The 121,896-nt window shown below is 42.7% G+C and overlaps 11 protein-coding genes across 14 annotated transcripts; 6 read left to right on the top strand and 5 right to left on the bottom strand.

Moving 5' to 3' along the window:
* The first annotated feature begins 1,824 nt into the window (after nucleotides 1-1,824).
* Nucleotides 1,825-7,838, top strand: LOC139344926 (neurosecretory protein VGF). Of its 2 annotated transcripts, none has more exons than XM_070983366.1 (2): nucleotides 1,825-2,059; nucleotides 4,177-7,838. In XM_070983366.1, the coding sequence occupies exon 2, from the start codon at nucleotides 4,206-4,208 to the stop codon at nucleotides 6,228-6,230; it is 2,025 nt and encodes a 674-aa protein (XP_070839467.1). In that variant the 5' UTR covers nucleotides 1,825-2,059; nucleotides 4,177-4,205; the 3' UTR covers nucleotides 6,231-7,838. The 2 variants fall into 2 exon arrangements, with proteins under 2 accessions (XP_070839467.1, XP_070839468.1); XM_070983367.1 differs by lacking the exon at nucleotides 1,825-2,059 and adding an exon at nucleotides 2,956-3,298.
* An 8,159-nt stretch (nucleotides 7,839-15,997) lies between these two features.
* On the top strand, nucleotides 15,998-18,332 carry LOC139344289 (uncharacterized). The gene is made up of 6 exons (XM_070982334.1): nucleotides 15,998-16,139; nucleotides 16,305-16,431; nucleotides 16,540-16,702; nucleotides 16,859-16,932; nucleotides 17,798-18,028; nucleotides 18,162-18,332. Exons 1-6 carry the CDS (start codon nucleotides 16,099-16,101, stop codon nucleotides 18,204-18,206), a joined length of 681 nt encoding a protein of 226 aa, XP_070838435.1. The 5' UTR covers nucleotides 15,998-16,098; the 3' UTR covers nucleotides 18,207-18,332.
* A 661-nt stretch (nucleotides 18,333-18,993) lies between these two features.
* Nucleotides 18,994-21,254, top strand: LOC139345024 (F-box only protein 39-like). Its single transcript, XM_070983471.1, is given in 7 exon segments — nucleotides 18,994-19,077; nucleotides 19,427-19,726; nucleotides 20,070-20,270; nucleotides 20,826-20,966; nucleotides 20,968-21,008; nucleotides 21,106-21,154; nucleotides 21,156-21,254. Coding segments are annotated over 7 exon segments (915 nt in total).
* Nucleotides 21,255-22,117: 863 nt separating this feature from the next.
* On the top strand, nucleotides 22,118-26,813 carry slc25a1a (solute carrier family 25 member 1a). The gene is made up of 9 exons (XM_070983626.1): nucleotides 22,118-22,425; nucleotides 22,966-23,073; nucleotides 23,184-23,283; nucleotides 23,831-23,969; nucleotides 24,076-24,160; nucleotides 24,287-24,391; nucleotides 24,519-24,634; nucleotides 24,712-24,785; nucleotides 24,882-26,813. Exons 1-9 carry the CDS (start codon nucleotides 22,179-22,181, stop codon nucleotides 24,994-24,996), a joined length of 1,089 nt encoding a protein of 362 aa, XP_070839727.1. The 5' UTR covers nucleotides 22,118-22,178; the 3' UTR covers nucleotides 24,997-26,813.
* Nucleotides 26,814-27,010: 197 nt separating this feature from the next.
* Nucleotides 27,011-32,343, bottom strand: nle1 (notchless homolog 1 (Drosophila)). The gene is made up of 13 exons (XM_070982879.1): nucleotides 32,246-32,343; nucleotides 31,523-31,685; nucleotides 30,950-31,170; nucleotides 30,748-30,827; nucleotides 30,583-30,659; nucleotides 30,395-30,492; nucleotides 29,722-29,914; nucleotides 29,457-29,592; nucleotides 29,301-29,347; nucleotides 29,011-29,213; nucleotides 28,683-28,842; nucleotides 28,523-28,593; nucleotides 27,011-27,941 (listed from the first exon to the last, which is right to left on the bottom strand). Exons 2-13 carry the CDS (start codon nucleotides 31,658-31,660, stop codon nucleotides 27,929-27,931), a joined length of 1,437 nt encoding a protein of 478 aa, XP_070838980.1. The 5' UTR covers nucleotides 31,661-31,685; nucleotides 32,246-32,343; the 3' UTR covers nucleotides 27,011-27,928.
* A 1,667-nt stretch (nucleotides 32,344-34,010) lies between these two features.
* inpp5kb (inositol polyphosphate-5-phosphatase Kb) lies at nucleotides 34,011-42,482 on the bottom strand. Of its 3 annotated transcripts, XM_070983826.1 has the most exons (14): nucleotides 42,240-42,482; nucleotides 41,111-41,162; nucleotides 38,367-38,471; nucleotides 38,099-38,207; nucleotides 37,660-37,776; nucleotides 37,010-37,185; nucleotides 36,803-36,914; nucleotides 36,621-36,730; nucleotides 36,497-36,523; nucleotides 35,428-35,644; nucleotides 35,196-35,333; nucleotides 35,031-35,114; nucleotides 34,839-34,943; nucleotides 34,011-34,600 (listed from the first exon to the last, which is right to left on the bottom strand). In XM_070983826.1, exons 2-14 carry the CDS (start codon nucleotides 41,152-41,154, stop codon nucleotides 34,532-34,534), a joined length of 1,413 nt encoding a protein of 470 aa, XP_070839927.1. In that variant the 5' UTR covers nucleotides 41,155-41,162; nucleotides 42,240-42,482; the 3' UTR covers nucleotides 34,011-34,531. The 3 variants fall into 3 exon arrangements, with proteins under 3 accessions (XP_070839927.1, XP_070839925.1, XP_070839926.1); XM_070983824.1 differs by lacking the exons at nucleotides 41,111-41,162; nucleotides 42,240-42,482 and adding an exon at nucleotides 38,904-39,635; XM_070983825.1 differs by lacking the exons at nucleotides 36,497-36,523; nucleotides 41,111-41,162; nucleotides 42,240-42,482 and adding an exon at nucleotides 38,904-39,635.
* Nucleotides 42,483-43,804: 1,322 nt separating this feature from the next.
* pitpnab (phosphatidylinositol transfer protein, alpha b) lies at nucleotides 43,805-61,566 on the bottom strand. The gene is made up of 12 exons (XM_070982766.1): nucleotides 61,352-61,566; nucleotides 56,540-56,570; nucleotides 52,577-52,722; nucleotides 51,925-52,016; nucleotides 50,846-50,853; nucleotides 50,504-50,578; nucleotides 49,966-50,049; nucleotides 49,798-49,875; nucleotides 49,197-49,307; nucleotides 48,641-48,763; nucleotides 48,415-48,498; nucleotides 43,805-47,909 (listed from the first exon to the last, which is right to left on the bottom strand). The coding sequence occupies exons 1-11, from the start codon at nucleotides 61,366-61,368 to the stop codon at nucleotides 48,451-48,453; spliced, it is 813 nt and encodes a 270-aa protein (XP_070838867.1). The 5' UTR covers nucleotides 61,369-61,566; the 3' UTR covers nucleotides 43,805-47,909; nucleotides 48,415-48,450.
* A 2,438-nt stretch (nucleotides 61,567-64,004) lies between these two features.
* slc43a2b (solute carrier family 43 member 2b) lies at nucleotides 64,005-76,542 on the bottom strand. Its single transcript, XM_070982739.1, has 15 exons — nucleotides 76,487-76,542; nucleotides 75,181-75,469; nucleotides 72,387-72,678; nucleotides 72,145-72,200; nucleotides 71,966-72,042; nucleotides 69,436-69,528; nucleotides 69,033-69,166; nucleotides 68,185-68,381; nucleotides 67,934-68,077; nucleotides 67,713-67,730; nucleotides 67,046-67,178; nucleotides 66,747-66,879; nucleotides 66,073-66,146; nucleotides 65,788-65,911; nucleotides 64,005-65,681 (listed from the first exon to the last, which is right to left on the bottom strand). The coding sequence occupies exons 2-15, from the start codon at nucleotides 75,338-75,340 to the stop codon at nucleotides 65,520-65,522; spliced, it is 1,797 nt and encodes a 598-aa protein (XP_070838840.1). The 5' UTR covers nucleotides 75,341-75,469; nucleotides 76,487-76,542; the 3' UTR covers nucleotides 64,005-65,519.
* Nucleotides 76,543-77,939: 1,397 nt separating this feature from the next.
* Nucleotides 77,940-90,743, bottom strand: hephl1b (hephaestin-like 1b). The gene is made up of 19 exons (XM_070982737.1): nucleotides 90,355-90,743; nucleotides 88,001-88,245; nucleotides 86,679-86,891; nucleotides 86,046-86,261; nucleotides 85,540-85,794; nucleotides 84,929-85,097; nucleotides 84,035-84,174; nucleotides 83,789-83,920; nucleotides 83,253-83,458; nucleotides 82,795-82,939; nucleotides 82,443-82,655; nucleotides 81,080-81,296; nucleotides 80,825-80,964; nucleotides 80,619-80,744; nucleotides 80,396-80,502; nucleotides 80,067-80,301; nucleotides 79,553-79,692; nucleotides 79,110-79,263; nucleotides 77,940-78,366 (listed from the first exon to the last, which is right to left on the bottom strand). Exons 1-19 carry the CDS (start codon nucleotides 90,525-90,527, stop codon nucleotides 78,287-78,289), a joined length of 3,306 nt encoding a protein of 1,101 aa, XP_070838838.1. The 5' UTR covers nucleotides 90,528-90,743; the 3' UTR covers nucleotides 77,940-78,286.
* Nucleotides 90,744-93,099: 2,356 nt separating this feature from the next.
* On the top strand, nucleotides 93,100-99,752 carry tmem135 (transmembrane protein 135). Its single transcript, XM_070983773.1, has 15 exons — nucleotides 93,100-93,262; nucleotides 93,683-93,810; nucleotides 94,921-95,013; nucleotides 95,221-95,254; nucleotides 95,354-95,419; nucleotides 95,826-95,872; nucleotides 95,960-96,001; nucleotides 96,090-96,260; nucleotides 96,353-96,422; nucleotides 96,529-96,696; nucleotides 96,860-96,923; nucleotides 97,046-97,122; nucleotides 97,300-97,398; nucleotides 97,498-97,565; nucleotides 97,778-99,752. The coding sequence occupies exons 1-15, from the start codon at nucleotides 93,125-93,127 to the stop codon at nucleotides 97,911-97,913; spliced, it is 1,401 nt and encodes a 466-aa protein (XP_070839874.1). The 5' UTR covers nucleotides 93,100-93,124; the 3' UTR covers nucleotides 97,914-99,752.
* Nucleotides 99,753-101,473: 1,721 nt separating this feature from the next.
* On the top strand, nucleotides 101,474-113,466 carry ltn1 (listerin E3 ubiquitin protein ligase 1). Its single transcript, XM_070983375.1, has 32 exons — nucleotides 101,474-101,642; nucleotides 101,834-102,040; nucleotides 102,230-102,328; nucleotides 102,456-102,686; nucleotides 102,772-102,824; nucleotides 102,919-103,099; nucleotides 103,424-103,597; nucleotides 103,851-104,041; nucleotides 104,357-104,504; nucleotides 104,589-104,846; nucleotides 105,031-105,342; nucleotides 105,497-105,712; nucleotides 105,840-105,881; nucleotides 105,976-106,165; nucleotides 106,254-106,493; nucleotides 106,575-106,728; nucleotides 106,814-106,964; nucleotides 107,073-107,280; nucleotides 107,384-107,540; nucleotides 107,844-107,957; nucleotides 108,072-108,199; nucleotides 108,292-108,427; nucleotides 108,537-108,681; nucleotides 108,958-109,171; nucleotides 109,624-109,861; nucleotides 110,298-110,375; nucleotides 110,558-110,744; nucleotides 110,933-111,098; nucleotides 111,197-111,417; nucleotides 111,722-111,916; nucleotides 112,131-112,298; nucleotides 112,660-113,466. The coding sequence occupies exons 1-32, from the start codon at nucleotides 101,601-101,603 to the stop codon at nucleotides 112,720-112,722; spliced, it is 5,307 nt and encodes a 1,768-aa protein (XP_070839476.1). The 5' UTR covers nucleotides 101,474-101,600; the 3' UTR covers nucleotides 112,723-113,466.
* Nucleotides 113,467-121,896: the final 8,430 nt, after the last annotated feature.

Raw genomic sequence — 121,896 nt, 5'->3', positions numbered from 1 at the left:
CACGAGTGGGTCATGTAATCAAAGCATCCCGCTGCAACCCAGAGTTGTTTACTTCAGCTAGCCTTTGATTCTTATCCAGTTTCAGACAGGACTAGTGAGGTTTAAAACCTTCAGGCAGACTTATGTCAATTCCGCACTGCTACGCCTCACCTGGGTATCGATAAAGATCAGAATTAGAGTCAGAGAGCAAAGAACTAATCATTAAGAAAAGCTTCTTTTTGCCAGCAGTACAGTGTAATATGTAGTATGAGTGCACATGCATTGATTTGTGGGTAGCACTTTATGATAAGGATATAAATCATGTCCGTAAGTAATGCGTAACTAATGCAAGATGATTTACTGCATCAGGAATTCCTGTTGGTCATCTTTAAGAATGATCGCGTCATTGCGGGTTTATGTAATTGAGTGACACTTAATTTATCATCAATCATTAATGTTAACTCACAGTTAGTTCATACATACAGTATGCGACCAAAAGAGCGAGAATCCACTTAACATAGAAAAGACCATTTCACTACTGTCTCAGGAATATGAAGCTGTCATTGAAATCTGCAATCATGAGTAAACTTTGACATGTTGCCTGACGGCAAACACCTTTCACATTGTGTCACATTCCTGACACAAAATGAAGACCCACTTTTCCCTTCTCACTTCATTACAGTGTAAACTGTTTGACATACAGTATGCTCACAAACATCTGTCCATTCTCCTCTGACTTATCACCTGCCACTTGCTCGATGTTTTGGGTGTCAGTGCACTCCATCTCTGCTGCACTCCACTTCAACAGCAGCAAAAAATATCCTGAAAAAAAAAAAAGCATGAGCATGTGCCACCCCCTACTGCTAACGTGTAAATGTGACATGAGCAAAGACTGGTGGATCATGCAGCAAATTGGAAATTGTGTTCTGATCTTAGAGATGCTGATCAAATGAATGGAAACTCCACTGTGTACAGATCCGCATTCTAGCTAATTTGGTGGCATATGGATTAATGTATGGAGAAACTGCGAGGTACATTGATTATTGCCACAGGACTTCATGACACACGCTGCATTAATTCATGCATCAAATCTCACCGTGCATTACTTAAGCATGCGAGTGCTGCAGATTTGGACAGAAATACTTATCCATTGTGTCTCTGTGATGTGAAGGAGAATGGTGATGAGAGGCCATGTTAGGAGCACAATGTGCTGCTGACAGATGGAGAGCAGCCAGAAATGATGTGAGACAGCAGGTGGAAAATTGTGCAATCCCTGGAAATTGAGCAGAAATTGAGCAGCAAAGCACGACTGCTCCCGTGGCCCGTGAGCCACGCAGCCACAGAGGATCAGGGCCACCTCGGACAAAAGCCTAACAACTGGGCTGCAAGAGCAATCGGCCTCTGGAGTGCACGCCACTTTTCTGTCTGAAGCTGCAGATGCAAGTCATTGATTCTTCGGAGCACGTCACTAAATGACCCTAATTGATAGCCTGCGAACGAGGTCAATCTATTTTTTTCCCAGCTCCTGAGTCTGAAACAAGCAGCAGAGGAAGGAAGGAACAAGGGAGGAAGAAGCAACACACTAACCTTTAATATGTGAGAAGGAAAATGGCTGCGTACCAGCTCTATCTCTACAATTTTCTCTTTTCATTGAGGAAAAGTACTATTTCATTCATGCCATTTCCGTTCATTCATCAGCTGGGGCCAGCCTAGACTCACAGTGCCATCTCCACACCAACATTCTTATCAATGGAAGTGACGTCAGCACTGCCTGCAGCTGGGGGGGTGAGGAGGGGGTGTCACGTGGTTCAGTAAGGGTATATACAATAAAGTTGCGCTGACCGTGGGGCTGAAAACATTCACTCAATTGTACATTAGCACCAGAGCTGCTGCCATTCAAACACACCACGCAACTAAATAAAGAAGCGCCAGTTTGTTTGTTTTTCTTGATGTTGGTCACAGGCTGAAGAGAGAGGGGGGAAACAGAAATTCTCTCAGATGATCCTCTATTCATGAAATAATCTTGGCTTTACCCGCGTTGTGAGTTTCTCCACTTCCCCACCCCCCAGTGGGACCCCAGGTAAGTGGAACCAAATCTCATTCACAAGCCATATGAACCAGATGGCTCTTTTTTAACTGTTACTAACGTGATTATTATTGCAGGCAGATTTTTAGTTGTAAAAAAGGAGGAATGAGGCTTGTGGCGAGTGGAAGAATTTCTTTTAAAATCGCAACTTTATCAGGAGAATTCACGTTTGCTGCAACTGCGACTGTTGGTTGTCTAATTGCAAAGCAGATGTGCACTGCCACTGTTTCTATAGGATTTTTTTTATAAGTACAACTGAATAAATTAGTAGTTCAGGTAATCGAGAAATATTTATACAACTGTTTTACACCTTTTTTTTTTCTTAAATCCATCTCTTTCTCTCTCTATATAGCTATATATATTACTAAATTGAGTATTAAACACATCAATTAACGAGACAAGTTTTTATGAATGTATTGATATGTATAATAATAATTAATAATTGTAAGAACAAAAACAGTGGATTCTGTTATTTTGTCTTTATTTAGGGGAGATGATTAAAAAATTAAGCCACTACAATGTGGAGACAATTAAGACATATTTCCGTGTGCAGCTGCTGCTCAAGAGCTCCTGTCAAAATTCCATTGATATTTTCCAAACGTGAATGTAACAAAAAAACGCGTCAATTTTTAGGATTTGAAAGCCCTAGCAAGATTTGAACAATCAATTTCCCCCTAAAATAGAATTAAATTAGAGTCGAAATCACATCTTCTGCAGGCCAGTTACCTTATGAAGTGGATTTGTTTCGTTTTCCTCCTCGCTGTGCCAGTTTATAAAAATGGAAATAGTTAAAATTTGGGCTGCACGCTGTGCTTTGCTGCCCAAATTTGTGCTTGTCTGCATTCCACCACTGCCATTGAGGAGAAACATGCTCTCACCACGCAAGGACAAATCCGCGTTTCTCACCGACTGCTCCCCGGGTCCTTGCGCAAAAAGCCTTTATCCCCTAAAAACATAACAACCAGCTCATTTACAATTTGGATGGAGCTCTCAGGGACCGTAGGGTTAAATAACTCGACCGTAGCCACCAGCTTTACGCATGACTTCCCCGTGCGTGCCGCCTTTCTGCCGGTGTCCTGGTCACATCGCTTTGACGCATGGAATACCAAAATCATCACTAATACAGAGACGGAGCTCGGATCAATTTGTATTTTCTGCATTATTCGAGAAATAGACGTTTGCGCATAAAATGGCAAGTGCGTGCGTTCTGGTTGGGTTGGCTTGGAGGAAGAGGTGAGACATTTATTTTAATTAGCAGAAATTCAGACTGAAAAAGCAATTCGTTAAACTGCATTTCCCTCACAGCTGTGACAGTTAACTCGGTTAAATCTAATGAGAAGACAAAAAACATCAGAGCATCCATCAATTCATCCGCGCGGGGGAAAGATAATGGCTGGGTTAACGCACGGACACAGACAAAAAATATGGCTTATGTTTAGATTCGAAGGGCAATTTCTGTATGCAAATGACCACCTTCCTCCTGAAAAGACATGGACTGTTAAACATCTAAAGAATCACGACTGGACACGGACACGACGGTCAGATCAGACCTTCACCTTTGTTTCCAGATACATTGATGTTTCAGTGGCAAAATAAAATTGACCTAAAAAGATATATTATAAGCTGGAATTTGATTTTCTATCAAAAACACAATGACAATATATAAAAAAAAGACAGACATGGGAGAGACGCGTTCAACTTTCTTTGTTGGATCTGGCATGGCTCATTAGACTGCGTTTGGCTGCGTGCTTTGTTCTCAAAGGTTTTATTCATTTCAGAGCTGCTCACAGCGTTAACTGCTTTTGTGTGGTGGCTTCATGGTGGAAAGACATCTTTTTTTTTTGTAAATTAGAGACTGGTAATTGTAATGGTATTTTAAATTTCTGGAAGGCTGTGTGTGCGCTAATCCTAAAGTCAGTCAAGTATTTCTTATGAGTCATCCTTTTAATTTTGGACTGGCCTTTTCAAAAAACAGCTGTATATTATTTAAAAGATCCAGATGTGCCATTGAAATTCCACATAATCAGGATTCCAGAGAAAAACTACAACATCTGAATCACTTCTCATGTGTCTTTTGTCCTCCTCCCTCTGCCTTCTTCTTTCTTCTTCAGGTGCTTAACCTCCCTCCTGCCAGTTCTGCATGGTCATGACCTGTCATCACGCCCCTTCCACAGCCCACCTCATCCTATTGGTCCTGCTCATTGTCACTCCACAGCTGGCTGGCACCGCCCCTGCGTGGGGTGAGGGAGGGGAGGGACGGGTGGAGGGGCGCACCCGGACAGACAGTAAAGAGGACAACCTCGCCCCCTTCCTCTCTCCCCCACCCCAGAGTCTCTCCAGCCCTGACAACATGTCGCTAGACCGGGGCCGGGGCCCGGGTCAAGATAACCAATCAGATAAAGTGACGGACCCTGCGCAGGTGCTCGCCGTTCTTTTGGAGGCCCTGGACCACCCGGGGGAGAGTGAAATCCAGGCGAGCAGAAACAGAGACTGGGAAGAGGATCAGAGTCAGAATCTGCCCTCCATTGAAGGCTTGGAGGGTGGTGAGATAAGGAAAGCAGGGGAGACAGAGGGAGGCAGGGGGTTGGAGGAGGGAGGGCGAGGGGCTGATAAGGCCATTGAACAGCTAATTGTTGGCCATTTGACAGCTGCTCAGGGTGATGACTTAAAAGAAAGAGATGAGGAGGATAATGACACAAGGTCAGAGGAGGATCAGGGGTGGTCCGTGGAGGATGTGGGACCTGATAGTGTAAGTGAAGAGGAAGGGAAAGAAGAAGATGAGGGGCAGGAGGAGAGAAATGATTTAGAAAGTTCCTTAAACAAGGCCAGATCAAGCTCCACCTCACAGGGAGATGATCCCTCTCTGCAGCGCAAAATAAGAGGCTACTTTCAAAACATTGACTTGGGTCTCCAAGATAATGAGATCTTGCCTCCTCTGAAGGGCTACAAGGCATACAACACTCAGCTGGCACGAGCCGGGAAGAAGCTGCACTGGCAGGAGAACCGGTCGGGCAACCGACCCATCAAGGGAGGCAACTTCATGGATGACTTTGAGGATGAAGGAGAGGAGCTGGAGGAGGAGGTTGAAGAAGAGGAGGAGAGCCTCTCCCACATGGAAGAGGAGGCGAGAGCGCGTGCAGAGAAACAGGAGGTGCTCCGGCAGCAGGAGGAGGCGGAGCGAGCCAGAGAGGAGGAGCAGAGGCTGGCAGACATCGCCTCTGACATGCTGCTGCAGTACATGGGGAGGAAACAGCAGTCCTACATAAAGCCCCGGCAGAAAAGCAGCATGGGGGCTGCTGGCAACACCGCCGAGGACAAGCGCTCAGAGGAGGTCATCCCCGACGAAGACGACATGGACCAGCAAATGATCGACAGGCTGATTGAGATCAGCAGCAAGCTGCACCTGCCTGCTGATGATGTGATTGAGATTATTAGTGACGTGGAGGAGAAGAAGAAGAAAAGGAAAGAACTGCAACTGCAGCCAAGCAACAGCAACCCTGTCACCCCACGCTTCAGGCCTCTGGTACCTCCTCCTCTGGCTGCTCCGCCTATCTACCACTACACAGCCTCCAAGAACCCCAAGAAAGCCCCCTATAAGTACAACAAGTCCAACAAGAAATGGCACAAAGACAAAGTCAAGTCATACAAGCAGGACTATTGGTATAAGCCTCAGAAGCAGCTTGACTACTGGTATAAACCCCAGAAACAGTTTTTAGCCTTCCCCTCCTATCCATACTACCAGAAGCCATATCGAGCATACTACCCTGTTTATTTCCCATATCCCAAACCACAATATTATGGCAAGCCCGCCCCCTCCAGAGACCAGCCGTTCGGCCCCCAGGAGCTTGACCTCCAGGCCCCAAGGCGCAGGCACAGGGCAGGGGGTAAGAACCGTGGACAGGGCTGGAGGCAGCAGCCACCGCCACGCCTGCCTCTCACCCCTTATATCTCTAACTATATCCTTCCTCACCCACGGACCTACCAACCCCTACCTCCGCCCAAACCAATAACCACACCCAGGAGAGGCAGGCGACCCCCATACTACTATCCACAAGTCACACCAGGAGATGACTATGAGGAAGATGGGCTGGTGCCTCAGCTGGACAGTGAGGAGGAACTGGAAAACTTTATTGAGAGGATCTACATGAAACGCAGAATGTATTGAGAGACTTTTCGGACATTTGTCAGATCAGAGGGACTGACGGAGGTGGGATAGATATACAGTAGCTGGAGAAAAGCTAAAAGAGAGTTGAAAAAAAGACTCAGATGAGGTTTGTGTTATGAGCCTGATGAAACTTTAAGGGTCGAGACAGTGAGGAGTTAGATTTCCGTTGTTTTAATCACAGTATTTTCGTTGATTTTCTCGGTCAGGGAGAGGATGAAGGGGTCCCAGTTTAAGCTCCCTGTAACCATGTTCAGCCTCTTGCTCAGTTTACATTTTGAAACAGAACATACCATGGTGTATGTCTGCCTCCATTCAGGTCAATCTCTGATGCTCTTGCATTATTCAGAGTTTTCTAGAGTACACACACACATACACATACACACACAGACACACGCACACGCACACACGCACACACACACACAGGCACATACATCAACACACCTACATATGATCACATTTTTGACACATTCACAAGCAGATGTGCCCATTGTAAGAGAACCATGTTTACAACACCACTTTGTATCTTTTGTTTTATATTCTGTATGTCATTACAAAACTAAAGTAGTTCAATGACTTCTTAGCTACACGGATAGAAAAAAAAAACTGAACACTGTTACTGTCAAATGTTGACAGTATATTTTTGTTGTATTTGATGTGTGTAATTGCCTTTCTTATTCTCGATTGGATCAACTTTAAACAGCTGCAATTTGCAAAGGTGCCAAATACACACATTTCAGTTTCAAACTCAAGATTCAGATTTTTGCCTTACAAGCACCATGGTTCTATAAAGGGAAATGTCATAATGCATAATATTATCATCACAATCCCAATGAAGAAACCCTGTGGACTCCAAAAGCACAAACTTAAACACTAAACACTTCCAACATGGTGGACGAAGGGTTTTCAATCATTTTGGGATCTAGAAGTTATTGTGTCAACATATTTATGGCAGATCCACCATAAAGACCATCAACGCCACCATCCAGTGCTCCTTGATCTTGTAGGAGTCCTCTCACTTTTCATCTCCAATTCACATCCTCACTCACCAATTTTTTGTGTTTTTTTTTCCAGCACATCATTCTCTTGCCATTTTTCTTGCATCATATCCATTATCTCTACTTTTCCTTTCATTCTAAAAATACTTGAAATCACGCTATCTGTTCTGCAGCCTTTTTAAAAACAGATTTCCACCAAGAGGCTACAAGCATTTTGTTCATTTTCAGGAGAAATTCATTGAAAAGTTTCAGGCCGGGGAGTCAGGGATTGTGCTTAAACCGTTAAATGCACGTCTTTCTACTTGCATCTTAAAAAATGAACAAAAAAAAAAGAACAAAAAAAGAGAAAAAATAAAACAGTGGGGAATTCAAGATGGTTGTTTTCTCTGAATAAACTGTGAACATAAAAAAAAAGAAATCTCAAAGGAAGAGGGCCACTGTGTCCACAGTGAAGCCATCTGTCTTGTAAAAGGAGAGTGTTGTTGTTGATGTCACCTTTAGCATTGTAAGATGTACAGTGTGAAATAAATATGCCCGTGCAATGTGTAAATAACAGCATGATGATTACTAGTTTTGCTATATGATAAAAAATAAAAGCAATTATTTTATTAAAGTTCAGTTTTTTAATGGCTTTTTGGCGAGTGCTATGTTGTACTTGTGCAGCAGCAAATATAGCAGGAACACTCGATTCTTGAGTAACAAAACAAATCAAAATGCACAAAAGAACATGACAATCAGTTGAGGCTTAGTGACAGCACGACTCACACTGTATATGTCACAGTTGCATCAATATGGAGACAAATGAAGAAAAACCTACAGAGGGAGTTCATTATATTCCCAGACAATCAAAATGAACATGAGGAAAAAAAAACCCAGCGAGAATGGAAATGAAAAGAGGAGGAACAACTGAAGAACGGAAAAATTCAGAGGGAGGGAGGCAAATGGTAACTGCAGTGATTGATGAGTCACATGATTGGTGGATGAGTCATCCATCTGTACACTTTACTGCGCAGGACCACACACTCACACACACACACAGACACGCATACACACACACATATGCACATTCTCTTTGAGCTGTATAGTAATTTAGCTGCTGGCGTTCAAGATAAAGATTGAGTCATGTTCGCTCCTGCCTCGAGCCAGCCAATCAGCCGGTGGAAAGGTGTTTGGTAGATAGGTTTTTGCCATATCTTGTTTCCACACCTCCTCCTCACTCTCACTTCACACGGGCAATATGCCCTTCTGCTGTAATGCCTTGAAGTGCTTCTGGCTGCTGCTTGTTTAGCATCAAAGCAAACCTTGTGCATGCTGTCAGTGGTACAAACAGTGACAGTGATTAGCAGCCTGTCAATATGGTCCAATCACATGTTATCTTGCCAGCTTGCTCACCAGTTGATTGGAATGGTACCTTTCACGGCTTTATCTTGGATTGTTGGGTGATTCTTGGACACTATGTTATGAATTCATATTTTTAGTTGCAGTTAGTACGGTCTGTAGATATTTCAGCTGGACATTTACTGACTGTAAGAATGAACGTGTTTATATGTATCAGTAAGCTGTCCTGCTGGGACAAAGAAGACACAGCTAGTGTCAGCAGAACTATGGGCTACTGACTTTATGTGTAACATTTATATACAGTATGTAATAATATGACATTCACTATGGTTGTTTTGTTGGTGATGAAAGTAAAAGGATTAGTTTTTGGGCATTTGCAACAATTGCGACTAGTCAGAAGGCAATTAGTTCAGCATATTGATTAATAAATAGTAATAAATTCCTTGATGTCTGGTTTCTCCAGTTTATATTTCTCAAAATAACTCCACCAATTTTACACATTGAAGTCTGTTTGCAGGTGTTGGGGAGTAGAGCTGCATTTGTGAAAAAGGTTGTATAAATTGTTGTCTGGCTCCAGACGGAGCAGTGCAAAGTCTAATAAGTTGCCTCATGTGATGTCACTGGAGTCAGTGTTGGTTACGGCTGAAGACGACAAGTTTGAAAATGAGAAAAAATCTGGTGGTGGAGAGTTAGGTAAAAAGTCAGCATTCCAGACCTCTATATCCCACTACTCATCTCTGCTTGACGCTAACAGTTTGAGGCTACATTAGTCGCTGCTAGCATAATACACCTCAATCTCCGACTGTTGGGTGTCAAGTTGCATCGTGGGTTTAGGTATGTAAGTTTTGAGAAGGACGAACTATGTGTGGAATGAAAAAGAGCACCCCCTTTAAGATACACACAGCCATGTGATCTATTATTAATATAAAAAAAACTGATTATAGCTGCTTTAAAATAAAAATACATGTAATAATTCATGTAAAGGGAACCAGAAAGGCCCAGGTGCGGTAGAGGCCGACTGTAAACAGGGACAGGCAACAGAGGACCGGGACAACTGTCAACTACTGACAACTATTGTACCGAGCTGAGATTTGCTGTGATGAGATTTTTTTCGAGGATGGAAGCCACTGAGAGACTTCAGCCAGGGAGAAACAAATCTCAAGTCAGAACTTTAGCTCTTTTAGACCCAGAGGGTAAGCAGATCTGTCCACCGGTTCGGGTCAGGTTCGGATGAGGTCGAAGGCTAGAGAGAATCGCTGGAGAGTCAAGCATGAGCAATGATGATCTGGCAAGAGAATGGTGGTGACTGGGCGCCTTATATAGTAAAACTGATAGAGCTGATGGGAAACAGGTGTGCAGGTGAGCAAGAGTGCAGGTGAGCAGGGAGGCGGTCTCAGTGACTTCAGATCCACATTAGTTTGACAGTTCATTAACTGTACGCTAAACCTTTTGTGTTTTATTTGTGACACAGTCTATTTTAATTTAATTGACTTTGCAATTTCATTTGCAATTGATTTGATTTAAATTTGTATGACTTTTTTTTTTAATTCAATTAAATTAAGATAACTGAAATATTTATTAAAATGTATTGAAATATAATAAAATTTAGTTTTTTACTTAAAATTCAAATACATTCAGAATTTAACTTCATTCATTTCAGGGTTTTTTTTTAATTAAACTAATGATTGTTTTCATTGTTTATTCTAACCTAATTCAACTCTAATCCAATCTAGTTCCTTTTTACCTACCTATGTCACATTCACTGACGCAGACCGCTCACCTGTCAGCCTATCACCGATATCAGTATGGATTAAATTAATTCAGAAACATGATGTCATCCATTGCAACCCGTGGGGTCAACCCAAGCCTGGACCTCTGCTGTCCACCAGATGATTTCCGTCATGGAGAGCAAAGAGACGCTGTGGGACTGAGCTGTCCTGACTCAGCGCACTGAGACTTACTCGACATGGTAACAGTAGAACTCAAAAATGAAGATCAGCTCTTCTAGGTTTGGACATTTCTCCAATTCAATATGTAACATTATCAAATTACACATTAAACTTTGGTGAATTTGGTGTAAAAGAACAATTTCAATTAAATCTAACATCTCAAATGTGATGGTTTGATGGTTTAGTGATGGCTATGTGCTACGTGTATTTGACAACTGCTTAGCTTGCATTTCAACAGCGGCTAATACACAATACAGAAACCCCTGCATAAAGTCTGTGTGATATAACAAGTTCTTTTTTCTTCCTCGCAAAGTAGATTTCACAGTGTCAGACTTGAAGAAGCAGGTCACCAGTGTGTGTGAGCGGAGGATGCTCACACACTGTTGCTTATGAAAAGGAGCCTTTCATAAAGTCCTCTTTCACACCTTGTTGCCAAGCCGTGGACAAAAAGAGCATTGTTGAGATGCTGCTTTTTACGTTCCCACGTTCATATTTCTGTGACATACTGCACAATTGAGATTTATAATTTCACAGCACAATGGAATAATTGTGTGTCAAGCCTTAGATCATATTACGTCTGTAGAGTAATCAGTTATATTTTGCTTGGTGGGTGTGCTATAATTAAAATGCAATTTGAATTTTTCAAAAGGCTCCAACTCTCACAGGCACAAAATTTGGTATACATCCAGCTCCTGGCACAAAAAGAGTCTGACAGCACAGCAATTCATCAGTAATGGCCCCAAGAAGCCCATGCATTTACAGAAGCAGAAACAGGAGGAAAAATGTCAGCCATTAGCGCTATGAGTGCAGAATTAATACAGCTATAAGACCTCCAAGATCTGATGAAATAATGATCATTAATTTCTACAGCAGTGGGACGTTGGCTCAACCTTTAACTTTAAATGTCAGCGTGATATTAGTTAAACAGACTCTACTATGCATATGTATGGATGGAAAGAGTTCACACCGGTTTACACAGTACAGACATTTACACACTGAAAGTTTAAAATGACCAACAGTGGCAAAAGTTCTGGTTGTGCAAGAGGTGGAACACTGGATGTGTTTACACGAGGCTTGAAAAAATAACATGAACACCACATGAATTAAGACCAAATCACCACTGCAAACATCAGTACCAAAATGGCTCATATTAAGGTTGCATGGCAACGAGCAGTATCTTGTCCATGCTTGTCTTTTTTTTTTGTTCAGTATTTTAATGCCCTAATTTGATGGTTTTCCCTTTCTTTGTGTGTGTGTTGTTGGGTTGCGTGGCGTAATTAAGATGCTATTTTGGCCAGGACTTTCTAGACAAAATACAAAAAACAAACAAACAAACAAACCAAAAAATAGAGAGATGAATCAGGTTAAACTGAGATTAAATAAAAACAAACAGACTGACTGTATATGCTGTGCACGGCCATCACACACTTCTTGGTTGGCGTCAGTTTTTTTTCATTTTGTCTGTGTTAGCCATATCTTGATGTGATATTACATGATTCTGCAATGTTTTTGACTGACGCTGCTGTTTGAGATGATTTGGCCTCATCATGTGTGTGTGTGTGTGTGTGTGTGTGGTCCATGTTTGCAACTGTGATAAAATGGCTTCAAAGACTTAAAAGACCACCAGGGCACCTCTGGATGCCTTTTCTGACTGAATGAGCTAAAGTCTGACATATATCTGACAAATTATTGTCAAAAATCTGTACAGTGCTTTGCTGCACTAAGTTAAAAATGCCTTAACAAGCATTTTTTGTTGAACTTTAATGGGTGTTGCATTCATCAGTTTGTACCTCTTGATTTGTTGGAGTGACGTATGAAATGTGATTCTCATGCTCTTAATTCTTACAGATGTTTAGTCACTGTGTTCAGTTTCATTTCACGTCTAATTTGTGTCACAGGATATTGAGTCTCTTATCTGCTGCCATTTTCCTTCCATCTGTTCACACGTTCAGTCAGTACTTTTCCACTCTCGCTCCCCTGCCAGCCACGCCCACCTGTCCACTCACCTGATCACACACCTGAGATTCATTCCCAATCAATCTAGTATTTAAGCTGCTCTCCCGCACTCACTCACTAAAGTGCCAGGCTGTTCTTCTTTCCATGCAGGACTCTCCTGCATTTAAGATTGAGCTCTCATTGCCAAACCAGCCTGTTTTTGATTTTGTCTGTTCTCCTGTTCCCTGGTACTGTCACCTTCTGTTTCTGACCATGAGTCTTGCCCTGTGTTTCCTGGATCTTGCTTGCCTATGATTGTATGTTGTGTGCTTCACCAAATGCTGATACAGACTCTGAAATTTGATGTTGTACTTCCTGGATCTTAACCTGCCTGTAACTATTTAGCATTTGGTCCACTTTAAAGTTGTGCTTCTTATCTGTTTCTGCCAAGTCTATGATTAAAGTTGGCACAAGCGATATACCCGTGTTCTGCTGGTACTGCTATTAGGTCCTAGATATACCCATTTCAACATGCACTTTACTGAGCAGCTGAACAGCTTGCAACTTTTTGTGTTATATTTTGTAATTTTGGCCGGCTTTTCAGGACCTGAGGTCATAAAAGCTGCTGTGAAGTGGTGACCTAAAATGTGTCCCCCTCAAAAAACATTCAATGTTGCACACGCCTACAAACTGATACCCCTGGGCCAAGATGTAGGGTTAGTGTTCATATCACAAAATGACTCTCAAACCCAGCTACACCTCAGAGAACATCAGCCAAGCATGCTCGGCAGATGTTGAGCTTCCCATCTGTACATGACACTATGATGTGTAGCTGAAGCACAAATGGCTATAGGTGATTATTAGATATGGAAGTATGAACTTTCCCATAGCTCCTGACCTCAAACAGATTTTCAAATTAAATCTGAACCTCGTCTCCTCCCCGTGTTTGTTAATTCTGTTGTCTGTTAAACTACCATTGTTGAACATAATCTTTGCCACATAATATGCCTCATCAACCATGCTTTCACCAGCCATTAGGACAACAGAGACAGAGCTGGCCTCTCCCTTGAAACTGCATCCTTTGTTTATGATCTCTGCAACCCTTGTCTTTTTGCTCTCTCCTTTCATCTCCTCTTCTCCTTTCTCCATCCCGCTCTCTACCTCCATCCCCATCTTCTCCCTTTTTTCCCTCAATTATCCATGCCCCCCGCTCCTCCTTAATGCCCCCTTACACCCAATCTTCCTCTCCTTTTCTTCTTTATCCTCTCTCCATTTCTTGTTTTGTATGCAAGCCCCAAGGGAGAGAAATGGGTGAAAAGCACTCTCTCTGCACCACTGTCACAAAAGACTGGTGAGTCATCGCCACTTATGTTCCTGTCTCCCTCCTCCCACAAAAAACACACATATACAGGAAAAACACTCCAATTACTCCTTACCTGCCGCGCACTTACAGGAAGACGCGTACAGACACACACATCTGTGAGTGCGCTGGAACACGGAACACACACACCATTTAGAGACACACAATCATGTACACACACTCACACACATACATTCCACAGCTCTTCAAAAAGACCCTGAAATTAAAACCCAAGTCACATAATTTAGTTATAATTGTGCTTGAAAATGGTATTCATTGCTGTGCGCTGCCTGTCACGTCTTACAGGATTATGTGGAGTATGAATAGTGGAAACTCGTGTCAGAAGAAGTTAACGTACAGGGCTGGAGAGCTAAATGAAGAACTGCTCGTGCAAGAGACGCTCCTGGACTTGGGGAGTCTAAATGAAATAAGTGATGGACAAAATAGACAAAGGAGAGGGGAAAAGAGAGAAAGACAGAAATTCCTGGGGGCAGTGATGTCGCTTGGGTATTGTTTGTCCACCGACAGTTTATGAGCCACAAAGTAAATGCTCTTCCTCCATCTGCTGGAGGAATGAGTCACTTACAATGCAGTCGTGTTGCTGTTGTGTGCACAAGATGGCAGTCCTGAATGAACACGATGTACAGAATGACACACGCTGAGCTGCAGCTGACCCAAAACTGTTGGAGACATTTTCATTTTGTAGTTGTCCATTTTTTACTCTGTGTAAAGGCTCCATCCATCCATCCATCCATCCATCCATCCATCCATCCATCCATCCATCCATCCATCCATCCATCCATCCATCCATCCATCCATCCATCCATCCAACTCGTCCTAAAAAGAGAAATATTATTAGTAAAATGTGACTAAAGCATCAAAGGTAAAAGTGCACATTAGGCATCACAATGGCTCCTTTCACATGCTAAGAGGCTATGATGCATCATATTTAATGAGGTAATAATATGTTGTGTGTGGTAAATATTAATCTTCAAATTAACCAGTACCTATAGCCGACAGACTGTGACAGCCTCTGACTGTCAGTGCTCCTCCTGCTGCCTGGTGTTTGTCCCTCTGCAGGTTTCCTGCAGGTACAGATGGGCAGAGCCATCTAACCTGATGTCTTGCACCTGAGCAGGCTTGGCACAAGTGGCCACATTCTCACTCTCACCAGGGTCACCTTCTACTCTTTTGGTTTGGTTTTCCTGTTCGTTTTGCCACACATGCATTAAGCACGGCAGCCACCAATGACTTACAGATGACAGATTCATTTATTTATGAGTTGCTTTTGTGTTAGTTTAAAGAAAAAAAATGACTGTAAGGCTTGTGTGGACTCCTTTATCTGTATGTCTTTGCTAACTTGCTAGCTAGCTTAACAGTTCATTTTGAATGTTTGTAGTTTTTCAATGAAACAGTGTAGGGCTCACTTTCATTGTTACAATCTGATGATTGCTTTCTCAATAATCTTTTTACTGTTTCCTCTAAAAAGACCAAAACAAAACAAAATGTGAAAATGCCCATTACAGTTAACTAAAGTACATGTTGAGGTCTTCATACTGCTTATTTTGTTTTAAGTGACTGTTAACTATCACGAGACAAGGAAAATCTGAAAATCCTCACAGTCGAGATGCTGGAACAGGTGAACAAGATAAGAGACGAGCTAAAAAGAAATTTTGCTTAGAAATGATTAGTCGATTATAATTTTTCAGTAATTTCAGCTTCAAACCAGTCGATGACTCTAAGACAGCAGCACACAACATGCAAAACAGACAAGTTATGGAAAAATCACATGATCATTAAACATTCATCATGACATTTCTGAGAGTCAAAATAAATATTCAATCAATGAGTCTCTGTCAACAGCCTGTGTTAGTAGTCAACAGGACAAATGAAATTGTGCTTCTAATAAATGTTATATTCTTGGGATGCTGTGGGGGTGATGTGTATGGAGTTGAAAAACACTTTCTAGCATCTCAATGTGCAGAATTTGTGTTCAATGTTGGCCTTAACAGGCTTGTTTCTGTCAGAACAGACTCCACCACAGAGACATCAGAGCCCTCACCTGATTACTCTTGACAGAAACCTGCTTGTGAGCTATTCAGACACATCAAATATTGAAAGCCTGGAGTTTCCGTTTCACACACTGAGAGGGAGGGGAGACGGCAGAGACGCAGACAGAGGGAGAGGGGAGGACACACAGGGGCAGAGGAGGAGAGGGAAAAGTCAAAGAACGGTGGGATTAAGAGGAAATAACACATCAGGCACCCTGGGAGGGAGACACATGAGCAGGGATGGAGGGAGAGAGGGAGGCACAGGGAGAGAGCACCCAAAGGTAAGGCAAGGAGAGCCTGAATGTTTAAATCAGGTGCTCGTCTTCAGTGTAACAGTAGAGGCTGGGCCGGTGTAATCAGCTGAAGATTGATTGGCTGATAACCTTCTAGTCAGGCGGTTAGGAGGGCACGTTTTTTAATTCTGCTCCTTCTCTCTCAAACCTCAGTGGGACGACTTCGACCCAGGTCGACACACTGACTCAGAGCTGTGGCGAGGAGAGCGACGGGCCCCGAAACCTCCAGGAAGCAGAGGCTGACAGCGGGGCCTGCAATGGAGAGGTAGAGCCCAGTCAGGTCAGATTTATGATATATACTTGATGTTTAGAGTTCATTCGTGCTCACTGGGGGAAGTCCACACTACTTTTTGCTCATGATTTTGATGTGTCCCTTGGTTGTATGAAGGCTGGGGAGGATCTATGTATCAATGATGCAGAGACCTCACCACAGGAGACTCTGACAGCCACAAACACAGAGGACGATGCTCAGTGCCTCTCATTGTCTCCCCTGCCAACAGAGGAAGAGCTGACCCCCCCTTCAGTGTCATCTCATCCCTCCAGCACACAGAGTAAGTCAGACACACACACACATGGCTGATATATGGGGCCTTTGGGGCCTTGTTTTGTGTCTGTATTCAGCACATGATCATGCAAGGCTATTTATTTAATGAAAACTGTGTTAACGTTAAAGCTGGTTTTGTACTTTTGTGTTTGTGTCTGCACAGATCGCCCGTCTGAACCCTGCTGGTACTGCCTGAGGTCTCTCGACTCAGAGTATCGTCCTGAAACTCATACACAGGTTTCAACATTTGTGACTAAACACACTGTTTCACTGAGACAGAGCTGGTCAGAAATGTTGAGAAGTGGCAAAACTCTTTCTCTGAACAGCTGTGTGAACAACAAATTTACCATTTTAACGTTCATTCGTATCAATTCAGCACTTCTACAAAAGAAATAGGTTTGTCACTTAGTTTTGTAGGATGTGTGTCTGGAGTTTTGCTTTCAATAAAATGCTTTAAAAGGTCAACAAATTCTAAAATATAGAGTTAAAAGCCCAGTGATGAGAATACAGATGACAGTAAAATGTCCAAGGTCTACAAGATAAACTTTATATGTAATATTAGTCATACTTTAGCAATGATATACTGAGTATGGAGGACATACATTATGCACAAGTTCATACATTTGCACAAATTTTGCAGAGCTTCAAGGGTGCAAAAAGACATTTGAATAAAAACTTTTTTAATTGTCAAGGCTCTGCCACTTTACAGAGGCCCAGGAAATTTCACTGATAATCTTCTTTTGCGTTATCTATCAAAAGCAATTTTTCCATTAGAACATGATGTGATTTCTTTTGATGGCAACACAATTAAAGTCAGATAATTCTCTTAGGTCAAGACTCTTAAAGATGGCACAGTCAGTTTAAAGACTTGAATACATGACGGTATCTGAATGTAAGGCGTGCTGTTATGAGTTCAATATATCTCAGTAAAATCATCATTATTCATTCGTTCATTGACTGTGGAGAAGCTCCAGCATGTGTCATCCCTGCACTCTGTCTCTAATTCACATCGCACAGCTGAGGTACAAAACATGCTGTACAAGTCTATAGAGCAGACCTTCCCTTTATGATAACACACCTCTCCCCTGTTGCTGTGTTGCAGGAAGAATCGGATCCTTTGTCACCACTGCCCTCCAGTGGCCACAAAGTGAGCTACCAGACAGACCCTCGACCTCACTTTGGCGTAGCTTGGTCCTCCCGCTCCACATGTCGTCCCCTGTGGGGCAGCGAGGGGCCCTGCTGGGGCCAAAGAAACCAGGAAGTGCCCGATCAGACACACACTTGTCCTCACTGCCATCTGGGGCTGCCCCCCGACACACTGCGTTGGCATGAGGTTGGTACAGACACTTGTAAACACACACACAGATATAAATAGAGACAAGCCCACAGTTTCCAACAAACATACCACAGCTTATGTCACTCTGTTTACTAGAGAGCTTCTGACTGTTGCCCTTCTCCCTGCACAGGCTAAGTGTCTACTGTTTGAAGGGCTGAGGAACTTAAAGAAATGAATGGAGTCATCATTGGAGAAAAATGTCGCTTGTGCTTTGTAAAAAAAACCAAAATGCTGCTCTTTGCTCTCTGTATGAATGCTTTCAGGAAATACGTTGCTCCTGGATGTTACGTGCAATATCTGTTTCTGCTAGTACACAACTGTCTGTTCACACCTCAGCTTAGCCATGTTCATTCCTTATTTCATTTGGAGCTCATGTTTAACTTCTGGGATATTTTTAATGATGCGTTAATACAAATAAACTGCATGTGCACAAAATCAGTCTGTCTTTTTAAACATAAAATGAAATGCTTGTCAGTTTTTACAGACGGAAAGGAAACCTGCTTTGAGATTAGTGAGGTTTTATATTGAAATTATAAACTCAAGTTTAGTATTTTAACTTTTCTCTCTTTTTTATTTGCTGGCCACATCCCTTTATGTTTCTTTCATTTATTCCAAAAACTATCATAGTTTGTGTTTCATATGCTTATAAGTTGTAGCTAATAGCTTTATTAACAGTACATAAGTTAAAAATAAATTAATTATGTGTAAATATGAGTCTTATTAATGACTCATGGTTTGTGGTTTGTGCTGTGTCAGAGTTAGTGTTAGAGCCCCCAGACTATGGAACTCTCTTTTATCATTGTGTCTGCCTTATCTGGTTTCATTTTTATTTAGTAAAACACTTTGTACCATCGTTAAGAAAAGTGTGATCAAATAAAGTTTAGGGAAATTGCTTACTATTAATAAAGCTGAGAGAGTGGTACCTGTTGTTTTTATGTGTCAATTAATCTTTGTGTGTTTTCATGTTTGCAAACCTTTCTTGGATATTCGATATATCAGTTCTCTCCTCTGTTTGTGTGAAAGGGATGCAAAACTGCATGAATCATGTGAGTGTAACACCTGTCCAAAGACAGTGTGTCTGCAGGTACAGGTGCTTCAGATCTCATCAGCTGAGGTCTAAGGGACCAGAGGTGTTCAGTTTATGAATGAATGGACAAATTTACGCACCGAACCAACAGACATGCATTATTGGAGAGATGTCAGAGTGACAGGGGTTTGGTGCCTTGCTCAAGGGTAGTGCCCAGGAGGTGAACTGCAGCATGAATATGCACAATGAATATCACATTTCACTGTGAATTTTTAAACTTATACCATCCAATTTGTATTGAGTAACAGCTACAGTGGTTGCAGTGTTTAAAAAAATCTGTCTCTGATTCCTGATCGTTTCACCTATAGGGTCTGGGGCTGCTCTCTGCCCTGTCACATGCTCAGAGGCGCCACTTTCCCCGCTGTTTTATCTCCCTTTTGGACTTGAGGGGATTGTTTTCTGGTGCTGTGCATGTCTACCTTAATTCCAGTGCGCCCAACGCCCCGCAAGGCCTCACCCACCTGAGCCGGAGCTACTCCTGCCTGTCAGACAAGCTGCTGACTGCTATCCAGCAAGGACACAGTGGATGGAGACGACACTCCAGTCGAGATGAGACCACCTTGAGAACATTTTCACTGCACTGCACTTTGAATGAGCCCCATCAACAGGTAAGCAAGAAATAAACAGATTAATGGACTATCCCCAACTAAAACCGCTTAGCTGCTTACTTAGATGGCTGAAGTGTGATGGCACGGAAGGCCATCTTTGAAAAATCATAGATGTCAGCTTTGGGGAACTGAGTGCAAGGACACACACATAAACCTAGAGTGAAATATTCCTCTTGGCAAGATAATAGTGTAGGTGCTGTGAGCTTAGTATAAAAGTCTCAGGTATGACAGCATGCTGAAATAGCAAAAAAGTGAAGAAAAAGATAAAATGCCGTCAGTGAAAATGAATCCCCCTCAGGTTTCCTTTGTTCATTTCTGTCTCTGCTTCATCATCTCTGTCAAGCTGGTGTCCGGTGGCTGCCTAGACCTGAAAGTCAAGCTCACGGTAGACCAAGTCATCAACGCTAACTGGCTTGCAAGGATACTGCTGCCTGAGATTCCCCTGACAGGATACACCATGACAGCTTTCTATTCCCCCGACGAAACCTGGAGCGCCAAGCCTCCCCTGCGTGACATGCTGCCTCGCTTCAGACGCAGTCTTCAGGTCAGGGTGCTGAGCAGGCAGCATTACAGAGTGCAAAGTGTATCAGTGATCGTGTCACATTACATGAAATATAATTCAGGCCAAATGTTGTTCCTCTGTTGCCACTATGAGTTTGTCATTTGTGGTTTTTGAGTGAAATGTCTCTAACAAATATTTTGGATGGAGCCAGCACAGTAAAAAAGCTACTAAGTACTTAACATTTTTTGTGTTATACTGTATACCGCCAAATCTGGCTGGACTGATTAAAAAAGTGAAAAAGCTACAATAGCCTCCATTATGAGCCTTTAGGCAGCATGTTTATGCTTACTGATGCTTTATTGATTTTGGATTAAGTGGATTCAGCAACAGCGTTATGTCACAGTTTGTCATCCGTGAAGTAAATAGAGGGATGAAATTGTGTGTATACCACACAGTACATATTGAGGTAGTTATATTGACTTACAAGTTATGTGAAGAGCAACGAACATGGCAGGAAATAGTCCTGTGGTGAAAAACCAAATGAACTTCAATCCAGTTAGTCAGCTGCATTAAAACGAAGTGACTGTCTGTCTGTAGTATCTGACCCTGGACATGAGCAACTGCAGTGAATCACTGGATGGGGAGCTGCTAGAGCTGGTTAAGGTGTGTGAGTGTCTGGAGCAGCTGAATGTCTGGGCTTTTTTGGAAGTCAGCACCGTGGAGAGGCTGCTGCTCATCAGACATCAGACTGACACAAGGGAGCTTACTCAACAAGATCAGAGAGAGGAAAAACCGATTGATACTGCCTGAATCTGCACGTGTGCTCAGATGTGCATACGTACCATGATACCATATCTTTTGATCATTCGATCTTCCAGGTGCGAGTCTACACAATAAATGACGACAGCGGAGAGCAGGAAGACCAGAAGGGAGGAAGTACTGTCTTCCCACCTGCATCTCCCTCCAGAGCTGCAGTATACGCTGTCATTTACCCCTTTGTTGATCCCTGAACACACGCAAAGCTGACAGGCCCACCCCAAAAAACGGATCCAAAGCCTGAAGCATGAAGTTCATCTGTTTTACAATAACTGGTCATCTTAGTTTGGAGGTCTGACACTGACTGACTGTTCCCGTCAATGTTTTTCTCAAGGGGTGGGGGTTGTGGGTGTGTGTGTGGAAACACTGACCTACTTTCATTGTGAAGGGTGATGGGGGGGAGGTGGAGTGTGTGTATGTGCACGCACTCTGGCATGGTGAGAGCACTATTTAAGGGAACAGGGATTAAGAGGCAACAGATACACTAAATTCTTGATTGCCTGGCTCGTGACACACTACCAAGGGAGTTAAGTCTTTTGTATTGTTTTAATCTTACCCATTTAATGTCCTCTAATTATTATTATTACAATATTCTATGGCTCTGGGAGTAGAAGTATTCATGTAAATCACTGTATTACAATACCTCAATATCCATGCATTATTACATACTTGTACACACACACACTATACATACCTATGCATACTTGAGTATATTGATCTATCTATCTATCTATCTATCTATCTATCTATCTATCTATCTATCTATCTATCTATCTATCTATCTATCTATCTATCTATCTATCTATCTATCTATCTATCTATCTATCTATCTATCTATCTATCTATCTATCTATCTATCGGTGGGAACTGTTGTGGATTATTATAGTGGTTGACAGTCAGACGATATGATTCGCCACATCAGTAAAACAGCATCGTCCCGCCATTGGCCGCCAAATATCATGCATGAGTCACATGACATGAGTAATGGCATTAGGCAGCATGGTGAGCCAATGGCCTGCCTCATCACCTGACCGCTATTTGAATATTGGTGCTCCCTCAGCCGTCTCAGTGGTCCGCCTCCCTGTGTTGTTGTTGTGTGACATTGTCCATCCATACCCAGCCCAGACGAGCAAAATGTCCTCACTGCTGAAGCCGTTTTCGGTGTGTGAGGGACCGTGCGAGAGCTGCGGTGTCAGGAGAGGATGCCCAAGCTCCGCTCCCCATCAGCAGCCTCCATCCCGGCGTCTGGCCGCCGCTGCCGCCGCGGCGGGGCTGGGCTCTCTGCCGGTCCACCAGCGGTCGTACGCGGCGAGGAGAAACCTGGCGGCTGCTGCGGTCGGAGGGAGGAAAATCACGCATCCTGGAAAGGCCATCCTTGCAGGTTGATTTTGCGATGCAAATTTTCACCCCGCAGATTTCCCCCTTTCATAGTCGCCCATTGATTTCTGCACAGCGCAGTCTAATCGCAGTCTGTCGCACATTAAGGCTACCCATGCAGAAGTGGGTCAAAACACACTCAGCCAGCAGGGATGCTACAACAGTTGCATGATGTAGTTGCATGTATTTGCTCTTTTATTTATTTATTATTGCACTCACATTTTATTCCTTTGAATAAATCTAAAAACACCTCTGAAGCTGTGAAAGCTTAATGCTGCGTACTGAATAGAGGCAGATATACATCCAGGAGCAGTTATTTCCAGCTCAATACAGGCACTGCTTTGTAATTGCATCACATAGTTGATTAAAACACAAAGGTACACCAGGAACGATCTAGCATCAGCAGCTCCCTGCAATCAGTCCATCTCATCTTAATTATGCTGAAACTGAAGTTCCTCCTCCCAGAACATTCAAGAACAATCCTGCACAGCGAGTCAACAAATCTCCACAGCAGTGTTTCTCTCCTTTCCTCCCTCCAACTCAGGTGGCATTGCAGGAGGAATCGAGATCTGTATCACCTTCCCCACAGAGTATGTCAAGACCCAGCTGCAGCTGGACGAGAGAGCCAACCCGCCGCGGTACAGAGGGATCGGTAGGTCATTGGGACATGTGTGACTGCCTGCTGGCTGCAGGTTTGTGTGGTGGGCTTGTGCTGGGTTACTAACTCCTGGATGCTGTGTGTGTGTGTGTGTGTGTGTGCAGGTGACTGTGTGAAGCTGACTGTGCAGGATCACGGGCTTAGAGGGTTGTATCGAGGTCTCAGTTCCCTGCTCTATGGATCAATACCCAAGTCTGCAGTGAGGTGACGATGCACACATGATATACATACAGTAGCTTTTACTTGACAGGTTTAATGCATTTTAGCCTAAAAATGGAGAATGAATGAAAATGGAAATAGAAATGCCTATTTGCCACTTGCATCCTGTAGGTTGATGGCATCACAGATCGTCAGGGTTGCAAAATTCATTTAACAGTCGAGTGATGTCAAAGCAGTGACACAGCATTTCTTGGTACTTAAGTTAAAGGCAATCAAATTTGTAAAACTGCAACTCAATAATATTTTCAAGATCGTTAATCTGCACATTATTTCCTCAAATTTTGAAGTAATTGTCAGGTCTATGAAACATGAGACAGTAATAACTAACCAATGCATCAACTGTGCTGCTGCTACTTACAAAACTCACTGGAGCTGGTTTGGTGATGCTACCATCAAGTCAGTCGTTTGGAGCCAGAAAATTCTACTTTGGTCAATGAAGAAACTATGAATTTCAGTGGAATCCATCACACAAATGTTCCCTTGTCTGTTTATTTTGACCTTGTTATTCTCGAACGTATCACCTTCCCATCAGGTTTGGCACGTTCGAGATGCTCAGCAACCCAATGCGAGATGCCACGGGTCGGCTAGACAACACGCGGAGCCTGGTGTGCGGTTTAGGAGCAGGCATAGCAGAGGCCATCGTGGTCGTCTGCCCCATGGAGACACTGAAGGTCAGTTACACGTTTCTTCTCCTGTAGGAATCCCGTGCCATTTCTCTTTTTATCAACGCTGCTCTGAATGATCAACGGGCTGATGACATCTTCCCTCGTCCTCCAGGTGAAGATGATCCATGACCAGTGTTCCCTCAGACCTCGCTACAGAGGCTTCTTTCACGGACTCAGTGAGATCATCAGAGAACAGGGTAAGACAGCAGGATGGGTCCATGGTCACTTTGGCTACTGGTCATCAGAACTGAGCCCTGAATGACCAGTATGCATATGTGTGGTTTGAACTCTGTGATGGAGCACAGTCTGTTTGACTCATTTAGGTGTGAGGGGGACATATCAAGGTCTGACAGCGACTGTACTGAAACAAGGAACCAATCAGGCCATCCGATTCTATGTGATGAACTTGCTGCGCAATTGGTACAAAGGTGAGAAAGCTTATTTACTGCAACGCAAAATCCAAAGTTCCTGTCCTCTGTCCAGTTGATTGATTCATTTTCCTTCTATGTCCTTCCACTCTCCGTGCAAACCTAACTTTTGGATTTGGCCTCTAAGGTGACGACCCCAGACAGGAAATGCACCCCATTGTCACAGCGATGTTTGGAGCGACGGCGGGAGCTGCCAGTGTCTTTGGAAACACGCCTCTGGATGTGGTGAAGACCAGGATGCAGGTAGGAAACACACCCTGTGATCATCGCTGTCATCATGTTTGCTGTTTTTAAGACACCGTTTTTCTTTTTTTTGGTAGGGATTAGAGGCCCACCGCTACAAAAACACAGTGGACTGTGCCTTCCAGATCTTGAAGCATGAAGGCCCTCAGGCGTGAGTTGACCCTGATCCTGCTCCTGATGCATGCTGGTTAGCTTTCTTTAGTACAGACAAGACATCTAACCTCATCTAATTTCATCCTTACTGCAGCTTCTACAAAGGGACAGTTCCCAGGCTTGGCCGCGTGTGTTTGGACGTGGCTATAGTCTTCGTCATCTACGAGGAGGTGGTCAAACTACTCAATGATGTGTGGAAGACCCAGTAGACGGACGGCGACTGAGGACCAGAGGAAAGCACAGACCAGTGCCTCATGCTACGCACAACTGAACACCTCTATTCTACTTCATACTAGCTCTCTGCATCACCCTGAGCTGATGACATCTCATCTGTACCAGTTTCCACTCTGTGACATTCAGTGAATGACTTGCAGGACGTATCCTGAACATGGTTTTAAAAAAAAGGGGGAGGGAGAGTGGCTGGTGGCACAAAACAGCTCAGTTTTTCTCCCCCCTCTCTCTAGCGGTCAGACTTAGGAATCAAAAGGGATCTTTTATTTTGAAGGACAGTAAAAGGCAAAGTGAAATGCAGACATGTTATTCTGTGCGTCTGACCTGACTCGTAGACTCACCTTCTTGAGTCTTCATACCAGAAACTAGTGTATTTAGAGAAGAAACAGATGTATTCTTAACCAAAGGTTCAAATTAGAGATGAAAAAGTAACTTGAGTAGATCTGATCTTTAAACTTTCTATGACTGTTGTTACTGTACATGTTGTAGAGTGAATACTTTGTACTGAAACCATAAATGTGTCTTTCGATTCACTGAGTACTTACTACACTGACTGAAGAACAGAGATGCTACTGGATGCAAACAAGCTCGCCGCAGTACTTTAAAATGTCTGTGCAGTACTTCAACACATCTCGGTGTTGTAATTGCTTACTTGACTGTGCTTGTGGTGTCATTGTACTTAAACAGCTCACAGTATTTCCTTGCTGGTGACGGACCTTAGATACTGTTCATTGTGCGTTTAATGGCCGCCGCGGACAAACAAAGTGTATGGCTGCATGAATCTTGATGTAGCATCTGGTCCTGTTAACACTCTGACTGCCGCTTGCGGGCTTGTTGAGGCTACACCAACTGGTCTGGAGTCAGTGCCTCTCCTGCAGGGTGCTTTCAGAATGTTAACAAGTTAAGCACGTGTTGTAGGAAACATCCATATGTAGCATAATCTTCACATGCAGTCTTAAGAGTAGGAGATGACAGTCGGTTTATTAACAAGTTAATGAACTCATTGTTGCCATTCTGGAGAAAATAACATCTTCAACATCAGACAAGAATGTGACGGCTTTGCAGTGATGCTTTGCTCAGTCAGGCTGCTGTTTCCAAGCAGCTGCAGCCTGAAGTATGAACGTGAATCCACTCCTACTTGAGATGAACATGCAAACATGTCTGTCTACAGTATGTAAGCCATACGACTTCAATGCGCTTGAGCCTTTGGTGGTTTTCTTGTGCTTATTGATTCACTCATCAACTGTCCTCTAGTCAGATATTATGTCACTTTAACATTCTTTCTTTACCTCAAAATAACCTGCTTCATAAGCTTTTTTGTATGCTGATGAAAGTGTGTGTTAGCCATCGTTAAATGCACTCATTCTTGTCTAATATAGTGTTTACACCTGCTGAATGACATTACGGGGACACTGGATATGTCAGAGGTTCGATAGGACAAGTGGTTTGTCTTTAAGCAAGGTTTGGTTTTGATGGACCTGGTTGCACCACACAGCCTTGCACAGAAGCCTTTTACTCCTCTTTGACGAACTACTTCAGTAGAATCCAATGTAATATCCCTGATAGGAGCAAATCTTATTACATTATAAACCACACAAAAGTGGATATTGTTTAATCTTTATGTCTCTACCGGTTTGTTTTAATTACCGATGCACATTTTCACTGTTTGGACTTTGTGTTTATGCTTTGCAGCTTTTCATAAACAGGCCAACAGCCCGGGTACCTTCATCATACAGCATATCAGATTTGATTTGTTCACATTTCAGAGGGTGGATATATGTTTGTATGATGTCAGTGCGCAAAGTATGATTTACATGATTAGATGTGTGAGAGATATTTGGACATGACATGGTTTCACTGGTTTCAATAAATTTGGGATTACTAAACCTGATCTGTGTGACTCTGGAAATGTGTGTAAGACATCAGATGAACAAAACTAAGTTATTCAGATGCAGATTTCATAATTTAAAATACTTGAGTCGAACACAGTTTCCTTTGTTATGCTGTGTTTATTCATATTAAATATTCACAAAGCCACTTGTAAGTAAAAACAGGTTACTCTAACTGGAACGGTGAACCCGTTTTTTTGCCCTCAGTGGGAAGAAAATTAGAGTTCAGAGCTGGTGACACTGGGATTCGCCGCAGCTCCAGAAAGAATATCAGCAGACTGAAGCTTTGCTGATTGCAGGTCAGAGGAGATTAAAGGCTGAAGGAGCAGGGCGAGCGCGGTCAGGTTTAACATCACAGAAGAAGGTATTAGGGCTCCCACCTGTTGCCTCGCCGGTCCACCTGTCACCTAGGGGTAGACTTCCTCTAGTAAGGCTGAAGGTGAAGGAGGGGACACACATGCTGCTGAGGAATACTTTAGTTTTCCTCATGTCTTGGTTAAATCTTGTGCATCTCATTCATTTCTTTAGAATACATTCTGCTGTCAGACTTTGAAGCATTAGGTTATGTATTCATTTTTAGATAACCTTGTTTGTAGTTTCTCCGTATGGCATAATAAGGCTTTAAACTGAAGAGGGAGGTCTTTCCATGCCAGGGCTCTGGATGTGCACAAAGCAACTTGTATATGAATAGAACCTCTTTCATGTTGAGCTCTGAGATGCTCACACAGTGCAGCTTCTACTTGTAATGAGCTCAATGGATGGACGTTCTGATTTTACATTCCCACTCTGCTAAACACTGTTTCAGTGTTACATTGTTAATATTCCCACATGGGTCTCAAACCTGCGTCATGACCGCACCAGAGTTCCTTGACACAATGCAATTGTTGACAGACAGTGTAATGAAGCCAAATGGGGGATTAGGCACAGTCTAGCCACCCTCGCTCCAGCTGTCAGGCGTCTTGACAGTAGATGTGAAATCCTCTGCCAAAGTCAGGAAAGAGGAAGATACATGTAGGTGTGGCTATCTTCTCCATCTGGAAATACAATGCAAGGTAAGAGGGTTAGGAGTGAGGAAACACTGGTTTTTAACTTTAACTAAAGCAGGAACTTTCCTCAGAGACTAGGAACCTTTAGAGGAACTCAGCTTGTTTCCACCGCACAGATCAGCGTCTAAATTAAATTCCATGGACTTATTTTACCCTCCAACATGTCTTTGCTCGGTGAGTAGTTCTTTCCAAGAGTACAGGAACTTTTGGGGGTGGGGTTTTGCGGCACTGAACATTTCTAATTGGTCGAGTATTCAAAGCATTTTAGTTCAGCCGCCAATTCTAAAACCCTGCAGCTGGAAAGAAGTTTGTTTTTTGTTCGCTGTACTTAAACACATCAATGAACATGGAGTTACAGGAGAAAACATACTAAAGATGGATCAATGATGATCGAGCATCATCACTGTCATCACTCGCTATGTCATGTTAATGGACTGATTTGCCTAATCTTGCTGGTCTTTAGGCTGCTTGAAAACAAGTTTCTGGGACTAAAAGTTCCAGGCACATAAGCTGGAAACATGGCTTAACTGACAGAAATGATGAAGATGACTTCTTGGCATCTCACTCACATTCGGAGACATTTATCCTTCCCGCCACTGGCCACTCTTTGTCCATCAGGACTCCAGTCCACTGCAAAAACCTGCATGTGCAAGAAAAAAGGCAATTAGACATATAAAACATCCAATCAATGCACAACTATCAGGAAGCAGCAGGAAGTCTTCCCCTCACCTCATCAGCGTGGCCAGGTAGGTCCATGTTAAGCTTCCCAGTCTTGATGTCCCAAACTTTGAGCGTGCTGTCGCTGCTGCCGCTGACCAGCAGCCTGCTGTCTGCTGACCACGCCACTTGATACACGGATCCCACATGGCCACGGAGGGACATTAAGTACCTAGGGTCAGTGGAAAAGCAGACAAAGACATAATTGTGGCACAAACATGCATAAATCTGAGGTCTACAGCACCATCACCTGGACGACAGCGGTATTACACACAGTAACTTTCTGATTATTGGACAACACGAGCTTTGTTGCTCTTAGTGATTGATAGCTTTTTCTTACTTTCCAGTGCGTCCGTCCCAGATTTTGATGGACTTGTCGAATGAGGCAGAGGCGAGGAGCCTGGTGTCTGGGGAGAAGAGCACCTCATTGACCAGAGCGCTGTGGCCGGTCAGCCTGGCCAGAGGTTTCTTGTCTTCTGCAGGGTTCCACAGGAACAATGTGAAATCATCTGAGCCAGACACCAAACGCTCGGGAGCTGGACCCTGCAGCACAAGAACGGGAGTGACGGTACTGACATGAGGGGCATGTATGGACTCGAACGCATAAGTACAGACACAAACAGTACTTACTCTGACTTTATTATATCTCTCCAAAGCTTTCTCCTTCAGCTCTTCCACTGAGGGGGAAACAAAATGCATGTTACATGCAAACATCCCCTTCAAACTGAAGCCAGGCAGCCTCATCTAGTAGCACTGTATCCCATAAGAAAGTGACATGATCCTCACATGATCCAGTGAGATCCTGAGGGTTGATGGTGGCAGATGCGGGTTCAAAAGCTCCAGTGCGCAGGACATAATCTGTGCTGAGAGCCAGTGTGTTCACCCAGTGGGCATGACCCTGCAGAGTCCTGCACTGGACACCCTAAACACACAAATACACACTCATTAGATCTTTCTTTGACACACAGATATTTCCTCCTTCCTCTCATTCTGTCTGTGGAGATCAACATTTGAATAAATATCACAGCCACAGACACACAGGCACACTTACATCTTTGGCTCTCCAGACTTTGACCGTTCTGTCCTGGGAGGAAGTGTAGAGAAGTCCATCTCCCCCCCACTTCACACAGGTGACTGACTGAGTGTGTCCAGTCAGGATCTTGTCACAGCGTCCCAACACAGTGTCCCAGATACGTATCGAGCCGTCCTTAGAGCTACTGGCTAAGTGCCGACACTCTGGGTTACTGACAGGGAGAGAGGGAGGGGCGGATCAGAAAAAACAGCAACAAGAGCAGAAAGTTTCAGACAGCGGGTCCAAATTCAAAGTCAAGATACACTTTAGAGAGCTCAAGTCCAGGTGAGCCTCTGTTCCTACAGCTTCTCTATCTCAAAACAAAATCTCATTCAGCATGCATTTTATTGTTGGACGTGTTGTTATTGTGGCTGTGAATGGGAGGCAAATATGGGAATATTGAATAAACAATTATATTTGACCCCTTTGTTTGTTTTTTTGCCTTTATCTGACAGTCAGTGCAGAGACGGACGGGAAGCATGAGGGGTACATGCAACAAAGGCCCCTCAGCTGGGAGTTGAATTGTGGATGTACAGTAGTGTGGTTTGTCCCTTTCTTGACAAAGGTAAAATAGCTGTAATTTTAGTTGTAGGTCAGCAGTAAAATCGGCAGCAATTTCCAGAAATGAGAAAGTGATGAATTGAGCACTCACAGATGGAGAGGTTCCCAGCAGAGCCAAGTGATCCACTTGGTGTGTCCTGTCAAAGTCTTCCCCATCTGTGAACCCGTCACTGGATCCCACAGACAGATCTACAGAAACAGCCCCACAAAACACAAATATATCATGTTTTTGATATACAGCTTAAAAATACAGATAAGACATGTGCTTTGGGAGCTCACCTGACTGTTTTTACACCCTGACGCCAGCTTCTTGCCATCAGGTGACCAGGCAATGCTCAGTACCCAGTGTGTGTGTCCTGAAGTAAAGCAGAATACAGCTCAGTAGTATCTTAAAAAAATTAAATCATTCATTTGTATCTTGATCATGCTGAAGTGACTTTATACCTTTGGCAGTGTGATGAGGTGTCTCGGTTGTCAAGTCCCAAAAACGGACTGTGGTATCGCCTGAACCGCTGGCCAGATATCTGAAACAAACCCAGAGGTGTATCTTCAGAACAAAATTTACAGTTCTATCACAAAACTGTCGATAAATCAGAGGACAAAAATGCAGGATAAACAAAGGAGGTTGTCAGTTGCTGTTACTCACTTGCCGGTGGGGCTGAAAGCAGTTGAGATGACAGCCTCTGTGTGTCCCTGCAGTGTGCTGGTACAGCGGGCCACAGCTCGAACCCTGAACACAGCCTGGGGCTGGTACACCACTGGAAGAACTTGCTCTGTCTCCACCCCGAGAGCCTTCACACACAAGCCTAGACTGGACACCACCTCAGCCTCTCCACGCACAAAAAACGCCAGCGGCACTGGCTCCTCCTACAGAGGATAACAGCAAAAGAAACAAAACAAAAAATGGGAGATTTCATTTCACCACTCTGTGACAGACTGTTAAAAACGGTGTTTCTCACTGTAAAATATGAGAATTTGGGGAATTCATTGTCTACCGTACATAATGTCATTAAAAGATAAAAAAGAGAATCTGAAGAAATCTCTGTACACAAGTCACAAGGCCGAAAACCAATACTGGCTGGCCGTGATCTTCAGCCCTCAGACGGCACGGCGTTGAAAACGTGGACGTCAGTGAGCTCACTGTACACAAACAGACATTTTGAAGTGAGTATTGTGGATGTGGACAAAGCTTGGCATGACTGAAACGCCAGCTGGTTACCTTCTGTAGCAGTGCATTGCAGACCAGCTCCAGTTTGTCTGGGGTGATGTCCAGAGGCACATCAAAAGGTGAACCCAAAACCTCCCCATCCTCATCCTGAAACTGGATCAAAAGCCGCTCCACGTCCTCACTCGTCATCCTCTTGCTTGGTTTGGATCCAGATCTAAAAAAATAAATCACATAGATGCAGGTATACACACATAAGTAAGACGTTTTTAGATGCCGCATCCCTTACAGCCCAAACCATAATGTTGTACTTGCATCAGAATAGATTTCGCAGAATTTTGCAAACCACTGTATTATTATTAATTCGAGGTGTTATCATTTTTCAGTTTTATCATGAAGGCAACATTATAGCTGGCTAAACTAGCTGACCAAATGTCCATTATGTAAACTCTCTAACCGTACTTTACAAACCAAGAAAGGGAGCGACATATTGTACAGCCATGTTTAACACTGTTATTACAAAGACTTGGACCAAAAGGTACAACTTCAAACGGACTGTTTAGCGGTTTACTTTTAGCTAACTTAGCCTATGTCAACCACAGTGTGCGATGTCAACCAATGAAGCTAACTCGGCTAGCCTGCTATTTGAAAGCATTTTGAGCACCTAATTCGTTTTAGCAGCGCCGCAGGACTGTCAGATAACCGTCACTTGTTTACACAACTGTGTCCAGTTTTTATATGACACTGAATTGACACATACATGTGCTAAAAGTTTACCTTCTAGCGAGGTAGCGATGTGTTAAAAGTCCCCACGTGTGTGCCACCGGAGAGCCTTTAAGGAAAGATACTCAACTAGCCGGAGATGTCATGTCAGTGAACGGACTCGCGCAATGAATTATGGGAGAGTAATGTGAGGAATTGTTGCATTGGTCTACTTTCTACTCACCATCACTACTACTACTACTACTGCTACTACTACTACTACTACTACTACTACTACTACTACTACTACTAATAATAATAATAATAATAATAATAATTTATAACAATATGACCATGAAGTCATCACTTCCCCTATGAAAATGTCATATTTTGGGTTCCCTGTTATCAGTATTAGCTTTTCCAAGTGTCGCTGCATAGATGGTAAAATAAATGGTTACCTGTAACTCATACGTACACAGATGACCCTAATCTGTGTCCTAAATACTTGAACTACCTCTGTAATGAGTATATAGATTCAATTTGAAAGAGAAAATAACAGGCCTTTATTGAAACCAGAGGGTCACCTAAAATCATGTCCTCAAATCACACTTGTGTGTGCTGGGTAGTGTGAAAAGTCTGAATAGTATGATTTGTCAAAGAATATTATGATTTCATTGTATAATGTGACATCATTTTAGATTATCATATGTCATAGCATGGTGTGATGTCAGTAGTGTGAAATGTCATAGAATAGTGTGATATTATAGTATGTTATCATTTATCATAATATAGAGTGATGTCATTGAACACTGCTACTTTCTTCCTGGAACTGAATTATTGATCATTTACATTAATTAGTACTCATTATTAAAATGTATGATTTGAATGAATGCAGCCAAATGAATCAATTCTTATGTCATATGTCAATGAACCTCAACCATCAGCCACAAATTCTGTGCATCTCATTTTAATTAGATTTTAAACATTTCACCAAGAGGAAAGCAGACACCTTGCTTGCACATTTTAAAAAGAAGTAATTGCAGTCAAAGATTAACTTAAAAGGCATTTTACATCACTTCCCCTGTACTTCATATACCAGTATTTTATTTCCACAATGGCACACATAATGTCATTATACATCCTGTAAGCTGATTGTGTTCTGTTGCTGTAATATTGTTCACTCTATCAATCAATCAGTCAACCTAATAAACATACTTTCACTATAAAACGGACGCACGCACACAGACATTTTGATACTTCTATCATAAGAACGATCATTTTTGCATTTTGGATTCATTTTGGAATAGAAAAGGCATCTTGTATTGCACTAATATGAGAAACTACAGTCAAGACGTTTGGATGGGTAAATAATTAATGAAAAACTTGAAATCTGTGTAAATTCAAAATATAATCTTATCATCATTCTGGTCGCTGCCTTGGAGTCTCTCATGATACACATTAGACTTATGTTAATTGCAAATGCATTACTTATTTTTTATAAAGTAATATATAACCACAGGACTCCACGTCACCATCCACAGCTTAAATTAGATATTTAGAGGAATTCATGTGTGCATTGTATTTTAAATCTTTCTCCCATCTTTATCATTCCACCCAATGGCACTTGGATCCAATAATTGCTGCAAATAATCCATAGCAAGAATTTTAAGAACTCAATCACCAGATTACGATCTTTCTGCATTATGACAGTACAGATAAAGCAATACTCTATCCACTTTATTGATGCTGCTGTAAATTGGAATTTCCCCTCGTGGGACTAATAAAGGAATATTGAATTGAATTGAATTGAATTGAATTGAATTGAATTGAATTGAAAACAGCCTGCATCAACATAGAATTTTCTATACAACAGTTCCCTATGATTGGCACATCTTTCTTCCACTTGTTGTACAGCCCTCTGCACCGGCGCGAACGTGGACCAAACCAAAGCATAAAATTGCATTTTCAAATACATTTTGACCAAGGACTGTACTGACCTGCAGTGCATGTACAACACTTCCACAAACAACACTTATTCCTGTATTTTCTGCTAACAAGCTAAAAAAAGGCTTGTGGATAAGCTGGACAGTGACTTGTTACAGTGATAAACCTTCTCGTAGAGAAACTGTTCCAGCAATAGTAAATCGGACTTCAGGTGAACTCCTTAAAGGCAAAGTTGGAAACTACAAATGGAAGTTTCCAGTCCATGTGATGGCACAGTGTGGTGGCCATCATTTAATGACTAAGCCAGCTCATCCTGTAGATGATGGAGTTGATCTTGGGGCATTTGAAAGTCTGAATCAAGTTTGTGTGAATGTCCAGGGGAGAGGAATAAGACATGGCACTGCAGTGAATTTGTTCTTATTTGTTGAGCCCGTTGACATTCTCAGGAACGAGGCCCTCCATGACAGCACGCTTTGACTCCAGGATCTGCAAGATCGAAACAAAGATGACGCAAGATGCTGATTACTGCAGATTGCTTGTCATTGTCGGAAATGTGTAAATTCGTTAAACATTTGTTACTGAGGTCATAGTGGTGTTCTACAGCTGCATTATACAGAGAGGTGCTGGTGTGTCTTAGGGCACAAGTGGCACAATCATCATCCACGATAATAAGCTGCTGACACATAATTAAATGTAACTGCAGATATTGTAGTGATACACTCACCTGGAAGTTAGCACTGAGACCAAGGATGCTTTGCATGTTTGTACTGTAGTAACCCAAAACATACTCTCCACCAAGCAGAGGGATCTCATCCTTATCCACAGATATCTGCAGCCAAACACACAAACACAAGCTAATAAGCATTCATTCATTCGCCATTTGCCCCCAAAATGATGCACTTTAGGTGCACTTTACCTGTATGACTTCATTTGTCTCCGGTAGCTCGTCCTCTCTGACCCACACAAAGCTTTCGTAATCAGATGCACTCTTGAATCCCACCTGCAGGAGAGCACCCGCATGAGTTCAACTCTGTCTGTATTATGTTATTTGTTTTTTTCCCTCTAAAGTCTGTACCAGTACCTTGTACAGGCCAATCCAGTCCCATGTGGAGGACATGAAGTCTTCTTGGATGGTGTAGTTAAGAAGTGCATCCTGGTCGGCACTCCATATACCCACAGGAGATATGTGCACCAGAGGTGTGTCAAAGCACTTCCTCAGCTGTGAGAAAGAGGAGGAAAGAGAAGCTTTGACAATGCAGAAAAACTCTTCATCGAACTGAGCAGCACAAAACAGCGTCGTAGTCTGCTCTCACTTCCAGACTGAAGGTTGCAATGACGGGCTTGTGGTCACTGACTCCGTAGCTCATGTCACTGGTGTATTTGTCCTGAGTGACCAGGAGGGGATACTCATCAAGCCCATCGTCAGCAGAAGTCGATGCCTTCTCATCATCATCATCCTCAGATGGCGGGCTTTTGGGTTTGATGCGCCAGAGGATCCGATCTGTCCAGGCCGGTTTCCTCTTCTTGCCACTGAGCAAAGCAAAGTGTTGATACCACAGTTCCCAGTTTGAGAATGAGTTTAATTCTTTGTTTCTGCACCTTACCTGATATGTCACATTTCTATTTCTGTCTATGCATATCAAGCTAAATCACAATTCTTACTTTCATGCAAAAATATTAGACACAATGCGACAAACACAGATGCACAGATGCAGTGCAGAGAGAGAAATGGTGGACAATACCATTTGAGATGGTATTACAGCTTATGTATATGCACATTTAAACACAACACAGAAATTATACAGGAACAAACAGTGGGGTGCTGGGTGCAGGAGGGAGTTGTTTCAGGTCTTCATGTTTGTAAAACATCCACCCTTTATGTTATATCAGTGTCTCCAGTTATTTTGTGATTGTAGGTTATATGTATATAACCTCAAGGTGGCTATTCTTTAGTACAGGGTCCTCTATGGAGACACCCACCTTGGCATGTCTACCTCCCTGTACCAGGCCCCCAACCAGACAGAGACCAGCCCCCAGGTGAGGGAGGTGAGGAGGAAGAAGAGGGTGGTGCTGCAGCGCTGCAGGGGCCTGGGTCTGTACATGGTTAGGGGCAGCGCCACAGTGCTCTTTCTGAGAGAGACACATACATGGTGCTGGTGTCAGGAATGGATACGGCTCACAGAAAGAGCTGCACCCAACTTCCTCTATATGTCAGGGTTCACTGCTTTGTGGTCCTGTTCAGTGCATCTCAGGGGTTGCATGTTTCATTCCAACTAAACATTCGAAGGCAAACGCTTGGGGAAAAAGGACAGATGGTGCGGTGACTAAGAAATAAGTGGATGTGGGGCATGCAACACACAAAAAAAACGTAGTGTGCCTTACGTAAAACCCAACCATGTCTTCGGAGAGCTGTACAAAATTCAAATGGAAAGAAGAGTGACAGCATGAAGTTTGTGAAACGTGTCAGCTGTTGGTGTGTGATGTATTTGTTTGTTGCATGTGCTACCTGGTATCATAGGTGTCAGAGTTACGGTCAAACTTGTAGGTGGGTTTAAAATTTAAGGGCCCTTCCTCAAATTCCTGCAGGAAAGGTTCGTTCTTCTTCATCATGATGAGCTGCAGGGACATGAGATAAATTAGTGAAATTGTGTGTGCGTGTGTATGTGTGTGCTTACTGCGGCACATCACCTGGTCTTTGTTCCAGAGCAAATTAAGGCGTCCGCTGTTGATGGACGAGCGCAGGAAGTGCAAGCCGTGATCGGCGATACGGAAGTTCAGGTCACCAAAGCAGAATGCCACCCTGTGTGTGAGAGGGATGAAGCCTCACGTTACCAGCTGCGCAAAGACCCTCAGTGCATTTCTTTTACAGTGTGTGTGTGTCTGTGTAGTACTGACTTGTGGTCCAGGACACGTGGGGTGTCAGAGATGTCAAAGTCTTGTGTTTCCAGGATGTACTCAAACTCATCAACACGCTGCAGAGCGTAGTTCATGTGAGCTGCTAGGTGGCAGTTGAGGAAGCACACCATGTGGCCATAGAAGGAAAAGCGCACGGACACTCCTCCTTTGTTCCCCTGACGCAGGTAAATACAGGAGGAGGAATATAGTGTGTGAAGAGAATGATAAAGTGCATTTCCAGATTTTCAAGACACACCCTAAGTTTAAAGTCATATTTTCATCTTTTAGGAATCATGAATCCAGACCAATTATAGGTAAAAGTAGAGATTAATTTACTGTGTACAAGTAAATGGAAAATGCAATCATTTAAAAACCACCTCTTCATCCAATAACTTGGATTATAGATTACAACATTTGTTTTACAAGTGTTTGCCCCGGTGCACCGCTCTAGTTTTAGTGTTCATTCTCTGTGATTCATTTCATTCTGTCAAAGCTGTTGCACAATCCACTAAACAAACACAATAGGCCTTTCATGATGCGTTTAAACTCCACAGCCTGTGATGCCAGTGGGATTCCTGGTGTGCAGAGTTTAACAGTGCTGCTGTGTGTAAGGCTCAGGGCTAACCAGCGCTCCTATTGTCATTTCTTACCCAGTAGCCAAAGATGCCAGTACGAGTGTAGGTGGTCTGGATATTTCTGATGTAGGGGAGGTGGATTTGTTTGGCAAAAACCAGCAGCAGCAAACCCTGCATCCTCACTGATGTGACCTGGACAGAGAGGGAGATTTTATTAAACATTCTTAAATTGAGCTTTTCCTTTTTTAGTCCTATAACATTTTGTTTAACTGAGTTTCAGATTGCATATATGTAATATTATGTACGGTAATTTGTATTAGATGACAACATATAAATGTGCAGTGTAAAGAAAAATATAATGCAGCTAAAATCAAAGTCTCATTGCATTGGGTTTTTTTTTTAAGACATACAGCAGCCTTAAAGATGCTGTTATTCATACCAGCTGTTAAGTGCATACATCCCTTCTGTTTATACCAGTCCACACACAGTCCAGTCCTCCTCTGTCCTCTCTCACCTTGACAAAGCCTCTGGGAGCCAGTGTGTCCATGAAGACGTGGCTCCAGGAGTCCTCCACCAGCAGGTCAGAGATGAACCTCAAAGGGGTGGCGCTCACTTCCTGCAGGCTGACGCACACCAACACAAACGAATAAGAAACACATCACACTGACGCATGGGATCTTCTCCTTCTTTTCTTGTCGAATTATTAAAAGTGACACATTTATCCTTCAGTCCAGTTCCTGGCAAAGGTTAGAAATTCCAGTTTCCAAATTGTTGCTTCTCACCCGATCACATAGAGGTCTGCTGGCGGCTGGATGTCTAGTTGCAGCAAAGAGGTGACGTCTTCAGGAGGCTCCGCTGTGGCCACGTTCCAGGTCACCATGTGCAGCCTGAAAATAATAGCAACTCTCAGTTGCATTGCTACATTTCCTTATTATAAATATGCTCAGCTCAGAGTTAATGTATTCATTTTTCTGCATATATTACAATGTCAGTGTGCAAATGTTATGCAACAATGGTAACAAACCATTTTAATGTCAGTCACTTTTAACTTTATTTTTGCTTTTTATTTCTACATCTACTTTCATTACTACTCAATAATTTCAACAGCACATGATATATAACACGTCATTCAACAGTTTGTTTGTATCCTCTGACACTGGAAAAATGCTAAAGTAAAAATGAGACATTATTATTCTTATAAGAATAATTGGAAATCACTACGAAGTCTAAGACTAACGAAATCCAGAAATGAACTCAAACACTTCCTGCAATCGTCTAATGGTGTAAATTTGTGTATGAGGGAATGAGCATGTGTAAACCTGAATGTGTCTGTGGGAATAAAGCGCCCACAAAGCTGAAAGGCTTCATCCAGTGTGCGGGACACTTCGTCACTGGCTTCATCGTCAGAGCTCATGTCCTCTATGCAGGTCAGGAGCTGGGACAAGCGCTGGCGGAGGAGCATCTTGGACCTCGAGCCCTGAGACGCTGAACTGCTCATGCTGTCTGAGCGCACGCGTGGACTATCCGTCAAGGGGTCCATCTTTGGGTCTTAGACTGGAAAAAGGTCTTCCCGCTGTTAGCTCTGCTGTATGTCCTCAAGGTCAGGTAGTTGTTACTCAAATAAAAATAAAGACGCTGTCCTGCAAGGGCAAACAAGCGACACCCAGTTGAATAAAAGCCCGTGGTTTGATTTCTCCTCAGACTTCTTTGGTTGGTTTGGTTGCAGCCATGTGACACGAGAGGCCTTTACTCTGCTCGGGTCACTGGAAGTAACACGAACTAATTCCTAGTTAGTCAAATCTCTCCACTCGTTCTTCAGGCAGCTTCTGATTTATGTCTTCCAAACTGGTCAGGATGAAAAGCTCGAAATTCCTGGGTAAAGTTTTCCTGGAGTGGTGCAGTCCTCTCCGTGGCAGAGCCCCGTGTGGTCATGCAGCAATGGGGTCGACTCAGGAATGTGGGCAAGAATGAGTCAGATTTGGCCTCTAATCGCAGGCAGGAGACGGGCATGTGAACACGTGTGCGTGTTTGTCTGTGATTGTGTGTAGTCACAGAGAGTAGAAGAGGAGGACCGGAGGCTGATCCTCATCATTGTAAGCACTGTTGCAAGACTTGGGTAACCCTTCAGATCCCTAAGAGGTTTACTGCCAGCGTTCTCTCTACCAGCTGAGTACATTGAACAATGCATGCAACCCAGCAATTACAGCCATGCATTAGTGAGGACACAACAGCGCACAATAGCATTAGCTTCTTTTGGCCTCAATCCAGTCTTCATATAGGTGAAAGGTTATCTTTGTAAATCCAGAGAGAGGTGGGGGTTAAATGCAGTTTCATAAGCTCTGACAGTCTATTTTTTCCCCTAAGAACAAAAGCTCAAATAATTCTAATTAACAAGTGTTACGGCACCGTTGATAGTGGACAAATTACATAATAGATTTGGAAGCACACATTACATGAAGCAATCATTTTGCCTAATACTTCAATGGTTTAGAGATTTCAAAACCATAATTCCGATTAATTAATATTTTCAACTTTTAATGAAAAGTTTGATTCCTGAATTAATTTACCAGCAAAAAAATTATCCTGAATTAAATGCATTACAATAAAAATGGGTTTTTCCCATGTCAGCAAATTTCTCCCCCTTGCATTTATTTTTCATTGAAATTTATGTATGGAAGACAGTCAATATTTTTGGGCTCGTTCACTCTGACACCACGTACAGAATCAGACCATAGCTTCTAAGGATTAGTACAAACTCATGATAATAATATTGAAATAACACTGTATATAGATATTGTGTTGATTGCCTTCATGTGGATAAAGTACTCCAAAAGCAATGGGAATTAATTATTTTTGCATTATTTTGGATCACTGATTCATCACTGAATCCAATTTTGGTGTACTGTATCTAACTGAAACCTTAATATGAGTAATTAATGACTATAATCTATCTAGAGTTCAAACAATAAATCATGGCACAATGTCAACAGTGTTTTAATTTTTGGAGGGCTGCAGGGGACAATGCTTTATAAGGAAAAGGAGGGATGGAAGCAAGCTTAGAGGATAGAAACAACCAGAAGAGATTGGCCCTTACAAAATAAAAAATGCTAATCTTGGGTGCCCCAGTTCCCCCTGCCACTTCATGTAACAGCATCACATGCAGAGACTTAGGGCACATTCTTCAGCAAGCAGAAGTGTTAAGTGGATAACCGAGGGGGTTCACCAGTCCAGTGAGAAATGATGAATGGGAGACTATTTAAGTTTCTTAATAGAGCAAAAACTGCAAAGACTCAGAACCAGCAGCCTTAATGCTACTTATGAAGGTTAGGCAATTCAGACACTGTGAGAAGGCTTCTTTCTCTGGACTTCCCTTGGTCTCTGCACCCTTTCTGCGTGAAGTCTGCGCTTTCTCTCACAATCACATTCAGCACCACTTTCTCTCTCTTGTTCCTTCCTACTCCTTACCCTCGCAAGACCATTAGAGGGTGAAGGAGAAGATGAAGTCTGTATGGGATTCTGAGCTTACCTGCACTTGTCTCTCCCACCACTTCGAAATCTCCCAGAGCTCATTTTCTCCCCTGCGGGCAAACACAAACACATAAGGTGTAAACAAAAAGGAAACACACATACGAAGATAAAATGATTGCTTCTGCTGCGGCCAGTTTACCGGGAGCACAGACCGGCGCCCAATAAAACAGACCTGACAGGGATGCCTGAAAGTCATCTCAGAAATGGGTTTGTAATCATGTCTAATCACGGTTAGCTTCATCCACGTTAAAGTGACAGCGCCCTGAAGGTCAAATGTAAAATCAGAAACACTTTGCTTGATTTTGTAAAACTTGATCAGAAGATTCTGATATATAAAAACGATTACATTTTCATACATAGGTAAAATAACAATAGGATTAATCAGTGGATGAAAACAGAACATCTTATTGATTGCTAATAACACAAGCTGCAGGAACATTTCAGAGTTGAACATTCATTCAGGGTGGCTGTGTACAAGAGGAGCTTGTGGTTGAACTGCGGCCTTTAAACTGTGTCTTTTTACCATTACTATCAAGAAACTACAGTATTCACCATTTGTCCCAGTTGACGTCACACTCTGGCCCCCTGACAAATGCTGATTTCAAATATCCCAACCTCTTAGCTATGCTTTTATCCTAAATGCTTCACTACGTTCAGCTAGCTAGAAAACAATTGAAACGTGATTACCTTATGGCTAAGATGACAGCAAACTAGCTAGCTGACTAATTAAAAGACTGGATTTGTTGTTGTTATCCCACACAGGTATTTGAGAGTGGAAGGATTACAGAGGACAATTGAATTCAAAATGCATTTCACATAAAACCAATTTCACTAAACAATGTTAGATTTCCAAAATTATGCAATGGTCCAGCCATTGTAATCATAATAAATTCAATACTTGTTGCCATATAGGACAGTTCGCCTCCTCCACAGTATCCTTTAACTTCATGAAGACTAATATTATCATGACTGCTCCTATTACTTGAAATAAAACACAGTAGAAAACAACATATATTGTGTCATTTTGTTTCATCTTTGCACAAAAACATCATTCTCTCAAATTCAGAAATCCAGTGTGTCTCTGATAAAGGATTCATTTCCTCAGCATCATCCGTTCAGTACAGTACCTTTAACTGTGTGTCTTTGTTGTGGTGTCCGGAAAAAGCTGCAGACCCCCTGTGCACAGATGACGGAGATCTCCAAAGGGGAGTCTAGAGACTGGATCTGCTTCCCTACAGTGAGTCCCGTTGTTCAGCTGTTTGTTCTCTTTTTGGTTCCCTCTCTTTCTGCTCCCCTTCTGGGTCCCACTCTCAACCTGCTCTGGACTTAAAGCGTAACATCGGATCAAGCTATTAGCCCAGGTTGGTTAACAACCCGGTGAGAAAGTATTATCTTATTCATGAATGGACATGTCTGTTTATGCGTTGTCACCATGACGCATGGTATTTGTTGCACGAATGCCCTCTTTGTACGTTCATAAATAATCCTTCACTTTCTTAATAGTATGGAATGTGTAGGGTGCTCTGCTTTACCGTGTGCTATTTGAATTAATACTGTGATTTCTCTAATAAACTGTCTTGAGTTTTGTTTTTTTGCCAACATGATAAGCTCTTTTGGTAATGATAAAGGGACATATGGCAATTTGAAGCATGTGATTCTGGATTTAAAACATTTTAGTATTAAAACCAACAACTGACAAGTGCTGCTGACACCAAATTGAGAATAAACTCTCGTTCAGCTCAGAGTGACATGAGAAGATTGATACCTCTCTCATATTTAGGATGAAGCTACAGCCATGAACAGTTAGCTTAGCTTATCTCTCGGACAGCAAACAGGGGCAAATGTTGTCTATGTTGGTAAGGTTTAGTTAGTTGTGCCTTACCATATATTTCAATGATAATTTTGTTACAATGATTTTTCAAAACGTAGACAGTCACAAAAATAAATATATGATAAAAAGCAAGAATAAAATCACAGCTTTAAACCAGGATTGACTTTGTTTCTGAGTCCTGCAAGAAAAAGAAATACAGACAGAACATCTCAAATCCTTTCAAGAAATGAATAAACTTGTCACTCATAAGCTGCATAACTGCCATAAATGGTTGCATACTGAATATGTCCTCTCAGACACCCACACACTGTCCAGAGTCTCATCAACTTCTCACAAAATGTGAAGCAGCTTTCTGTACTGGCCCCTTTTAGGCCTCATAATCAGGATTTAAAGTAATCTTTGCCATCTGAACCTGATTAATTTTACCCCGCCTGCAGTGCTGTGCGTGTGTGTGTACGTGTGTGTAGTGACTGCTGTCTACCACAGTGTCCCTTGTGATACTTGATACTGTGCCAAAGGCAGTCATTCAAATTCTACCTGTAGAGGCTTTAATTAACTTGTATTTAATTCATCAAAGCATTGTTTGTATTGAATTATGTGTGTATTTTTTCAATCTATCTTTAATCTATCTAATTTACGTCCAATCTCTTGATGAATTGATTTATATGTTTATGGATTAATTGGTACCACCTGGTACCTACCAACTGGGTTTTGAGTCTATTGCACCTGTGACCCTCTTGAAGCTCCTACAATCTGGATCCCATACTGCAAACCTGTATCATTTCTCTTATTTCCTGCCACAATGATCATTGCTCTTGTGTTACAGTGCATAAAAAAACCACATTGCCATTGAAGCGTATGTACAGTTGCTTTGCTTCATTTTATTCATTTCTTTACGTCTCCAATGTACAGTAGTGTTATTGGAAGATAAGATGACAAAAAGGCACAAATTCACAATAAAAGAAAGAAAAACAGGAGACAAGTTAACAGGAGAGAGAGAGAGAGAGAGAGAGAGAGAGAGAGAGAGAGAGAGAGAGAGAGAGAGAGGTTTAACGATTTAAAAACAGTTTGGGGGTTTTGGAATCATTTGGTTTCGTATTCTGATTATAAATCGAGGAATCTAACAACAGATATCTATGAGATTGTCTCTGTTAAACCTTGTTCTCTCACAGGTTTGTGTGGTATCTTCAGGCTCTTAAAATGGACCTACTGTCAGTATCTGTTTCCAAACAACCACATCTAATTGCTTTTTTTCTATGCAGCTGAAAACTCCAACCCTCAAGCACCCGGTGGAAGCTGCTCCTAAATGTCGAATCATTTCCCCACGATCTCCATCACTAACCATGGGCGGGAGGGGGGATCTAACTTGCACCGAGGCTCCTCTTAGGGCTGATACCATCAGCTAATTATGTGGATCAATGAACTGACCCAAGCTGCCGTTATATGTTCCTTTTCATTGAGAGACGCGAGTGTAGTTCAGAGACTGACAACAGAGGTACAACAACACTCAGAACAAAAATATATATCTATACACTGTCCTGCCAATGAGACGTGGTCCCTGTGAGGGAAGAATGTGAGGACAGGAAACAGTGAAATGGGTTTTTGCTGCACTTATATATTTTTTTGCCTCCATCTACAAACCACATAGCAGCTCTTCACTGCTTTGCTGGAGCAATATGTAAGAATGCATTTTTTTTTTTTTTGACATCTACAGCTGACAGTATTCCTCAAAATGTCTTATCAGCACTAAATTTCAGCAACTCTAAAATACCTCTGTGAGAACTTGTGACTGTGGTCTGTGTGACGCTGAATATTTAGCGATGGGGCAAGAGGATCGAGTGTCAAGAGGGTGTGCTGTAGGTTTGGCAGGACAGTCTGATCTATATATATGTGTTCATCTACATTAATTTATTTACTATTTACAAAGTCAATACATACAGTACATCCACAAATCTCCATGATTCAGTTGGTAGCCCCATCACAGACAGTGAGTGAGATGCTCGATGGACGCAGAGAGAGGTGGAAGGGTTGGACATCCAACGGCCAGTGTTTTCTTTAAAGAGGAGGCAACAGAAACTAGCTCGCGGTGAGTAAATCTGACATACTGATACACAAAGACATGGAAAAAAAAGTGTCACAAAAGAGTAGATTTTAGGAGTTATAAAGGAAGTTTCTCCAAAGCAAGGATAAACTGGTATGTTTGAACAGTTGCCCTGAGCAGTTGTTAATGTTTTTAAGCCTTAGTATCCTTGTGGCCAATAAAATAATATGGATTTACTGGCTACTGTGCTTGGGCTTAAAACACAGACATGTTTAGGGTAATGACACTACTCCAATATTATTATGTCAAATGATGTATGAAGTCATTTAAGTTCTCTATCACATGAATACAACTGCTGGGGATCTGCTGTAGAGTCAGAAGTCAACAGGCCCTGGAAGACTGGCGTCAATGCTGCTCTCTAAGAAAAATAAAATCCACCCGAATTCTATGAGCAACTCAGAGTTTTGGTGAACTATCACAAGTAAATAAAGATATAGTAGGGAGTTATTTGACTGTAATATTGCTCTGTTCCCTCACGTCACGAGTTAAACTGAATTTAGCTGATTATACAACATGTTTCTTCTTCTGGATTCTTCCAGACTGAAGAAGCGTTTCAAAAGTCGAGCTGTCCTTAACAAAATAAAATGGCTTAAATGTTACGCCAATACAGACTTTTTATTAAAAACCGGACTTTATGTAATAATTGCCAATGGGAAGCCCTTCAGTACAGCTGATATTCACACTGTTCAACATTCAGCCAGATTCCACACAAGTGTGTGTTATTATGCTTTTGAAATATTATAAATTGTGTACATAAATGGTTATATTTTTAAAAATAAAAGTAAATAGTTAGATTTAATTACAGTCTAACATTAATACTGACTAATTAGTGCAAAATGTTTTTGTCTAATGTCTTCTATTAAAAAAATATAGGTATGGACAACAAATTCATCAAACCCTGCACTTTAAGTGCTTCGACAGAAATGATATACAACAATAAATATAATGATCTACTTGTTCTGATGGCAGTTTTTAAGCCATGACCCTCTTTTTTATGCTCCGAATGTATCAACTGCAGGCAGCTGACATTAATCAGTTTTAAGCTATTGGCCTTTTTACACTATCTGTTGCTTGCTCTTTAAAGTTTCCACACAGTTAAATGATGTGGAAGGAAAGTAAAGATAGGATGGAAAAGAGGGTAATAAAAGTAACTGAGGACAAAGGAGGCCAAACAAATGTCAACAAGAGGAAGAGGGTTAGTGCCTGCTGTTATCACTCCTCTAGCTCCCATCTTTACCAAGCCAGCATCAGATCTCTTAAAAGACACGTCACTGGACATCACTCGTGTACACTCATGCATATACCGAAAAACCACACTGTTACAAACAACGGGCTTCAGACTCCAGCAGGAGAAAACCCACCTCATCCAAACAAACACAAACACAATAAAATCAACATTTAATAAATAACTCATCAACAACTAAACAATCTGTGACTTTCAGCTTGGGCTCTGCTATACTAAAGCTGTTTTCAGGATAGGAACAAACAGGAGAGGAAGATTTGCGATGACAGAGGAGAGACCAACGTGTCATGGTAGTTATTGCTATCGCTGGATAAGACCATTTATCCACTGGAGGTGACAGGATGGGCGACAGGGCAAGAACTGATGCAGACTGCTTTGAGTTTTACTTCCAAAGAACCATTTATCTATCTACAGCAAGCGGGAAGAGCCGTATATCCATGATGACTGCGAATGGTGAAACCACCGCCATGATAACGAGTTTCGCAGGATGTGAAGTCTGCAGACAGAAGGACTGTCAGACCAAAAGAAAAGAGAGAGACACACTCAATTATGGCTGGTCTTCTGTGCATTTCCCTTTGCAGTGTTGCATTTTACTTCCATCCTTGTATTCTACATGTGTGTAGGTGTGTGTGTGTGTGTATGTGCATTGCTGTATGTTTAAATTCAGAAGTGATCTTCAATTACTGCACATTGAAACAGTATGTTTGAACAGCCTGATGAAACTGAAGAGCCAGAAGTGACGGCAGGAAACCTCACAACGCTACAGAAACACACACACGCACGCACATATACACACACAAACAGAAGCGCGCGCACACAAACTCATAAAGCAGCAGAAAAGCCAGTGAATGCCTCAACATACTAAGGGGGATACTGGGGGAAAAGGAGTCTGTCTGGTAGGTCAGGAGTATAGCAGAGACAACATAACACTCTCAGTGCAATCCCGACCTCACAGCTGCGGTTTGCAGACTTGCAAATTGATTTGAACAACAAAACTAAACACTGCGCAAAGCATGACACGAATGGAGACAAGAAAGTACTGTGACAAATCAAAAAAAAAACAAAACAAAACAAAGAAAACCCCCTCAACACTGAGCAGATACAGCTTAGTCTGGAAAAAATAAACATCTACAGACAAACTTACAGACAAAATCATTTTAAAAACCCTGTTTATATATTTATATATATGTATATATATATATATATTTCAATACAATTATTCAGCTCCCGATACACGGTATACTGTATATACACACCATTGGGATATCTTATAGAAATAAATCCTAAATTGCAGAGACACTATTCTCTGTAGTTTAAAACAGTTTAGAGACTGAGAGGACTGACTGACAAGATCTATGGTGTTGCTACTGGAGGCCTCAGAGCAGTTAACAAGAAGGGAACACTGGATGGAAAAACAAATAGAAATGAATGGGACTCAAGGTGAGGAGGGAAGTGGCGGGGGAGATCAGCTGAAAACTGGGAGTTTACTGGGTCCAGGTCCCTGAAAACCAGACTGTACCGGGGGGTGGGGGGGGGTTGAGGGGGGTGGACCGGCCGGTCAGACGTTGTGTCAGTTGGAATAGAGGGAGGATGTGAATCCGCTGGTGTCTGGGTATTCTGGTCTGAAAGAGAGAGAGAATTATGAAGGATTATTTATTGGCTTGTTTCCATAAAATCGAATCAAATTGGAACCTGACCTATAGTGGGCACACTCACAGATGTTTGAAGCTGATGTACTGATATAGACAGGCATATATTTCCCTGAATCAAAGCTTAGAGAGACTAAAAATTGGACGTACACTTGTTGGGTGGCCAAATGAAGGATTAAATCTTTATAATAATATGTCAGTGTTGTGGTTTACATCATGGTCTGTTGCTTTAGATCTCAGTATTAAGCAATGATTTCCAAGATTTAGTGAGGAGGGCACGTTTAAGTTGAAAAATAAACCTGGAAAGTGTCTCTTTGGTGGACGAACTATGTAATCACAGATTGGTGCTGAAACAGTTGGTCAATGAATTTTGATAATGAATTAATCAGTCACATAAAATACCAAAAATTCTTCTTCTAAAATGCGAGTATTATCAGTTTTTCTGTGCTTTATATGAGTGTAAATGGAATATCTTTACCTGATGAGCAGCAGCATTCACCGTCTGACCTCAACCTCAGTCCTCTAGAGCCACCATCCCTTTCACTGGGTCCTTCACTCTCATCTGACGCGTACAAGACAAACAAATCATGAACATCAACACAACTCAAAGTTTCAAAATGTGTTAACTGTCTCAGGAATAAAATACTTATTACAAGATCTTCAGGTATCTGTCTGGCTCTGTCCTCCTCAGTCTTTTTGCTTACCTCGTCTAGCTCCTTGCGCGTCTCCTCTTCCATGCGACGAATATCTTCCATGTTCAAGTCAATCCACTTGTCGATCCAGCAGAACAGCTGACGGTGGAAATTGGTGAACAAGCGCTTCTCTTGCTGTGAGACAACAAAGGAGGATCAAGAGAAAGCCGCACTGTGGTTTGAAGCAATGAAGCAGAAGCTTGAAGTGAAAATGATAAAATCTGTCTGATTATTACAAATGTTTAACTGCATCCTGCGTTACCCTGTTTATCCACTAGAGGCTGGTGCAGCCCACAGTATTATATTGTGTGGTACTTTTCCACTACTTCCTCAAGCACTCTGTGTACTGTATGCATGCACAGGATATGAGACACTGTGGTACAGCAGTCCTTACAAACACACACAGAAAAACCGTCTAGGGAAATAACACAAACATTTCCTGCAACGACAACATGGTGTTTGTTGTCAACAATCCGCAGTCGCTGACCTTGACCTGTGGCTACCTGGCTGCCATAATGATCCTAAAGAGACAGACTGCTGTGCTCCACAGTCCGAACTGTAAACAAACCTTTTGGATGAAGTTCTCCACTTTATTTTGCAGGCCCCACCACTTGAATTTGACAGTGACCAGTTTGTAGGCACACATGTGTGGGCAGTCTTTCTTGTTAAGAAGCTCTTTCTGCAAGTGCACAAAGATACATACAAGGATTTTTTTAATTAAAAAAGATTGCTGGGCTATAAAATATATATATAGGCTCAATATTTGTTATTCATATTTAGTCTTTTAATCAGTTACTTTCAGGGCCGTAGCCATGATCGAATCTCCCCAGAACGTTCCTCCTCCTTGACTGGAGGTTGTGCAAACCTTTATTTACTGTATCTGCTTATCTGTTTTTTGTCAGCCTAAATTAGTCAAATCTAAATATACTGAATTTAAAAAATACAAAAATTTCCAACATAATGATAAAGTGTTTGTTCTGTAGTAGGTATTTCAATGCTGACTAAACATCATAGTTGCTAAGCAACAAGTATAGGTGCAAGTGGTGTTTTTTTTTATTCTTCACATCAATAATTAACAGTAATGTGGTTGGAGGTCTGTGACTGCCATGAATTTCAGTGGCTTCAGATGGGTCTCAACCAACTGACACAACTACAAGAAGACAATGTACCTTCCAGTCTGGTCCTAGAGGGCCCCGTCCTGTCTTCACTGACTTGTACCTGCAAGGATCTTCCTCTGGCTTGTAGTCCTGGAGAGAGAGACCAGAAAAACCAGACTGAATAACACGTATGAGGTGACAGGGATGATATGGATGCATACAGAAGTTAAACATAATCACCTTGGGCTCCACTTGGCTTCTGTCAGCAATATCGATATAGACTACATCCACCTTCTTCCAGGTTTCTGCATCCAAACCGTGTACCTGAAACAGAACCACAGAGCACAGCTAGATGCTGGCACAAGCCTCTGCTCTGTCTCAGATACCAGAACACAAGGCCCGCAATTCTCTCTTTCTTTTCCAGTTTTGCATGATGATTTATGTAAAGGAGCATTACCCCAAAGTAATCATGGCAGGCTATAGTGTAACTAGGGGATTGTTTCTGTTGGTTGTGCAGAAGAATTCATAGAGCAATTTTTGATTAGCAGACAAGTAAACAGACTGTAGCAGTGGGAAATGTTGGCACTGCACAGGTAGCGGTGGAGGAGATGGATAATTCTCATACAGCATGATTTAAAATCAAGCGCTGGTGGTGTAAAATGAGCACTTCTTTGCCACAAGTCACCCCAAAAACAACAGAAATGCTCACTAGGAATTCCCCATGCGGCTCAACAACACATGCATACACCTAATCAGCTCACTGCAGTCTTTAAATTACATTTTCAAGGTGTCCCGTGTCAGGTTTGTGCCATGTCTCAATCTTGATCAGGAAGTTATCTTTCATATACTCGTTCTGCAGAGAAAAGAGACATGAACCTGAGTGAGGAAGCGGAAGTTAAAAAAAGCATAAAATACAGTTGACACAGGCCTCCTGCTCTCGTCCACACACAGCAACACAAACACAGAGAAACAGTGTCTGACTATCCCTGCTCCTGCTGCTCAAAAAGATCAAATTTCTCTCTCAGCTTTCAGGTTAAATTGCTCCCTCTATGGGCATCACTGTGTCCTTTGTGTCACTTATATGAAATTTGCAAGCACGAAAGAAACCAAAAATACTTACAGTGATAACTGCGGAGTCGGGTGGTAGAAAGCACAGCAGCAAACAGAGAGAAAGGGAAAAACACAGTCAAGGAACATATGAGAAATGTAATGTACTCGACAATGTATAGAGGTCAGGGGGAATCGCAGTTGTGTGTGCAGGTTGTGCCTGTCCTGTGTGTGACAGATGGCTGTCAGGCAGCCAGTACTGTGTGTGTGTCTGTGTGTGTGATCGCAGCCTGAAAGGCTCGAGTGATTGTATGGCTCTTCTCACTGGACATGCAGTTAATTATTCAACACCTCCTTCAAGGTGACAGAGACTCAGAGACAGAGAGAGAGAGAGAGAGAGAGAGAGAGAGAGAGAGAGAGAGAGAGAGAGAGAGAGAGAGAGAGAGAGAGGTACCCAGGGTGCAACAGTCTCTCTGACAGATCAGCATCTATGTGACCTCTAAGTAACTTGAGTCAACTGTATTCACACTTTTTGAGAATTTAAGTGCATGAGATTATTTTTAGCATCATTATTTCCTTCAGTTACCAGAAACTTCCTCCTGAATGAACTGTCAGACACAGTTATGGAAGTCCTGGGTTGACTCCACTTTTAGGCTTATTAGGGGACAATGTGTTTATTGTGTGTTTTCAGTTATTAGCGTGGGTGTGAATGCAGCCAACAGAGTTATTTTGAGGCATTGAAAAATAGCTCACACTCCAGGTTTGAAAGATTGGGTCAATGCAGACTGCGTGGGTCTGTGCTGAGTAAATTAAAAGGCAGTTCGGAAGATGGGACTTCCTCCTGGGACTTTTTTATATAGATCGATGGACTACCTGTTAGGATTTCAAGAAGAGCCAAAGATTTCCCGTTTTCATTTTGTGGTAGACTGAATCTCTCACTTCGGTATGTGCCGCTTATTTTTATTTATTTAACTTGTCTTTTATTTCCTACCGTGTGTCTTGCAACAGTGTCAAAAAAAATTAAAAAAAATTGTCATGGCCGGGGTTTTAATCTGAACTGGTGACATAGTGTGGAAATAGTGAAAAAAAAGACGTGTATGCAGATACGTCATTGATTGTGTGTGTGTGTCTGTGCGTGTGTGTGTGTGCTACCTGTGCGACAGTATGGGTATGCGTTCCAGGCTTTCTCGTGGATGTTGAGAGCTGAAGCTGGAGCCAACATTCTGACGAATGACGGCACTTTACTGCAGGAGTGATGAGAGAACAGACCAAGGCAACTTTAACGGTATTTTTATTATCTGTATTTCTTTTTTTAACCTAAAATAAACTATCTCCGGGTGTCTCCATACTTAAACATAGCCCTTTATTTGCTTTGTGGTTTGACGAGTCACTTTGCTTGCCTGCATCACAGTTAGCATGCTGGCATTAGAATTTAGCTCAAAGCACCAATGTTTATGGTAAATACACTAGCTTGGCATTTTCTTGGTTCCAGTCTTAATGCTAAGCTAAGCTAACCTGGCTGCTTTTGGTAGCTTCATATTTACCTAACACACATGAGAGTGGTATCAATCTTTTCATGTCACTCTTGGCAAGTAAGCAAATAAGCGTACATCAAGATATCGGAGTATTCCTTAAAAAGTCGTTTTCAGCCTGCTAGGCCGCACGGAGTGAAGCAAGGAGACTTTGAAGTGATGGGATAAAAGAGTGAAGCGGAAAAATAAATGAATGGACAGGAGCCAAGAGATGTGGCCTCGAGGGACAAATGAATGAAGTAGTCTTCCTGGGTGACCACACTAGAGCTTACCTCTGCAAATGGTAAATTTTATGTGTGTACTGTCCCTTCTCTCCATCTTTCTCATAGGGCTCATTTTTAAGCACCTCCACCCCTTCGCCTCCACCCGTCTCATTCTTACTGGCCTCAGCCACAGAGTACAGCTGGCCGACCTGGTACTGAAAAAAAGAAGAAAAAAACAGGTTGAGGTGGAGTGTTATTAAAGCGGGAAATAAGGAGCCGCGTCCATCGAGCCTCCTTTAATGATGTTGAAGTTGAAGCCGCCATTTGTTATCCTGTAGATGAGAGAGCCTTCACAGTCACATCCATTTCATTTTTTCATGTATATTTCATGGGCTCATCTATTTCATTCTTAAGTGGTGGATTAACTGTTTCTTCTGATCCTTTTCCTGATCGCTCCCTTCTCCTGTCCTCTGAATCCTCATAATCTCTCCCATACACGCTTGTTTGTATTCTTGTCCTGTCAACTTTCTTTGTCGGTTTGTTTCCTCTTTCACGAACTGTCTTCTTCTTTCATCCCTCTCTTTCCCCTATCTTCCTGATCCCGAGCATGTATGTGAGTGTTTAAACACAGGACAATGGCTCCTTTCATTTCTTAATCACCTCTAATCCGCCATATAACCTCTGCACAAAGCTGGACCACAGCGCAGACACACTTACAACATCACAAAGATGGAACAAGTCGTTGTAGTCAGAGTTATTAGATTAGAGAGATTACAGTTATTCTTTCTACAACCCTGATTCTAAAAAAAGTTTGGGATGTTGTGTAAAACGTAACAACAAAATGCAACCATTTGTAAATCCATTTGGCCTACATTCAACTGAATACACAAAGACAAGCTATTTAATGCTGAAACTGGTCAACTTTATTGTTTTTTTTGTTAATATCCACTCATTCTGAAATTAGTCCCAGCGACACCGCTCAAACAATTGGGACAGGGGCAACAAATGGCTGGGAAAATTGTAGAACGCTCCAAAAGCACCTGTTTGGAACATTCCACAGGTAAAGAGGGTCATTGGTAACAGATGATTTCATAAAATTATTAAAAGATTCAGAGGATCTCAAGAAATCTCTACACATAAGGGGCAAGGCTGAAAACCAACACTGAACGCCCGTGACGTTCGATCCCTCAGGCAGCACGGCCTTAAAAACCGACATGATTGCGAAAAGGATACTTCTACACGTGCTCTGGAAAAACATTGTCGGTAAACACAGTTCGTCGCTGCATCTACGAGTGAAGACTCCACCTTGCAAAGAGAAAGCCATGTACCAACAACGTCCACAAACAGTGCTGACTTCTCTGGGCAAAATCCAACAGTGTGATGTGGTTTGATAAGTCCACATTTCAAGCTGTTTTGGGAAATCATGGACGTCGTGTCCTCCGGGCTAAAGAGGAGAAGGATGATCCAGATCGTTACCGGCTCAAAGTTCAAATGTCAGCATCTGTGATGGTATGGCGGTGTGTTGGTGCCCAGGGCATGGATAACTTGCACATCTGTGAAGGCACCATTAATGCTGAAAGGTTACAGGTTTGGGAGCAACATATGCTGCCAACCAGACGATGCTAAATGCTGTGGCTTCACAGTAAAAGCATTTGGGTACTAGACTGACCCGCCTGCAGTCCAGACCTGTCTCCCATTGACAATGTGTGCCATATTATGAGGCACACAATGGATACTTTGCACTGTTGAGCCTGACGTTGCATATCAAGCAAGAATGGGAAAGGGGGTGTATTCTATTATTTATGTAAAACAACATTCTGTAATATCAAACCATGACACTGTTATACAGAGGTTACATGTTCACGCACATATAACAACACCCAGCAGACAAGATTTAACCCTGCTTCAGTTTCAAGAAGTGACGAAACATGGAAACAGAGACTGAGCAATGAAAAGAAATGTGTCAGCCAATTGTTTTAGCAACATTTATGATGTTGAGAAGGTGGCCAAAAAAAGCATCAGTGAACAGAGAAGTCACTATTCAGAGACTGCTCGGTTTAACCATGAGCTTTTGACCTTCTGTGTGCGTTTAAAAGGTTACTCCTCCATAGCAACAGCAATGAAAGACAAAAAGACAAAGACCCTGATAACCTGTGCCAAACAGATCTAAACAGACTGCTCCCTCAAATCAGCTGCAGACGCCGCAACTGCCGACTAAATAAATGGGATGCAGGAACAGCAAAGCCTCCTGGGTAACAGTGTTGGACAAATATAATTCAACCTTGCCTTGTGGGGTGAGTTCATGTCCGGTTATAGCAGAACTTCATTCTTTCACAAAAATAAAACACTGAAAACGCTTTAGGTTAAAATCAGCTCCTGGGAAGAAGCTAACAGACAGGAAATTCAATTTAGTAAGTTCTCCAGAGGTTTCAACAGCTGGAACAGTCTCATTCAACATACTCTCCCCAAAACAAAACCTCTGCTCAAACAGATTAATCCACAGTTGACGCTAGTGACGATACAGCTGGTGTGCTTTTGGAAAGAGCCAATTGAATTGTGGGCAAAATGTGAGAGAACTGAAAGAGTGGAAATCAAATCAAATGGATGGTAGATTTAATCACAACGCCCTTAAAGGACTGCAAACCTCCATATCTTGTATTTACTGGCAAATAAGTGCAGAGCGCTGCTTCAGAGAGAGAGGAGACGTAGAGAGGGAGACAGAGGAGACGGAGCTCTGGAGGGATGTGATTCACTGACAGAAGGGGCACATGTAGTTCCAGACAGTGGACATTACTCAACTGTGTTCAGGCTTTAAGGATCATATTGTACTCAAATAAGTCTGTTAGCATTTTTCCAGCACCTAATTGTGACATAGCGTGCTGACTGTGACTGCTTTGAAGGGAACCTGCCTCATTATGTAAAGAAAAAGGCTACACACAGCTAATGAGAAACAACATGTTGTAGATCTATAGCCTCCACACGCCAGAGGAAATGCAAGGGGAAGACATCAGCGCTCTGTCCACCGGCTTTTGGTTTTGAGTCGGAATGAAAATGAAAACTAGTGTAATGTGACTGACGCATCAGGGGCACTTGCTGTTTTCATGAATTCCATCAGTGACGTTAAACTAGATATAACTGTTGATCTCTGTTTGACTTTCCTCATCAATGCCAGACACAGCAGAAATACAGATGGAAAAAAGATTTCAGATTTTGGAGCTTTGAAAAGAGGCTGCAAGAAATTAGGAAGACATTGTGATCTGTTTTCCTTTACACTACATGTGACAAATACAGGAGTACGTAAAGAACATCTAAAGAAACACAGGTCAGTCTAATATTGGCTGCAAACCAGTTATCACTGCTGCTTTGCGTTCATACTTGAAAGTGTGTAAGAGCAGATTAAGTTCTCGTTGGCTACAGTTGTCAACAAATGTTTATTTATGAGTCTTATGTCTCTACTAAAACTAGATGACTCTCATGTCAGTGCAAACACTGCATAAATATGAGGGTGACGGGGGGGGGGGGGGGTTGGGGGGTGCAGAGAGAGTCATGGAAGTAGTTTCAGGTGACTCATTTACAATGCAAGCCTGAATAGAGGAGCAAACTGCAATGGAAATGAGGGTAGCAGGGGACGGAGGGACACAGAGAGAAAAGAGGACGAGGACAGTGAAAGACTGCGCTGACTGTGTTGATTCAATGCTTTATCTGACTTTAAACCCTTTCAGCATCAGAGCTGTGAAATGTCCAGATAGCCACAGTTTTATTTTTAGTTTTTTCTGACAAAGTGATCACGGCTACATTTTTGAGTGGATATGTGACAAAACGTCTTCCGTATGTGTTGGAACATAATGGTCAACTTTGATACCAATGCACATGAAAGTCCAAAGGTTGCCCCCAAAAAAGAGCAGCTTTAGCGACAGCAGACATTTGTGCTTTACTTTTCCAAATACAGCGAACCATAGAATCAGATAACGAAAGCTGAGCCTTGAGCCATTTCAGCAAGCACACACACAGAAATACTGAATTAAGACTTACCTCTTCCACAGAGATAGGAAGAATCACTCGACTGGAAGAGAAGACAAAAGGAGGAAAGTTACTGAAAAAACATAAAATAACAATGAAAATAAAAACTTTGCTGCATTTGTTTGCGTGTTGAAGGTATGAAAGCTTGATTTTGTAAAGCTAAATGCTGCTGAGGTTTGTGGGCTTAACAGGCAGACACAGTAATTCCACTCAGTCCAAATACAGTGAATGAAACAGGAAATCCAGATCCAGAGAGTTTCTTTCACTTCGCCTTTAGATTGCTGACCAGCTCAAATTCCCTGTGAACAACCCTGTCATGTGATCATTCAATATACCTTTATTTGTCCCGCAAGGAGAATTACACATTATAATATGCCATTCATCGTGCTTTAATTCACTAATAATGAACCTTCTCTGTGAATTGGATTAGCCTGCAGAAATCCGGTAAGTGACACACTGACAATGTGAAGTGACGTATTTAACCACTCGGCTCAGTACAGATCTGGACACCCAACATGCATCTTCTCCATGATGCGGTCTCAGAGGACTGTTCAGATGAGCTGGAACACCCCGACAGGGATTTGTAATGAGGAGCTATATGAGCTATACAAGCACTACATGACAATCAAACAGTTCTAGTCCTTCAGCTCAAATCAGTGTCCCAGATAAGTTTATTTAAGAGGAACTGTACCTCTTTCAGAGCAAAGAGAAGACGGTCAATGGTTTGGCATGACACATTGTCCTTTATTAGGAGTAATTATAGGATAATGAAATCTAAAACGGATTCCAGACTGAAGAAAAAAACACAGCCTGTTAAGTATGAAATCCACGTATTTCACTTTAACACTGTGACACTGAGTCATCAGGAGAGAATAAATGATCTATTCTTTGCTGCTCCGAGGAGAGGGTGAGAATATGCTTCACTGAAGCAGGAAAAACAGCAAGATCAAATACAAAAACTGTGACGTGAAGCCTGGATTTCAGGCTGAGCAGAGGTTATAATTTAAATAAGGAGAAAACATTTTTAATAGGCTGACATTATTATCATTTCTACACAGAGTCAAGGCAAGGTGTGAATAAGGTGCATGGATTATCTGTTTTCTGTTGGAGTAACAAGCAGCTGTTGATTCTTTGACAACTCTGCAAAACGTAGCACTCTAGAGTTACATCTTTGTATTAAGGGACCATACAAATAAAGGTTATTTTTTCAAATATGAATCATACTACGATGTAACCACTTGCTTACTAGTTGCCAGTATCTTTATATTATATTTTATTGTTACAAAAAAAAAAGAAATGAACACCAGCACCTCCTAGTGTTCAGAAAGAAACACAAACCTGGCCAACAGTGGTTGAGCTGCACATAAAATAGCGAATATTGAACTGATGTTGAAAAAACATGTACACCGTCTATTTTGCTTGGATAAATAAAGCTCAACAATAAGATTAATTCCTACACAAATAGCGCTTTGTGTTTCTGCTGTTTTGTCCTTTGCCATATTTTGTTTGTATCTAACATTTTTCTGTTTCTGTGTTTACAAAAGAGTGCTGAGAAATTGAGGTGGCTAACAAATGGCCACATAAGTCATACACCATTAAAAAAAACAAAAAACAAAAACGATGACAGCCACACCAGCACTCTTTCAGAATGAGCCAAGAACAAATTTGTTTTTGTGCACAATGACTGGTTGGCAGTAGGCCCAGCGAAACTAAATGAAAGACAATGGTAAGCCATACAGCAAGGAGAATAGCGTGTTGCGCCACACAAACAATAAGAAAAACAAGTGAAGAAACTCAGTCATCCATTATCTGTGCAGTTACAGCCAAAGCCCGCTGATGTTTCATTAAATTAAGAGATGCATGATGAAAGGCTAGCCATCATCTACAATATTTCAATGAGAAATCTATTAGACAGGCTCACATGATGATCTGATGATCACTGTTTCACTTTTTAGCTAAGTGATCAAAAAAAAAAAGTAGGTTAGTGCATCCGACATTCCCACCGACAACTGTCTGAAACTGCTATGTGTAATGTAATCGAATATCTAATCTAATGTAATAAACCCCTTCTTACAGTTTGGTATGAATTACAAGCAGTGCAGAAAGAAATAAATATAATGAAATTAGGCACTTCAGCTTGGTGGAATTCAGAATATAAACACAATTTGCCAAATTTAGATTGATGGAAAAAAAGGCTGCAAGTTTATTGCAAGTTTAGGCATCATTTGGTTTTATTCTTTAGTGGCGCTGCCATGGTACACTTTACAGATCTGCCCACAACACGTGAAAAAGACAAATTCTATACATGCATGCACACACACACTATTTAAGAGCTCTTTTATATCATACAAATGAGAGCAGCAGCTTGTGAATGCACTGCACTACTGACAGACAGACTGACACTTGTGCACATGTACAGTAGGCAGCTTTGTTGATTGTTTTGTAACTGTGCGATGTATGCCTAAATTCAGATAATCCCACTTGCCACCGAATGTAATCTGGCTCTGAGTCCCAGCCAGACAGTGGAAGGGAGACCAGATGCTGCAAGGAAGGCGGAAACGGTGAAAAACTGTCTGTGACGTCAAGTGACAATATCAAAATATGGCTGAATTTACAGTATATTCTCATGTTCTTTACAATGAAGTGCCGCAGCTATTTATGTCTGTCAGATAGAAATATTCATTTCCCTCCTTTTTATAATGCTCAAATGTCCCAAAATGAGTCTTTTGTGGAGCTTAATATGAGTAAATGTTAAAAAAGGGCAAATTTTAATACTTAGTAGAATTTGGGATTTAGTTAAACAAGGATTAAAGTCACCTTAATGCTCTCTCTCCCTCTCTCTCTCTCTCTCTCTCTCTCTCCCTCTCTCTCTCTCTCTCTCTCTCTCTCTCTCTCTCTCTCCCTCTCTCTCTCTCTCTGTGTAAATCTCCTTGGTCTAAAGGTCTTGACAGGAAGATCAGGTGTCTCTCTGTTGCTACAGAAAACAAACACCTCTCTCCTCCTCCTCTGCACTGCACATCTTTTCTGTCTTCCAATCTTATCCCTCTTCGCAGTCTGTCTCTACCCTTTCGCTGCTTTTATTCCATTCTCTCCATCCCAGTGTAAATTGTAAAGTGGCTCTTGTATAGCTGCACACCTGCCAAAGCTCATGGAGGTGGAGAAAAAGTGGACCAGGAGTGATTTAGATCAGTGGCTCAGGTGAGCAGCACAGAAACTGTCTGGACTATAGGAGGGCATGGATCAATTCACTGTCTCTTGACATCCATGATGGTATCTTGGCGTGTGTGTTTGTGTGTGTGTATGTGTGTAAGCCTCTTCATGTGCCTGTGTGTTGACAGTGGATATAAGTGTATTCAGCATTTAATCGTGACCGATTTAATTAATTTCCAGGGAGACTGCTGAGACCCAGACTCTCCCTAATCACTTCAGATCTTTAGCCATGCCATCACTCTCATCCTGAGCTTTTTGTGCTGGGCCATTAATTGATTAAATGCATGTGGTGGAGAAATCAAGACAATAATGAAGGCTGATGAATGTATTCCTATTTAAGCTGATCAGTACAGATTTTCCAAGATTTTATTTTTAGGCTGAAGCTGTCAAAAGCTTACATTTGTGCCAATTTACAGTAGCTCTCTGCTCTGACCTTGCCATAGCATTGCAATAAAAGCAATGAAAATACAGTAATTGTTGAAAAATGGGGAGAAAACAAGACGAATTTTAAGCATCTGAAACTATACTGTAACACTAAAAAGGGGAGGAAACCAGACAGATGACTTTTTTAGAGGTGGGTCACAAGCTCCTTCAGGCAAACTGACACCAGTAAAAAGCATGAAAATGAAGGAAGTAGCATGTGACGTGGACAATCAGGACTGATTTAATTAATACTGTGATTTTAAGGCCAATATCATCCCATTTCATCTGCAATCCATCGTCCTTACCCTTCTTCTAACCACCAGCTGATTGTGAGTAGGCCTCAGTCACTTATCCTCACAGCACACTGAGGCCTGCAAGCGCAATGTGTTGAAGAACGTGTCAAAATGCCCAAATCTTTCCCTTTCACACGCACGATCCCACTTCACATGCCATCCTGTCCCTTCGGCCCCAGCTGTCACTCTCATTCTCCGAAATGTCTGACTGGTGCGTCGAAACCTCGACATTTGCCTCTTTTTTCCTTCTTTTTTTTGTGGCCAAAGCTTTGAAACCACCTCCCCTACCTGCCCGCTCCCACACCTTCTCCCTCTTCCCCATCCCTCCATCCCTCCCTCAGGCTGCCCCTCGTCTACACCTCGCTATGCCCATTCCTCCAGAGGTAAATGCCGGAATGCTCCCGTCAGTCGTTTCACCTTCACCGCGCATCAATAACATGGCCACAGCGGCTTACAGGGATGGACGCTGGCACGGCACGACGCGGCTTACACCAGCCATCCCTCAGCACCACCGCTCCTCTCATCCGTCATTTTAGCACCAGAGCAAAGGACATTTTATCAGTGTGAAAGCTTCCCGATTTCACTTAAAGGCTTGTGATGCAAAACGTGAAGGGCACAGCCATGCCTGCGCCGGCTGCTGATGCAACTACAGGCGCCGCGTTATTATCTCTCGCTTTATTCGGCGAATGCTTCAGGGTGACGGAGGCGTCGCATGGATGAAAAATGATGACGGACATGAGAGTCAAGCAGAAACGGGATGTCGACATCACCCTGCCCGCACTCTTGTAATTCCACTCTCGGGCGACTGGCCACAATGTCAGCGCTGCAAAACCCCAGCGCATAAACGCGGACACATTCTCCTCTCTCCCTCCTCACACATGCACACACAGCTACTTACAATTCCTTTATGAGCATTTTTTTGGCGGTGCAGTGGATCCCAGAGGGGAGCAGCTCAATACAGGTCCAGAAACAGGGTCGATCCCTCCCTCCGATAGTCTCTTCTTTCTCCGCTTGCTTCTCTCCCACCTCTCCCCCTCTATGTCATTCTACCTCCACAGTCGCTTATTTTCTTCAAATTCACTTCCTGATCGGGGCCGCGGCGCGGCGTTGCTGTTGCGCGCAGAGCACCGAGGCCTGTGCAGAGCAGACCACACACACAAATAGATGGTTCAGCAGCCGGCGGTTTGTGGTCGTGGCGGTGGCACCATGCAGCCTAGACATAATTACCTAAAAGCCATTTAATTGTAGTAATATATTGCTAAATCAATACACTTCTTTTTGTAAGCTGACACTGGCAACGCAAATGTTTAGAAAACTGTCAAATTCTGCTGATGTTGGAACAGCTCATCCTGACCCTTTTTTCACCCTGACCCAGTGAAGACCACCAGGCTTGCGAGCATAAATCAATTGGAATTCAAACAGTAGATTAATGCACCCAATGCTTATACTAAAATGAAATTCAGCTTCAGTAAGAATGGTCCATTATATGGCTAGAAAAAGGCCTGCTGAAAGTGAAAATCGGCCATTTTTTACAGTAGTGGCGAAGGTAGCAGGTTAACATAAAGGGCAAAGACAGACTTATAATGAAGCTGATTGAAGCATAATTAATCCTGAAACATATAAGATCAGGGTAATGTAAGATCAAGATAAACACCAACAAACATACCTTAACAAGGGATGTGAAAACAGTCACACAGTGGATTTTTAAAAACACAATAAAAACCGACAGAACGTCAAACAAACCACCAGAAATAAATGAATGCTACGGGCCAAATGACTTTCTCTGAACCATCTTTCTTGAGAGTGTGCTACACCCTCTGCGTCATCGCAGTCACGGTGACGTCGGAGCGTGGTTATACACCATCACAGTATATATGGACATGACACGGGGACCACCACCGCTGGCACAGGCGCACGGTGCGTCAGCTCTTTAAGCCTTTTAAACAAAGTCCCCGAATCCAACGTGATTATCTGCCAGCAGAAATTCCAGACCCGCTGCTATCTGCCTCTGATGACTGGCATGTGTTTTACGTTAGAAGTAATTTCAAATATATGTCCAAAATGGATCATATTTGAAAATCAAATCCTGACGGGGAGCGTGTACAACCACCCTGACAACTCTACATAGGAGCTGCAGGATGATCTCTGATTCTCTCTGACCCCATGGAGGTCCCCTGACCACGCTTTGGTCCCCCACCCACGAGTCTATATGATGGTGTTGACGCGTGATGCGATGACAAGGCATCACAGGTCCCTAATCCAGCCCCACGTCCCGGAGATCGCGGGATGAGAGTGCGTGTGTGAGTCTAAAATTATGTAACAGCGCACTGCTGCTGTATTTATAGCGCATCTGTATCCGTCTGCCAACATCCGCTTATCATTCCTCTGTCTTCTCATCTGTGGGACCGCTTCAACCTCCTGTAACATCTATCTATCTATCTATCTATCTATCTATCTATCTATCTATCTATCTATCTATCTATCTATCTATCTATCTATCTATCTATCTATCTATCTATCTATCTATCTATCTATCTATCTATCTATCTATCTATCTAAATGTTGCCAGCATGAGTTCAGTTAGGTCTAATGCCATCTAAAAATAGCAGGTTTCATGACAATGGGATTTATATGTATAATTTTCAGTCATATGGTTTGGTCTGTCTGTGGCTTTTACCCTTTTCACCTATTTGCCACATGGATTCATACGATTATATAGAGCACAACTGAGAAAAAGCACTTTCAGCTCATAATTTAGAACGGTCAAATTGTTCAACAGAAAACACTGTGAATGGCCCACCACTTTCTGCACAGTGACTTTAAAAGAGTGGCGTCATGCTGCTTCTTTCAGCTGTGTACCTGACCAAACCACAGGGGGCTGGCCTGCCACCAAACAGCAGCAGCAGCAGCAGCAGCAGCAGCAGGCCAGCAGAGCTCCAGGAGCCACTGTCCTGATGTGAGTGACGTCCTCAGATCTATTCTCAGGTGACGAGAGGGGCTGAGGTGTCAAGTGATAGCCATCTGCTGGAGCGTAGTATCAGGTGGCGGAGCGGAGTGCTGACAGACCTGGTTAAAAGCAAACATGTGGCGAGAGTGTGCCAGGAACATCTGGAGGACAAAACTATAGTAAGACATGCTCTTTGTCTCACCTCTGAACAAGCTTCCTGGGGGACATGGCGTCAGGAGACACCCTGTTCTTGAACACCATTGTTACAGCAGACTTCTATTTTACTTGTGAGAACTCTGTGGATGAATACAAGTCAGAACTGTGTGTGTGTTTACTGATGTTTGGTTTAAATGGTTGGACGTTTCTGTTCTTAGTCTGTGTTTCAAATCCTGGTGTTTGTGTATCAAAAATCAGTAAAAATTTGACTGTAATGCAGCTACAGTCAGGCCAAAAAAGAAAAATTTACCCTTGTTTTTACATGCAGCAAGATTGCCGTAAACACTCTGTTGTAATAACACTGACCTCTGCTGGTTGATGGCACAACAACCTAAAACTCCATCAACTGCAAATTTTACCAGAAAACCATGAACAAGACCAAACATTTAAAGAGATAAATTCATCTTTATTAACCCCCACAAATTCTTCCACACGCCTGCACAACAAAACACCTCTATGTTAGCATCAATGGTACAGGAAGGAGATCTATGCGAACAACACACACGAGCAGTTGCCTGCACAGCACATCATGAAACTCATTATGGAAAAGTAAATGAAAAATAAAATAAATACAAGTATGAAGGAAGGAGGAGCTCAAAATATAAGTGGGACTGTTTCTCTAGAGAGGCATCGGGAGAGAAGTGCTGAAAGAAGCTGATGTGTGTGAAACTTAGAGGGTTTAAGAGGGTATAAAGTGCTGAATTTTTGACGTCAGTGGGCACTGTGGGACTGAATGAAATACTGACTCGAAGCTCAGTCATGTGAAAGATGATGATTTTACGGATAAACTTTATTGCAGTATATCCAACTGTTAAAAAAAACCTTGATGTATTAATGGTATTACCATGTAATGCAAAGGGGACTGCTTAGTGTAAAAGCTCAATATGCTGCCCAATGAACAAATCCTCTCTTTTACATGAAAGATTTACCCAAAAGGCACTCCTGGCCAACAAAAAATATATAAAGAAAAACTAAAGAAAGCAGGAAATAAAATAAATACTCTAAACATACATGAACATTTTGCTTTTAGCAAAACATACCAGTTTGTTTGATGTCTCTCTTCCATAATACAGCCCCCCAAAACACCATTATTCATCCAATGCTGCAGCATATTCTAAGTTACAGCAGCTTTCTACTGCAACAACAATTAATCATGATGACTGCCTCTTCCACTCACCCGAGAAACATCAGCGATAAGGCTCTTCTCTCCTTCCTGTCGCTCATTAATGCCATTTAGTCCACACTTACCTTGCACCATCTATCAAAAAATCCATCTGATGAATAGATACATAGTACCATGAACTGGAATTCACAATCTGGATGAATTAAAGTCAACATATTAAACAAAAAAGAAAACAATATTCAATAATAATGGAATCGCTCAGTTATGATGGCGAGGCTGGTCGTGAGGGTGACGTTCAGCAGTCTTTGCTGCTTTCACAGGTGGACATTCATGGCGCTAAACAAGCTCTCTTGTTCCATTTGCTCACATGGGGTATATTAAAGCAGTCTTATGTGGGTTGCAGCTGCACTAATGTGCCGCTCAGAGAGGAGGAAATAAAAAGAGGAAGTCAGAGGATTTGGGGGGAATGCGGAGGGCTGATGCCTCTCTTCCTTTCACAGTCTTTCCTCTCTTCTTTTCTTCTTCTTTTCCCCTCTGTGTGTCACTTTCCTCCTCAGCTTCTGTCCAATGGACTCGTTTCCGTGACAACTGCAGCATCAGTTTATCTTGGTGGGATTTTGGAAAATGGATGTGACAGTCTGTTTGCACGTGTACTTGATGGAAACCTACAACAATTACAGAGTATGTTGTCCTTTTCTATGTATGCAGGGATGACTGCATTGCCCATGTTTCTCAGTAAAAAAAAAAATCTTTCTTTATCCTCGGCTCATGTACTTTTCTCTAGACATAGGCCTCAGGGATGTCGGTGCCGTTGATTTTGATGTAGATCTTTGCGTCGTTCTCCTTCTCTTGTTGCTCTTTGTAGAGCGTCTGTCTGTAGCAGATCAGGTAGAGAGGCAGCAAGAAGCCCAGCATACTGAGAACAAGGAGTCCAACATTGACCTGGAGGACAACACCAGAATTAGCCACGCAGGCAGGTTTAATTTGTGAGCGAGTGTTTCTGAGTGTGTGTGTGTGTGTGTGTGTGTGTGTGTGTGTGTATTCATACCCAGAGTGGATCACCCTCCAGGGGTCCCATCATAGCTAGAAACAGGGGTTGCTGCAACAGAGCAAACACAGCACTGACCAGAGACTGCATGCCTGTTAGACTGCCAAACTGGGAGGAGGGAAACCTGCAGAGAGGGAAGCGGTAAATTCAATTTCTCGGTTTGAGGCTGCATTCATATACAGAATACAGTGATGATGATGATGATGATGATGATGATGATGATGATGATGATGATGATGATGATGATGATGATTACACCTGTGATTGAGGTACACTGATACTTACACAGCAGCATAGAGGCCACCAACAGCAGAGTGAATGAATCCTCTCACTATTGTGTGTAAGACAAATGACACAATCTGAGGAGAAATGAAAGTAGAAGAAATGAATATTCATAGTCAGTCAGTTTATAAAGTAAAGGAAAAGTTCAACACTTTTGATATTGCTTTCTTACAGAGAGTGAAATGAGAACAATACCACTCTCACATCCATCTGTTAAATATGAAGCTGCAGCCAGCTAGTTTAACTTTGCATAAAGACTGCAAAGATGGGGGATCTGTGCACTGTACAGTGCATGCTAAACTAAGCTAGCTGTCTTCTGGCTTATAGGCAAACCTGAAACAGGCTGGATGTTTTCCATTAAATTGCACTACATTACACTGAAACACTACACAAACTGACATACAGTGCATAAAAAATAGTGAAGGTCTTAACACCGATCTCAAAACCAAATTTTGTGTCTGTGTAATTTTGGAAATTTCATGCTGTATTATACACAGGGATGATTTTACATAACTCTCTGCTGTCAACCGCCTGTAAAAGGGGCTTATCAGGGAATATCAGGGATAAACTCTAAAGGTCATAAATAGACAGTGATATCTTCGCTAGCACGTCAGTTGTAACCCTGAAGTCCTTTGAGGATCTGTGTGCATGTCTGATAGCTGGGGTGGACCACTCACCTGCAGGGGGAGGTTGGGCACTAAGCAGGTGATTCCAAATCCCACTAAAAGCATGTTTGTGAGGATGAAAGCTCGCAAGGCATTGGTCACCTTCTGGGTCTTTTTGTCTCTGGACTTTTTCTTTATCTCCCCCCTGATGGTCAAAATCAGACACAAGAAAGAGAGATAAGGTTATCAGGCACTGATATCACAACTCAAAGGTTCTTTTCTTTATTCATCACACTGGCAAATAAACAGTACAGTAATGGTTGGGCCTCGACTTGGAAAGGGGTTAAAGAAGCAACTCAAACTTGACTCACTTGTTGCAGGGTTCCTTTTCCTCGTCTCCATCATCGCAGTCCTTCAGCTTCCAGTCCATGATCTGACCAATCACGGGAGTGGTCATCAGGCAAAGCAGCTGCAGCACGCCGAAGATGGAGGAGTACAGACTCACTGAGAAAGGGATCAGAATGAGTTGTAAAAAAAAAAAAAAAAAAAAAGTGCAATGAATATTAGAGGTTCAGGAAAAACAAGAAAGGGAAGGGTCAGAAAGAAGGATAAAAATATGATAAGATGGAGGGTTCAGGACCTCTTTCTACTTGGTTAATGACAATAACAGTACAGTTAATAATTAGTCCTGGGCAGTAGAGCTGCATCGAGTGAAACAACGGTGGATAAGGAGAAAACGGCTGTTCAAAAGTCAATTTGATGCCATTATGAGGGGATTTATGACCAGGGGAGTAACGGTAAGTTAAAAGTTCATCATGTGACACTGCTCATATGAGCAGGTGCTGAGGGGCAAAGTTAGTTAATGAGTACAACAAAGGGCACCTGGTAGTTTCAGAATAAAGCTGACAGACAGCTGAAGGACTGGGTTAATGACAATTGGCAAGGTCAAATAATGACATAACACCAGTTAGGTTAAGTTCAAAGTGTTGTCTAATGCTTTAGTAGTCTACTGATACAACTACTGGCTTTCAATCTTACCAACTTCCATTCTCTCCACTGAAAATTCAATTAAAAGCAAATCAGTCCAGCTGCTTTCAAGTCAGGAAGCAAACATACTGAGCAGTCTATATCATAAGAAACAGCAAGAGACAAATCGATTCCAGGTAGAGACACACACACACACACACACACACACACACACACACACACACACACACACACACAGAAACATAATCAAAACAAAATGCAGAGAGACAAACCTGTGTTGAGGTCTCCGTCAGTGAGCGACTCCAGCACACTGTTCATGGCCCCCATGTAGAACAAGAGACGAAGCTGAGTGATGCACATGGTCACCAGACTGAGCAGGAAGATCGGGCTGCTCATGGTTTTAAAGAACGATTGGGCTGCAGAGGAGAAGTAGGAATGAAATGGAGGTGCATGACAGTCATCAAAGGGAGGGGTGCAAAAACAAGGGGTTGACTTTTATCTCAGCTACATATCCTCCACTTACACTCATTTTGTGGCTTGCAGTCCATTTCGAGGTCCATGGTGGAGAGGCAGAGCTTGTGTCCATCCTTAGTGGCCAGCTCCTTCTGCTTCAGACTGTTACCCACACTAAGACGGCGGCCCACCGTGGTCACTTGGCGGTAGAACTGCTTCCCTGTGATTTTATGGTCAAAGCCCAGCCAGCTGAACTTGATCTTCACACTGAGAAAACAAAGAGGGAAGAAGGAAGAGGGAAGAAAAGGAGGAAGATGGGAAGTGGGGATGTGAGTGTGTGAGGAAGGAAAGGGGAACGTGACAAGGTAAATATAGGTGGAAATTGGTGACATACAGGAAATATCACATGACATTCATGTAGTAATGTTGCATTTGCCTCAAAAGGTCGAATCTGGCTTCCTGTGGAGGTAATCTTACAAGCCCTGCACAACTCAGTCCAGAAACTACTTTTGCTGAACAAGCAGGTCAAAAGCGTGATTTTAATTGACAAAGATTTACCACAGGGTTAAGTTTAGTTGACCAGTGTGATCCTCAGCAGACAGACTTTAACCTGGTAGCATTACACGGCACATTTTTGCGCAAGAGACTGCCATTGCTTCACAAGATTAATTAGTTTCGTTTCATGAAGGTCCAGAGCTCATTTTGAACTTCAGTCAGCGATTGCTGTATCAGTGCGATGCATCTGTGGTAAAGGCTGACTGGTCTGTAGAAATGGGATAACATTAAAGACTGCATCTGCATATAATTAGTGACAAAATGTTGCATGCCCTCTTGTTTTATAAGCAAACATATATTTGCATGTGGGATTTTTGCCATCAACAGTATCCATTTAGCACTGTGTGTGTCTGTGGTACTAACGTGTAATCCATGTCCTCTGGTCCCGGGAATGGTTCCAGTGGCCAGTTGAAGAAGCAGTTCAAGAAGACCAGTGCAGCACAGGCGGCCCACACCACCAGAATAGTGATGAAAGGTATGCCAAGATCATAGATCACCTGTGAAAAACAATGTTGCAATGCCATGTTAAAACAATCATGTCATCATAACATTGGGGAAAAGCCTACACATTTTGCAGATTGCTGAGAATTAATATGTGACGCTACACTTGCAAATATGGTTGCATGTTGCACATTGAATTTGAGGATTATGGCAGTTTATGTAAAATAGAAGGCAAAAAGTTGCACAAAAGCAGTATATTTGGCTGAATTTGGACACTCATGAAATGTCAGAGCAGGTGTGTGCTGGGTAATTCAGTGTTTGTTACCTTGACACCAGGGAAGGTGACAGCGGAGGAGGCATAGGAGCCAATCATCAGGGCGATGAAGGTGGAACGGAGGTCCCCAAACATGGTTGGGAGCTAGAGAGAAAGAGAGTGGAAAAGAGACAGAGAAATCAGTGAAGCTGTCACATGACCAAGCGAGCACATCCTGTCTTTATTGTACTGTAATTAAGCAGCTTTTGTACAAGCTTCCAAGTGAAAAGAGACGTGTCCCATTGTGTATCTAAGTGTAACAGCAAAACCATCCACAGCCAAGATCGTGGCGATCTCAGCTGCAGTGTAGCTGCTCTAAGCTTGAGGCCACGGACAGATTGGGGACGCTGTGAAGATGGTGCCTACTGACACAGGGGTCAGAGAGGACACTGGGAACCAATTAGCAAGCAGACATGGCTGTACAAAAGAACGTCAGAGAACATAAAACACAACAAAGTGACAGGGAACACCAGCAAAGCAATATAAAACAGCATCACATAACGCACACAGCTGTCCAATGCTGGACACACATGGAGTGCTGACCAATCCTATACAGCTGAAACAATCAGAGGGGGTGACTGAGGTGAGGTGACATTTTCTCTGTCTTTACTCCCGTTTGAGGAAAGACTTGGGAGAAAAAAAAAGCAGAACAGGAGACAGTGGGTGGCAAAACATCCAAATACAAAGGCATTCACAAGCTGTTCTGTTTTCAAGAGACTGAACAACAACAAACACATTCAATTACATAAGACTGGGGAAGCTGCAGAAGAGGTGTGTGTGTGTGTGTGTGTGTGTGTGTGTGTGTGTGTGTGTGTGTGTGTGTGTGTGTGTGTGTGTGCTAAATTGAGAAAGTATGCACAGTGATAATCCAAGTTACAGTATTCCACAGCAGTATCATCAGGAGGACTTTGAAAATCATTGTGATAGATTCTGAAACAGATAAATTAAGCTGCTGGACAAACCCGAAGGGGAAAGGTGACCTGACAACTGACACTGGCAGGGAGCCAGCAGTGGCCGCTGAGGGCAGCTGAGTATTACCCAACACCCCTCAGCTGAGAATGACTGCCTGTAGGTCTGAGGTGGAGTCATGATCATGGAGCCAAGGAGCAGCAAAGAGTCTAATGATTAACCCAACGCTGAGGCTTTCACATATATATCAGGCTCTGAATGAAAGATGGTATGAGGGGAAAACATGGCTTTATGCACAGGCTCTGCAGGAAAAGGAGCAAAACAGCCCTCAATTCTGGTTTTACTATGTCGCCATTCACTCCAGCAGTGGCAGCTCATGAGAGATTTATATAGCTGCAACAAATAGGAGGATAGGAGATGACAGATATAACAGTCACAGCCTGTGGCGGTATAGAAAAGGGGTATTTTTTTGGGAGATTTACTGGAGTAGATCCCCTCTTTAGTGAACAGCATCACCATGGCGCAGCGCAGGACTCTTGTGTGAGTCGCAGCAGGCTGAACTGATGGTGAAGGGGAGGAACAGGAGGATGAAGAACAGCAGGGAAAGAATGTAAACGAATGTTGAGCAGTTGACCCTGTGAACCCTGGGGATTTTAAAGAACATCAGTTGTTTTTCTGTCCCTGTGTGCCTGTGGCTTGGCTCAAACTTTAAAGGGGGACTCCACCGGTTTTACGCATCAAAGTTTATTTACACTACTTCTGCTGGATATGTTAAAAAAAAAGTCCAGCTATGATGATATAATGTAGACACCAGGTTTTGACAAGGACGTAGAATAAAAAAGATAATAGTTCTGGTTGGCTGGCTGTTGCTTCGATTTTAAAGCTTAACTACTTTAAAACAGTAAATCGTTACAGGAGTGCAAATACTCTTTTAACTTCCCTGTAAACACAAAATGAACCCTAATGGATGAGTGTGTTGCTTTTCCAGAAAAAAGAAGAATGGAGGGCTGATTCCAAGGTCCTTTTTTTCTTTGCCTTCTAACTTGACTTTTCAATGTGAAACTGCAAATTAGAGCTGCAGCGCTATTCTGCAGCCTCATTATTCCCTTTTGAGAAGGATGCTGCATTGCTCGTTGTGTTCGAGAGCGTTACTTCCTGAATATCAATTTATATGATTGGTATCTTTTGGCACATGTGAATTGTGGTAAATGCATGTATTTGTGTAAAAAGAGGCCGTCAGGAGGACGAGCGGTTCAAAAACCCAACAGTTATTATGATGTTCTTGCTAAAGCACAATAATGGATGCAGTGGAAAGTGATAATGAACCATTGAGATACTCCCTCTCTCTCCAATCAAAACACCTTCCCCCCTCCTGCTCTCCAAAGCTCAGCCTGGTTGTCAGCAGGAACACAGAGTGCAGTGTAAGAAGCCAAAAAAAAAACAAAACCCCAAAACAGAATGCCAGACGAGGGGAGGGAGGGGGTTGGCAGGCAGGGAGCCAGCAAACTATTATCATAAAGCTGTAACAGCAAGACGAAGACCTATGAAGACAGAAAATTGTATATATCTGGACAAGCATTGTGCGGCAGGCGCAAAGAATCTACAGCAGGAGGATTACATAGCACACACTTACCGTGAGCGAGGTGAAGGTCAGGCACATGCCCCCAAAGCCATTGAAGGTCAGGGCAATGAAGATAAGGACAGAGAGTTCTGCAAGTGACACAGATGTTAGCTCACGAGTCAGTCAACAACCACGCTACTGTACATTGTTTCAAGTACAGCGCAAAAAGGTACACATGAGTACGGACTCACCATTTGGTTGGTAGGCTCCATAAGCGATGAGCAGACAGGACAATCCAAAACACGTGCTGAAAATAGAGGAATACATCTGGTATTGTATCTCTGGCAATTGTTCTTAAATGGTTTTGCATATCCCAAATGCAATGGAAATAAAAAGAATTGTGTTTGGAGCATTGAATTGAGTAAATCACAGTTATTCTCTCCAGAAACAACATCATGGTTGAACTGGATAATTCCCTCTCTTCTTTGCTTACCTGCCCAGCAGTCTGAGCTTGCGAGGGCCATATTTATCCATGACGATCCCCAGTGGCAGCGTGATGGCTGAAAGCAGGAAGGAGCCCACTGTGAACGCCAGGTTCAGCATCTCATCCTGTTCTTTACAAATCAGCCAGCCGTTCATCCTCAGGGGCCCATCAGGGACCAGGGGCCTCATCTCCACTCCGTCTCCCAGACCAACCACGGCGCCCTCGCTTTCATAGTAATCAGCGTACTCATTAGGCGTCGGTACTGCCGAGGGCAGGGACAGATTGTAGCTGGAGCTGTTACCTGAAGAACAAGAGGCATTCAGGTTGGAAGGTTTAGGCAGGAATCCATGAATTATCATGACTGTAATGCTGAGAATGTGATGGCGAGTGCACAGGGAGCTGTGGCTACTTGTCACACAGATGAAATTTGAAGGTGGCAGTTCTGCCTATTCACAGCATCCTGATACATCGAGACACAGTGGCCACATGTGCACTGAGCACGTGCAGAGTTAGTTGTGTGGAAAAACCCCAGCTAACATCATACCAGGGGCTGCACGGTTTAGACCCACTGAAAAATCCAAATCTCCCAACCTGCCATCACTGAGATGATTTTATCTGTAAGTTGGAATGCCACGGATAAAAAGTGATAAGCTGACACTGGCAATAAACTTCACATTATCATCAGGAGCTGCAAGGAGATAATGTGAGAGAGATACAATGCAAAGTCCAAGTGGGGGAGAAAGGGCAGCAGCAGTTTGGGAACATACTGGTCATGCCTGAGCTGATGTTTTCTACACTTTCTTGCATATTTATGGTACCAGCCAGCCGACGTCTTTGTGGTCACGAGAGGCGAGTGTGTGTGCAGCATCCCCGTGTGAAACATCATGACGCGCTTCGTGACAAAGTGCCGAAGTCTTCTTTAGGAAACCAGATCATACGCTGTGCAGCAAAGCCAAAGGGAGCAGCTGGTTGACAAAGTCTGAGCATGCACATATTGCTGTGTTGTGGCATGCGTTGCAAGAAGATTTGGTCGGGCAGGATGCTGCACAACGAACAGCTTGTGAAGGCACATGCTGTCATACTTTCTCAGCCTCCGAAAGAAATTAACTGTTGACACATATAGCTTATTAGATGTATGGAAATTCTGACTAAAAGCTTTCTGGTCCTCATTATATTTTAATTTTGTAAAGCACCTTGTAACATTGTTAAGAATGTACATGCAGCTTATTATTATCATTATTATTATTATTAAGTATGTGCTTTGTTTAACTGTGTCCAAAGGTAGCTGACTCTGACCAACTTATCTAAAGTGAGGCAGCATCTTGTGAAATCAGGTTAGACCATGTGGTTTCCCGACCATGGTGACTCACGCCAGCTAACATACTCATATAAAATCGAGCTTAAACCACTCCTCTGATATCTCTGCAGCACGGGCACAAAAGCCCAACCTACGCCGCATCGTCACTATCTGTTTTTTATCTACCGTTTTCTTTTTACTGTCTGATTTCTGCTGCTCATCACATTACTATCAGTTTCCTCTCTGTCCTCTATCAGTGGACTTTAAGCTTCCATATTACCAGTAATAAAATCGTGGATCTCTCTGTCCCTCTATCACATGTCACATGCCTGAAAACAGCTGAGCTGGTGCTGCTGTCCTCTGCCTCTTACATCATCAGAACAAGATAAGATGTCTGTGGCGGTGCTCTAGGAAGTCACCTACAGCGGTGGATGCTCGATTGTAACTTCAGTGACGAGCCTGAAGTCAGTATCGCAGCTGAAATATTTTTAGTATCCTATAAAGTGGTGTGCATTTCCTGGTAAACCTTAGCACAATTATCCTTGTGTAATTGGCTGTTTATAGTGGAATTATGTCTCTGGTAATGCTGAAGAAGCCTAAAGATGAAACCAACAGTCAGACAAAAGTTGCACCTCTTGCATATGAAGATTAATAGGAAGACAGTACCTAAACATCCTCCTACAAATCACCAGTCAAATAAATGAATTGCGTAAACTCTCTAAGGTGATACAGTGGCTGCCAGTGAGAGAGAAAAAGTGCATCTGGCCGGTAAGTTAGTGTCTGTGGGATAAGCAGGACTCACCACAGTCACGACACCCCGGGCACGACACAGTGTCACCTGAGGTCCACAGGATGAGCCTGGCCTGACTCCTCTCTCACATTCCCTTCTGCTTACTTTCTTCCCTAAGACCTGACTGGGACCATTGTGTGCATCAATCCCACCTTTGTGCTTAAAAACACAAAGGAGCTGCCTGACTTTGGGTCAAAGTGGGGCACGAGGAGAAAAGGAGGATACTCTTTAGAGGTGAGGGGCTTGGGGAGAGGGCAAAAGGACAGCTGATCCAGTCTGTGACCAGTTTATCAGTCCCTCTTCAATCAGTCTGCTGCTGTGTCCTCACTTTAGTTTGGAGCCACTGGAACCTTTTACTCTTAAACTTTGGACCACTTTGCCAACTTGTAACCCGGCCCTCTCTTTAATTTAACTGATCAGGTTTAATCTCCCGAGGCCCTAAAAACAGCCCTTCACAGAAAACACTTATTCTTCCTAAAGAACAGAGAAGGGAACCGGGCAGCAGTGTTACCTTACATCTCTTGAATAAAACCTTGCTCCCTCCTTCACCCTCACTCATGACACAAACTGACTCCTCATCACCAAGCCTCACTTAAACTGCTCATTGTGGTGCATTTCAGGAAGACAGAAAGAATGGCATAAGCTCATGTAGGTAGACTGTTTGCTTCACCATCAAGGCAAATTAAGTAATGTGACAGTACAGAAATACAACTCACCCTCCTCGTTGCAAAGGTAAGAGTAGAAGCCCTCTGACTTGAGCATGAGGAGGAGTGACCCCCATCCCAGCAGCACAGCGGAGAACAGCAGATTCTCAATGATAGCAGTCACTGCCATCCACCAGCGCCTGGCGAACGCTGTGGCCAGGGTCGGAGGCATGGTTGAGGGCGAGAAATGTAGGGTAGAGCCAGAAGAGAGAAACACAGAAAGGGCAGGAAAGAGCCAACTGGAAGCACAGAGGGAGCCTCCCTGAATGACACTCAGGATGAAGGATCACCGATCACTTATCTGTGAAGAGGAAAGCACAAAAGGAAGGGGGAGGTTTTATAGTTGACCTATCACCGAAGTCACTGACAGACAGGAAGGTTCAGTTTTTATAAGATCTCGAGATAAAGGCGCTTAACCTTGAACCTAGCTTAAGATAACTGTACTGCATGGAATAAAGCGAAAATGAAACTGTATCACTGAAACACATTTTCTGATTGTTTCCCAACTTTTTGATTAATTGAAAGTTTCTCTTCTAATTAGACACAGAGGAGAGGTAATGGCAGCTGCTCTGCAGCACTAAACTAATAGTAGCAGCGGATGGCGAATTATTAACTCTCCTGCTAGTGCAAAGATCATTACATCACTCTGCTGCAGGGACGACGATCTTATATCACATCACAGGCACTAATAACTGAAGAAGCTGAAGAGTTTCTGCTGTTTGGGGGAGAAGGCAAACTGGTCCAAACTGGATAAAAATGGGGCTCTCTCACTGCTCCCCCATACACACACACCCACCCACACACACATACACAATCTCTAAATGTTCTCTCGGGCCCATCCAACCGCAACTGTCCTCTGCAATTACTGTGGTGCATCCCAAACATAAAGGAGCTACCAGACAAACAATAAACAAATCATCTCACACAGCCAACCTCTCTCTCTCTCTCTCTCTCTCTCTCTCTCTCTCTCTCTCTCTCTCTCTCTCTCTCTCTCTCTCTCTCACACACACACACACACACACACACACACACACACACACACACACACACACACACACACACACACACACACACACAGTACTATACATGCACCCACACACAATCACTTCAGCCAGTAAATTAACATTTTTTGCAGAGTTAGTTGATGATCTTATGGAAAACAGATAAGCAAGTGAACATGCTATAATGAGAGAAAGCCTGTTCCTGTGTATCTGTTGCCTCATTCAATGAAATAAATCTAATCCCATCATTCAGTCATTTCCCTGCAATGCAAAGTCAGTTACAGGTAGCTGCCCAGATAAATGACAGACTTTCTTACCTCTGTAGGCTGCAAGCATCACCAGCCAGCTTCAAACTTCCTGTTGCTCTCTGGATCAGTTAAGTGACCAGTTATCTGTGTAATGCCAGCTTTTTATACCGAGGCGGTCCTCACATGGCGCCCCCTGTTGACCATTGGCTGCCAGATGTCAGTACATAGTACACTGAGCTTGCACTTTGATAACAAAGAATTTCAGTCTGGGAGTCAGTTTGTTGGCACGGAGGAATTTTTTTTAAAATGTGTTTTAATAGTATTGCTTAAAAAAAAATCAAACAAATAATAAGAATGACGTGTTGGTTTGATTTTATCAAAGACATTGTGCAACGGAAGGTCCGAAAGCGCTTCGGCCGTGAGTGGAAAGGATTAATCAATCCAAACAAAGTCTTGTGGAAAACATAATGGACTTGCGCAGATAAGGATGTGTCATTGTCTGGATCAATAACAGGTACTGATAGACAGCAGGGCACAGACTGGGGGGGAGACTGCCCTTTTTCAGTTGTTGCGTAAACTGTTTACTGGTGTAACGTTCGATGAGGTGGAAATGTGCGCACACGAACACGTTATTGTTTATTTGCATGATCAATTATGTGCCATCAGTGCAACAACTCTTAATTTAGTTATTTTATTTTCATTGTGCAATTGCGCCCCACTATGACCGCCTTTAGGTCTGCAAGTAAGTTCACAATAAATGTTTGAAAGTGATGATCACCAGCAAACTGTCAATATCTGTTTTATAGGTTGGAGTCTACCGGTTGCCCACTTGTAGACCACTGTGCTGAAACTGTATCCTAATCAATACGCAAATCAATCACTGAGTGAGCAACAGTGAACCTATTTAAATAAACACTGATATGGTAATTCGTGCTGTTACTGTGATCAATATCTCAGATTAAAGGTAAAACGGCCCAGTTTGAAATTCAAATTTGCTTTTAATCTGCATCCGCGTTGATGGGGAGTTTGATGTATCGATCCCAGATTAACTAATCAGACAGTCTGAATATCCGCCATTAACCGAAAAGATGATCTCACAAGGTTGGAGATGCCAAGTTACGTACTAACTCATTACAAAACACGCGTCACTCCAATCACCAGTGCGGTGTACTTCCTACACCTTATCAAAAACGTTTATTGATCTGATCAGCGACCCAACAGCTTGTAGGATACCACCGATTTCAAGAGCTGCAGCCGTCTGAGACAGTATTCCTGTAAAATATCCAGCTTTTAATTTTGTACGTATTGTTAGTTTCCATGGGAAATATAAACCACAGTTAAAATGAGGGTTTAACCGTCCTTAATACTACAAAAAGAGCTGAAAAGTGCTTCTGACTTTCCCAACAGCTACACACAGTAAAAACATGAGCCCTCCACTGTATGTATGTGCAATGTGCTGTTTCAAATTGAATCAACGCCACCTTGTGGCATGAAAGAAACATGACATAGTGAACAACACAGTCCAAATAAATGTCTTTATTGCACATTCATAACTGGAATCAAATATTTGGTAAAGCAGTGTTTTGCAAAACCAGCAAAACAACATCAAACACAGTGCAGCATGGCAGACAGAGGCGACACAAAAACAACTCACTGTATAAAATGCTTCTTTCAGTCCTAAGAAATAAAGAAATCCTGAACTTTACATGATTGTACACTTGTTCTTTCACTTGCTTGGTAATTGCTTGATATTTACATACACAACCTTGAACAAATATATAAGCAACAGTGATTTTGTCCCTGGATTTTATTTTAAGTGCATTAATGACCAGTGTTGTGGCGGCACGCATGCAGCCCGGAGTCCCTTCATTAGTGCAGTACAGCCATAAGACCGAGTGCCAGCGAGAGCAGCAGCATCTTGATGGAGCCATGAGTTCCTGCTGCTGCAGCTGGAAAGACATTGAGGTAACAGTGGAAAAGGAAGTCAGACACAAGTAAAGTGAGTAAAAGCTGAGACATTTTACAACCATGACATCTTTTTACATTTGGAGTTTTACTACAAAATCTGTTAAGTCAAAAGCTAGCCTGTGTGTGTTGGCTGTATCTTTGAATCCACTTCTTCAGTGGTGCATTCACTGTTACAGGATTGCCCAAAATCTCTGGCCCACACCTATGCTGGCCTTGAAGGTGACACTTTAGAATTTTTCCACAAATCTGTAGGTTTTTTTCTGCTGCACTCTTTTGTACAAGTGCCAGAGCTCTAAAGGAATTCCTGACCCAAATGATACATTTCTTTTCCTAAACCCAATGCTAACTAAGCAAAGATAAGCAACATTCAACAACACATTCCACGTCATTACATAACAGCACAGACACAGTCTAGTACCAGCTGTCTCACGTTCGACCTGTGTTAAACTGGACAAGAGAAAAGACTAGTATGCTTTGACTGTGACCAGGCTAAACTATGAAAGTCTGAAAGGACCAGTCCAGTGTTTATGGCCAGTGTTCTGTAGATGTAGAATATGCTCATGCAGAATAAGGGATTAATAAGTACTTTATAATGATTAAAAAAGAGAAATATTTCTGGAAGGGTTTCAAAAAAGTGAGATGTTAGACAAATCCTCTTCAATACCCATGTACATACGTATACGTAAACACACGTGCACACATCCACATGAGCCTTTCAACACACCTTTGATGGTGAAAGTGGTCTCCATGCCAGCATGGATGTGGTCGGTCACATGACAGTGGAGCAACCAAGTCCCCGGGTTCCCGGCCACCATTTCCACAGTCTGGAAAGTCCCGGGGAAGAGGTCAAAGACATCTGCACGGTGCACGCGGTCCGTCTGCCACACAAACACACCGAACACACCCACACACACAGCACATAGAGCACAAACGAAGGGGAACAAAGAAAGGGAAATAAACACCAAGTAAGGGCTGCCTTCAGATGAAACTGAGTCAGAGAAACTTCCTGTGTGAGCACAAAGAGGTTTGCATGCCAAGGATGACCAAAGCCTATATTGGAATTACATGATTTTGATTTAATTCCAACAGATCAGTTCTACATGGACATGGAAGGATGGGGGATTTTCCGTGCTGCAGTACCACTTTGTAATAAGACTTGTATGTCACCTTGTAGGTAAAAGTCTCAGCATGGAAGTGAACGGTGTGCATGTCCACTTCGTTGCCCATTCCCAGTAGATACCAGTCAACCTTCTGGCCCTGCATCATGACCAGTCCGTGGAGGTTACCATACAGTTTACCATTGATCCCTTCAAAAGACACATTCACACAGTGAGGTTACCACACGCTCGCACGTCGCAAACCGAATCAGACATGCAGGCACAAGTGGAACAGGAAAATCATCATTCTCATGACATCATAAATTAAGGCTCTATGAACCACAGAACAAAAGCAAACTGTGTAATAAATGATGAATATGCAGTCCAGGAATTCATTTAGTTCAACTTTCATTTGCTTAAGTTGCTTTGGTTGCTGCTGACTTTTCAAAGCGCAACCAATGAGCTGTGTGCAAGTGAAACCATGTAAACAGAGGAGGTAGATAACGATCAAAGAAAAATTCTGTGTTTCACTGCCCAGAACTCTATAACGCAACAAATTTCTTATCATCTGAAGGCAGCCTTACCGTGCATCAAGTTACTCTCCTCAAAGTCTTCATCCGGCACAAAGGTAGCAGGGTTGACGCCAAGGTAGTTTCTGATGTTGTCGTCCAAGTACCAGGACTGGTTTTCATCGTGCACCATAAAGAGCAGAGCAAACTCCTTCTCCACGTCACCCCTCTGTCTGTTGGGCCCCTCACCGTGCTGCAGGGTGCCGGGCCTGCATATCACCAGAGGCCCCAGGAGACCACTGTACAGATCCTGGACATAAACAAATGAACAAGTTATCACATTCTTTGTACAGCAACACTGTGAATCATGAGCATCCATGTGACTGTACACAGGGAATATGTACCCTAATGAAATCAACATTGGAGTAGTAGGCGTAAGAGATGCAGTTTGGATCTGAGACCCCTGGACCGGAGCTTTCAGGAACATCCCACGTCAACTCGACTATGTAGCCTGAAGGCAGGAGAACAGAAACAAATATCAATGCCACTGCCTCTGAGAAAAGGCCTTTTGTTAGAAGACACCACAATGACATGCTTTTTATTTACTCTTTCAAATTTGATTCTCACCAGGTTTGACAGGAATGTGCGCGCCGCTGGCCTTGACTCCATGTGCGCTAATGGAGTATGGCCGGCTGGCTTTGTTCTTGAATGTGATCACGATCTGCTCTCCAACCTCGGCTTTGATGATTGGACCTAAGGGGGAAAAGCAAACCAGTGTCTTCTTCGGTCTTTCCTTGGCAGAACAAAACAACAGAAAGAGCAGCTGATCTTACCAATGACTCCCAAGTGCTCTTGGCTGGGCTGCCGTTTCTTCTGAACTCTGAAGGTGTCATCAGTGTATTCTCTATACACCGCCTTCTTATAGCGGGAGCCAATTCTGTTTTTCCCTTTCTCCACAAATATATTGCCTGGACTGGGAGACGTACCAATTTGCTTCCATTAACAAACAGTAATAAGTTGCGCCACTAATCACAGGCTCCGGCTACAACACTGAAATACATCATCCTGCAATTATCCTGCTCACACACCTGTCTTCTGATGTGGTGTGGTGTTTCTCCAGCTCCCAGTCTCTCTCAGGTGAGTAGTCCCACTCGATTTCTTCAGCACTAATAAAATACTGCACGATCTTGGTTGGCTCTGTGTGTGCGTGCTTCCCTTTGTGTTGTGGACAGGGGTTCACTCTGTACTGCTGCCTCATGCCAGCTGAGTAGTGGTCTGTCACTCTGCAGCTCACCTCATACACACCTGTGAGGAGGAAGAAAGGCAAGTGTTAAGGATGTGTTTGTGGCTTTACCCTGGCAGCTGCCATCTGCAGCTGAAGCACACAGCAGTTGAAAAAAAAGCCCTTGTGCTGCAGCTCTCTGATAACACTTTAGTGGTTTATTCGGGGGGGGGGTGAACTTTCAGTTTCTGAACACACTGACTCTTGGGAGAAAAACATCTGCTAAATGAATGCAGCATAATGTCCGATAATGATGCTTTGACTGACAAATGCAAAGCTGTCATTGACTCCCGCTGTGGCTAGAAAAGAGGTCCAAGTTGCACTTTTCTTCTGTGTTGCTCTTTTAGTTTGCAGTGTGCTGCAGATGTCTGCATGTTGGGGTTAGGCTGCATATCATCACACCTCTGCTTTGTTCTATGCACAATGTATTTTCTGCTATCTGATTTTAAATCAAACAATTTCCACTCAGAAATGTGGAAAAACATATCAGACACAAATTCTTGTTCAAAGCAGATTTTTTTCTCTCTCTCTTAAAGCATGCCTGGAGGAGATTTTGAAAGATTACTTTAACATTCATTCTGGCTTTCCACCTTTCTGTTGTTAATCTTTAGTCTTCTAACTTCTCGAACGTAGAAATAATCCTGCAGAATCTTAATGACGCATGTAAACGTGTCGGCTCTGACAGCACAATCATTCAAATGTAAATTGTAATTCTACGACCCTGCTGATCTCTTCTGGTGTCAGTGATTTAGGGACACGGTTCATTTTAAACTTAAAAAACTGTATAGGTAGAGTTAGTTGAAAACCCACAGGGGATAACCTAATAAAGTCATCTAGAGTCGCAATTTAACGACTTCAACATAACTGAGCTGGGGTCAGGAGCCCTAAAACATATCTCAGGATACTCAAGATAAATACTAGAGATAGTTTTGACATTTCCTGTTTGCACTGTAGTTATTTATGTTTCCTGTGGTCAAATGTTGGCAGTAGTGGAAATGTCACAGGAAAAGACTCACGCAAGGTTAAATAGGCATGTTCGTAAAGAATCTGGCCGTTAAAAAAAAAAAAAACTGAAGTAAGAATAAACTGACAATGGATGTGAGAGAAAAGGATGTGGTTTTCAAGGTGTGGTGCTGTGTTTTTGTGAGTGTGTGTGTAATACGACTAACCAGGAGTGTTTGGCTGCATGGCGGCAGTAGCAGTGGTGTGAGGGAACAGGCTGATGGTGTCTCGTGTTGTGCTCTGCTTCTTGAAGGTGTTCCCCTCGAAATAAACACCATGGATGTCCGCCTCAGTGCCTAGCCCAAAGGTGTACCACATAACTTTGTCCCCGGCACACATCTCCAGTCCGGGAAGGTTCCCATACATAAGTCCATTTACAGCTGAAATGCAGTGGAGGAATTAAACAAAAAAAGTAGGAAAGCACAGAGGAAATACCAGAAACGGCACTCAAATCATATCTAAATGACAGGCAGACAGTGAGGAGAACACTACACACTCCTCACCAAACACACTGATTACCATGCATCTTGTTGCTCTCCACGAAGTCCTCGTCTAAAGGATTTGTGTCAATGCTGCCAAACGATTTGATATTCTCATCCAAGTACCAGCTCATGTTTTCATCCATGACAGAAAACAGAAGGAAGAACTCCTTATCGATGCCCGTCTGTTAAAAAATTAGCACAATGAGAACAGTAAGGACACGCCGGGCTTGCAGATTGCACTAAATGGAGTAAAAACAAACCAAAAAATGCAGACGCAGATTCCAAGTTGTGATTCTGTATAAAATGTCAGTAAAACAGAATGCAATCATTTGCAAATCAGCTGTTTACAAAAGTAAAACGACAATTTTACAGTGTTCCTGAGCCCATGTAGAAACATCCTTTATACAATCATGTGATCACAAAGCTTCTGAAGTGCATAATTTCCTGCATTTCTCTGTAAGACTAAGTGTGTGTGAGTGGATAACCAAGCAGCACCTGGGCTCCGTTCTTCCCTAGCACTCCTTTCTTGCACACAAGCAGAGGTCCCACTAATCCAGAGTTGGTGTCCATGGCAGGGTCGGTGGCAGAGTAGTACAGGTAGGGGATGCAGGGAGAGTCAGATGAAGATGGGCCTTCTCGCACCTGCCAGACGTAGGTGAACTTCTCCCCTGGACCAATGTGGGAGCCTGGCTTTTCCACACCTGCAGTATTTCACACAGAGAGCTAAAACAACCACATCTGCTCTCACTTCAGTCATCTGAAACATTTGAAAGGATCGTGATGTTCCTGTGCCTCTTTGTGATGACTTTGTTTAACATGGTGAACATAGTCACATGACAAATCAAGATATTCCAAAAGTTGTACATGACCTTCGTGTCTTAACGCTAGCGTGAAAATAAACGTAATCACTACCACTGATATCAGCTATAGCTGTTTATAGAATACAGTTTAATAAATCCTCTTCCCTTATTATCAGGTCAACCATTCAAAGATTTCACAGCCACTGAACTTTTTCTCGGCTGTTTCCTCACCGTCCTCATAGCTGCTTCCCTGGAAACGTTTGTCATAGTGCAGGCCGTGGGGCTGGATGCTGTAGTTTCTGTCAGCTCGATTCATGAATGTCACTCTGAGCGTATCTCCCTCCTCTGCCCTCAGGACCGGACCTGGACAAATGCAGAAGATTACAACCAGACAAAATGCGTTGAGAGAACTTAAGTGCTCAACAAGCCGCCAGTAAATGAGAGACATAAGAGGAAGTATGAGGTATCAGGCCTTACCTAAGAGTCCTAAGTGTTGGGAAGCAGGTGTTGGTGGTTTTGTGGTGGTGAAGGTACTATTAGTGTACTCTTTGTAAATCACTTTCTGGTACTGACCTCCGATCCTTCCATCTTCTCTGCCAAAAAATATATCTGATGCACTATGAGATGAAGGGGTGGGGAGTGAATGAGGAAGGATATGAAACACATGATGCTGTAAGTGTGGAAGACAGAGAAGAACTTGGCCTGGAATAAGTATGTGGGCTGGATGAGGATGGGGTGTGTCGTTCCTTACTACAGTTTAAGTGAACAGAGGAAATAGCTGGCTAGTCAGAGGGGTTTCACTGTGTTCGGTCAGGGAACAATAACAAAGACACAATAACAACCGAGTCACTGCATCACTCTCGACTCTGTTTACTCCAGACACCACAAAGCTGCCTCACCACAGGAATGACAGGCTCACATACAACCAGCCTGGTCCAGAGGACATACACAAAGACAGACAGACGGACTGGTGTTTGGTAGCCTTGAAGGGATACTTCATCCACTATACTCGTCTCTCCAAAACTACTGAAGTATTTTCTAAATGCAAAACATGTCCATCTGATAAATATTAGACCTTCTGCGTCATGATGCAGCTGCCTGGCTGTAAAAGCTGCCTGGCTCAGATTATTTTGAGACATTTGATGAATATCTAATGGTTTATTACAGCTGTAAAGATATTTGCTCCTGTTGAGTCATGTAACTAGCTATGAATTAACCCTAACCCTTGTCCTAATAAAAAATCAAGACACGTTTTCAGTTTGTTAGAAGGCCTCAAATTCAAGGTGTTATTTAAACTTGACGATAGGTTGATTGATCGGGTGGTTGATTGATGAGCGGTATGTCACATAATTTGATAAGGTGTCTGCCCACCTGTTGGCCTCAGTAAGAGACACATTGTTGATCAGATCCTTTCCTGAGGGAGCATAGCTCCACAGGACTTTCTCTGCTGCCAGGTAGTAATCCCTCACAACACCTCCCATTGCTTTTTGTCCGGCCTCACCGCCACATGATTTCACTTCATAAAAGGCCTGCATCCCAGCTAGAACACACACAAAGACACACACATCACACAGGCTTCAAGTGTACAAAGCAGTGCCTTTTATGAAATCTTTGGCTGAAAATTAACTTAGGTCTACGTCTGCAGGGTCAGATAAAATAGTCTATACAAGAATAAACATTGTAGAGTTCAGTGAACACTATCACTACCACAATGGAAAGCCTGGTGTGGTACACAATAAAGATATTTTTCAAGTGTAAACATTATTCATAACATGCTGAGCAAGTATGGCTCATTCTGTTCTATGTTCTCTAGACTTTGGACAGCTTTAAAAGACAAGTGGTGGCAGGTTAGGAGTAGAAATACCAGCTCTGATAACATTATGCTTTGACAAAATAACAGAGCTGTACATCTCCCACCACCACTTAAGTCCCAGAGCAGAGAGATCAAAAGCAACACAGAGGTCAAAGGTCAGGTGCCCTACCCTGCAAATGGTCATTAACCTGGCAGGTCAGCAGCCACTTTCCTGCTGCTTGCGGGACCATTTCAGCTGTTGCAAACGTGGCTGGGAACAGGCTGAGGACGTCGGTGCGGTGGCCACGGTCCAGCAGTGTATTCCCATGGAAAAAGGCAGAATGAATGTCCACCTCGTTACCCATGCCAAACAAATGCCAGGCTACTGGACGGTGCTGGCATAACTCAATTCCGGGCAGGTTACCAAACGTGTACCCATTAATGGCTGTCACACAGAGAAAAACACAGAGGTTAGAGCACAGGAGAACAAATGCAGCCCTTCTTTTATGCACTTTGCTTAAGGAGTCAGTCATTGGAAGTGATTTGCATAACATGGGAAATTAATGAAAGTACTGGCAGCAGGGTGCAAAGGAGGTACCCTTCATTTTACAATAAATAATATTCATCTCGTCAGCCAACTCAATGTGTGCATTTCTTTAATTATCAATGTGAGAAAAAAACTGACTAATTGCTCACCGTGCATCAGGTTCGACTCCTCAAAGTCCGGGTCTTCTTCATCGACTCCATCCGGATCAGAGCATCTCTGAATGTTGTCCTCCAGGTACCAACTCAGGTTTTCGTCCACCACGGTGAACATCAGGAAGACATCCTGGTCCACATCATTTCGGGCGGACTCTACCACAGAATCTGGCTTGTTCTGACCCTGGACCTCGTTAGTCTCCCTCAAGACTCCTGCACTCACAGAGAAAGATGAGAGAAACACGCAGGGTGGAGGTGAAAATGTGATATATTTATATAGTCAAGAACATGTAAAGGAACATTTAATCTGTTTTCCCACCATCTCAACATCCACTGGATGCATGATGGGCCTGATGGTGGAGCGAATCCCACCATGTTTGTTTTTCTGAGGCTTTCTTCTGCACTTTTTCATTGTAGTCATTAAGGGCTTAAGGCCAGGGAGTGTTGGTGTAATTTATGTTTTTTAACATGGGTGTGGAGAAGCTGTTGGTGACTGCGACTATTATTAAGGAGCCTGCAAATAAATTTGATCCGCCTTGATTTGGCATACAAACAGACGTTACCCAACAGACAGACGCATTCTGAAAAACACTGTCTCTGATGTAAAATCAATGAGGTTCATCCTCACACCTTTCTTGCAGGTGAGCAGAGCGCCGATAAGTCCTGAGGCGATTTCCCTGGGGGCATCCAGGTGAGAGTGATAGACCCAGGTCAGGCAGTTGGCATCGTCATCTGTGGGGGCAAATTCCGGTCTGACCTCCCAGCGGTAGGTGTACCTGCCTCCCGGAGGAACAGAGTCATCCTGCTTCAACTTGTTTGATGTCCCATCTGGATAGAGCGCCCCTGGTAGACAAATACAAGATGTTTGTGCTGGGATCACACAGTTTCTTCTTAAGGTTAGAGAGCCTGTATGTTTTCACTTTATGTCAGTAGGAAGCAAAAACACGGTCTTACTAAGCAAAACATTGACTCAACTGTGCAGAAAAGTGATGTAGACAATATTATGCTTGAAATAAATAGTCACATTCTTCAGTGGAAGTTTGCCAAATCAAGGTCAGCTCACTCTCCTCTATGGGTATTATCTCTGTTAAGCTTTCAGCCTTCACGTGTGTGTGTGTGTGTGTGTGTGTGTGTGTGTGTGTGTGTGTGTGTGTGTATCTATAAACACATAAATGACTTCCATCTTAGCGGCAGATATCACTGGTACCCTGACCTCTGTACCTGTTTGTACTTGTCATGTGACACGGTTTAACACAGAATTAGCTGATTTGTTCAGCCTTGTGTCTTGCTGTCTTGACACCACTCCCTTTCCTCTTCCTCTCCCTCCTCCTCCTCTTCCTCTCTCCCCGCATCACTCCCCCTTCCTGCCCGAGGTGCTGTTTTTAAAAAACTAGTCAGCCTCTTTGCAGAAATGCTCTCTGTAAGTTCATTGGTAAAGCATGACATCAGCCATAAACTACATTTTGGTTTCAGTTTCAGTTCCCTTAAGGCTCTGGAAATTCCTGAGGCAGGATGACTTTGTACAAGTGAATGGGGGAGGGGGACTTGTTGCATAACAAAGGACTGTGAAGTCATGCTGTGTCACTTTTTACACTGGCCTAATTGGACTCCTGTAGTCCATATCATATTTGCCAGTCCTTTCTTCTTTCAGGTAGTCTGGCACGGATGCTTTCAGAGGAGCATTACAAAAGGCCACAGCCTTTGAATGAAAAAATCAGACAGAAGAGGATGAGGATGATTATCTATTTGGCTGAAACCTAACATGTTGTTTCTGTAACATCTTAGTGCATAAACTGCTTTTCCTTTTGGATGGAAATCCATTTAGTTTATCATTTCACAATCACCATTTTCTTACATTTTGCACCTTCATCTGAGGAATTATTATTTAATGAATTTTGCAGATTTTGTGTGTTTTGTGTGTGTGCACATATATGGATCGTGTAACACTATACCCTCTGTATTCTTCTCATAGAAAACCCCGTGGGGATGCATAGAGTAGTTCCTGGATGCAAAGTTCTTCAAGTGGACCACGATAACGTCATCAACCTCCGCTCGCAGCACAGGCCCCAGGAAGCCCAACCAGGCAGGGCGGGCGGCCTGGCGGCTGTACGTAGCATCTGTATACTCTCGGTACATGGCCTTCTTATAAACACTGCCAATTCGGTGGGGTCCTTTTTCCAGGAATACAGATGCATGCCTGAGATGGGAGTGGAAAGAAGACATAGAGAATGATAGATACAGACAGAGCAGGGGTTACACAAAGGGTGGAGGAGGAGGAGGAGGAGAGACAGAGAGAGGTACTTATCCTGTTTTGCTGAGCATTTCTTAAGGTCAAGGTTAGGTTTCTGTAACATTATGCAGTACAGGATTGCACAATGACATGCAGGTTTATCTCTCTGTCATGAGATATGCATATACTTGTGAGGTAGTCTATGAATACAAGTGGGAGAGCACAACATCCCCTGTATAACACCACCATGACAACGGTGCAATTGCCTAATTATTGTCAAGAAACAGACTGTATGACTGTAAGCTACTGTGCAACGGTGTACAATTAATACAAACAAACAGAAGAAGCATTAGCAGCATAAAAAGTGTGAACATGGCAAAAAGTCTGACGCCACTGTGGTGCACTCTAATATTTCACAAAAGCCTCTGATTTATCTGTGAGATTATTTAACTTTAACTAGATGTGGTGACCTACAACAAATTGTACTCGTTGCAGTTCTCTAACAATTAGACTTGTCTTTATTGTGATTGCACGTTTCTGTGGGCTAATAAGCTGTTACTGGAGCTGCAGCAAACACAGTTTTGCTACTGTGCTTTATATCCAGCTCACAGGCAACAGCTTTGTGCGTGTACTAGATTTACAAATGGGTCGTAGTGATAACCTTGCTGACTGTCTGATAAAGGCTGAGCACCTGATCAGAGCAATTTAGTGCTAATGTGCTACCTCATCTCTGCCCGTTGAACAGGACTTTGTGTATGAAACACTGGTGCTGCACAGTTTTTTTCCATTGGCTGATGTTACATTTTTATCATGACAGCGCCACATCTGAGAACCACCCGGGGGAATGAGCAGAGATGATCTCCCTTTGGATTTAAAAATCAATAAAAAAGGACGAACAAATAAACAATATGATATGTGGAGAACATCATTATTTCTCAATGTCTTCTAAAATAGCTTGGTTTGAGTGCATATGTGTGAACAGACCGCATCTGTGTGTGTGTGTCTGGCATTCGTCACAGAGTGCTGGCAAAGCTGACTCTCTAATACTTGAAAGTCCAGCATTACGCAAGGATGCAACCACTGTGTGATTCTTTAAGTTATTTGGCTGTCATACAAGAAGAGAGAAACTGTGGAGCAAGCTTGGCCCAGTTCCTTTTTTTGGAAAATATAATCATATCCATCACATGTTTCCATATGATAGTGGCCTTTTATTTCAACTTAGGCTTTTGTTTTAAAACAAGTCCATCTGTTTATACCCATATTCCATATTAGATTAGGACTCTGTAAACTTAGCAAATCTTGCTATCTCCTCTTTACAAAGGGACATTTTCTGACTGCTTGGTACTTTTAATCACAGGTTCATCAAAGAAGTATGTTGCTCTATTGTTTCAAGCGTCAACAGCTGAAACATCTCTATGAACGCAAAGACAGCCAAATAAAAGCTGTCAGGCACCCGATGAAGAAGAGATCAGCCTTCATCTGCTATCTCAACAGAGACCGACGACTATAAGATTGATTGTATGTGATGTACAGGCCAGAGAGGCACAGTGCCAGTCAGGTTAACAGTATGATTTGTGGGCTTGACTTTGCATCTAAAACTGGAACAACTGGGAAGCATCCAGAAAATCCTCACATATTCCAAGCTTGGATGTTCTCACTGCACACTTTTGCAGATTTGTGTTGTGAAGCAACACATCTCTCTGATCCTGAGAGGCAGCTGTCGACGTTTCCTGTGTGATTTTTGACACATACAGTAGCAAAGGAAGCCTCTAATCTCCTGAAAGAAGTCACTGTTAGTCACTCAACTGACATCTTTCGTGTGAGACTGCCAACAAAGCGCACAACATTGCTTTTTGGTCTACACACCGTCCCACCCGGACAAGATGACAAAGAACTTTTGACCTAAACCTTTTTTTGTAATATTTGTATTTAGATTGGGGATCTTTAAAGTTTTCCCACAAAACTAATCACTTTAGACCCACAACTAATTTCAACACCCAGTGTGCGAACGTGATACGCTGAAATGATCAAATAATAATTTAGCCGCCCTCCAAATAACTTGATATCGCAACTCACTCATCATTTTCGATGTCTTCCCCGTTCAGCAGGTTTTTTCCACTGGGCGCATAATCCCACAAGCCCTCAACGATCCCCACGTAGTAAACTCTCTCCCTGCCGCGCTTCCCCGCCGCACCGGAGGAGAGAAGAAACAGCAAACAGTTCGCAAACAGCCCCACGGCCCGTGCCATGTCCGGACGATAGCTCCGTTAAACGCGGAGGCGGAGAGTTGAGCGGGTTTCGGGTTCAGGAGCAGCGAGCGGAAAAGCTCTGCTGTCTCTTCCATGCAAGCAGCGCGGTAACGGTGCGCGTCCGGGCTGCAGCACTTATGAAACTCTGCAAAGGGAAAACAGTTGGCCTATTCAGCAAGGGAGCGGCGACGGTGTGACCGCCTCCTGCGGGATCACAAGTACAGAGACAACAGCCACCCAGTCACCTCGCGTAAATTACAATGTTATTGAAATTGCCTCCTGGGAAATTAAATGTAATTGATCTATTTGTGCTAAAACACGAACTCAAGCGCCATGGGTCGTGTGATTTGGCTGTCAATTATCAAGCACTGATGAATAAGCACTTCAGTCAGCTGGTCTGTATGTGTGCGTGCGTGCCTGCATGCGTGTGTACAGTGAATATTTAGAGGCACCTTAAGGAGCAGACGAGTGACGTGTTTAAGATGATCTGCTCTCGTGGTTTTCACTCTGAAAATCACATGAGTTAGGTCAGGTTTGAATGAAGTTTGAGGTTTTGAAGAAGTTGTACTTTGACTTTAGTGGTTAATTATAAGCCATCAATAAGAAGATATTGGGTGTCCAGGTTGTGAGAAAATCCCTCTGGACGGTGTTTCATCCTTTCTTTATTAGTAATAATGTAGTTAGAAATGTTGATCAACCATAAATGAATTAAATACTTGTAGGTTTCACACTTTCTTATAAGTCAAGTTAATGAAAAGAATGTGGTCCAGTTTTTCAGTTTTTGGTAAAATGTGTCCCGCTGAACGATAATGCAGCCTCAAGAGGAATGTTACACAAAAACGTTTTCTTAAATCTCATCTTTAAGGCATTGTAAAAGGATTTATTGACCATAAATAACGTAATTAGCGAGATTTTTTGTTTTTTACAATCCCTTCATAAGTTGTGGTCTTGTCTAATTGACCAAATGTAAACACTGTTGTGGAATTAAAAAAAGAATCCTACTTGAGCCAAATTGAAAACTGGTGTCAGGTGCAGTCATATTGCAAGTTAAGTCAGGACTTTAAAGTATGTTGAAATGTTCTTCAGGGATTTTAGTTGCAGCAATACTGAGGAACCACCACACATAAACGGAAATGTGTCAGCCCAGCACTTTCATCTCTGCATCTTTCAGCCTGAAGCCTTGTGTCACACTGGCCATCAAAAGGGTGACGCTGACACCTGCTGACTAACTCTGAGCGGTACAGCTAAATGATGGATGTATTTATACCTTGATCTTACGAAAACAACATATCATAATCACTCTGACCTTGCCCCCCTCATTTGATTAGGTGAGTGTGATCCTTGAGTTTGCTATTTCTGATAATCCCAGAAGATCTCTCTCTACAATCTGCACCCAAGCACAGCAGTGATCTGCTGTATTGACTGTAGTGGTTCTCACAGGGGAAAAAAAAGGTCTGAAAGCAAGAAGGCTGAAATAAGTGCCTCATTATTCATGTTACGTGCTTGTAGGTCACTGAGGCCAAGCTTGGTTCAGGAGTTGATTGTGCTGTCTCTTGTCTTGTAGCACCATGGTGTCCCCTGAAATCCAAACCCATAGAAAGAACACTCTGTTCCACAAGCTCATCTGTGCTTTCATTTATTCTCAGTCAGGCCCCAGCCCAGCACTTCACTGTGGTGGCGAAACATCTGGAAACTCAACATGACTGCTGTCTGATGTCTACACTGCAGCAATGATTTGTAGCTCAACTGAGTCGGCGCTGTCAGACTACCATGTCGCTCTCAAGTTGGTGTGTTTCTCTGTAATGCCTGTGCTGTTTCTTTATACTTATGTTACAGCCAAATTTAGTGTGCAATGATCTCGACTACCACCAAATTTAGGATAGAAACACTGATAAAATCATACTACTGGGTACACTGACGTGTCCACTTGAGCACCAACAGGACCGAGCACATTTTTTACAGAACATGGTTAACATCTTGTGTCAGATTAAGCTTAATCTGATCCCAGATTTAGGCTTTTAGTTGAAGATTTAGGCAGATTTATGATTTAAGTATTTGGTTATATCCACAGTGAACAGGTGGGGAATTGATTTTTGTAGCATTAACAGCAAAGAACAAACCTCTTAGATCTTGTCACACACCTCCCCATCTCTTTCATACTAATCTAGCTAATTCTGGTTTAAATGAATAACAGCCTTTTTTGCCCAAGTGTCATGTCTCTCAATATAGTCAGGTTTAGAGAACTGAAATCAAAAGAGCGAGATCATTTTGAAAGCTGAATCTCACTTCCAAATACAAGTTGAACTGAAACTTAATACACACAAAAAACACAAGTGATAATTGAGTTTTATTGACACGTATGACACAATGATCATATGATGAAGTAAGATGATATATAAATCAGTGTTGATTCACACCAAAACGGACAACAAATTAGTCTTCAATAAACCATTGATTCCTTACTTATTTCTGATCAGCAGGACGGTCTGAAACCCGACAGCGCTGTGTTCGCGCACGGCTCTTTTGCGTGTCCGCGCTCTACGCACTGTGAACGCGCACGACGACGCGTTGTCGTCTTCTTGCTGCAGTGTTGAGACATGGCTGCTCTCAGTAAATTACCGCAGAACTGCTACGAGATCGGTCATACCTGGAACCCGTCGTGTGCGCAGTCTTTTGTGGATGTAACGAAGAGTGCTCTGGAGGTTTCTTTCAGAATATACGCCCCTCTTTACCTGGTAAGTTTTGCTGTTCGCCCTGCAATAATGTTTGGGCTTGAAGCTAAAGTTAGCTAGCTAACCAAATAAGGCTAACTAGTTCTGGGAAACGTCGTAAACATTAGTTGATATGTCGCGAGCTTCCACTCAGGAGGCTAAGTTCAAGTTCATGTACAAATACAAAATCTGTACAAGAGGTGAAAACTTTGCACTTGCACGTTATCTTTTACGACTACACATGATACAGCCATGAATAACAACTGGGAACATCATCTGATAACGTTAAATTACGCAAGTCGATTAACTCCAGAGTAACCTCTTGAACCTGACAGCCATCAGTCCCTCGCAGTTTCAGGCCACTGTAAGCATTCTGTAATACTGTTCATACAACCAAGTGCAAAGTGGAATAGAAATCATAACATTGTGACATGTGTATTGCAGATAGCAGCTGTTCTGAGGAGAAGGAAGAAGGATTACTACTTAAAGAGGCTTCTGCCAGAGATCCTATGGTCTACCTCTTTCCTCACTGCCAATGGAGGTCTCTACATTTTATTCTTCTGCATTCTCAGGTAAGTTGAACCGAGCAAAAGTCACACAGATACAGCTGAAGTCAGATGATCACATGTACATCTGCAACACGGATTTCATGTTAGCAAACTGTGGTTACCTGAGCGGTATGATGGCTGTGTGGTAGACGTGTTCTGTCACCTATTGATGAACGTACAGAACAATAGCAAAGGACCTTATAAACATGCTCAAGGAAGCAGGTACAAAACTATCATTATCCACAGTAAACCAAGTCCTATATCAACAAGAAGAAGAAGAAAGAAAGTGAAGAAGCCACTGCATCTAAACTGCAGATGAAAGCAAAATCGATCTGGTTTGATTTTAAATCAGCTCATCCACGGTCACTAGGTAGCAGTCTTCTTCATTACTGTTCATTACCAGCACCTGTACATCAGTGGAATAGTGTGAAATCAAGGGCAGGAACACGTATCAGGGCACCCTCTGCGTCCTCAAGATAAGCAGAACAGGCACCCACACAAGAAAAGTGCTCCATATCAATACAGATGTCAAGATCTCAACAGGGCACATTTCAAATCAAATCAAACCAAACTTTATTTATATAGCACTTTTCATACATAATAAAATGCAACACAAAGTGCTTCACAGGAGTTAAAAAACAATATAAATCAAAATAAAGCAACAATAAAAACCCATCCCTCCCACCCTCCGTATGTACAAACACCCACTCTCAACTACATGCATACACACACACACACACACACACACACATATACTCACACACACACACACACACACACACACACACACACACACACACACACACACACACACACACACACACACACACACACACACACACACACACACATATACTCACACACACACACACACACACACACACACACACACACACACACACACACACACACATTCTTATTTAAGCTGCACAGAATTGAAATTTACTGTGTAGACTTTCCAAAGCCAAACATATATTAATATGACAATATTTCCCTTGTGATTAAAAAAGCAAAACCAAAACATTGCTTCTTTTAAGAGGGTCAGTGTGCTTGAGTCTGTTTACGACTTTTTAGTTGGAAAAAAAACAAACACCGAACAAACCCTGAAGCAACACTGTGCATTTCTAACTTTAGGAAAATGTTGGGAGGCTTCTACTCCTGGTCTGCCGGGTTTGGCTCGGCCCTGCCTGCCTCCTACATTGCAATCCTCCTGGAGCGCAAGAGCAGGTGAGATTCCTGTCTGCTGACATTCACGACATTTTTCGTGGTTCTCCTCCTCTTTCAGTGTCTTTCCAAAACACATTTACCAGCTGTAACTTGCTTTTGGCACTTTTTGTGAAGTCGTTGCACAGATCTTAAGTATCAATTGTGACCTCGTAAATATTGATTCTGCATTTACTGAGAATCCATGTCTGTCCCTCTCACCCCCACCAGGAGAGGACTGCTGACAATATACATGACAAATCTTGTAAGAGCTACTCTGTTTATTTCAACATGTGTTATATGTGATGAGATATATCTGCTATTGCATCACAATGCATATGTGACAGTATAATCTTGTTGTCAGGCTACTGAGACCTTGTTCCGCATGGCTGTGATGCGAGGGATCATCAAGCCCATCAAACATGGAGAGGTAAAATGAAGGGGGGTCTGAGTTGGAGGTGAAGGGAGCTAAAGAATGGGGCTCGGGGGCTGAATGATATAACGCATAATACATCCTCAGGGGCTCCTAGGTCTGCTTTAGCCCTCTGTTATCAGGCAGCCGGGCCTCCTCACAGCTGTCTGAATGTGCAGCGGTAGATCAAGACGATGCAAAATATCCCTTACCTCACTTTTAACCTTCATCCTGTTGGATTATTGCTTTCAAACAGTGCCATAAGGCTCCTGTGTACACTGTGCTAGACTACAACCAAATGCACACCGAATGCTCAGCAGCTCCCACTGTAGTGCATGCATAGTGTAAATATCCATATCTGGCAGATGCTTGTGTTTCAGCTGTTGCCCTGATGCCCTCATTCTGTCTTTTTTTATCCCATTAGGTGCTCCTGTTCTGCATAACTGCGTCGCTCTACATGTTCTTCTTCAGGTCAGAGCAGCACAGTGGACAGGTTCTTATATTTGTTTATATTTTTATGTAAATATTTAGAAATCATTTTTGTGTTTTTTGCTGCAGGAGTAAAGACGGCCTCAAAGGCTTTGCATTCTCTGCGTTAAAGTAAGTTGCTCCCACTGACACCCTGATGTAGATCGCTGACGTTGTTTTGGTAAAGGCGACAGTCACGGTGCGCTTTTTTCTGTTACAGGTTCATCATTGGGAAAGAAGAGATTCCCACTCACTCTGTCACGGCAGAGCACACCTACACAAGGCCCCTCGAGAGGATAGCTGCTATCGAGACCGAGGAGTCGCAGGCGACAGCGGAGAGGTCCAGGAGGAAAGCTCTGATAACCTACGCCAGGGAACTGCTAGAATCAATGTGAGAGCACGCACACCTTTACACAGGTACACATGGGTTTGTACAAAGTGTCCAGTATTGATTTCTTTTTTCTTTTTTCATAAATAACCCAGATGCAAAAAGGGCCCACGACACAGATGTTGTAAACATTACCAAGACAACTGCATTTCCTACTGCGTCAAAGTAAGACACGTTTGTGACGATGATGGATCTAAAATGTTGTAATTCTGTGTTACTAAATGCTAACAATCCAATCTGAAACGCTTCTGTCTTTTCTTTCCTCGTCCAGGGTTTTGTCAGAATGTTTAGTATTGGCTACCTGATTCAGTGTTGTCTTAAAGTGCCCTCAGCGTTCAGGCAGCTGTTCTCTAAACCCTCGCGGCTCCCCTCCCTCTTCTACAACAAAGAGAACTTCCAGCTCGGGGCCTTTCTAGGATCTTTCGTCAGTATCTACAAGGTACATTTTTGTCATGCTTACTTTTTTTTTTCCTTCCTCGCCTCCTTTCTTGCTTTTAGGTTGGCAAGAATAAAAAAAAAGTCCCCATCTTTTTCCAATGATGGCGTCTCTTGTGTTGTCGTGTGAGTATTCTGTTGTTCAGTCTTTTTTCTCCTTCGCTCAGGGAACGAGCTGCTTGCTGCGCTGGGTGCGTAACATTGACGATGAACTCCACGCACTGATTGCTGGTGAGACAGGATTGTGTAAACTGTCAAACCAAATCCCCGTAGAGCACCCCTCCTCTGGATTTTGTCACGTTGCAGCTGATTTACTCTGTTTGACAGTTGCCTCTTCCTCCCTGTCTCTCAAGGCTTCCTGGCTGGTTTGTCAATGTTCTTCTATAGAAGCACGACAACATCCATGTATCTCTTCACGAAGCTGGTGGAGGTAAAAGAACATCTCTTTGAGCGCGACGCAGATTGGAGAGAAAATAGACACATCAGAATGAATCTGTCACCTCAAGGACAGACAAACACAAAGTTGTATAATGTTATTGCGCATGTTTGCTGGTCGGCACTGGACAGTTTATCATTAATAACACATCTAATCTCTCTCTGTCTTCAGACCTTGTACTTCAAGGGAATTGAGGCTGGGCGGTTCCCGTACTTTCCTCAAGCGGACACAATCATCTACGCCATCTCCACTGCCATCTGTTTCCAAGCTGTAAGTAGCACAAAGGTGCAGACCTGCTCACATAAATCCGCTTCACACGCATTTTGATTTTTTGCTGAGTGTAACGTGTGACTCACTGCTGTGACGCAGGCCGTGATGGAAGTGCAGAACCTCAGGCCGACATACTGGAAGTTTCTGCTGCGCTTAACCCAGGGCAGGTACGAGTCTGTGGCGTGGGATCAATCAGCTGTCAAACTATGTTTCGTTTGAGAATAATTAGTCATAATTGGAACATCAGTTGCGAGTATGTAAGGGAGTTACTGTGGAGCGATCTCATGTGAACAGTTTAACCCAATAGTCAGACTGTTTCTGTCCCTGTTCAGCTAATCTGTGGTGTTTTCCATGAATGATTCTCTGTTTCCTCTCCAAGGTTTGCTCTGATGAACAGACAGCTGCTAGATGTGTTCGGGACTCAGGCCTCCAGAGACTTTAAAGGCTTCGTGCCCAAACTGGACCCTCGTTTCACCACGATGCTTCCACCAGGAGCCGACATCCAGCTGGGATGACCTGGGGCCAGGCTCTGGGAGAGGCTTCAGGGTTAATTCGACAGGAAACGGACAGTTCTGGCTGTTCGTTCTGAGTAACTAAAGGATTTTTTTGGGGGGGGGGGGGGGGGGGTTTAACGGCTCAGGAGTGGCAGTGTTGGTGTTATGAGATGGGACACGCTTTGGGGGATGTTTACCTCCAGGGTCTGTCCAAAGCTGTGAGTGTCAAGTGTGGTGTTGCATAAGCGCACTGACTGGCTGGGATTGTGTGGCTACAGGTAACTGGCAAAATAAATGAAATGCAGCATTTATGTTCAAATTCAATAAATCCCCAAATTGGTTTATTAGAAAATAAAAGTGATCACACGTTCCTTTCATCCTTTAATCGTAGCATTTCTTCATTTTGCAAGTTACGTGTAGGTTTGTACTGACTGACCTCAGTTTGCTTTCACATCAGAGGGTGAAACTCACTGACTAATCTTCTTGGAATAGGCACAGAGGTAGCTGAAATTGACTGATTTGAGAGATGGAACTTGATGATTCATCCCTGATCGTTTCTGAATGTGAACCCTTTCAAGGCGATGGTCACAACTGATGATATATATATATATAAATTTATGTAGCTCTATCAAATATTTTATTCTGTATTAGACAATGTGAGATGTGTGTAGATCGTGGTCTGATGTGAAAATCCGATGCAAAACACAGAGGTGGAAAGTCACCGCTGCTAATCAGTTACTTAAGATGATTTTTTTTTCCTCACTTCACTGATTTCTAAATGCAATTGAGTATTTTTTCCCCAAATCTCTACTTTTACACATATTAGTGTTTTGTTTTGTTTTTTAAATTTGACAAACATGATTGCATTTGAGCGAGTCACCTTTATAGACTCTTAATGGGGTAAAGCATCAAGAAATTATAGAGGACCGTAACAAATTTGGATGTTAATCTATGGGGAGGATTGTGAACAAATTGGTTTGGTAACATATCAGTTTACAAGGCTCTAATTAATAGTTATTGCACTGATTTAGTGGGAAAAACACCAATAATCTCACTTTGAACACATGAATCAGCTAAGGAAAAACGAATCCATTGTAATTTTAAACTGTGTTGAGACTACTACATTTACAGTAAACCAGATTTGTGGGTGAAACCGTGTTAAGGCAGGAAATGCAGAGCACTGAGCTGCTTACTTTAAAATTTACAGTTCCAGTTTGCAGATTGTCAGCAGTTCTCTAACAGTGTACTTTTAAAAAGAGATTGGTTTATTTGAAATGTATTAAAAGTTGAATGTGGTGTGAGAAACATGCAGTCATATATTACGCTACAGCTGAAGACATTATTTGGTCAGAGGTTGATGGTGCAGGGGAACAGTTTTTCCATGCTAGTACTACTACTGTTACTGCTACAGCGTACTAGTACTTCCATATCTGGTTTCACAGGATGAATTGATCCAAACCTTTAAAATCTAAGGTCTTCAAATCAAGGTTCTGTACAACCAAATATGTTGTCTGCACAAGGTACGAAAAGGCAAGGTGACAGTCAACCTGATGCATCGTTTTCATGTCATTCTCTGCGGCTGTTGGGTTCAAAATGACTTAAATATTAATAATAATGCAGGCCAAACACAGACCCAGACGCAGTTCGCATTAAATATGTGGTTTCCTGTGACCTCCAGAAAAAAACGTTGGCTGCTTGCATTTTAACGAGTACTTACTGTCATTTCCAAGGTGAACTCTGGCACTTCAAATCCACATTGATTGAAACTTTGTTTACTGAAGAATTTGTCGTCACATTGAAATGTTTGCCTGAAGGTAACAAGGAATCTGTTTCTGTGAATAAAATGCACACGGCACAGTCTGCTTTTTCTGCTTATTTTGGTTGCTGAGAGATGAATATGAGTTTAAATATTGTCATGGGCACTGAAAAGCAGACAGCGGGTACTTCTGTGGTTCCTGGAAGATTTCTGTGGTCAACACAAATGACACTTTTTTCCCCAAGTGGCCATTCGGGACACCTTCATTGCAAATGTGACATGATTGCACATAATCAGGCTTAAGTGGTTCAGCCTGTTTGTACGTATCTCACAGTTTACTTAAGATTTTGCATTCAGTTATTCAACCCAACCCAGCTCATCACACCATGATTGTAAAAAATACAGAGAAACATTCATGTTCAGACTAAAGACAGGTGATCCAGATATACTAAATCGATCACTGTCACTTCGATTTCTGTGCTGACTGTGATCTCATATAATTTTAATGTTAAGGACAACTATTTGATGAAGATCGTGACAAAGGGCAAACTTTCTTGATTCACTGGTGAGGAAGGGAAAAGGAAAATGTCAGTCGCTCTCAGCTTTTGCTTGTGAAATCCTATTTAAACAGGAAAACTGGAAAAACATGCTGTTCTTCTGACGCCAGACCACTCTGCATATGGAAATAGTCACATTTCTGGATGTTTCTCCCCAAGGGGAGACATGTTGAGAATCCACTCTAAGTTCTGGTTCATCTGCACATGCCAAGGCTTCAAGATTAGAAACAGCTGCAGAAATAGTCACAGCTGATTATAAGCAGTAATCGATCATTATTTATGTTCCCACTGCTTCACGAAGTTTCAAATAACCTCTTATACAACGTACTCTTTAATTGCTGTGAATTAATTGAGCCTTTCACCTAAACACACTATTATACAAATCCCCTTTTCAGTGCTTTGGTCGGTAATAGAAATGGCTGGATTTCCATGAGCATGGCTTTGAATATACACAGTGCTCCGAGGATGACTCCTAAATGAGCAGACTGATATGAAATTTACTTTTGACTTTTAAACTCTTGACTTTTCCTCCCAGTGCCATCATCGGGACATTATCTCCACTCATACACTGGCTATATTTATTCTCTCTAAAGGACACTTCAAGGTCTTCCATCACCCTTAGGCTCAAACGAACTGCTGCTCCTCTGACGACGAATCATGTTTGATATTTACATGGCTGCAGTGTCTGCACTAAATACATGGAGGGCAGCAATGAGCGCACAATGCTGATAAGGTCACTACAAAAGGACAAGAAGAAGAAATCCTTAACGGAAGTAAGTTTTTCTGTGTCAAGCACACGCATGTGAGCCTTCTGTTTTGTGATGTCCCATTCAAAGTAAAAGGGCATGATTTGCAGAATAACCAGGGACGCTGTTAAATGCATAGAGCAGAGAACAAATATGGTACCATGGTGCATGTAATTTCTTCACTAAGAGTTGTGCAAAAAATGTTAATACTTGATTAATTTAAAGAAAGTTCCCACCACCATGTTATTTAAGTTACCTGTAATTTGTGCTTAAGTGTTATTTTACAGTTCAGCTGTTAATGAATTTGATTGAGGTACTAAATTTTGGCTATGTACGTGTTATCCTGTTAAGTCTGGGTAATCCACTTATCTCGATGTTTACAGTTTTCATTGGGGACTGTTTTCTATTCAAGGTAAAAATAGTGGAAACTCTCAAACGTTTTTTTCTTTGTTCGTATCTTGCAGTGTGGTCAAGTTTGTGGAGATCACGCTTTATTTTGAAAGACTTAGACAGGAAGTGTTCAGTTCCGTAACACACGTACGATCAATGGCTGTATCAGTAGCTGCAGCTGTGTATCATTACGACAGCTAACGCTACAAACTACTATTATAAAACGGAAAAGTAATACTTCTAAGATTAATGCGTATCCATGGGGGGTAAGAATAAACAGCGAACTAAAGGAAATGTTCGGGTAAGTACCAATTTCCCTAAACGTACAGTGTCAAAGTAAGATTGCTAGCAACAGACCTGTTAGCACAAGCTAAAGTAAACTTCGTGTTAACAGCTAACGCTACGTGTGACTGTGTTGTCCCAGCTGTTACATAACTTTTCCGTCTGCATAATTTTTGTTTCTATAATCACGCGTTTCTGTCCCGCTGCCAGCCGTCTAGTAGCGGCCGAGCTGCTGAGGCACTGACCCGGGAGGGTGGTGTCATCCCGGGGTTTGTGGGCTTCGACACAGCGGTCGCTTTAGAGCTGAGTTACGTCCCTGCTGTCCATGGCGCGGAGGAGATAGACAACCTGGTAGATGCTGATTTCCGCCTGGTGCTCAGGAAACTCTCCAAGAGGGATGTTGTCACCAGACTGAAAGTGAGTTTGATCTTCACCTAACTTACCAATCACATATAACAAACAGCTACCATGTAACATATGTACTACAACCTACCACTTTGAATAATACATGATACAGTGTACCTGAAAGCCATCTAAAGCCATTGAAGTCATAGCTGGATGTTTTTTGGTCCAGATTTGTGTCTCGAAGCTATTTTCTCTTCTCAGGCTGTGCAGGACTTTGGGTCCATGTGTCAGGAGCGTGATGCTGAAGATGTCAAGGGGGTCCTGCCATACTGGCCCAGGATTTACTGCAAGATAGCAGTGGTAAGCCGGTCTTTCAGCACACACTCATGAAATGCTGTTTTGTTTCAAAGTCACACTGTGTGTGATAGCAAGTGCTTGAGGTGTGTCCACATAAAGAGAACTTAACCTTCATCATTATGTCTATCAGGACCATGACCGCCGGATCAGGGAGGCCACCCAGCAGGCCTTTGAGCAGCTGGTGCTGAAGGTGCGTCGCAGCTTGGCTCCCTTTCTGAAGAGCTTGATGGGCCACTGGATTCTGTCCCAGTGCGACACTTACACACCTGCAGCCTCTGCTGCGTGCCAGGCCTTCCAGGCTGCTTTTTCCCCAACCAAACAGCCCGAGGCTCTCGGCTTCTGCAAGGATGAGATCCTTAACGTAAGTAGTAGTGGTGGCTTTAGTGCAGACAAGGTGTAACCTAATGTGCTAAGTTTTCTGTTTAATTAGTATTTTTGTATTACAGGTTCTGCAAGACATTTTGTTAAAGGAAACAGCTGACACTCTGAGCGATCCACAGTAAGTTAAAAGTTTAGCTCATTGTAGCTTATGGGTCCGTTCCTCAAACTCTCCATGATAATATATTCTGTTGCTGGTTCCCTCTGTTCTCTAGAAGTGTGACAGGGGAGGAGAGAGAAGCCAAATATGTGCGCATGCAGACCAGCTCTCTGTTGGGGGTAAAGAAACTGCTGTCCCTGCTGCTCCAGAATGACAGGATGGCCCTGGAGCAAAGACTAGCACATCTTGTTAACTCGGCGAAGTTCTGGAAGTACAGCAAACACAAGACACCACAGGTACTGGCACTGAATGGGACTGCTCTGCTTATAACCCAAGTTGGAATATGCATGTACTAGTTCATCTAATGTCTGCACACAAGGCAGTTTCACTCAACTTAAATAAAGGACTAAATGTTTATTTTTCCACTTAAATTTCATATATTCATCATAACATCTTCAAGGTATTTTTCATCATGACAAAAGTTTGTAGTTTACGTAGACGGTGAGGGATAATATGTGATACCCTTATATCCGTGTGTGGCATAACCTGACAAATATACGGTAATAATAATCTGCTGTGAGCAACATTTTCCCTAATTACTACCATGTGTTTCTCCACAGGTGCGAGGGGCCTTTTTCGAGATGGTGTGCGCTCTGTGCGAGTTCACTCCAGGTCTCGTCCAGGCTGAAGTGGCGCGACTCTGCCCTGCTGTTCTCCTCAGCATTGACGACACAGACCCTGTAGTGCTGCCTCCAGTGTGGGAGGCTGTTCTTCACGTTGTGTCTACAATCCCTGTAAGCTTGCGTTTAAAGGATGCCCTCACATGTATGTACAGTCATGCTAGTGCCGTGATGTCATCAGGTGTTCTATGATATTTTCTACTGTCTGTTGTTACAGTAGATGTAATAGGTAGTGCCAGGAGGAGTTATATTAACCAGCACTAATTGAGCCACAAGCGTGTAGATACAGATGTAGATGTGCTTATTTTTTTGTTCCACCAGTTTATGTTTAAGTTGTGTATAATCTTCTATTTCTCCTGTTTCTCAGGATTGCTGGACACATGTGAATGCTAAGAAGGGCTTCTTACCCAAACTTTGGTCTCTACTAAAAGAGGGTGGCAAAGGCATGGCGAGAGCGCTCCACCCTAATCTAATGCCACTGCTCAGCAAACTGCCCCAAGAGGTCACTGATCCAGCCCTGGACTTCTACACCACCTTCTTCACTTCAGCAATACAAGGGTGATTTGTTTTTCTGTCTGCATCAACTTAATGAATTATATGCAGATTTTAATTAGAATGTAAAAAAAAATAATTGTTCGAATTCTTAATTTAGACTTTTGAAGAATTTTTCCTGATGTAATGCGTAACACACTCCATTACACCGAGCAGTAATTTTGTAAGGGATTCAGGATACATGTCCATGACAAGTGCTTGAATTAAAAATCTGTATGGATCCTGTGTATTGGTATAAAATGATCCACTTATTTCTCTTGTTAGCATTATAAATCCTAATTCATGTGTCACACTCTATAACCTGAGGTGTGTTTGTCTCAGTCTGTCTAGTGAGCGTGCAGCAGCAAGCCCATCGGAAAGCGCAGTTATCGTGACTTTTGTTGTTGAGTGCTTGAGGTACTGCATACTGCACAATGCGGAGGAAGAGGAGCAGCAGAAAAAAATATGCACTGCGCTTATTTCACAGCAGGTGGGATCACACGGTTGCACGTTCTCTCCCCATCATGTTAAATCTACCAAAATCCTCACCTTTCTTTCGTTTGTCTTTTCGTAGCTCCTGCCACTCCTGGAAAAGGCTCTGGGAAATCCGTCCCTTCAGAACGGTCCTCTTTTCCTTCTGGTCACGGAAATGCTCGTTTCCTGGGAGAAGAGGGCAGGTTTACATGGTGAAGGTGAAGCAAAAGAGAGCAAGGATGTCTTTCAAGGGCTTTTGGCAGACTTCTGGGAGGGGCTTGGTCTTTTGTTTGTGCGCTATGTCGACAACGAGGAGGCAGATCCGCAGACTTTGGAAGGGGTTGCCACCTTGCTGCAGGTGAGTTTGGTTTTGGGGAATCTGTGGTTTAGACATAGTCCCCACTGAAATCTTCATGCTGACACCAAGGATACAGCAGATCAATTTGGCTGTCTGGGCCGTTCATGTCTTTAAAAGTGGCCAAAGTGAAACGGAAAACACACTGCCTGAATAAGTCTCTTCTCATTTTCCTGTGCGTCTCCAGGTAATGCGTTACCCTGAGAGAGTAAAAAGGAAGCACGCCCAGAAGAAGAAATCTGTCAAGATCTGTTTCTCTAAGTCAGAGGACAATGAGAAAGCTGGAGTTGAGGGGGATGGTGTTGAGAAGCCTGTGCAGACGGTGTCAGAGCTTGTGAAGGAGAAGGCATTTGGGTCCCCGCAGACGCAGCATTTTGAGGATGTAGTGTGCCAGCTGGCCCAACTGTGCCTGGTGCATGTGAATGAGAAAAAATCAGAGAAACATCTTGTTTTCCTCTCCCTTCTCCTGCAGTCTTTCCACACACCCAGAGTCTTCAGCGTAAGTCATATTTGACGATTAGAGACAAAAGTATATTTCACTGTCAGGTGTTTTTATCTTTATGAGGTGGTTCAGGTCGACTAATGTAGTATTAAGGTACAGCACTTGGATGTCCTTGATGTTACTGACTTTCCCTAAACTGTGCTCATCTTAGACACTGGTGGAACTGGACGATAAAGTAAAGGACGGTGAGCAGCGAGACGAGGTGAATTTGAGAAATCCAGCAGTGCAGTTCCTGCTGGAGCAGGTAGTGGTGTGGCTGGCTGAAAAGGGGCGAACAGACACTGAGCACCTGGTGGAGATGGTCTTCAGCTCGCTCTACTGCTGCAGCTGGCAGGAAACCACACGCATCCTCAACCACATCACCACGGTAACATCAGATGCAGATGTCGCAACATGTGACCTAATATTGATTCAGATGTCTTCCGTGCAGTGCGATGATCTTTTTTTGTCATAGATTCTTTGCTGACATTCATGCTCTTTGCTCTGCTTTCTAGATGCATCTACAGTGGGGAATTATCCTGCAAATAATACAGAGGGTATGTGTCTTTTTATTTTATCAAAGCGTGTGACCTAAACGTCACATTTACACTGCTATAAATGTCTGTGCTGCTCCGCTCTCCGTCCTGATAGGCCTGCGTAGACCCTGAGACTCTTAAGAGCTGTGGTGGTTGGCTGAAAGGTTCAGTTCTGGGCGAGCAACTCCTGGGATTGACTGAGGAGCTGTGCAAGGTGGGACGCAGCTCTCCCAGTTCTACGTCCTCTGCAAGCAAACACAGTTGGACACTTATTAGCCTGGTCCTCTCTCAGCCCCACAACAATGGTGAACACACAGACACACAGCAGCAAATATAAGATAATTTTCTTATCAGTAGCTAAGCTATAAGATAATGTTTTTGGTCTGTTTACAGAGCCTCTGATAGGGGAGGTGTACATGGAGAAAATCTTAGAGAAGCTCCACGCCACTCTGTCCGAGACCAAGAGTCTGTCGGATGCAGGCAACATGGAGCCACTCATCTCCTTCATCTGTGATGTGGCCTCCACATTCTTCTCTTCCGTACAAGACTGTCTTCTCCTTCTCTCCGCTGAGGAGCTCTTGCTCACTGTCTTCCAGCTCACCGCCCAAGATCAAACACATAGTCGCCTGACTGGTGGGTACTCTCGCAGTCCACAAACATATATATTTGTCAGGTAAGATAAACGACTGATTTTTGGCGATGTTGTGTTGAAAGACTCACTTTTAGAGAAGCTGAGGAAAGTGTGTGTAGCTGGGGTCCGGTCATTGGTCCAGCACTCCGAGTATGAGGTCAAGGAAGGTGGTTTCCTGCACAGTGCGGCCATTTGGGTGACAAACCAACTCCTCACCGTCTCTCTGGACATTAAAAGGTAACAAAACACCTTCCTCTGATGTCGTTTGTACCTGTTCACTGGGTCGTGGTTCCAGCTAACTCTTCTTGATGTTACCTTTTAGTTTACAGGTTCTAGTTCTGGCTGTACAAAGCGTAGTGGAGACAATTATCTCTGTCTGTGATCAAGACTTCACCCTCCTTGCCCAGTTCTATACCCTACTGACACCCAGCCAGACAGAATGGACAACAATCAGACAAGCCTTACCTCCTCAGGTGAGCCAGCCAATCCATCACCCCCACTTGCTTACTTTAATGGAATCCTCCACAGGAAACACTTGACATTCATGCATTGTTCTTCTGCTTTTTGCCTGTCCTCTGCAGTGGGTCAAAACCCCCTTACTGTCGAGCCGTCACCGAGGAGTTTGTGAGAAATCCTCCATGGACATCTGGAAGTTTAGGGTGTCAGCCAGGCTGCCGGCCCACCTATGTGCCTGTGCCCTGCTGGGGAGGGTGGCCCGGCCTGCATTCGTACCATGTGACCAAAAGGAGGCAGAATGTCCTTCACACCTGCCAAATCTCAAGTACACGGGTACATATGAGTATCTTTTTCTGTAAATTTGTGTTTTTTATGGGAATGTCAGTCTACGACGCTGTCCAGTATACTTATATATATGTTTGCTTTCCTTTGGCAGTTTCAGAACTCTTGTATGCACTGCAGTGGTGTAAGGAGGTGGAGTACAGCCCTGCTATAGTGTCTGCCTATCACAGCCTTCTGACTGACTGGGGGCTGTCAGAAGGACTCCACAGCCAGGTTCCAATGAAAGCTCTGCTGGAGACTCTGTACTCAAGGTGAGCTACACTCATTGATTTCTGACGAATGAGGAATTCATTTCGAATCAAGATTACAGAAGATCAACGCATGTAATGATTTTCCATATATTGCCTTGACCCAAGGAGTCTCTCCTAAAGACATGGGCAGGACTAATTTGGTGGACTTGTCTAGTAATCAATTAAAAAACAGCTGATTACAAAAAAGAAACAAGACCACGAAATTCATCCATACTGATTTTTGTGCACGTATTTATTTTCCCAGGCAATTATTTGAAACACTATCCACTGAATATATGTGCATCTTATTTATTTCCCCTGAAGGTCAGTAGAGGACGGAGGTCTGTGGTCCTTGACTCTAGAAAACTACATGCAAACCAACAACTTGGCAGCCACTCACGGTGCAACAGTGAGGAAGCTTTATGGCAGTGCAGACAGGTTAATACTTTTGTTTGTTCACATAACTTTAAGTGCTTTTACTTTCACATTCAGTTCTGCTTTATGGCCACTGTTATTGCTGTGTTGCATATTGAGAATCGTCTGTTTGGTCAGTTTGTTCCCAGTGTCTCAAAGCAAATTGAGCACGCTCCAGGTGCTTTGCCCCACCATGACCAAAGCAGACAGAGAGGCTCTTGTTACTCTGGCTACTGCTGGAATAATCAACTGGCAAGAGAATGACAGTGAGAATACACACATAAACACACACACACACACACGCATGTACAGACACAAGCGAACCAAGCAAATAATAATTTTGGGCTGTGTGTCACAGATGTGTACGGGTGTCTGGCGGTGCTGCTCTGCTGTCTAAAAGCCAACACACAAGTGGAGGACGAGGTCGTGCAGGCTATCCTGGCCACTGTCATCGAGTGGAGGAACAGCAAAGAGGACTGGTTCCTCTTTGGCAGGTAGTGCAAGCACACAAACATTTAGACTACACTTTATTGCATCACTTAAAACACTGTCCTAGTTTGGAAATGTTTTGCTCAGACGTCTGCATTTGTCTTCACACTCCAGCGACTTGTCCAAAGCAACCGCTGAACAGTTGAATCTTGCCGTGGAGATGATGCGTTTCCTGTCCTGGCTGGTGACTCATCGTCCGACAGTTCTCGGGGGCAGCCAGTGGGACTTCGTGCTCTGCTCTATGTTAGCCTGGTTGGAGGTGAGACTGAGCTCATATGTATTGTGCTGCTTCGTGACTTTGAGGTCAGGGGCTGGGGTCTGCTACAGTGAAGTGGCACATAGAGGGTGCTCAGGATTCTGTGGGGGGGGTGGATGCTTCCTGCTAGGGGATGTTGAACTCTTGAACTCTGGTATATGAATTGCTGGAGTCCTCACTATGCTACTCTGCTGCCTCCTAATAAAAAACTTTCCCATATATTTTTTTCATTTTCCTGCGTATTTACTTGCCCATACCTTTACTTGCTTCCAATCTTAGGTTGCCTGCGAGAACGTGAGCAGTCTGTGGAACCCGTGGGTGCAGCTGTTTGTGTGTGAGAACGCTGCCTTGATAGTGAAGCTGAACCAGTTCTTCACGTCCTCTTCCCCCGACGTGCTGGAGAAGCTGCCGTCAGAGCTGGCTGGTGAATGGACAGACTTCTTCATAGAAGGAATCTACAACCTGCTGTTGCCTCTGCCTATCAGTATCACAGGTGTGTGGATTTTATTTTAGGAGCTTATGACAGTCTCTGGGAAGCAAGCCTATGCTGAAAAGTAAAGAACCAAAACTTACCAAGTTCTTGCTTAAAATCACAACTTCTGTTGTGATTTGGCGCTATACAAATAAATAAAATTGAATTGAATTGAAAATTGAATTAAAGGAACACTTAATCCTGCAGTTTATCAGAAGCATTTAGATTCTTCAAATTCAGTATTTGCTTCTAAGATGTAGTTGTATAAAATTAAAATTCTCAAATGAAAGTAACACCAATTTGTCTTGAAGTATATGAGTAAATGTACTTAAGTTGCATTCCACCACTGTATTAAGCACATCAAAAGGTGATATGGTCATTGCTAAATGAAGAACATTTACGTGTTTGACTCACAAACCTGTCATTGCAGTAGACTAAACCACAGTCCTTCTGTTTTTGTTGTGTAAATGCAGATGCCTTCACTGAACCGGACGACCCCGTCTTCCCTTTGGTGGTACTGCAGTCAGTTGGCGTGGCTCTGACATACGCGCCTGTGCAGCAGCTAAAACAGAACTCCCTGCCGCCGCGCTTCATAGCGGACCAGAATACAAACCTGCCGGAGCCCCTCCAGACGCTCCTCAACACTTTCTGTCCTCTTCTGCTGTTTAAGGCCAGGCCTCTGCAGATCTCCATCTACCACTTGTTAGAAAAGTAAGGATTTTGCTTTAGACTGTCAATAGCATTTCCTGAAAGTTGGGGTGTTGTAACATTGGTGAAACCAGCATGAGTAGATTTTGGAAAGGATTAACCAAAATTCCCATTCCTTCCCTTTGTGCCTCATTCAGGCTGAAAAAATGAGATGGGCTTGTTATTGGCCTGCAACAGCCACAGACGCTAGATTTTTATCCCCCCCCTTTTTTGTCAGAGCGCTTGATTTATTGATTACTGTTGGGAGATCCAGACAACAGTTCCACAAATACAACAAAAAAATGCTTCTAAAATACATGACCTAGCTTTAGATTAAGAGCACTGTGTTATCATTAAAGTGCTACACCTATCCTGCGACCTTTGAGGCCCTGCAGGAGGCTGGGAATGATCACTTCATGCTTACTACATAAATTAACATACTTGCTTATTGTCAATACAGGGTCATGCCTCAGCTGCCTGAGTGTGATGGAGAAGGAGACAACAACAAGTCTGACGATGATGGAGATGAGCCGTGTCTGTAAGTCCATGGGGAAGATCATATTAATGTGGTTTTTACACATACTAAGTGACAGTTAGTGAGTTCCAAATATTGTCATGAGTTGTTCCTGTATTAGACAAAAATTTGTAGAGGTTATATTTCTGAAAGATTCAGAGATTACAGATCTGTTTTTGTGTGTGTGCGTGTGTGTGCGTGCGCAGTTCCCCTCCAGCATCTCTGATGGCCATCCTGTCAACCTGCGAGGAGCTGTGTGATAGCATCTTGGCAGGAGTTCAAGTAGGAGAGTTTGCAGTGGTCCAGCCTCTCAGTGTGGAGTACTCCTGCATCCTGGGGTACTTGTTGGCCTGGAAGCTGCTCCTCACGTTCTTCAAATCCTCACCCTCCCATGTGAGTTATGAGAGGTCCTGACCTCAGATAGAAGGATATTTAATGTAAAACGTTTGCTTTTTTTGCTGGGTTTGACTTGCGGTGTGAGTGTGTATACTAGCTCACAGACTGGATGGAGAAACCTTGCTTTAATGTCTGAGATGAATGATGTTGATGTGTAATACTGACTGCTCTTCTGGTCTATCTAGCTGCGTGCCCATTATGCACAATATCTTAAGAGAAGCTGCTCCCTTAACAAGCTCCTCCTTCACCTCTTCAAACTAATGCCCGAGAACCCCATCTATCCAGGCCAGGGGGCTGAGATGAAGGAGACCAAAACCTTCTTCACAGAGAGCCTATCTCTGGCTGTTGACAGTAAGTAGCACATACACACACCTACACAATATCTCGACGTGGGGTGTGAAATGAAAACAAGCTTAAATTCCCCCTCCCCCCGTGCTTCTTGCGTGCAGAAAACTCGAGTGTTGAATGGGAGCTGCCTCATCTGGCCTGCAGCGTGTACTACAGCACAGTGCAGGACCTGCCGGCCATGGTGCGGCTGTGGTGGAACAGCCAGGAGAAGAGAGTGAGCGCAGCTGTGGAAAAGTTCACCATAAAATACGTCAGTCCTGTTCTCTCAGCACAGGAGATATCGTCTGTCCATTCCAGCACTCAAATGTTTGACAGCATGACCGTAAGTTAGCAAGTACTCTTTGTGTGTGCACCTGCTGCTTTAACTCACTAGTTTTAGGTTACTTAATGTGGTGCTACTTCCTTGATAACCGCAGCAGACCTGATCATTGCATTCCTTCTGTAAAATCAGATAGATTATCTCCAGGAAACAGCACAAAGGTTATTAGGTGTAATAACCATTTAGATTGAACAAATCCTGTGGTGCAACAACTGCTTCATATTTGTGATATAAAGATGCAGCAATAATAGGCCGCCAGCAGAGAGTAGGCATGCGGTTAATTTATTTATTTATCTCATTGCCCCAGGTGAAGGCTCGCTCAGCAGCTCGGGAGGTGATTGCTACTTATTCTGTGGATGATATCTTCATCGAGCTGGTGATTCAGCTACCACAGAACTACCCTCTGGGCTCCATCACTGTAGAGAGTGGGAGGCGCGTTGGCGTTGCCGTACAGCAGTGGAGGAACTGGATGCTTCAACTGAGCACCTACCTCACACATCAGGTAGAAACACAAACACAGTGGATGTAGACTCAAGAGGCTTGTGTTGTAAGTACTGTCTGTTCTTCAACCTTGAAGACCTGTAACCACATTATATCCCTACAAGTTTGAAGCAATGCAGGCCAAGAGGGCTGTGAAGTACTTTCTTTCGAGGGAAAGCAAAGAAAAAGAGGATGAAACAAATCAGAAAACTGTAAATGTGTGTTTGTGTGTTCAGAACGGCAGTATAATGGAGGGCCTGGCTCTGTGGAAGAACAACGTAGATAAGCGTTTCGAGGGAATAGAGGACTGTATGATCTGCTTCTCTGTTATCCACGGCTCCAACTACTCCCTGCCCAAGAAGGGCTGCCGCACCTGCAAAAAGAAATTCCACTCAGCGTGTTTGGTGAGATTTATGTGTCAAGATCATACTGTGTTCAGTGGTGGGCTGTGCAGATCTTCCATCAATCAATCTTACATTGATAAACTTTGAGCATTTTTTTTGTTATCTTTGAACGATCAATCATAAGAGAGAGAAAAATACCACTGCAAACAGTTCGTCTGTATATGACTAATCTGGTACAATGAAGGCGTAACTCATAAATCCACAACCCACCACTGGATGTGTCACACACCTTTTGTCTTAAATTCACAAATATCTCATAATTTAATGCATGACAGCAAAGTCTGAACATACTTTGCTTTGACTTTGGCCTTTGTTGTCGTATTTTACATCGATTTTTTTTTTTTTTTTCATCTTTCTACAGTACAAATGGTTCACTTCCAGCAACAAGTCCACCTGTCCGCTGTGCAGAGAAACCTTCTTCTAACACCCAGTCTGTTGACTAGGACTGGATTGGTTGTGATCATACAAAGAAATAAGGAAAGCATCTAGATTAAGGTTTGGTTTATTAGAACATGATATGGGTTGCAGCAGCAGGCATTGTTGAGAAAATCATGTTTCATGGGCTCAGTGGAAGATTGAACTAAAGCACAGGAAAACTAGTAACTGTATTTTGGCAGCTCTTCCCTCCATATTCAGTCGTGTGGGTTAATAAGCTGTCATCGGTTTGGTTATACCAGTGCTTTACTGTACTCCCCATGTGCAGCATCAGTCACTCCCTGCTCATGGTTTTCTGTTGATAATGAAGTTTTTATCGTTTTTGTGGACTTTTTTTTTTTTTTTTAATCTTTTTGAAATGTACAGGTGTGTAGAAGAGATTCAATCACAAGACTGGGAAAACCAAAGCTATCCAGGTGCTTTACATAAGCACCTTGAAATGAGTCAAAAAGATGATTGCAATGCCCAGGACATGTTTTGATAAAGATTTCCTAATATTTAGGAGTGTTAAAGAGATTGTTTGATTTGTGACATGCCTTATAGCATGATAACACGACGAGCTGACACATGAAAAGCAGGAAAGGGAACTTGTAGAGTTTAGGTTTTTCATTTATAAATGCCTGTGCTCACAAATATGAAAACCTAATGATAAGTGTCTTCCCCTGTGCCTGCATACAGCTGTAAATGATGCTGGAAAGAAAATAAAATACAACCAGAATGATATTAATAATGGATGCATGTTGTCCTTGATTTAGAGCTCAGCACTTAGAACAGGGGTCAAACAAAGCAGACACACAGAAAACGTGGAACTCTCTTTGAACCATAAACTGATATTTCGATAAGGAATAAAAGCATCATTATGATGCATACATGAACCTGCATGCTGGCTTTACACTGTATACAAATATATAAATGTGAGGCTACAGCGAGCAGTGTCAAAGCTTTATGGATGTTTATATTATCATGAATAGTCAATTATGACTCGTTACATATGTGCTAGTTTGCATTAAATATGTACTATAAGCTAGTCTGGCAGTTGTACATTGTGCCGTACGGTTACCAGACTGCGTACAGCACGTACGTCTTCTGATGAGATACAGAACAATGCATATGCAGGAATATATAAATATCTGGCACAAAGACTGCTCATGTATATTTTTACTTTGTGCATACACAGACTTTTACTCTCAAACTCACAACGTTTCATACATCTGGCCCCAGGTGTTTTGTTCGATTCACGATCCATTAAATCCCTTTGCCAAAAGCTAGCTTCCCTTATGCGTTAATGACAATCATTATCCAGAATATCACAGTTTCCAGGGTTTAAATGTGTTAGCATAAAGACTTAATGATCACAAAGGAAACAGACTGAAGAGATGTATACATAGCTTAAACTGTAAGCCTCTTGGGACTTGCGAGAGATCTAATTTCCAACTGGGACCAGCTCTGCTAAGAACGAACAAGTGTCTATATAAAGGCATATAGGTCAACAAATGTGACATTTCTGCTCTGCCATCTCTTAGATAACTTTAGTCAAAGTCAACTGTAATGAAGCCCAAGTGCTTCCATGAACTGTTAGGTTAACCTGAGCCTCCAATTACATTTATGTGGTGTATAACTATTACTGTAAGCTAACCTGTGCTAGTTTCCAAGAAAAGACTGTAATTAGCCTCAGCCGGTGACTGCTGGCACAGTCTCCCATGCTCATTCATCTTGAGTCCGCCTCCTCCTCATGTTGAATAATTTATCTGTGTAATGGAGGCGTGCTCTCATCACAGTTGTTCCTATGGAATTAATTATGACAGATTAAGCATGATCAATGAATTAATCCCTATCATTTGGTCTGCCGTCTACATGTGTGTGTGCGCGTGTGCAAATGTGTGTGCATTTGTAATTCATTGTTGCGGTCAGATTTTATCAATACATACAGCCGGCATCCATCATCATCTGCCCTTGACCTTTTTAATAGCCATTGATCTGTTTGCCAGGCATAAATATTTATACTGAAATCCCCTTCTCTCACAAGTTTTGACACACACACCCACCCGGACGGCCTCAAATCTTATTGCTCATTATCTGCTTGATTAAGCAGTGGTGCAAATGTTATGGACTACAGTACTGTCCTGTGTGCAACCTTTTCTTTTCACAATGTAGGTCAATCCTCACCAACAGATGGCAGCATAGGCCCGAGACACGGCTGTGAGGAAAATGCTGCTATTTGAGGAGATGTGTACATATTAACCTTAAAGAAAAGGGATTACTCATCTGGACTATCCAGGGAGGTTAAATTACCTGCGAGATCACAGTTCCATTGTAACATTTTCTGACTCATTTGGCTTTCCAGACAAATACACGTTCAGTTCATCCAAATAATTAATCAGGGGAATTTTAGAAGGGAATTAATGTGCCATCTTTAATTACTAATTCAGTCACAATGCTGGCACCTATCAGATTTGACAGTCAAGACCCAGATTAAATGTCACTAACATACTCGACTATGGGGATATAAAAAGTTTTCTGGGGACATGTGTCAGTCAACATGGAAATCAGTGATTTCAACCATTCTGAAAATAGCTGAAAACAGATAATTAAAATTGAAAATGTAATCAAAGAATCAAAGGAAACTAAATATGTTTAATAATTGAATACAATGAAATGACCAGAGGTTAAATAGGGAGATATGTACTTTGCACATTTGGTGTTAATTTCTCTGAGTGAAAAAGACGGAGCACAGATCAGACTTCACATGTCTCCTTCCTTAATACTGAAAGTGCTTGAGATGCCATCCATCCGTTCGCCATCCTACGCTGACCCACTTGCGTAAAAGTGCTGTACTAGTACGAGCTAATTAGCAGCCAACCTGTCTACAACCAGTCAGTTCACTGGCCTTCCTGGCCTTCGAACCCGATTGGTGGAGGCTTCGTTACTTCATAATTAGCCAGGCCTAGATAGCTCTCATTTAGCTCTCCCTGACCCATTTGTGAGTGTATTAGCATTCCAAGCCATTTGCAGGAGGCTGGTCCTATCCCAGTCACGCCACTCCTCAACACTGCAGGCAACTGCTCAGCTCTGGAAATGGCTTTGAATTAGTCTGTGTGTGTGCTTGTGTGTGTGTTTTGCGTGTGTGTACACATGCATGTGCCTATCAGTGTGACTCTGCTGATATTAGTTCTATTGAAATGAATCCCACACAGTCATTTTATTTGCCTCTGTGTCGCCAGTCTCCCTCACCACCTCCATCTCTCTCCCTCTGTGCCTCACTGCCATGTTCCTCATCATATGGCACACTGTATGAAATTACACACAGCATACAATCAATATCTGAATTTGTTGAATGTGATCCTGGGAATTTATCGGGTTCATTTATCCTAAACCAAAGCAGGGAACTTTACAGTTCTATTGGGGCTATTTTCTCAACTGCACTCAAAAGCAAAATAATCAATTTTATTAACATTTGCTGTTTTCATATAATGAGTGTAATAAACAATGATTATTGACTTCAATCTATTGGCTCCTAGACATGCATTTGTATTAGTCATTATAACTGGGAGAGGCTGTCTGGTCTGCCACAGTTTAAATCTACTGTTATTACTCTGTCATCGCGTACAGGCCTTTTATGGTTTTCTATTACCGCTGCCATGTTATAGCAGTATTGGAGGACACCAAAGACTGGGTGGCTGAGTGTGCTGTTTTCAAAAGACTCCGGCAGTGATTCAGAACCACAGTGGACAGATTTGAAGAGAAAATTCTCGATTTTAAGACAACGCGAATGGAAAAAGTCAGTAAAGAACAGAACGTGCATGCAAAATGGTTTTGTCACAGAATGTGTGGTAACAGTAAAAAGAAGAATTGTACGGTCTTGCCTAGTTTTAAATAGTTTATATGTTTATATATTTTATCATTTTGTATTAAAAATATTTTATCAGAATAACTGCAAAGAGGCTAAATCCATCCAGCATATGACTCATAGCCACAACACTTTTAAAAAGTGCATTTTAGGCCCAATTGACCTAACTCTTTCCGATGATGAAACTTGTCAGCCCAGGGGGCAATGCATGGCAAAGGACTATTTAAGTATTCTGAAGCGCTGCCTAAGTTCACAGTCAAGCACCAGCAGCACAACTCTGCCTGCAAATAACACTGGCAGTGTACTTTTTGTCCTACCAGAAAACCTCCTGCATGTAACTTCAGTCAGCCAACCCCAAAGTGGGGCCCTAGTCTACATGGAAATAACAGCACATAAGAAGCGTAAAAGGAATCTGAGCATGACCAAATCCTTTTAAATGCAACTAGGACAAACACATGAGTGGTACTTCCTGAATATTTCAGGCTGTCTGTGTGTAAGTCCTGCACATGAGCTAACTGGAGGCAGGGAATAGGGGACAGCAAGGCTTCACACTTCTGGCAATAGCTCACTCTGAGTTCATTCTGCACTGTTTTTGTTATATAAAGTCACAGGGCTGGATGGACTGTGCACTCTTTATGAGTCACAGTGCAGAAGTAGCAATTAGGTACCAGGAGTTCACATAAGACAGACCTCTATCATGCCTCATTCGCTAAATTTCGAGAAGGCCACAGGCATGTCCATATATTGTACGAATGCTCTATATATTGTGATAGAGGCTAAGAAAATGGGCTTTTACTCCCTGTGGCAAAGTTTGATTTACTGTTCTATTGAAATGGCCTCAGTGTTTCAGAGAGGTTGGTGTTGCCATGGCTAAGCCTAAGGGTGTTTAGATACATGATGCTGTAAACCAGGGCTGCCCAAAGTGTGGCTCGTAGGCCACAGTTTGGCCATCATAAGGTTTAAATGGGCCTGCCAGAACTTTCTAACAAAAGAAAAAAAAAAAAACCAGATTTAATATAGTGTTTATGCAGTTTTGTTTTTGTGAGGTGATAATGTTCTTTAAATATGTAGGATACCTAATTATTATTTTTCTCAGTCTGAACATATTTTAAGATTAAGGAGTTACTGTTTATAAGGAGCAAGCTACAAACGGTTTTCATTTCCTGTGGCCAATCAGTGAAAAGCACTCTTGATACAGTGCTAATTACTATGCTGTCTCTCACACCCAATCATCTTTGAACACTTTGCTATGCTATAGTGAAGAGGCTAATGGCTAATAGCTAACGTTGATCACCAAAGAACAACAAAAAGGTACGTAAACTAGGACAAAACATTATGATTACATGATATCTGTGAAACAAAATTCACATCAACTACAACATATGGTAATATAATAGTATCATAAAACTGAGGTGATTTAATTGTAACATTATAATAAAGACAATGAAAACGTACACTGACAAACTGTTTTGAATTAGTAATTGTTATCTAATCCTATATGTTTGCTTACCAAAACTATGACATTAGTGTCAAATGTCAAATTTAGTCAAGTTACCAGCTTTGCTCACCCTTTAACATAGTGTAGCAGTAGCAGTAGTAAGAACAGGTTGGTATAATTCACCCCTCCTCATCCTCCAACTTGTCCCACCTTTCGCAACGGTGCGACACACCAACCGATTTAGCTTTAGGTTTTAACTTCATGCGAACGTCATTGTGAACATGTTACACTTGTTAGCATGCTGACATTAGCACTTAGCTCATTGCACGGTAGCCTCAAAGAGCCGCTAATATGGCTGCAGACTTGTTTTATCTCAAAAGACAGAAATTTTTTTCCAAAGAAAAACGCTCAAACTAAATTTGTGATTTTCTCACCTCGACATCAAGGTTGCCCTGATAACTTTGCTGACATTCTTCAGAGATATAGAGACATAAGTTTATCTTTTTTTTAGTTGCTGGACTACCTGTGCTTCAGCTGTGGTATTTACTGTGGCGAGTATATCAAAACCTGATCCAGGCTGGTTCTGCCTGTCCGCATCAATCATCAGAATGGCTCAGCTGATACACAACAGACTGATATGGCCCAGTGCAGTGCCACAAACTAAGTGAGCATCAGATCCTTGAAGTTTTACACAATTAGGTAAATCCTAATTGGCAATTACTTTGATTTGTAATCCTAAAGGTATTTAATGAGCTCATTTAATGGTGCCATGGAGCATGATAGAGTATGGTAATTGGTTTTTATAAGAAGTGTAAAAATCAAGGTGTGCTTGTGAGGTGGGTGGTGCCACTTATTCACCAAGCTATTATGGGGCATTAAGAGAAAGTTTTCTACAAAAGAAGTTCAAGAAGAATCTTGAAACCCCAGCTGTACTCCTTAGGTTAAAAATAGACACACATGGAGTTTTGAAGTGAGATGTTTCGGCGCTGGCAGCTCTCTTCTTAATGATCATCCCCTGATGATGATGTGTTTATGTACATCCATCTTCCAGGGTAAAAAACTAAAGGTAAAAAAAAGTCATGCAGCTGCCCTTGCAGCTTTTTACAGCTGTAAAAGTGGACGTCTCACTCTCGAGTTCTAACAAGGTCGGAGCTGTCAGGAAAGAGTGAGGCCGGGGAGCTAATATACTCAGGCCAGGGGGAAGAGTCATCCCTCATACGCACAGCAGACAGAGGGCTGGAGGAGCGAGCGGAGGGAGGAACAGTATGAGACTGAAGAAAGAATGGAGATGAGCATGCAGGAGGGGAGAAGGGGAGATTAGGACAAGTCAGACAGGGAAGACAGAGAGAAGAGGCAACGAGATAATGGAGAACTGGAGCAGGGAGTCGCAGATGAAGAGTGGAGAGCAAAAGAGAGAAGCTGGCCGCCCTACCCCACAGCAGTGTTGATATGACAGTTGTCTGAGGCCAAATCTGAGGCCAACTCATTCCACTGATGAATGCTTCTGGCTGCACCAACCTTCACACTCAGGGCTGCATGCGCACTGCTTTCTTTCTCTTTCGTAACACTTCAGTTTCAGATAAGTTATATCTGAACCGCCATTATATATTTCATACAAAAAGGAAGCCATTATTGGCTGATCTGAAACATAATTCATCCTCATGCTGTGTTCTTATGCAGCCTTTATCTTTGACATTAGCGTGACTCGGCCATGCTGGCACCAGTCAGCAGCACTCATGTCCTTACACTCATATGCCCTGCTTATCATTTTTGTGCTGGATTGGAAGTATTCAGCTAATGGCTAATAAATAAAACTAATTAGGCTTATGATAATGGAATGATAATTTGACATCAATTACTCACTCACTGCACAACTAGGACACTTTGGTATTTCACTGAGTCAAGAGCACAGAGAGGGCAGAGAGAGATACCTGGAACCAATGATGCCAGTGGGCTAATACTCACATTATGTCTACATTATCTCACTGTGCAATGGAGCCATATCAAGGCTAGAAAAATAACAAGGTAATCAATTAAGTTAACCATGCAATTAAGTTAATTAATTGCTTGTATGCCCAGGAGTTTCCTGGGGCTTGTGCTGTGGACCGCATTACTACACTGGCCAGTGATTAGATTACAGAGTTAGTAATGCCATTTGAGGCTCAAGTGTGAGAGCTGCAAAGTGGAGTCCCACTGCCTGCTGTAAGCTTCTATCTTCAAATGAACAGTATAATGCGTCCGACTGCATCAGCAGCATAAATACGGAAGTTGCTCATCAGGATACAAGTTCCAGTTAAATCTCTTTTGATAGAATCTTCCTAAAAATAAAGATTATATCACTGCGGCGGAGTGTGCTTTTGTTTGCCGAGGAGGAAGTAAAGCAAAATTGCTTCAGCATCTAACAGACGAATGCATTAGATAATTTGCTTACTGTGCACAGATAAACAGCTGATGGAAACAACACAGCAGGCCCTCTAAATCCAACCGAACCAAGAGGGAAATATCAGTGAGAGATGTAGTTTATTTCAGATAGCGTTCCGTTTTCCTCTATGAACCACATTTAAAAAGGCAGCGACTACTCTGTGATAACATGGGAAACTCACTCATTTGTATATATCACCAGCTTACTGACACACAGGGCCGTTATCAAAGAGTCAAAAATCTATAATGAAAACAGTGCCTTAATAAAAAAGAAAGAAAAAGGGTCCTTATAACACATCAGACACATCCAGTTCTAAATGTTTGCCCCTTCATGAAACACCAGCCTCACTGCAGCTTTAATCGCATTTAGGATTGTCACATATTCCATTTATATTTTCTGTTTTTAAAATGGATGGATACATGAGCACCATATTGAAACTAACAGAAAACATTTATGGCACAACTTAATTTGAGCAGTAATTTAAACATGGGCGTTTTGTAAAAAGAGCAAAAACAAAGCAGCACATTGCTCACTTTGTGCTTATGCGACATGTAACATTTATCTTGTATTTTTATGGTTTACACTTGTTATTGTTTGCGCTTTTGTTTAATCATGTTGACACCAGGCAGCTCAGTAAGCATCCATCTCAGTGATATTGCTCAACATGCAAATCAGAACTCAACTGGTGTTTCATAATTACTGAAACTGAAGTAAACAATCACCCTAAATCCCTCATCTGTTTATCGATTCAGCTCACTCGCATTTTAATTTATTACGAAGTTAAGGTGTGAAAAAGCAATACTTTAAGGAACAAAGAGGGCGAGACAAAATGCCAGACTCTCAACACACTTTATGAACTCCAAAACTCCTCTCTGCTGGGGTCACATTTTGGTCCTGAGCCGGACCTTTTGTCAGATCTCAGCAGATAAGTGAAAACAAACTGGCGTACAGAATGTGTTCCACGTGTACGTGAGAAGGTTATAAAGAAAATATTTTGCCTTTACTTCTACTAAAGAACAACATGTATTGAAGTTATACAGCAGATTTCAACAAGATGGTGACACATTTTACATAAAAATAAGTCATGCCCTTTACGGTTTGGTGATTGGCCAGTAGCTGGTACACACACACCTGTGTGAATATATCAGCAACTGCTGGCTGTTGGGCTGTCAGTGGCAGGTTGGAAAATTTTAACACATCGCCAATCCCTAGTGTCCTTAGTATCATTATGTTTGGCTTCACTTCACTGCACACTTCACAAAACATCTTTTTGTTTGTACATTTCCCAGAGTGCACAGTTTTCCTTTCAGTGCATACTGTAAAGTGTTTTAACTTGAGACCTACAAAACGCACGCACGCACACACACACTTGTACACTAGACGTCTTGGTTGGATTTTAGCAGAGCAGAATGTCTCCCTGTCGCTCCTCCGTTTTCTCTTGTATTATACTGAACAT

The sequence above is a fragment of the Chaetodon trifascialis genome, chromosome 16, assembly GCF_039877785.1.
Source record: "Chaetodon trifascialis isolate fChaTrf1 chromosome 16, fChaTrf1.hap1, whole genome shotgun sequence".
Taxonomy (NCBI): domain Eukaryota; kingdom Metazoa; phylum Chordata; class Actinopteri; order Chaetodontiformes; family Chaetodontidae; genus Chaetodon; species Chaetodon trifascialis.
This window is presented reverse-complemented; position numbering and strand designations above follow the sequence as displayed.

What these genes read in the sequence shown, in the direction of transcription:
- ltn1 (XM_070983375.1), top strand. Translation starts at nt 101,601, where the DNA reads ATGGGGGGTAAGAATAAACAGCGAACTAAAGGAAATGTTCGG. An exon ending in GAACTAAAGGAAATGTTCGG is followed by an intron (nt 101,643 to 101,833) that starts GTAAGTACCAAT and finishes TCCCGCTGCCAG; the next exon opens with CCGTCTAGTAGCGGCCGAGC. An exon ending in TCCTGCAAATAATACAGAGG is followed by an intron (nt 105,882 to 105,975) that starts GTATGTGTCTTT and finishes CCGTCCTGATAG; the next exon opens with GCCTGCGTAGACCCTGAGAC.
- hephl1b (XM_070982737.1), bottom strand. Translation starts at nt 90,527, where the DNA reads ATGGCACGGGCCGTGGGGCTGTTTGCGAACTGTTTGCTGTTTCTTCTC. An exon ending in AGAGCACTTGGGAGTCATTG is followed by an intron (nt 80,745 to 80,824) that starts GTAAGATCAGCT and finishes TTTCCCCCTTAG; the next exon opens with GTCCAATCATCAAAGCCGAG. An exon ending in GCACATTCCTGTCAAACCTG is followed by an intron (nt 80,503 to 80,618) that starts GTGAGAATCAAA and finishes TCCTGCCTTCAG; the next exon opens with GCTACATAGTCGAGTTGACG.
- LOC139344289 (XM_070982334.1), top strand. Translation starts at nt 16,099, where the DNA reads ATGGAGGGAGAGAGGGAGGCACAGGGAGAGAGCACCCAAAG. An exon ending in CAGGGAGAGAGCACCCAAAG is followed by an intron (nt 16,140 to 16,304) that starts GTAAGGCAAGGA and finishes CTCAAACCTCAG; the next exon opens with TGGGACGACTTCGACCCAGG. An exon ending in ACACACTGCGTTGGCATGAG is followed by an intron (nt 18,029 to 18,161) that starts GTTGGTACAGAC and finishes CTCCCTGCACAG; the next exon opens with GCTAAGTGTCTACTGTTTGA.
- inpp5kb (XM_070983824.1), bottom strand. Translation starts at nt 39,124, where the DNA reads ATGGACCCCTTGACGGATAGTCCACGCGTGCGCTCAGACAGCATGAGC. An exon ending in ACTGGATTGGCCTGTACAAG is followed by an intron (nt 35,115 to 35,195) that starts GTACTGGTACAG and finishes GCTCTCCTGCAG; the next exon opens with GTGGGATTCAAGAGTGCATC. An exon ending in GTCTCAGTGCTAACTTCCAG is followed by an intron (nt 34,601 to 34,838) that starts GTGAGTGTATCA and finishes TCGATCTTGCAG; the next exon opens with ATCCTGGAGTCAAAGCGTGC.
- tmem135 (XM_070983773.1), top strand. Translation starts at nt 93,125, where the DNA reads ATGGCTGCTCTCAGTAAATTACCGCAGAACTGCTACGAGATCGGTCAT. An exon ending in TTATTCTTCTGCATTCTCAG is followed by an intron (nt 93,811 to 94,920) that starts GTAAGTTGAACC and finishes TTCTAACTTTAG; the next exon opens with GAAAATGTTGGGAGGCTTCT. An exon ending in CTGCGCTTAACCCAGGGCAG is followed by an intron (nt 97,566 to 97,777) that starts GTACGAGTCTGT and finishes TTCCTCTCCAAG; the next exon opens with GTTTGCTCTGATGAACAGAC.
- slc43a2b (XM_070982739.1), bottom strand. Translation starts at nt 75,340, where the DNA reads ATGCCTCCGACCCTGGCCACAGCGTTCGCCAGGCGCTGGTGGATGGCA. An exon ending in CTGCAAGCCACAAAATGAGT is followed by an intron (nt 68,078 to 68,184) that starts GTAAGTGGAGGA and finishes TCTCCTCTGCAG; the next exon opens with CCCAATCGTTCTTTAAAACC. An exon ending in GAAAAGGAACCCTGCAACAA is followed by an intron (nt 66,880 to 67,045) that starts GTGAGTCAAGTT and finishes TTTGACCATCAG; the next exon opens with GGGGGAGATAAAGAAAAAGT.
- nle1 (XM_070982879.1), bottom strand. Translation starts at nt 31,660, where the DNA reads ATGACGAGTGAGGACGTGGAGCGGCTTTTGATCCAGTTTCAGGATGAG. An exon ending in ACCTCATCACACTGCCAAAG is followed by an intron (nt 30,660 to 30,747) that starts GTATAAAGTCAC and finishes GCTTTACTTCAG; the next exon opens with GACACACACACTGGGTACTG. An exon ending in TGCTGGGAACCTCTCCATCT is followed by an intron (nt 29,915 to 30,394) that starts GTGAGTGCTCAA and finishes TCTCCCTGTCAG; the next exon opens with TAACCCAGAGTGTCGGCACT.
- slc25a1a (XM_070983626.1), top strand. Translation starts at nt 22,179, where the DNA reads ATGTCCTCACTGCTGAAGCCGTTTTCGGTGTGTGAGGGACCGTGCGAG. An exon ending in TGGAAAGGCCATCCTTGCAG is followed by an intron (nt 22,426 to 22,965) that starts GTTGATTTTGCG and finishes CCTCCAACTCAG; the next exon opens with GTGGCATTGCAGGAGGAATC. An exon ending in ATACCCAAGTCTGCAGTGAG is followed by an intron (nt 23,284 to 23,830) that starts GTGACGATGCAC and finishes CCTTCCCATCAG; the next exon opens with GTTTGGCACGTTCGAGATGC.
- pitpnab (XM_070982766.1), bottom strand. An exon ending in TTCCTATCTCTGTGGAAGAG is followed by an intron (nt 52,723 to 56,539) that starts GTAAGTCTTAAT and finishes TCTTTTTTTCAG; the next exon opens with TACCAGGTCGGCCAGCTGTA. An exon ending in AAAATTTACCATTTGCAGAG is followed by an intron (nt 52,017 to 52,576) that starts GTAAGCTCTAGT and finishes TCACTCCTGCAG; the next exon opens with TAAAGTGCCGTCATTCGTCA.
- LOC139344926 (XM_070983366.1), top strand. Translation starts at nt 4,206, where the DNA reads ATGGTCATGACCTGTCATCACGCCCCTTCCACAGCCCACCTCATCCTA.